Source organism: Alosa sapidissima, chromosome 24 (assembly GCF_018492685.1).
Source record: "Alosa sapidissima isolate fAloSap1 chromosome 24, fAloSap1.pri, whole genome shotgun sequence".
Taxonomy (NCBI): domain Eukaryota; kingdom Metazoa; phylum Chordata; class Actinopteri; order Clupeiformes; family Clupeidae; genus Alosa; species Alosa sapidissima.
This window is the reverse complement of record NC_055980.1, coordinates 23,884,377-24,025,394: the sequence shown is the minus strand read 5'-3', so window position 1 is coordinate 24,025,394 and position 141,018 is coordinate 23,884,377. Positions and strand designations below refer to the sequence as shown.

The 141,018-nt window shown below is 41.5% G+C and overlaps 10 protein-coding genes, 1 long non-coding RNA gene and 2 pseudogenes across 13 annotated transcripts in view; 5 read left to right on the top strand and 8 right to left on the bottom strand.

Annotated features, from left to right (window-relative positions):
* The window catches only part of LOC121700762, a 9,689-nt pseudogene extending 5,813 nt beyond the window's left edge, over positions 1 to 3,876 (bottom strand).
* Positions 3,877 to 19,367: 15,491 nt separating this feature from the next.
* On the bottom strand, positions 19,368 to 31,068 carry LOC121700187 (inactive all-trans-retinol 13,14-reductase-like). The gene is made up of 13 exons (XM_042082991.1): positions 30,881 to 31,068; positions 25,654 to 25,886; positions 24,092 to 24,322; positions 23,518 to 23,700; positions 22,785 to 23,026; positions 22,462 to 22,657; positions 22,122 to 22,319; positions 21,879 to 21,998; positions 21,391 to 21,529; positions 21,052 to 21,161; positions 20,764 to 20,930; positions 20,296 to 20,455; positions 19,368 to 20,152 (listed from the first exon to the last, which is right to left on the bottom strand). The coding sequence occupies exons 2-13, from the start codon at positions 25,808 to 25,810 to the stop codon at positions 19,992 to 19,994; spliced, it is 2,064 nt and encodes a 687-aa protein (XP_041938925.1). The 5' UTR covers positions 25,811 to 25,886; positions 30,881 to 31,068; the 3' UTR covers positions 19,368 to 19,991.
* A 10,310-nt stretch (positions 31,069 to 41,378) lies between these two features.
* Positions 41,379 to 48,040, bottom strand: LOC121700761 (inactive all-trans-retinol 13,14-reductase-like). Its single transcript, XM_042083969.1, has 12 exons — positions 47,615 to 48,040; positions 46,087 to 46,317; positions 45,513 to 45,695; positions 44,800 to 45,041; positions 44,477 to 44,672; positions 44,137 to 44,334; positions 43,874 to 43,993; positions 43,385 to 43,523; positions 43,046 to 43,155; positions 42,758 to 42,924; positions 42,291 to 42,450; positions 41,379 to 42,157 (listed from the first exon to the last, which is right to left on the bottom strand). Exons 1-12 carry the CDS (start codon positions 47,769 to 47,771, stop codon positions 41,997 to 41,999), a joined length of 2,064 nt encoding a protein of 687 aa, XP_041939903.1. The 5' UTR covers positions 47,772 to 48,040; the 3' UTR covers positions 41,379 to 41,996.
* Positions 48,041 to 51,170: 3,130 nt separating this feature from the next.
* On the top strand, positions 51,171 to 60,706 carry LOC121700193. Its single transcript, XR_006027128.1, has 5 exons — positions 51,171 to 51,210; positions 51,420 to 51,536; positions 52,616 to 52,622; positions 55,933 to 55,937; positions 60,696 to 60,706. It is a non-coding gene; the product is annotated as an uncharacterized LOC121700193 (long non-coding RNA).
* LOC121700191 (inactive all-trans-retinol 13,14-reductase-like) lies at positions 52,884 to 57,533 on the bottom strand. Its single transcript, XM_042082997.1, has 11 exons — positions 57,361 to 57,533; positions 56,876 to 57,058; positions 56,151 to 56,392; positions 55,832 to 56,027; positions 55,492 to 55,689; positions 55,249 to 55,368; positions 55,019 to 55,157; positions 54,656 to 54,765; positions 54,348 to 54,514; positions 53,977 to 54,136; positions 52,884 to 53,848 (listed from the first exon to the last, which is right to left on the bottom strand). Exons 1-11 carry the CDS (start codon positions 57,518 to 57,520, stop codon positions 53,688 to 53,690), a joined length of 1,836 nt encoding a protein of 611 aa, XP_041938931.1. The 5' UTR covers positions 57,521 to 57,533; the 3' UTR covers positions 52,884 to 53,687.
* A 3,670-nt stretch (positions 60,707 to 64,376) lies between the features above and the next one.
* On the bottom strand, positions 64,377 to 74,012 carry LOC121700188 (inactive all-trans-retinol 13,14-reductase-like). The gene is made up of 12 exons (XM_042082993.1): positions 73,677 to 74,012; positions 70,627 to 70,857; positions 70,053 to 70,235; positions 67,896 to 68,137; positions 67,569 to 67,764; positions 67,232 to 67,429; positions 66,969 to 67,088; positions 66,480 to 66,618; positions 66,139 to 66,248; positions 65,851 to 66,017; positions 65,384 to 65,543; positions 64,377 to 65,240 (listed from the first exon to the last, which is right to left on the bottom strand). The coding sequence occupies exons 1-12, from the start codon at positions 73,831 to 73,833 to the stop codon at positions 65,080 to 65,082; spliced, it is 2,064 nt and encodes a 687-aa protein (XP_041938927.1). The 5' UTR covers positions 73,834 to 74,012; the 3' UTR covers positions 64,377 to 65,079.
* Positions 74,013 to 77,011: 2,999 nt separating this feature from the next.
* Positions 77,012 to 81,003, top strand: LOC121700760 (annotated as a pseudogene).
* A 4,455-nt stretch (positions 81,004 to 85,458) lies between these two features.
* Positions 85,459 to 91,912, top strand: LOC121700192 (inactive all-trans-retinol 13,14-reductase-like). The gene is made up of 12 exons (XM_042082998.1): positions 85,459 to 85,536; positions 87,576 to 87,806; positions 88,198 to 88,380; positions 88,871 to 89,112; positions 89,239 to 89,434; positions 89,577 to 89,774; positions 89,918 to 90,037; positions 90,388 to 90,526; positions 90,752 to 90,861; positions 90,983 to 91,149; positions 91,239 to 91,398; positions 91,536 to 91,912. Exons 2-12 carry the CDS (start codon positions 87,647 to 87,649, stop codon positions 91,694 to 91,696), a joined length of 1,836 nt encoding a protein of 611 aa, XP_041938932.1. The 5' UTR covers positions 85,459 to 85,536; positions 87,576 to 87,646; the 3' UTR covers positions 91,697 to 91,912.
* A 4,684-nt stretch (positions 91,913 to 96,596) lies between these two features.
* Positions 96,597 to 101,574, top strand: LOC121700759 (inactive all-trans-retinol 13,14-reductase-like). The gene is made up of 12 exons (XM_042083967.1): positions 96,597 to 96,944; positions 97,586 to 97,816; positions 98,153 to 98,335; positions 98,834 to 99,075; positions 99,196 to 99,391; positions 99,534 to 99,731; positions 99,855 to 99,974; positions 100,066 to 100,204; positions 100,433 to 100,542; positions 100,690 to 100,856; positions 101,108 to 101,267; positions 101,414 to 101,574. Exons 1-12 carry the CDS (start codon positions 96,788 to 96,790, stop codon positions 101,572 to 101,574), a joined length of 2,064 nt encoding a protein of 687 aa, XP_041939901.1. The 5' UTR covers positions 96,597 to 96,787.
* A 5,731-nt stretch (positions 101,575 to 107,305) lies between these two features.
* On the top strand, positions 107,306 to 113,666 carry LOC121700189 (inactive all-trans-retinol 13,14-reductase-like). The gene is made up of 12 exons (XM_042082994.1): positions 107,306 to 107,656; positions 109,064 to 109,294; positions 109,630 to 109,812; positions 110,334 to 110,575; positions 110,716 to 110,911; positions 111,054 to 111,251; positions 111,395 to 111,514; positions 112,161 to 112,299; positions 112,489 to 112,598; positions 112,720 to 112,886; positions 113,194 to 113,353; positions 113,500 to 113,666. The coding sequence occupies exons 1-12, from the start codon at positions 107,500 to 107,502 to the stop codon at positions 113,658 to 113,660; spliced, it is 2,064 nt and encodes a 687-aa protein (XP_041938928.1). The 5' UTR covers positions 107,306 to 107,499; the 3' UTR covers positions 113,661 to 113,666.
* Positions 113,667 to 116,641: 2,975 nt separating this feature from the next.
* LOC121700190 (inactive all-trans-retinol 13,14-reductase-like) lies at positions 116,642 to 129,122 on the bottom strand. 2 transcript variants are annotated; one of them, XM_042082996.1, is made up of 12 exons: positions 129,043 to 129,097; positions 128,597 to 128,922; positions 124,996 to 125,178; positions 122,924 to 123,165; positions 121,505 to 121,700; positions 121,054 to 121,251; positions 120,518 to 120,637; positions 119,611 to 119,749; positions 119,244 to 119,353; positions 118,159 to 118,325; positions 117,278 to 117,437; positions 116,642 to 117,092 (listed from the first exon to the last, which is right to left on the bottom strand). In XM_042082996.1, the coding sequence occupies exons 2-12, from the start codon at positions 128,751 to 128,753 to the stop codon at positions 116,932 to 116,934; spliced, it is 1,833 nt and encodes a 610-aa protein (XP_041938930.1). In that variant the 5' UTR covers positions 128,754 to 128,922; positions 129,043 to 129,097; the 3' UTR covers positions 116,642 to 116,931. The 2 variants fall into 2 exon arrangements, with proteins under 2 accessions (XP_041938930.1, XP_041938929.1); XM_042082995.1 differs by having other exon boundaries at positions 128,597 to 129,122.
* Positions 129,123 to 135,856: 6,734 nt separating this feature from the next.
* The window catches only part of lsm12b (LSM12 homolog b), a 28,233-nt gene continuing 23,071 nt past the window's right edge, over positions 135,857 to 141,018 (bottom strand). The window contains exon 6 of the mRNA XM_042083020.1: positions 135,857 to 135,872. The gene's annotated coding sequence lies outside the window, so the exon portion shown is untranslated. The remainder of the gene's footprint in view (positions 135,873 to 141,018) is intronic.
* The window catches only part of gngt2b (guanine nucleotide binding protein (G protein), gamma transducing activity polypeptide 2b), a 6,887-nt gene continuing 3,103 nt past the window's right edge, over positions 137,235 to 141,018 (bottom strand). Inside the window, exons 2-5 of one of the 2 annotated variants that reach the window (XM_042083021.1) lie at positions 140,787 to 140,840; positions 138,836 to 139,056; positions 138,195 to 138,283; positions 137,235 to 137,606 (exon numbers count right to left, since the gene is read on the bottom strand). In XM_042083021.1, the coding sequence (XP_041938955.1) occupies positions 137,481 to 137,606; positions 138,195 to 138,278 (210 nt within the window). In that variant the 5' untranslated portion in view covers positions 138,279 to 138,283; positions 138,836 to 139,056; positions 140,787 to 140,840 and the 3' untranslated portion in view covers positions 137,235 to 137,480. The remainder of the gene's footprint in view (positions 137,607 to 138,194; positions 138,284 to 138,835; positions 139,057 to 140,786; positions 140,841 to 141,018) is intronic. The other variant, XM_042083022.1, reaches the window with a different exon arrangement.

The window sequence follows — 141,018 nt, the reverse complement described above, 5'->3', positions numbered from 1 at the left end:
ATTAGAAATGAATGATTTTTGAAATTACTTTATAAGACCTAAAAACACAAAGTGTTGCTGGCAGGGCAGCAGTGAACTAAAGGTAACACAAACAAACTAACAACTGCAAATACAAAACAAACAAATACCCAAACAAATAACTGTCACATAACATATAAACCCAATATATGTGAAGACTTTAAGCAAGACGACATTTTCTTCATATACCTGAGTTTGAATTAACGCAGGGTAAACATTAACTTATAGACAAGAGGGGCCATCTTTTGACCAGTACTCACCACAGGCAGCGCCATCTTTATCCAACAGGACCCGAGTGACCGGAGCTCTCACCAGCACTTCACCGCCATACTTGCGGATGGTGTTGCTGATGTGGTAGGGGATCTCACTGGCGCCCCCTCTAGGATAGTAGGCTCCACGCTTGTAGTGGTGGATGAGGAGGGCGTTCATAAGAATGCTGGAGTCCCTGGGAGGCACATCTACAGGGCAAAGAGAGAGAGTGTGTGTGTGTGTGTGTGAGTGAGTGAGTGAGTGTGTGTGTGTGTGTGTGTGTATGTGTGTGTGTGTGTGTGTGTGTGTGTGTGTGTGTGTGTGTGTGTGTGTGTGTGTGTGTGAGTGAGTGAGTGAGTGAGTGAGTGAGTGAGTGTGTGTGTGTGTGTGTGTGTGAATGAGTGTTTGTGTGTGTGTGCGTGTGTGTGAATGAGTGTGTGTGTGTGTGTGTGTGTGTGTGTGTGTGTGTTATTCGGATAATATATATTCACTATGACACACAAGCCAAAAATTATATATTTTCATTGGTAAATTTGTGCATGGTTTCAGATGTATTTATGCAGTCAGCAATCTCTTTTTAAATCAGTTATGTAGTTTGTTTACAAATATGAGTGTCCCTCTGTCACATATTTTGGTCTGTTGCACAGAGTTAACGAAAATCTTTTCTTACAACCGTACCTGACTGAACATGTCAAAGGAGTCTACTGTAGGACACCAAATCACATAACTGTCCATGAGACTCACCATAGAAGAGGTATGAGAAGATGACCTGGAGGTCCTTGTTGCTGGTGAACTGGTCAGCCCAGGTGGTGGCACTCGTGCCAGACAGGCGGAAGACAGAGGAGCAAAGGTCAGCGATGCCAGACTTGAGCAGGAAGAAGGCCAGCCAGCGAGGGATGAGCTTCAAAGAGACCAAGTAGCTGGTCTTCCTGGCACAGACCTAGAGGAAATGTAAATGTAAATCAGGTTGATAGGCCAAGTATACTTGCGTATACAAGGAATTTGGTCCCGTATGTAAATTAGTGAAACACACAGAGCACACAGTGAGGTGAAGCACACACTAACCCAGAGCAGTGAGCTGCCTTGCTACAGTGGCGCTCAGGGAGCAGTGAGGGGTTAGGTGCCTTGTCCCATGGGCACTTCAGCTGTTGATGTGGGCATGGGAGAGCAGTGCTCAACCCACAAACCTTTCGGTTTCAAGCCCAAAGCCCTAACCAGTAGGCCATGTATTTTCATTATTCTTTTCTTTATTGATTTAAAACTGTTTTTAGAGACCGTCAGATTTACTAAATCCAGTTGGCCTATTTGCATGCATGTATAGCTCAATAATGATACACAATGCTTATATAGTTTATATGCTATACATCTATGTATTTCAGAGATGCAATATTCTATGAGGATGGAAAAATGCATTTCAAGATCCCAAGGATCCTATCATCTTCAAATTACTATAGTTATCCCACAGTTATACATAGACGCTGAAAGAAGGGGGCATTGTCCTCCATAGACAGAGTCGGCAAAATGGTTCCCGCCCCCAGGTTGGGGGAAAACATGCTAATAGCACACAATGGGATTGTGGGATTGGGGGAAATCGCTAGATAAATCCAACATTTTCCTCCATGGGGGCGTTTTCAGCCACAGTATCCACGGCGATTGGGGACGGTAACCACGACTATGACCAGATGCCGGCTGCATCTATACCTTCATGAGTTTGAAGAACTCCTCCACTGCCTTGGTGTCGTCTGGGAACTGTTTCTTCAGGTGGGGCCTCCATGTCGGTCTTGCCTGTATAAATGCTATACTCGCGATGCTGCTCTCCCTGACCAATGTGGACGGTGTCGAAGTGCTGGGGCAGGGTCACAAATTCCAGCTGACCCTCGGTGATCTGGTCAAAGGCAATCCGCATCAGGCTGTTCTTATGCAGCTGACCAACGTAGTGAAGGCCTACACACATATAAAACACACACACACACACACACACACACACACACACACACACACACACAAACACACACACACACATACTTAGGGAATTCACTCTACTCCCCACTTTACATATATATATCCTGTTCTCTGGTGGATAGCTTCCTGTTTCTGACTACACACTATTTCTGTGCCTGATGGAAAAATCTAATTTCGATATCTATCCCAATATTAACACTGATTGAAACTGCAGGCCCACAAAGAGTAGAACACTCTGAACTCAACAGCTAAGCAGTGAATAAACCTCCCTCACAAAAAACTTGAAGAGCTGTACTGGCAACAGTTACCAGCACCCCTCCGTGTCTGAAGTGCTGCAACATCACATGTTCAAACCTGGGGCCAACCCATGCAGTGAATACAACGTAGATTACACACCTACAGTATATAACTGATGTCAATAAGCTACCAGACCTACTTACCAACATCAAATTCAAAGCCCTTCTCAATGAAGGTGTGGCAGCACCCCCCGGATTGGTCATGCTGTTCCAGAACTAGAACCCTCTTCCCAACTTTGGCCAGACACGCCGCTGCGGTTAGGCCTCCGATGCCGCTGCCGATCACGATAGCATACAGATTCCCAGGGATCCTCTCCTGACTGAAACCTGCTCAGCAGAGTCACAAAAAGGCCATGCTGCTTAACTTGCTTTGAGGAAACGTAGCAGTGAAATGTTGTGTTTCTTTTTTTTAGTCAAGCTTTCATTCAAACTTTTTTTTTTACCTGAACAAATCCTCCTTGAGGATACTTTCTCATAGTGTCCCTAAAAGGTTCAAAAAGGTTGGTCCACTTACTGTTCCAAAGTTTGTCAAATAACTTTGCTATTCATTTTAGGTTTGTGAAGATTTTTTACCATAATGCATCTGGAAGGTTCCACAAAATACCTATTCAGTCTTCCCTTTGCATAAAGATAATTCAGTGGAAATGCATGGATTCCAGTTGCTGCTACTGGAAGAAACTGGAATCCATGCATTTCCACTGAATTATTTTTGGAATCTGATCCCTTATCATACCTGTTCATTCTTACTCGTTGCTCGACTTATCGTGACTAAATTCAAGATGGCTGCAAACGTTAAACTTCGTGAAGATACTGTCTGTATAAATCGTCTTGTAAGTAAACTACCAGTGCTTTTTCAAAGTTCTCAATGTCTCGTTTTAAATGTCAGGGCTCTAGGAAGTCTACCAATGAAGTGTGGAGATACATTGAGCCTCGTAAATGGGTGTAAAACAGTGATTTATTTGCATGGCTAGCCCGATGCTGAAGCACCACTACTGAAAAAGTTGTTGGTAGCATCGGCTAACTAGCGCCAGATTTTGGAGTGTAGGAGACAAGTCGAGATGGGCTATGAGACATACGTTCACACTCGGTATCATGTTTCAATACACTTTAGGTCAATATCACACCGGAATTCTCCTTTAATAAAACATATGTTGGTTAGGTTACTTCAGCAGGGGCAGAAGGGCTAAGTAAGTGCATGTTCTTTTTTCAGTATAATATATATATATATATCATTTCAATACAATAGTGCAGATTGACAGGAAATTAGCAGGAAAGAGAGACAGGGCTGGATCGGGAAATGATCACTAGTTTAAACTGAACTTCAGTTGACAAGCTTCGACTTCTGACCCATGTGGAGTTTTCCGGAGTCGCTCAATGATGCAGGGAAAGACTCGGTCACCTGTACGTAAGTCTGACCCTTAGCGAAAGAAGTCAGTGTTGTTCTTTTTAATTGGTTTGTAGAAGGACGCTTAATCACCCAAACCATTGAAAAAGTCTTTGAAAGAAACCTTACCTTTCTCAAGATGAGGGCCAACAAGCTCAGCGGCACTAGGGTGTGCAATGGCTTTTGACTCTAGCATGAGAAGATCTCTGGACTCCTCCTAAAAAGGGTTGCCCAGGTCCTTCATCACACCAAACAACTTCTGGACCTTGTCTGTGAAGGATTTTTGAGACCGGTTAGTATGTTCATGGTTTCGGATAACTTTACTAGCTACTTTGCCCTGAGATGCAGACTCATACTGAGAAACCAAATAACTAAACTCTGGTCCAGATACCATCCATCACATTAGGGCTGATGGGTTCTCAGTTATTCCAATGGCACCACCATCACCTTTGACAATTGCATTGGCCTGTTCATCGGAAAACTCTGTGGGTCTTGAGGACCACAAAGTTCCCTTGCTAAAATTCATTGGCCAACTGAGGATGTGTTTGTTGTAAAGAGACCATGTCTCTAAGGTGTATGGAAAGCCATCTAGCATAGTTGACATTATTGTTTGCAAAGAAGAAGGGGATGAGTGCAGACAATGATTGACAATACAAAGTGAAGTTTGCTTCTCTGAAAGACCTGATCAAAGAGAACATCACCATTTGCATTGACATCACAAGCTCCCAGAATTGAAACTGTGGACTCTTCATCTGCCTCTTCTCACACCAGTCTTCCCAACTTAAAGAAGTATGGCCTTGATTGATATTCGAGAGAGAGAATAAATGATTTTCGAGTGAGAAAGAGGATCAACGATATTCGAAAGTGAGCTTTGATAAATGATTTTCGAGTGCAGTCCAACTATTTCTGGCCGCCATCTTGGAAACTAGCCTTGAAATAGATTTCTTTCTTTGCACCATTTATTTTGCCATGTTAAAATACATACAAATTGATGTCTAGATCATGTAAATACGCCCAGCCATAAAAGTTCTACAGCAAAAACGTTTTTCTTACATTTGATGTGGCGGCCATCTTGAAAAACGGCCGCCATGTTAGATTTTCAGGTGGCTAATGTGTTTCCCTCAAAAAGTAGGTTCTAGTGATTATTCATGCTAATTTTGGTGCTTGTATCACAAAGTGAACGATTGTCCTGGAATATGGACTTAACCTGTCGGACTATAATTAAAGTGTGACTGATCTGTTAATGTGTAATGTGATCTATACAAGCCACTGGACATTATAACTGACAATGTTATTGGTGTATTTATATTACATGTTTATATTCTGTTGTGTCTATTACATCTAGTATTCATCTTGTACTTTGTCCCATAACAAACTAGCAACAGACTGCACAGTAACTCAAATTAACCCTTATGCAGCATTAATCATTACTGTAAGTATTAACTTATAGCAAACCTAATAACCTAAATCTAATGTCCTGTTGCACTAGGCTAACACAAGTCCATGTCTTGCATTGTTGACCATAGCTAAAGTATTAACATTGTTGCCTTAATTTCCCAGTGGCTTGAACTCATATTGTCAAACAGCTGTCCTAAGTTGATTATGAACAATTAAATACCATTCTACTTAGTTACTTTAAGTCTTGTAAATATAAATGATTCATGTTGATTCATTGTTGGTATTGCAAATTGGTTCTGGTGTCTCAGCTCAAAGTATAACAACAATAAATTAGAATGTGTGGTAAAGATCAGTTGATTGATATGTGTATGTCTTTAACTGTCTACCATGTGACTATGCTTGCGAGAGTGAAAAGGTTATCGTGACCTGCTATTCCACTCTGAAAGAACTCTTAAGACAGAAATGCAGTCCCAGACACAGATATTAAGACACACATAAACGAAAGCTCTGACATACTTTCTAAGAGATGCAGTTCCAGTCATCAGTCACAGCCATAAAGAAACATATTACACACACACACACACACACACACACACACACACACACACAGAGAGATATCCACACTCATGCATATAAATGCACACATGCACAACCAACCTTGTCTGCATGTGACGCAACGCCAAGGACAGCTCGTAACCACTCTAATTCTGGAGACAATTAGGAACGATAACTATAAAGAGAACTAGAATTGCGCTGGCCAATTTTCAAAACCCAATGTGCCAAAAAACCCTTGAGCCAAAAAGTTTGCCCACCCCTGTCTTATGGGGATCTGACCTCTAACCTTTCTTCAGGACCTTATCTCTCTTCCTCTGGTCCAGTTCTAGTGGATCATTGGGCCATAGCAACTCCAGAGAGAACAGGCTCGGCTTCCCAAACAGGTACCAGTAGGTTCCCCCGGCACAGGCCAAGGACCACGCCACAAACATCAGCAGCCACATGATGAGAGTCAAGCCTCTGGTCCAGAGGTGTACACTGTGACAAGCAGCAGAGGATTCCCAGACACACTGCAAACTTAAAGAAAATGGTGTGGGTCTGTTGTGGCCCAATATGTGGCAAAATATGTAGAGCAAGAAAGCACAAGAAAGATGCAGAGAGAGAGAAAGAGAGAGAGATAGAGAGATTGGAGGATGTTACACGTTAATTCCAAAAAATAAACAAATCAACACTAACTGAAATAAGAGAAATACTGTAGAGAAATAAAAGAAAATCAACTGAGAGAGAGAGAGAGAGAGACAAAGAGAGAGAGAGAGAGAGACAGAGAGAGAGAGAGAGAGAGAGAGAGAGAGAGACAAAGAGAGAGAGAGACAGAGAGAGAGAGAGAGAGAGAGAGAGGGAGAGAGAGAGAGAGAGAAACAGCAGTGATGAGAATGAAAAGGTTTCGGCTCATGAACAAAGGTTTCGGCGGCTCATGAACATGCCCCTAGACTGTAGCACTAGATGACTGGAAGCTCCAAATGTTGGCTGCTCAAGCTAGATAAAAATCGATTGTTTTCAGGTTTTTTCTGTACCGACACTACTCGTCACCTCATTTGGCCCTAACTGTGTCAAGCAACTGTACTGTATAGGCTAACTTCATTATAGTTGATAAACAAATCTGCTTATCTTAATTGTGACTGGTTGTAAAACAGAATGTGAACGTTGGCCCTTGGTCTGTGCAGTGGCTATCCTAAACCAACCAATACAGTACGTTCTCTTTTTTACCTTATGTAACAGTTGTGTATGGCAAAAGTACGGTGGCCCGGACAGATAAACAGGATTTGTTGACACCGTTTGTACTGAGGGTTTTGTATTTGTCGGTAGATTTTGAATTTATGTCATGACTATATATTTGTGTTGTGACTTAATGTATTGCATTCGTGTTGTGATTTTGCATTCATTTTGTGACTTTTGCATTCATGTTGTTACTTTTGCGTTTGCGATGGGTGAACCCTAGACCGGTAATCACCTTAGTGGTGTGATCTCCTACTTCAGTGATACAGGGTATCCCATTAGGTAAACTAATTTGGTGCTGTCAAATGGCAAGTTCAACATTGTGCCGTGACCATTGGAATCAAAACAATGCCAAAAAGACATGTGGGGCATCAGGGCACAACGATTGATGGCATTGTAATTACATACAATGGTTTTATTTATATTGGGGTGTATAAAATGTCTACACTCTGCCCCAGCCGTGGCGCAACTGGCTGGGGCACCTGCACCGTATGCCGGCGACCCGGGTTCGATTCCCGCCCCGTGGTCCTTTCCGGATCCCACCCTGACTCTCTCTCCCCCTTACTTCCTGTCACTCTCCCTTATCCTGTCGCATTAAAGGCATAAAAAGCCCAAAAAATATATACTTTACAAAAGAAAAATGTCTACACTCACATAATAAGTTTAAGACTCATGACACCCGAAGTATTTTTCTAATCAGATAATACATTTAAGATAAAATAAAAACATGCAGACAACTTTAGACTTCATACTTTAGTCTTACTTTTTACTGCAGTGCCATTAAGATAACAAAGCCACTAAAGAACAGCTAAAGAACAGCTAAAGAACAGCTTGGATAAAAGCAGTTGGACTAGGATGAGCTGCCCATTGGAGTGGGTTACTGTGTCAAGTCAAGTCAAGTCAAGTTTATTTATATAGCGCTCATGTAAAGTAGAAAAACTAACCACTAACTTTTCAGATTTAAAAATACTGGTTTCACTGCCCTTGCTAATCTAGCTTGTAAATGAAATAAAAGAATGAAAAAGAGTGGAAATTGCTAAAGTGATAGGTGAAGCCGGAGCAGTGTGAAATGTGCCCTACTCGCTTGAGTAGGAGGAGTACTGTGGAAAAGATCAGGCGTTATTTTCCTATCGCACAGACGTCTTCCCCCAGGCCTGGAGCTACAGTGCAGTATATCTATTTTATTTTTGTTTCTTTATTTATTTTTCAATATTTTTTGTTACATTTGCATTGTGGGAAATCAAACTCCTTGAAACTTTAGTTGCCACTATGACCTGTTCTTCCATCCTACTTTAACCCTTCCATCCTGTTCGCACAATCCCAAAACAGTGGCCTGCCAGGCTGCCACAGTTACATCATAGTTAAGTCCAGTTAATTTGTGCCCAGGCCTACACACACACACACACACACACACACACACACACACACACACACACACAATTTTATTGCAAGATTACAGAAAAACAAAGGTTCTGACAGCATAATGCAGTCCTACACACATACACACACACACAGATAACTACAGTATACTGTATTACAGGAGCACAGAATTTGTAGTACCCAAGGATGGCTGGCAGGTGGCAGCAGGTGACCAGATTGGCTAACTAGTCTCTGCATTTATCCCAATCCGTGAATTAGTGAAACACACTCAGCACACAGTGAACACACAGTGAGGTGAAGCACACACTAATCCCGGCGCAGTGAGCTGCCTGCTACAACAGCGGCGCTCAGGGAGCAGTGAGGAGTTAGGTGCCTTGCTCAAGGGCACTTCAGCTGTTCCTACAGTACGTTCCTCCGTTCGAACCAGGAACCCTCCGGTTACAAGTCCGAAGCGCTAACCAGTAGGCCACGGCTGCCCCAAATGTGTGTTCATATGTGTTCATATAGTACAGGTCATATAGTACAGGTCACTCACCAACATCAAATTCATCAAGTCTTTCTCAGTATAGGTGTGGCAGCATCCACCAGCTGTGTCCTGTTGTTCTGGCCAGTTCCAGTGTTATGGATGTGACCGCTGGTCTCATATTGGTAAACAAAATGCGGTAACACTTTACTTGACAGTATCGACATAAGAGTGACATGACACTGTCATGAACACATGGCACTGTCATGACACATGAACTCTAACTCTAACCCTAATCCTAACCTCTAACCCTAATCCTAACCCTAACTTGTTATGACAAAAAACGGAATGACACTTAATGACAGAAGTGTTATGTCATAAACATTTATGACTTATGACAGTGTCATGTCACTCTTATGTCAATACTGTCAAGTAAAGTGTAAACCAAACTGCCTTAGAGCATGGACAAGATTAGTATCAGTGAATTCATTTGCATAACTTTTAATGTAACCTCTGTTCTCTGAATACTGACAAATCCTCAAATTTCATATAATCATTACTACCTAAAAGCATATGACATTTTATCAGCTTTATGGACATGAAATCAAATAGACACACTTTTATGAGAGATTACAGGTTTTCTACAAACTCTATGAATTTATTTGTGTGTTTTTGAAACTATGCATCATTTTTGTAATACATTATGTTGGGAAAACCTGCTTTATGGATGGGGCGTTTTTACGTTATGGATGTGATGAGTCCTCCACAAACCACAAAAAACACATACTTGAGTAGTCTGTTTTGATATGAAACAAGTGAAATGATAATTATGAAAAACTAGCAATGAAATTATGGCTTCCTCAGTGTCCACTACGATCCACAGGGGAGAATCAGGACAACAAGTCATTTAAAATATGCAGTATAATTTAATTCTTTGACTTGCATAATCTAGCCTATTGATTATTCTGGAAATTATGCTCTTGATTAGAACTCCATCAGTTGCTGTTATGACACAACCACCACCAAATACTAAGATCAACTTTGTTAACTTTGTTCCTAGGATAAATCTAACTAAGTAAGTAGGCCAGTAGGCTATGCAAAATATGTCTATGCCACGTGGTGGCACACCATGATGTGGATAATGCAATTGTGTAGTAAGTTATCATGTATATTTCTAATACTGGCCATTTGAGTTCAAATTACTGTACGTGTGTAGTTGAACATTAAAATGTTATTTTGACTGCACCAGCATTCAAATAGGATTTGTTAAAGTTTTATTTTTTTATTTAATTTTGTTTTGATTTTTGGGCAATGATTCACGGGGTACCGAAACACCGGGGAACAAGACACTTGTTTCACTGTCCTAAGAGCACAGAGATAGAAGTGTGGAAAGAGTGTAGTACCCAAAGACAGCCAGAGGGTGCAGCAGGTGACCTGATTGACTGACTAACCCACACTAGTGGAGGTGTGCCTATAAAGGGGATTCCCTGCACTCTATCACAGGACTACCACCATCTCCTTTCAACTGGTGAGTGACCTTCTTCCTCTGATCATACACTGTTCCTATTTAATGAGTTGTTGGTCTACATGGTCGTACACGTGGATTGGACTGTTGATTCTATTGCTGCAACCCCACTGGATGTTTAGGTGTTTAGCTATCCATAATGTGTTCATATAGTGCATGTACAATTCAGATCAGTAACCCACCAGTAGTAGGCCTACTCACCAACATCAAATTCAAAGCCTTTCTCCGTGAAGGTGTGGCAGCATCCACCAGCATTGTCATGTTGCTCTAGAACCAGCACCCTCTTCCCCTTTTTGGCCATACAAGCAGCCGTAGTCAGGCCTCCGAGACCGCTGCCGATGATGATGGCATCCAGGTTCGCTATTTTTACTGCTGTGTTTTCTGATATGAGAAGAAGGGAAGTAATTGTGAGAAAGACACAAAACCCCCTAAAACCCCCTTCCTTAGTTCATGCATACTGAAGGTTTATTGTAAAGAGGAGATATGGCTATTAAAGTCAAGAGTCATGAGAGCTCGTACAAACACTTGAGGCATCCTCTGAACTGAACAAGTATTCTTTCGGTATAATGCCAAAATGCTTTTATTATCAATTATTTATAGGCAACTAATTTCTCTCATTTCATGAATCCATTTGTGACCTGAGGTTATTGTATCAATGGACAGGGACCCCATGAGCTTTAAAACGATATCCTGGTCAAAGTCATATCTTAAATTGTTGTCAAGATAAAGCATTATGAATTAAGGTAAAGGGTAAAGGGTTAAGGCTGCCAGTCTTGAATGTCTGTGTATAAAGTCAAATAAATTGCAACATATGCTAAGAACAAGCTAAGGCTGGCTGCTTGAAGACCGCATCAACGGGGCCTAAGCATTTGTTAGCAAATTTGTTAGCAAAGCCTTTATATATCCATAGTAGTATAATAGTATTTCTGATATGTTGCTGATTGAATTGAATAAACGGTCACACCAACAAAGGGGAATGACTGACTCTTCTCTAATAACTGTGTTACATGTTATTTTTTATATTTCTTATATGTTGCTGATTGGATCATAAACGGCCACAGCAATGAAGAAAAGTGAAAGTGATTGATAATGACTGACTATTATTGTGTTACATGCTTCAAATGTAAAGCACTTTGAGCTGCATTCTGTGTATGAAAGATGCGATACAAATAAAGCTTATTTATTATTAAGGTCTCCCGCCATTTTTTTCCAATAAAAAAACTTTTGTCCTGACTATAACTTAAGGAAATTAGTTTTGAATGCCTCTTCTTTCATTTAACACCAAAAAAGAAAAATATAATATAATATTTTCAATAGTTTTTGAAGTAATCGGCCTGTATCTCATTTTGTCAAATCGGGTTACATTTTGTGTCGCATAGTATTATATATATATATAGCATATATATACACAGACAAGGTCCTAAAATGAAATGAAAACCATTTACTGGTAATTAAACACTTTACTTGACAGTATCGACATAAGATGTCGACTAAATTGTGCGCACGATTTACTGAATTGAGAGCACAATTTAGTAAAATGAGTGCACTATTTAGTAAGCCAAAAATATAAATATACCAAAAAATATCTTGCGATGACCCTCTAGGGTTCCGTAGACAACAGCTACTAAAGAAGACTCTATTAATGAGGAAAAGCATATTTGCTAATCTTTAAGTAATATTGAAAACATACTTAATAATGATGAATTAAGTTTTTGTTAATGCTTAACTAATATTTAACTAATGCTAAATAGTGTACCATTATTGTAAAGTGTTACTCCAAAACCTTTTGATTTAATTTTAGACATTCTTTAGACAGGAAAAATTCAAGATGGCTGATATAAAACAGTGAATAACCATAAAATGGCATATATTTGGCACATGCCTTATTGTGCCATTATGTTTTTGTCATGTAATATGCTACTTCTAGAGGAAAACCTAATTAGACATAGGAAGTGCTTTGTGTTAGCCTGTCAATCACACTTCTGGTAGTTTGGAGGGAAAGAAATCACATAATTCAGGATTGTTACGAGGAAACATTAATGGAGTTATGTTTTGTCCATGTAGAGTAAGAAGAAGGATGACTTGCCAATTAAAAGAAAGATTAATCAAAACTATAAATGCAATGCCAGAGAAATTACAATAGTGGGTGGAAAGCTGCTGGCTTAATGTTGGTGGGGAGATTCCTGAAAAAAATAACTAGCTAGAGTTAAACTTAACGTCCTGTCTAGACGTAGCAGCTACGAGTATGTTGCTAACCAATAGCAGCTACGAGTTTGCTGCTAATCGATGACAGGTAACACCAGCTTGCTATCCTGAACAAAAAGAAACAACTGTTCTACACTGGATCTATGTTGGAGAAAAAACAAGTCAACAGAGAGGCGAAGCAGGCCATCAAAAAAGCTAAAGCAGCGTATAAAAGCAAGATCGAAGAGAAATTCACACAAGGTAATCTCCATGAGGCCTGGCAGGGTATTAAGACAATGGCAGCAGTCAGCACTGTGCCTGACTTCAGACCTGTGTGTGTGGCTGGCAACAGTGAGGAGTCCCTCCCCAATGAGCTTAACTCTTTACACCAGGTTTGAGAAAGATCACCAGTCTCAGTTGGCGGATATCATCAGTAGCTTGACCCCGAGTGACCCCATCACCATCACTGTTGAGTCTGTGGTGGAATGTCTGAAGAGGACACAGATCAAGAAAGCTCCTGGTCCAGATCACATCTGCGGTTACACACTGAAATACTTTGCTGAGCAACTTGGAGGAGTTTTCCAGCAGATATTCCAGAGGTCTCTATCTACTGCCAATGTCCCACAGTCATGGAAACACTCTACAATCATTCCCATTCCCAAGAAGAGCAGCCTTAAAGTCCTGAATGACCAAAGACCCATAGCCCTCACCTCCCTTGTTATGAAGGCCTTTGAGAGGATTGTGAAAGCTCACATTATCAGCGCCACAGCTTCAAAGATGGATCCTCTTCAGTTTGCATATCGTGCCAAAAGAGGGGTGGATGATGCCAAAATCTACATATTGAATGCCATCCATGAACATGTAGAAAGCCCAAATTCTTTTGCCCGGCTCCTATTTGCAGATTTCTCATCTGCCTTTAACACCATTCAACCTCACATGCTGGCTAAAAAACGTATGGACTATTTCAACCTGGATCATCAGCTAATTCTGTGGATTACAGACTTTCTGACCCAAAGAACACAGACGGTGCTGGTCAACAAGAGGTTCTCTGACATCAGATATATGGCCACTGGCCCCAAGGTTGTGTCCTCTCACCACTACTTTTCATCTTGTACACAGATGACTGTAGAAGCCGCCATGCTGATCGTCACCTAGTGAAGTTTGCTGACGATACTGTTCTCCTTTCCCTGCTACATGGTTCTGTCCAAGATCACGGGCCTGTCCTCAGTGAGTTTGTGGAATGGTGTGATAGCTCATTTTTGGAGCTAAATGTTACAAAGACCAAGGAGATGTTCATTGACTTCACTAAGCGTGGAAGAAGCAGGACTGCAACTACAATCCATGGGGAACCAGTGGAAGTTGTACATTAATATAAATACCTGGGCACTGTCATTGATGAAAAATCAATTTTGACTCTAATATACAGAGGTGATTATGAAATTTTTTTAACAGAGGCAGTATTTCTTGAGGAAGCTTTACTCCTTTGGAGTGAACAGGAAGATTCTCAGCATTTTGTACACCTCCTTTATTCAAAGTATATTGACCTTTTCATCCATGTGCTGGTTTCACTCCCTCTCAGTCAAAAATAAGAAACACCTCCAGAGCATTGTGAACACATGTTCTAAAATCATTGGCCATCCTCTTCAGTCTCTGACATCACTGCACGACAAGGAAACCCTTGCATCCTAGAAGACTCTACCCATGTCCTACACAGGGTTTTTGAATGGCTGCCCTCTGGCAGGAGTCTGCGCTGTCCTCTGGCTAGGACTAACAGGAGGAAGGCTGCCTTTACTTTTGAGGCTATTCGCCTTTTGAACTTGAATCCAAGCCCCCTCCTCCTCCATCTCCTGGGACTAACCCCCCCCCCCTTATACTCCTCTCTGTCCTATTCTTTCTTTGTCTGTCCTGTCTTATATGTTGTGTTATGTCTTATATGGTGTGTTATGTCTTATATGGTGTGTTATGTCTTATATGTTGCGTTATGTCTTATATGTTGTGTTATGTCTTATATGTCACTATGCCTGCATAGAGAAAATTGCCCTTCGGGGATAAATAAAGTTTTTTGAATTGAATTGAATTACTTCATTAACTAGTGAAGTCATTTTAAACTTCACATACTCCATTCGAATAAAAAACACAAATTAATTGTAACTTACATTGGGTGTGGTAGGAAAACGTCCGTTTCGTCGTAGTTTGTTGGACGAAGCAGACACCAAGAACATAAACTTTCTTGAAGAGAATTGAGATAGGCTTGAAAGTAGTGTGGTCGAAAGCGATTAATTACAGGATGTGTAGTTTAGGGAGCGCCAGATTGTATGCTTAGAAGCTGACATTGCAGATGGACCCGCACCTGATTACTTTACGACCCTTCTAAATAAGCCCCATTTGTGATGTCATAGAGAGAAAAATATGTTTTTTAAAAATGTTTAATCCCCTATTTCTCAAAAAGTATAAACTTTTCAACAAATCTAAAATGATAACTCTCTTGCCCAATTCCAGACCTACACAATGGCTATTTCAACATGTCTGTACGTTAAGCAGTTAGAGCCGCATTCATTTTTGAAAAGGTAAAAAGAAAAGGTTATTATGATAATATAATGAATATAATGAATAGACTTTGTCTCCTGATGTTTACCAACCTGTTTACCAACCTGTGCATCAAACTAGGCTAATTTACTGGCATATAGTATAATAGTATAATATAGTCTTCCGTGAACACTTAACATTAACGTTAACCTAACCAAACATCAAGTTAAGTTGCTATCTAAATAATAAACTACAGTAAGTAAACTAATAAACTAAAGTAAGTTAGCATCTTAAACAGCAGAACTTATATTATCTTGCGACTTATCACTTGTTTTACTTGTTCTCACGCTGTGAATCAAACCGCTTTGACCTACAGACAAGCTTGCTATTATGTCATCTGAGTCATAGTATCATAAGTCATAAATATCAAAGCAAAAACAACACAAGGTTAAAGTCCATCTTTGTCTTTTTCCCTCACAAGATTCTGTCTTTCTTGACCAGGGCTCACCTCTGTGAACTTATTATGACAAAAACCGAATGACTCTTAATGACAGAAGCGTTTATGTCATAAACGTTTATGAATTGTTTATGACACGTTCATGACAGTGTCATGTCACTATTACGTTGATACTGTCAAGTAAAGTGTAACCAAACATTTCAGAGGAGGGTCAAAAAAAAGTATCAATAAAATATCCCTAAAAGAACCAATAAAGTTATGTTTATCATAAAAATATGTTCAGTAGGGTTAGGTTAAGTTAGCTATCTAAATAATAAACTAAGTTAGCATCTTGAACAACCATTGTTCATTTCCATTTGATTGTCATTATAGGAACATATAATCTAAAATATTACATGTACACAAGTATACAATGTACTGATTTATCAACTTTGGTTGTATTTTGGTGTTTCAGAGACATCTAAAGTCATGCTAAGAATGCTTAGTATGAGTACTATGAACCCAGCTTCATGGCTTGGAGATAACCATTATAGCTAGCTCACTATCATTAATGTAACTTTATTAGTGTTAACTCTTCTGACGTCTGACTGTCCAAGCTCCCGCGCTGATTTAAAGGCAGCAAGTGCGTCAAGAAAGGTTCCGCCTTAGACCACGTTAATGGTTGATCGTAAAGTAGGATTTGGGGGTGGCACCTGGTGTCGAATCGAATCTCAGGGGTGGCGCGTGCCACCCCAAGCAACCCCTCTGGCTCCACCCCGGCTAACTGACTACTTAGTTAGTTAATGTTACCTATGTTCCAAAAGAAGCAAACTACAATACTGTCAGGAAAAGGGTGACCACAATATAAAAAGTAAGCCTTGGGTATTGGACAAGAAAATCAGCTCATGTGGGGTAAACACAGATTTACTGGACCTGTTTGCATTTGCAACTGAGGTGTAGCCCTACTTGTTGCCTAGTTCAGCAATACTTAGAGGCTAATGAGATAACGTGAGCCTGTTGACTGACTTAAGTCTGAAGAAGAGCCACAAACTCGAAATGTCACACGATAAAAAAAGATTATGAATGGGGAAGTATCTGGTGTGTGGATCTCTTTTCCTCTAGTGAGATAATGGATGTATAAAACTGATTCATTTTACATTAAAACAAAAAATAGCACATTTGGCTGTATCCACACAAAGAAAATCTACAAAATTGATTCATTGGTAAATTGTTCTATGAAAAACGTAATTTATCTTTTGCAATTCCCCTGACAATTATCATACTTTGGAAAAACATCAAGACCATTAACAACAAGACTGAGTGAACATAAATCAACCATTCATAGGAGAGATATAACTTCACCAGTAGCAAGACATTTTATAGAAATGAACCACACTCTAGAAGATCTTAAATGCACTGGCATAGAACACGTACATAGATCCCGCAGGCAGGGGCGTCAGACTGGGGGTAAAACCACTACTGATTATAGGGGCCCAAGGGGAGAGAGGGCCCTTGAAAAGTTATTCCTATTCCCCTGCCCGCAGGGGAGGAGATATAGACGGGAAACTTCTTCAAAGGAAGGCGTTCTAGATGTAATCATCTGCGATCTATGTCTCCAAGTGGAATGAATGAAGATTGACTTGTCGTCCTTTCTTTGAGAATGTATTTTTTTTTATGTAACCTGCACACTTTTGCTATGCCTTTATCATTGTCTGGCCATTTAATGTACTGTATGTTGTGTTGTGAACATTGGAGACACCAAGCGCTCCGACTGATGAATGGCCTGTGAGGCCCGATGCGTCAGAGCACTCGTTCATCCTGTGCAGCGCTGTAGACAGGCTACGGGTGTCATCAATTGAGGCAACTTGCCTTATTATGACCGCCGCGCAGCAAAGCTTTTTTTTCTTTTTCTTTTTCGCATGCCCAAATTTCCGTCAATGATTCCCGGGACACTGAAAGACCGGGGTACACGAAACTTGGTGGGCATGTAACCCCACATGGATAGCATGGAACCATCGTTTTTCGTTTTGATCTGTAGCCCCCCCCCGCTGGACTGGACCCCCCGAAAGGAGGGTAGGGCAGACAGTTTTCTGTGAATATCTCGAAAACCGTAGGGTTTAGGAGGACCATTTTTTTTTTGTATGTTGATCTCAAGGGGCCATGTCAACCCATTCCATAACCACTCATTTCATGTATAGCGCCACCTAGTTAAACACAAAAAAGTAAAAATGAGGTGTTGTAATTGAAGGTATCTGTGACCTAACATAGTCAAAACTGCACGAAATTAGAAGTGTAGGATCATTATGACACCCTCTGTATGCATGCCAAGTTTTGTGGAATTCCGTTCATGGGGGGCCACACAATAAATTAATTTATGTTACTATACCCCAACTGGCCTGTAGGTGGCTGGAGACAGTTTTCTGTGAATATCTCGAGAACCGTAGGGCCTAGGAGGTCCACCTTTTTTATGTATGTTGGTCTTAAGGGGGCATGTCAACCCATCCCATTACTACTTATTTCATGTATAGCGCCACCTAGTTAAAAATTAAAAAGCAAAAAATTAGGTGTTTTCATCACAATATCTCTGGCTGACAAGGTCAAAACTGCACGAAATTAAAAGTGTAGGATCATTATGACACCCTCCGAATGCATGCCAAGTTTTGTGTACTTTCGTTCATGGGGGGCCTTACAATAAAATAATTTATGTGTACATTTAGTGACGTACACCAACAAGGATTCCAGGGACACTGAAAGACCGGGGTACACAAAACTTGGTGGGCATGTACCCCCACATGGATAGCATGGAACCTTCATTTTTCGTTTTGATCTGTAGCCCCTACGCTGAACTGTACCCCCCGAAAGAAGGGTGGGGCAGACACAGTTCTCTGTGAATATCTTGAGAACCATTTTTTTCCGTATGTTTGCCTCCAGGGGTCATGTTAACCCATTTCATGTGCACACATGTGCACAAACAGATACACACACACACATACATTCACAGTAATCATACGTATGACACATACTCACACAGTAGACATATGTACGCTTGCATGCACAGGCACATACGCAGGCACACACACAAGCACGCACACACACACACACACACACACACACACACACACACACACACACACACACACTCACACCCACACACATAACATAACACAAACAATCAAGAATTTCTCAGAATTATGAACAGGCAAGATGGAGGTGGGGTTGTATAAAATGAATTTTACATGTGAAATCTATGAACTAATCATGTTTTGGTACTTGTTGTCTAGCAGATACCAGTGAGAATTGAGTGTGGATAATGCAATTTAGTGAGACAGTTAGAATCATATAGGCCTTTCAGCGTGATTTCTTTTTGTGGAAAAAATGTGCTGGACTGGGCGGCGGTTATATTTTGTACCGCTCTGCGGTACATCTAGTTAAGAATAGGAAGTGGTAAGGGATTACACACACTGACGAAGGCCGCAATGCCGAAATGTTTGCCCTGCTGCTAAATGCGAAAATGAATCAGCAAAAATAAACTATTTTAGAGTGCGACCATTTTTTTTTTCTATACATTAAAAACCAATAAAACATGACAACCATAAATATGGTGGCAACATCATTTTAATGGAGTACATTGTACTAGCAATAACAAAATTATAATCTCTTTGTTATGAAAAAATAATATATACATAAATTCCACAAAATCCAAATTGTGCATGACATTATGACTGACACATGCAGGACAACACATTAAAATTATGCATAACACAAATTATGTCTGCAAACCTCTTTTGCACTAGATGACAAAAAGCCATGTGCAACACCAGGTACTGCATGCATCACACCCGATTCAAAGTTCAGAAATCCCATCCAAATGTTTGCTCATAGAACAAATTACTGTTAATACAAAAAATTCCACAAACAGTCTGTCCTCAGTGCAAATGGTGTCATTATGCAACACTCCTATTACACACCAATATGCAGCACATTGAGTTGACAAGGACTTAACAAATATGCAAGTAGGTATCCAAGGTAGGATTATTATGTGAAGACACAAATATATTTGAAAACAATTCTAAACATCAACATTTACAGCAGGACATGGATATGTCCTGTCTCAATAATAAGTTCAAATATATCCGCAGGTGGCGATCATCTGGATCTGACCTTCTGAGGTGTGTAATGAGCATGTAATGGCACACTGAAATGAGTCAGTTGCAGCACCCCCTATGGATTTTTCCAGTGTCCTCTATGTACAAAGGTTTACAAATTGTGATGTGTGTCCATAAAAGTGTACCAGAGGACAAGTGGGCAAGAAATCACCGAACAAAAATCGGTGGAACAGGACTGTGTCCAATAACTACGTTATTGCTAGCTGTGGTCAGAGTAAAACAGAAAGACTTCAATTAGAAAAACAGTTTCTGTAAAGTGCGTAAAATGCTGCCCCCCTTCAGTTTAATCTTCATCATGAAGAGGTCGACGTAGAGGAGGTGGCCCAACACTGTGGAGGCACAGATCAGCCCGCCATGCAGGGCCCCTGCAATACCACAGCTGAACACGTCCTGACCTGAAACACACATAAATAGTTTAAAGCACCAATGCAAATACATAGAGATACCTGTACAGACAAAAGGGAGATTTTTCACAAACTCACACACAGACAGATCCATTTTCATGAATACAGACAGACTCACAATGACATTCCCTTACCTGTGATGTAGAGGTTTTTGACGGGCGTGTCACAGCGGTTCTTGGCCATTAACACTGGGTCAAAGCGTTCTAGGGTGTGCTCGCCAGAGTACGGGGCCCCCCTGAATGCTCTCAGGTAGTGCTCATTGGAGAGTGGTGTGGCTATCTCCTGGTATACCACCTGAAGGGGGTGACAGACAGAAACACAGAAATGGGAATGATAATTATTCTTTATGGTTGTGATGTTGACCTGGAAAAAAAACTCCTCATGAAAGGAGGATGAAAAGAAATGCCCAATGTGAAGGATGGTGAATATACTGTATCTGTTCTATCTATTGTGTCCTCCAAGTGATCTATCATTAGAGCTCTTGTCTTGGTAAAAGTCATGTTAAAATTCCTTCCATAACTCACAGAACCAAAATTAGTATTTTCAGTTTCCTACTTCATGGTTTGTAAAGACTGTGTACTTGCCATGCATCCCCTGCTCACCTTGTCTTTGATCTTAGGGAAATGCTCGCAGGCCCAGTTAAAGAGGTGGTCAGCGAATCTGTTCTTGTACTCTGTGTAGTCGTCTCCTCTTTTCCTAACCGTTGAGTCCTTCCACTCCTCGAACCACTCGTAGTTCACCATGGTCAGGACAGTCATGCAGGATTTGCCTACCAAGATAAGCAGGACAGTTAGCATCACAAGAATGTGGAAGCTTGTATTAGATGCAAATCAAATTTATTTCAGCAATGGGTCCTTAATAATGGGTGAATATGATCTGGGCAGTCTCACCTGGGTGTCTGATCTGTGAGGAGGTGTCTTTGGCAGATGGGAAGGTGATGAACACCATGGGAACATTGTCAGGGGCCTCATCTTTGCTCATAGCAAAGAATGTATCCATCCTGAGACAAAGTTCAATACAGGTCAATCCAGTTTCATTTTGTTCATTCTGGTTCAATTCAATTCCAGTTAATTTCTTTACATTCAATTTGTGTGACAAATTAAAGCTCAAGTCTGTCGATGAAATGAGCACATTTTGGTTCAATCTCTTCCATTCTTTAGTTTTTTTCTGGTGGCTTCACTTTTGACATAAGTGTCCATACTTTTCTAATCACTGGTCAAGGTACTCACGATTTGTCTATGTCGTTTTCCTTGAAGAGCCATAAAGTGGTTGGCGTGATGTCGAGCTCTTCAGCAGTGGCATCGAAACCACAGAAGAGGAGCACACAAGCTTTGCCAGGTTTCATCATTTGGGCACGCGTCTGGATATCTGCAGAAGAAATAAATAATTCCTGTTCACTTTGCTTCAAAAAAGAGATGTTTTTATTCAAGATTCACTTTGTTGTCCTACAGTGTGGGAAATGTGTCTTGAACTGCCACTCATTCTGCAGTTGTATGTCTATACAGAAATCTTCTAAATACAAACATGTGTATAACATGTACAACTAGTGGTCCATCCGACCTACTGGAAATCCAATTTTTTTGCCTTTCCTTATCATGTTTTTTGTTTGAGTCAGTAATTGGTGTGGTACAATGTCAATAAGGAATAAATAATACTGAATGATGGTTGTGTCTATGGTCTTCCCTAGTTGTTTGTTGTGTAAGTTGACATGACTCACCATGTTTCATCTGAATCTGAGGAGGCAGCAAGTACTTGAAGGTGTTGAAGAGGCCACAGTTGGAGATTACGATGGGTGCTTTCACCTCCACTACCTCTTGGCCCTTCCTCACTGCCACACCTGGCCAATCACATAATACAAAACATGTGTGATGACACAAGAGAACAAGACACAAGAGAAAGCCAAGCCCTGAGTAATCTATTCTAAACTAGAGGGGCCATCTCAATCCAGACCAGTACTCACCACAGGCAGCGCCATCTTTATCCAACAGGATTCGAGTGACCGGAGCTCTCACCAGCACTTCACCGCCATACTTGCGGATGGTGTTGCTGATGTGGTAGGGGATCTCACTGGCGCCCCCTCTAGGATAGTAGGCTCCACGCTTGTAGTGGTGGATGAGGAGGGCATTCATGAAGAGGCTACAGTCTCTAGGGCGATCACCTATGGGTGAAGGAGAGAAGGAGGGAGAGATGAGATCAAAGGTTATTAGCCTTGAAGAGCCAAATGTGAAAATAACTATACGAAGATGATCTGCTGCTTCTGCTGACCATAGTAGAGTAGGAGATAACCTGGAGGAACTCACCAATGAAGAGGTAGTTGAACATGAGCTGGAGGTCCTTGTTATTGGTCAGCTGGTCAGCCCAGGTGGTGACGCCGGTGGTGGCCAGACGGAAGACGGAAGAGCAGCGGTCAGCGATGCCGGACTTGAGAAAAAAGAGGGCCAGCCAGCGAGGGATGAGCTTCAGGAGGCCCAGGTAGAAGGTCTTCCTGGCTGAGACCTACAACATCAATAACAACAAGTATAATAAAAACTTACATTGCCTTCAATATGTATGCACTATACACTTTTTAAGTGCATTACAATCCAACTGCTCCTCCCTGACTGCAGAGTCCTCCATGTCATACCTTCATGACTCTGAAGAACTCTTCAACAGCCTTGGTGTCATCTGGGAACTGCTTCTTCATGTTGGCCTCCATCTCGGTCTTCCCAGTATAGAAGCTATACTCACGGTGATCCTCTCCCTGACCAATGTGGATATTGTCAAAGTGCTGGGGCAGGGTCACAAATTCCAGCTGACCTTCTGTGATTTGGTCAAAGGCGATTCGCATCAGGCTGTTCTCATGCAGCTGACCGACGTAGTGAAGGCCTACACACACACACACACACACACACACACACACACACACAAACACACACTTGAGTATGTCGTAAGAGCACAGAGAAAGAAGTGTGGAAAGCGTGTAGTACCCAAAGACAGCCAGAGGGTGGTAGCAGGTGACCTGATTGACTGAGTAACCCACACTAGTGGAGGTGTGCCTATAAAGGGGATTCCCTGCACTCTATCACAGGACTACCACCATCTCCTTTCAACTGGTGAGTGACCTTCTTCCTCTAATCATACACTGTTCCTATTTAATGAGTTGTTGAAATTAATTAATTATTCATTAAACTCATGACCATGTCTGACTAGTGAGGAAGTTTAAGTGGCCACACACTACATGGTCGTACACGTAGATTGGACTATTGATTCTATAGCTGCAACCCCACTGGATGTTTAGATGTTTAGCTATCCATAATGTGTTCATATAGTGCATGTACAATTTAGATTAGCAGCCCATTAGTAGTAGGCCTACTCACCAACATCAAATTCAAAGCCTTTCTCCGTGAAGGTGTGGCAGCATCCACCAGCATTGTCATGTTGCTCTAGAACCAGCACCCTCTTCCCCTTTTTGGCCATACAAGCAGCCGTAGTCAGGCCTCCGAGACCGCTGCCGATGATGATGGCATCCAGGTTCTCAGGGATTCTCTCCCTACTGAAACCTACACGGAGGGAGACACATATGTAATTGTAGTTGGCCTTGCAGATGTCTGACATTATGATGATAAATAGTATGACTTCACAACCAGTTTGAGTCTCGCTATTTTTACAGCTGTGTTTTCTGACATCAGAAAGCAATACAAGAAGGGAATTAATTGCCAGGAAGACCAAAACCTTGTCACAGCTACTTCACAATCTATCTCTAACATAATACATATGAGATAAACACATTTCCAGTATTCAGTCACACAAAGTAACAAATTCATACAATCCCACACAATCATGCACTAGCACAAACTACAAATATACATATTCAGTAAACACGTATGGTTTTCAAATGGTAATTTAAACATGGCACATAAATAGGACATTTTTGGGGATTTGACCTCTCACCTTTCTTCAGCACCTTGTTCCTCTTCTTCTGGTCCACTTCTAGTGGTTCTGTGGGCCGCAGTGACTCCAGAGAGAACGGGCTGGGCTTCAGAAACAGGTACCAGTAGGTTCCCCCAGTACAGGCCAAGGAACCAGACACCAGAAACAGCAGCAGCTTCATGATGAGGGTCAAGCTTCTGATCCAGAGACCCACATAGCAGACCAGTGACACACAGCAGAAGCCTCCAAGAGCTGAAAAAGAGATGAAGAACAGTTCAGAAAAAGAGGAACTACTGTCAGATTTCATTTGACTTGCTGCAGTAAGCAAATAGAGAGGTTGACGAAACAGCAGTGATGAGAATAAAAAATATTTCACTAAGAGACAGAATGTTAACGAGGATGTTTTTATCATGCTTTTTCGCCAACTAGAGATTTGTGCTGTCGTATTCATTTATACAGCACCAATAACAGTGTCTAAAGCAGCTGAGGAATTGCAGAAAAAAGATTAGAAATTGCCAACACTCCCTTAAACAAATTCTCTAGAAACATAACACAATTGGTCAATTATGCTTATGTCATGTTTTCCAACATAATAGCAGGTTGTTACAGCAGTAAAAATACAACCTTATAGTAAGTGACGGTAGGCTATCCTTAATGGTGATGAAAAAATCTACTTAGTATGAAATACAGTAGAAAATGATTTTAAGCCTTGTGCAGCTTTGTTTTCATCAAATAGCCACTTTGCCTGGTAGGCCACACTTAATCCTACCTGTATGAACGGATTTGTGGGATTCCAGTAATCAGGTTATTTACATAATCTTTCGGACCGACCACATATGACTGTAAATTACAGTAAGAATTACATAATAGTACGTCAGCTAATATGGCTGTGGCGACCTATTACATTATATCCTCCGCCTTATGGCTATTGGTGCTAGTCTGAGCCAGAAGGAAGATGAAAAGGGTGAAAATGTTTCTCTCTCTTTGTCTTTGTGTGTGCTTGCCTCTTGTGATTGCAGTTTACAGACTTACAGACAAACAGTAGTAGCCTGGAACCAATCACAACTGCTTATCCAGTATGGGGCAAGCTTTATACGATTATAAACAGAGGAGCTCCTTTGAAGTACTTTTGTACACATCCAATGACAGTGCTTATGGTGTCAATATTAAATGGCACATACATGTATTTCCTTTGAAAATAAACTACTTTTAAAACCTTTGTTGACAAGAAAGATGTTTTAGCAGTGCTTTCAAAAGAGTTTAATGCACCATCTAAAAGTGTTTAAGTTTAAGTTAATGCTTGTTACGGTTCTTGGAAATTGAAAATGAACTATGCACAAAACAACAGTGCTTTATTCTGTGATTTACCAAAAGACAGTAAGGCCCGTACGGTTTGTACGCTATACTAACGACTATGTGCATTAACTTGAATCTCGTCTTTTTCAGGAAGGCCTGTGAAAAGCTAGTCACTGCTAGTCAACCCTTCTCGAGATAAAGACACGAGTTTTTCTTTTTCTCTCTCATTCCCTCTCTGTCATGACACATAATGTGCAGTTGCAGATATAAACGTATGGGTCACTCACCTTTCAGCAGCAGCCTGTTCCTCTTCTCCTGGTCCGGTTCTAGTGACTCTTTGGGCCGTAGTGACTCCAGAGAGAACAGGCTCGGCTTTGATAACAGGTACCAGTAGGTTCCCCCGGCACAGGCCAAGGACCACGCCACAAACATCAGCAGCCACATGATGAGAGTCAAGCCTCTGGTCCAGAGATCCACACAACACAGAAGACCAGTGACAAGCAGTAAAAGCTTCTAAGAGCTGAGAGAGAGAGAGAAAGAGAGAGAACGAGGGAGTGCGAGAGAGAGAAAGAGAGAGATGCTGCAAAGTTCAGCGAAGAGGGTTTACTGTTGAATAGCAGTGAGGAAAAGTACTGCTAGCTTCATTAGTATTGCTTCTCTGCCTTCCTGTCTGAGAGAGACTGACAGTGGCTGCCTTTTATACCAACCTCATCCACTCTGGGTCGTGTGGGAGCGGCTTGTGCACTTACATTATTTGATACAGCACCAGAACCAACAAACAATGACCAGTGTAGAACATTGATCAGGTCAGATTAGCTAAATAATCTGGGGGGGTCAGACATTAGTCCTCTTAGTCATGAGCCAGTCTTGGCCCCATAGAACGCCATGTGGCAGACCTCTGGTTCACAGTGTGATGATGTTGTTTGGTCATATTGCATGATACCCAACAGGCTTGCAGTTCCAGAAGGTCAGGTGACAAAACAGTTATATAATGACAAAGTAGGCTATGTTCCACCTGCCCTCCGAAGGAACAAAAAACTGCAAGAGCTCTTTTCCAAAAAGCTATGAATTCATTTTTGAAAACATTAATGAGATATGTTATTTAATTGTGTAATAATAACAATAAAAAGAATACATTTTATGTAAAGGCGCCTTTCTTGGTACTCAAGGACACCATACAGGGATACATATAACATTTAAAAAGCAGCAGAAAATAATAATAAAAAATACAAACAATATTTCAGGTAATATTAATAAAAGTGCAGTTGTGGTGTTTTGATTGAGTAAACATAAATCAAATAATCATAGCCCAATTAAAGTTCCAGTGAAATAACTTGGAAAACAAAATTATATATTATGGTTGCTGAGTGACATTCGAATGAGTCGACGGTCATATTCAAAATTAAGAGACCACTGCAAATTTGAATATGTACCATCAACTCATTCAAATGTCACTCCGCAACCATATCACATCATACCACATCATAAAAATGTGCAGTGATCTCGTAATTGTTTCTAGAGCTGTATATAGTAATCAGCATTACATCTGTTGAGTCTTTGGAAGAACATTTGCTGATGCAGAATTATGACCTAGGCCACTAGACTGTAAGACTAAAGTGGATGCCAACAAACTGCAGAAGTAGGCCATGTCATGGACCAAAAGGACAAAAGACTTGGTTGTTCTTATTGCCTTAGACCATGGTCGGCAACCCGCGGCTCCGGAACCGCATGCGACTCTTTGATCCCCCTGATGCGGCTCAGCTTTTGAAAATAATTAATGAGTATTTAATTAAAATGTATTTTATTTTAGTTCATTTTCAAAATGTAATATTGTAGGTCTATCTGAGTAATTTAGCCTATATAACTTTCCACCTCACTTGACTCCGTAACCGTAGCCTGCACAATATTGTTACATTCGCGGTTTGTTGCCAAGTCAATATCAAACAAAATCACCGATTTCCCTCCATTTCAGTCAACGAGAACACTTTGTTATTGTTGATGTGTGCGCTTGCTGTAGGCTAGATAAGGAAAATGTCAAAAAGGAAACGTCAGCGACCACAGCTTGCGAGCGCGAAAGAAGCGGGCTGAAATGGGAAAGTTTCCATCCGAAGACTGATCTAAAAACGCGAAATGAACTGCCCGTTATATCGCACACTGGAACGAGTTAGTATTGCTGTGTTAACCCTGTTCGGTTCCACTTGCATGTGAGAAATCTCTCACATATGAAAAATATAAAGACAAACCTGCGCTCACGTTTAAGGGCAGTTTTGCACAAAACTGTCACATCCATAACCCCAACACAATGCCATGGTATTTAGTTGCCGTTATGGATATGACAGTTTTGAGTGGAGTTGCCCTTAAATGGTGACAGCCTCAATTCTTGCATGAAACTTCGCCTCACTGAATATGAGCCAGCCAGACTCCAAGGCCTTCACCAAATCTAATATCTGGTATGCCTAATGTTTAATTTCACCAATGACATGTCAACGAAAATTGAGTGTTGTGTTGTTAACTATGATGTTACTTTGCATACCAAAGGACACTGGAAAAATAGGGGGTGGTGTTTAGCCTACAGTACATGGGAAGCCTAAGGCCTATACTTCTGTCATTCCACTTTACATTTCAACTTGCACATTAGGCCTACTTTTAAAACGAGTAGAAAATGTATTTAAAAATCCTCTGTTGAATGAAAGTAACTGTACGTTAAATATTCAAACTTTTTTTTGTAACCGTCTTTATGTGGCTCTTCTGAGATAAAAAAAAAAAAGAAATTGGTAAAAGTGGCTCTCTAGGCAAAAATGGTTGCCGACCCCTGCCTTAGACCTATCCTTCCTTTGCCCCAGTAACTCAGTTGGAAACAGTTACAGACGGTGAGAACGCACTGACCCATACCCTAAATGAGGCTGAGTGGCTTACATCTGGTGATATCCAGAGTACCGATACTTGACATCTTACACTGCAGCTTATATTGGGCTGTGTGTGGCACCCCATCATTATGCTTTCTGTGAACTCTTTGTCCAAAAGACCTTTACGCTTACTGACCTTATTGCTATTTTTACTATTTTCATTAATGTTGGCTTACCAACTTATAATAACTGTTTACTGTTAATTTTAACCAGGTTCATATTCTGTAATTCACTTTGGAGAAAAGTGTCTGCTAAATGCTAAATAACCATAACCGACGCTAAATAACCATAACTATACAAGGATACAAGGAAGTTTATTGTCACATGCATATAGTTACTGGAAGTAAGAAATGCAGTGAAATTATGTCTGGTGTCAGCCTATTTGTGCATTTATGATATACACTGAGCCTAAATTCTTCCAATGAAATGCTTTAATGACTTAGTTATGCTATTGTGTGCATATATGTTTATATACACCAGGCGTTGCAGGTCATGTGTAATGCATTTGGCAGTCAGTGTCTGGAGAACTTTTATTATGTAATACTTTCATTGACCAGCAGGTGTCCTTAGCCTTCCACACCAGCCTGAAAAGTGAAGCGTGATGACTTGACTATGATATACTTTCAACAGGCTATGTATTACTGTAATTCATTTACTGTAACATCACAAATTGATAATATGCTGTTAAATGTTCAGACAGACCGCAGAGGTCGAAAACACCCAATATCACCTTTTTGGAACTATTGTTTTGGCCTGTGCCAGCTTGCTTACTGTAACAGCTGAAGCTGCTATAGACACCAAAAAGACTGATATAATGTTTTTGTGGAGCCGGTAGTAGATAGATAAATAGATAGATAGATAGATAGATAGATAGATATATAGATATATAAGTATAATTATGGGGACAAAATGGAGAAAAATGTAAACATAGTAATATAAGAATTATAGCAGCAGTGCAAGGATAGCTTTGCAGTAATATGGTATCAGCCATTGGTCAAGTATGATGTGATGTTAGACCACAGCAACATATGGGCTAATATAGCCAGTAAACAGTGTAGACAGTGTGAGCAGTAGCACAGTGGGCTAGTGGACAGTCAGTACAGTCAGAGGTCATGGAAGTGTAAGTGTAGAGGGAGGAGTGGAGGCAGATGGACTGCAGAGAAGTTGAACTCTCCTCTTCCTTTAAGTGAAGCATTGAAGAGTTGTGTGGCCCTGGGGACAAATGACTTCCTCAGTCTGTCAGTTGTGCATGGCAGTGAGCGTAGTCTCCAACTGGTCAAGCTCTTATGCTTTATGATAGTGCTGTGGTGTGGAGTGTATGAGTCATTGTCCAAGATGTTGATTAGTTTGTTCAGGGTCCTTTTGTCTGATGTTGAAGTGATGCACTCCAGTTCAGCTCCCACAACAGAGCCAGCTTTCCTTACTAGCCTGTCTAGTCACCCAGCATCCCTCTTCTTAGTGCTTCCTCCCCAGCATACCACAGCATAGAAGAGGACACTGGCAACAACAGACTGGTAAAACATCCAGAGGAGCTTGCTGCAGATGTTGAAGGACCGCAGCCTCCTCAGGAAGTACAGCCTGCTCTGCCCTTTCTTGTAGAGTGCTTCAATGTTGACTGACCAGTCCAGTTTATTGTCCAGATGTATCCCCAGATACTCAAGTGTTTACCACCTCCACAATGACTCCCTCAATGGTGACTGGCCTGTGGAGCTCCAGTGCTGCTGATCAAGGCAGTTCTTCAGTCTGACGAACTGTGGCCGCTCTGTCAGGTAGTCTGCAATCCAGGGTACCAGGTGAGCATCCACACCCATCTGCAGGAGTTTTTCACCCAGTCTGAGGGGTTGGATGGTGTTAAAAGCACTTGAAATCAAAGAACATGATTCTCACAGCACTTTTCCCCTTGTCTAGGTGAGAATGTGTCCTGTGTAGGAGATATGTGATGGCATCGTCCACGGCCACTTTCTCCTGGTATGCAAACTGTAACGGGTCTAGTGCATGGCGTACTTGTGGTCTGAGTATCCCCAAAACCAGTCACTCCATGGTCTTCATCACATGTGATGTTAGAGCGACTGGCCTGAAGTCATTGAGCTCACTTGGGTGTGGCTTCTTGGGGACGGGGGATGAGACATGATGTGATGTAATAGGGCCTAAAACAGACTGCACGCCAATGCATTTTGAGCAAATTTTGTGTTTCAAATATTCTGAGCTTCAATGCAATTGTTAAACATGCCTAATGTGGCAGGGAAGAGGTGAATGAGAATTTGTTGCATCGACTACGCCACCTAGGGGACGGGAGGCCGGCCCCCAGGACAAGGAACTAAACTAGATTAACCCCTGAGGGTAATTGGAGCACACAGGTTCGTAAAACCCAAGGAGCCGGAGACATGCGTTGCATCAACAATATTTATTCCAACAAGACACATTAATTATTACAGTTGCACAGTAAAACGTGACCATGCAATTGACACTCTGACTGAGAGGTCCCACCGACACAGTGACCAGGGGGCTACTATATAAGCACTGTAGCTATGGGGTTGACTAGTACCTTGCTATTGGGCGAGTCACCTGGTCTCAGGGGATGGGTAACTAGAACAGGGCAGATGCTTACCACAGCGAGCCGGACTACTGCAGGACAGAGGGGAGGGGGTCCAGAAAATACACCATGCGTGAGAGAAACACTGCAATCCAAGCAAAAGACACCTCAATGTGCACACAGCAAGGCAAAGTGAAGGCCTCCACCACGAACTCAGTCCTCCGCTCACGTGGGCCACACTGCTCCTGTCTGACAGAGGGGAAAAGGAGACACAAGCTCTGATTAACAGAGTGGTAGATCTTACAAGCCAGGTATGCTAACAGTACTACAAATGGCTACTTATCTTAAGCAGCAGGTTTGGTGCTCCAGCTCCGCACGGATCAATGGTCAAATGGGACAGCCACCCTGGTCACAGCATTGGGATTGTAAACCGGCATGCATACACACCCACGCACATACACACCAACATGCACATGCACAGCAAGCAGGGTAGCAACACAGACAGACTGGGGGTTATCCCAAGCCGGGGAAGAACAGCAATCCTGGTCACAGCATTGGGATTATAAACCAGCATGCATACACACACCCACACACACACACAAACATGCACATGCACAACAAGCAGAGTAGCAACACAGGCAGAACGGGGTTTATCCCACAACCAACAAATAAAAGTACAAAGTGCATGCAGGTTAGGCCAGAGAAACTGCGACACAGCACTGCATAGCCCAAGCATGCATTGGAACAAACAAAACAAAAGTCCTAGCACCAGCCAGAGCCAGTGGCTAGAAAGATCACAGACTAAACAAATATCCTAATAATTGGACATGACATTACTAAAGTAATAATGACAAGACAAACACTAAAAGGAGACAAAGCAGCAGTCTCTTAGGACGTGGGAACAGCCGATGAGTATAGCCAGCATATAGGCCAATCTGTAAAGCACAACAAAAGCTCAAAGCTGGCGATCCTATGCTCCACTTACAGGTACGAGGAGGAGAGACAACGCACTCACCACTCTACTGCTGATAGCAAACTGACACCAACAAGTTTCTCGTGTTGCGGTCCACTGGACGTAATGCATGCGAGTTTCCAAATCAAATACCAACCGCACTGTTGAGCCAGCGGTTTCACCTACACACACACCAAGCTACCGGTATCCCACGTCACTAACCAGGAAGTCCTTTCACTGACTGAACGACGTCCCTGTCAGTCGAAAGCCACTTCCTTAAATACCAATCCAGGGCATGCCCCCTAATCAATAACCTGTCAGTCAAGATGACTCAAGGGGAAACCCATTTCACCACACAATTTTTTCCATTAGTGAAAACGCACACACCGCCATTCTTTCTGTTAGTTAGTGTTGCAATCTGAGCCCACGCCAGAGCTATCCGGGGCAGCGGCTGAGTTGTGGTCTATCTGTGAGCCATGTTATGGATCGGCAAATTGGACATGGGCGGTTGTTAAGAAATGTAAGTAGCCTAGGCTAAGAGTGGCATTGAAACACAGTAATATTTCATCATTGTCAAATAGTCCTGATGAGAGCAGTATCAGGGATAAGCTAGTGATCACATCATGATAAATACCAGACTGCTAGTCACACGTATCCTACTCTCATCTTCTCTGGTCTATTTAAGCCTAGCCTACTGCAACCATGCTACAATCCTTCACATGTATTTCAGTAACTTCCCGTGTATCACATGCATTCTGTATAAACCGCAACCCAGTGCTTTATGCAAATAAAATAAATATATAAATAAACGGTTGACCGTACCTGTGTATTTACCGTAGTTAATTAAGCATTACTTTTTAAAGTGTCAAAAAAAACTAAATTTCTCGTAGATACCATCCCTGGCAAGCTATCTGACATGTATGAAACCACTCAGTTGGGTGTTGAGCCACAAGGTGCCTAACAGCCCGAGGAATCAGATGGAGTCAGATGGAGCATTCATCAGAGAATGAAGGAAAGACATCCCTACAGTATGTATTGGCCACCACCGTAGGCTATATTAACCTCATAGCTGAAGAAAAATTAATATATAAACCTTGGTTTAGGCCAGTGGTTCTCAAACAGAGACATGTCAGGTGGGGTGCGATGTACAAGAGGACTTTTTTTTTTTTGAGGTTATTTTTTAATGAGATAGCAGAGCTCTATCGAGATGACTGGCATCATATATTATGGGTCATCCTAAAGTTAGGAACGTTTATTTAGGATTTTGGTGACTTAAGACATTTTTGTTATACAGCTTTCCTATCTAAAGTTAGGAAAAAACTGACTTTGGAGCGGCTGTTCTGTAAGTTAGCCTCTCTATCCCCTTCTGCCGTGTTATCCCAATGAAGCTAACTAGACGTAGCTAGCCGACCGGAAGTTTAAAGACAACGTGGAATTAAAAAAAATGGGCGGGGCTGAATAAGGTGAATACAACACTACTATTACACACCAGTATGCAGCACATTGAGTTTACAAGGACTTAACAATTATGCAAGTAGGTATCCAAGGTAGGAATATTATGTGAAGACACAAATATATTTGACAACAATTCTAAACGTCAACATTTACAGCAGACATGGACATGTCCTATCTCAATAATAAGTTCAAATATATTCGCAGGCGGTGATCATCTGGATCCGACCTTTTGAGGTGTGTAATTTACAGCGCCCCCTATGGATGGAATTGAACATCTAAAGCCTGTGATTGTGAATTGTATCAACTTCTGTGTACATCAAAAGATATTGGCACAAGCATGTCTTTGCATACTGAAATGAGTCAGTTGCAGTGTCTTCTGCGTGCAAAGGTTCACAAAATTTGATGTGCGTCCATGAAAGTGTACCTGTGGCCAAGGAATCACCGAACAAAAATCGGTTGAAATGGACTTTGCCAAAAGCTGTATGACCAAGCTACGTTATTGCTAGCTGTGGTCATAATAAAACAGAAAGATTTTGATTAGAAAAATAATTTCTGTAAAGTGCGTAAAATGCTGCCCCCCTTCAGTTTAATCTTCATCATAAAGAGGTCGACGTAGAGGAGGTGGCCCAGCACTGTGGAGGCACAGATCAGCCCGCCATGCAGGGCCCCTGCAATACCACAGCTGAACACGTCCTGACCTGAAACACACATAAATAGTTTAAAGCACCAATGCAAATACATAGAGATACAGACAAAGCAAGATTTTGCACACAGACACACACACTTACATACAGACAGATCCAATTATGTGAATACAGACAGACTCACAATGACACTCCCTTACCTGTGATGTAGAGGTTTTTGACGGGCGTGTCACAGCGGTTCTTGGCCATTAACACTGGGTCAAAGTGTTCTAGGGTGTGCTCGCCAGAGTACGGGGCCCCCTGAATGCTCTCAGGTAGTGCTCATTGGAGAGTGGTGTGGCTATCTCCTGGTACACCACCTGAACGGGGTGACAGACAGAAACACAGAAATGTGATTGATAATTATTCTCTATGGTTGTGATGTTGACCTGCAAAAACAGCTTAGAAGGCAGTGTAACATTCAGATAGGAAGTGAAGATTAGTGAATTTACTCTGTTTATATTTTCCATTCTCCAATATAGTACTCATATATCATTGGAACTCAAATTCAGTTAGTAGTAGTGTTGCACGGTGTATCGATACTAAAAAGGTATCACGATGCCTTCACGCAAAAAAAAAACGATACGATTTGACGTTTTTAGAATCGATACTTAATTAAAATAATAACGTTCTGTGTTTGTGTGAACTGCTGCTCTCACTGCTCCTTGCACGCATCTAGGCAAGTGGGCGTGTCAAGCAGGCAGCTCTGAGTGAGTGAGTGCGCAGCCTACGTCAACATAGTTCTTTGCCGACAGTCCTCGGCCTTGTGGATAAAACAAAAGGTGAAGTAAAATCTGCAACTATTTTGGATACATCGCGAATAGTGAAGGCAAGCCATCAGGTACACAGAGGCCCGTTTGTAAAATATGTTTCAAAGTCATTTAAAAGCAGTAGGCTACGCATGGAACTTGGCTAAACACCTCGCAGACATATCCCAACATTTTTAAAAAGTTCAAAAAACGACAGGTTAACGAATATGCTATAGAAAACACGACTACATGGTTAGTGCCAAGTTCTTCTCTTCTGTTTTAGTCTAGCCTAAGTGAAACGAGTATATGGTTCTCTGAGATAAAGCGAACCTTCCTTCATCAATGCATTTTGGCGAGACATAACGAGCTGTAATCATTTTGACGAGACATAACGAGCTGTAATCATAGGGTGCTAACGTGATGAAAGCGCAATGTTCACGGCAGAATAACATTACCACAACTTGTAAACAATCCATTTCATGTTCCTACTGGTAATATTTGTCATGGCATGTAGACTGCAATTTGTTTAATAATTATTGGCCAGATGTAAGATGGGATACCCGAAATGCACCCGAAATTAAAGCCCACGGCATATAACACCACCAAAGCGTGTTGAGTCCTAATAATAATAGCGGCTTATTGTTACGTGGTAGCAAATCATGTTATCAAAGAAATAGACATAATGTAGGAATGCACACAGATATATTGCAACACGTAGGCTAATGGTGTAGGCCTACAGTATCTGACAGACCTGAGTGGTTGGAATGTCGTACTTGTACACTGGGCGCAAAGAAGACTATCCTCACATTTTTACCTTTGCAACTGTCAAAGAAATCCCATGAACACGGGAAGGCCTAGGGTAGCCTATACTGTACATAAGATGGCCTAAAGATTAGGCCCCTCTGCATAGCATTCAGTGATTTGCATGCAGTAATTTCAACACTGACCTTGATCTAGCCTAGTTTGGCTATTTAAAGCTACTTTATTGCCAAAACACAATGTAAATGAACTACAACAAACAATAAAGGACTTAATCACACAAAGTAGGCCTACTATTTTACTGACTATAAAAAATGATAATTATGTAGGAAGTTTAGAACCCAGAGTTGACCTGCACACTACAAAAGTGCACCGAAATCAACACAAATTATTCAATACACTTGGAGGAGGTATGAGTCCTTTCTTTTCCAGATATCTTAGGATTTTGCCGTAGTATCGTTTCAGTATCGAGCATCGTGATATTTATGGCAGGTATCGTATCGAAGTCATAATTTTGGTATCGTGACAACACTAGTTAGTAGATCTATTAATTCCTGAATAAAAGTAACAAAAAAAGTCCTTCCACAACTAACCTGGTCTTTAATCTTAGGGTAATGCAAACAGGCCCAGTTAAAGAGGTGGTCAGCGAATCTGTTCTTGTACTCTGTGTAGTCGTCTCCTCTCTTCCTAACCGTTGAGTCCTTCCACTCCTCGAACCACTCGTAGTTCACCATGGTCAGAACGGTCATGCAGGATTTGCCTACCAAGGTAAGCATGAGAATTAGCATAACAAGTATGTGTAAGCTTTCATGAAATGCAAAAAAATCGGCCTTATACTACGTCTATAATAAGGTTAATAAAAGGGACCCAAATGATTCTGAGATGTGTGTGTTGCATACAGTCTCACCTGGGTGTCTGATTTTAGAGGCAGGGTCTTTGGCAGATGGGAAGGTGATAGCAAAGAATTTATCCATCCTGAGACATAAAATCCAATTCAGTTCTGTCCAATTTAATTTAATACCAGCCTGTATCATTAAATTGTATTAAAGGCATTATATAAGTAATAATATATGGACAAATATACCCTTAATATGTTGCCTAAATTGGCTAATTTTGGGCATATATTAGTTCCTTCTTGTAGCTCCACTTCTGACATGTGTGTACTCTATCCATTCTTTTCTAATCACTGGTCAAGGTACTCACGATTTGTCTATGTCGTTTTCCTTGAAGAGCCATAAAGTGGTTGGCGTGATGTCGAGCTCTTCAGCAGTGGCATCGAAACCACAGAAAAGGAGCACGCAAGCTTTGCCAGGTTTCATCATTTGGGCACGTGTCTGGATATCTGCAAAAAAAATAATTCATTCCTGTTCACTTCGTTCAATTCAAAAAAGAGAATTTACATTTATTAGATATTTATGATTCACTGTTTTAAATTACCATGTTTTATGTGAATCTGAGGTGGCAGGTCTACTCACCAACATCAAATTCAAAGCCTTTCTCCGTGAAGGTGTGGCAGCATCCACCAGTCGTGTCGTGTTGTTCTAGAACCAGGACCCTCTTCCCCTTTTTGGCCATACAAGCAGCCGTAGTCAGGCCTCCAAGACCGCTGCCGATGATGATGGCATCCAGGTTCTCAGGGATTCTCTCCCTACTGAAACCTACACCAAGGGAGACACATATGTAATTGCAGTTGGCCTTGCAGATGATTTACATTATGATGATAAATGGTACCAGTCCACACCAGCCTGGCTCTTGCCATTGACTGCTGTGCTTTCTGATATGAGAAAGCAATGCAAGAAGGAAAGAAATGGTCAGGAAGACCAAAACCTCATCAGAGAGATAGATGCAGATCCAGCATCCAGTCACACAAAGAAACACAATAAACATGTACTGTATAAGGTTTTGTTTTCAAATGTCATCAAGCCATATAAATGCATAGACGTTTATAGGGATTTGACCTCTCACCTTTCTTCGGTACCTTGTTCCTCTTCTTCTGGTCCACTTCTAGTGGTTCTGTGGGCCACAGTGACTCCAGAGAGAACAGGCTGGGCTTCAGAAACAGGTACCAGTAGGTTCCCCCAGCACAGGCCAAGGACCCAGACACCAGAAACCGCAGCAGCTTCATGATGAGGGTCAAGCTTCTGATCCAGAGACCCACATAGCAGACCAGTGACACACAGCAAGAAGCCTCCAAGAGCTGAGAAAGAGATAAAGAACAGTTCAGAAAAAGGATATGTACAGTTTGTTTCACTTCCTTTACAACAATAAGCAATATACAGTGATTCTCTAAGAGAGACTTTTTAATCTATTGTATGAATGTATAACAGATGTAATAATACTGTCTCAAAACAGCTGAGGGACTGCTGTCATAGTCATGTCATAACTCATCTGTCATAGTATGTATGTAAATTGCAGCCAACTTACTATGAATGGATCCAAGGGTTCTAATGTTAATGCTGGGCAAAGTGTGAAGTTTAAAGTCTAACTAAGCTTACTTAATAACTATGCACAATGAACTTACAAATGTAATACCATGAGAAAGATCCTAAGCACAAACAGCAGTGGGAGACCTAAAAGCTGTTTTTGTGCAAAGATGTGTGCAATTTCAAATGGCCAGCACCAGTAATCAGATTAGTAAATTATCCGGTGGAGCACGCAGTATGACTATAATCAGTGTAAAACTACATAACAGTACAAAGGCTCATTTGCCTATTGCTCTCTATTACAGTATGTCCTTTACCTTATGTCAGTTCTTTTCATTATTTAAGACTTACTACAACTGCATCAACTACAACCTGAGGCTGGTGCAACAAGCTGTTCTTCTCAATTTACAACTTTTTATGCCAGAAATGTAGCGTTTTATACGGTTCGCTCACCTTTCTTCTCTTCTCCTAGTGCAGTGGTCGGCAACCCGCGGCTCTTTGATCCCTCTGATGCGGCTCAGCTTTTGAAAATAATTAATGAGTATTTAATTAAAATGTATTTTATTTTAGTTCATTTTCAAAATGTAATATTGTAGGTCTATCTGAGTAATTTAGCCTATATAACTTTCCACCTCACTTGACTCCGTAACCGTAGCCTGCACAATATTGTTACATTCGCGGTTTGTTGCCAAGTCAATATCAAACAAAATCACCGATTTCCCTCCATTTCAGTCAACGAGAACACTTTGTTATTGTTGATGTGTGCGCTTGCTGTAGGCTAGATAAGGAAAATGTCAAAAAGGAAACGTCAGCGACCACAGCTTGCGAGCGCGAAAGAAGCGGGCTGAAATGGGAAAGTTTCCATCCGAAGACTGATTCTGAAAACGCGAAATGAACTCGCACACTGGAACGAGTTAGTATTGCTGTGTTAACCCTGTTCGGTTCCACTTGCATGTGAGAAATCTCTCACATATGAAAAATATAAAGACAAACCTGCGCTCACGTTTAAGGGCAGTTTTGCACAAAACTGTCACATCCATAACCCCAACACAATGCCATGGTATTTAGTTGCCGTTATGGATATGACAGTTTTGAGTGGAGTTGCCCTTAAATGGTGACAGCCTCAATTCTTGCATGAAACTTCGCCTCACTGAATATGAGCCAGCCAGACTCCAAGGCCTTCACCAAATCTAATATCTGGTATGCCTAATGTTTAATTTCACCAATGACATGTCAACGAAAATTGAGTGTTGTGTTGTTAACTATGATGTTACTTTGCATACCAAAGGACACTGGAAAAATAGGGGGTGGTGTTTAGCCTACAGTACATGGGAAGCCTAAGGCCTATACTTCTGTCATTCCACTTTACATTTCAACTTGCACATTAGGCCTACTTTTAAAACGAGTAGAAAATGTATTTAAAAATCCTCTGTTGAATGAAAGTAACTGTACGTTAAATATTCAAACTTTTTTTTGTAACCGTCTTTATGTGGCTCTTCTGAGATAAAAAAAAAAAAGAAATAAAGAAAAAGTAAAAGTGGCTCTCTAGGCAAAAAAGGTTGCCGACCCCTGACTTAACCCATAAACCTGGGAAACTTGGGATTTGTGGACTTAAAGGGACTTAGTGTCTGCACCAACCAGAACCGATCTACACCTGATTAAATGGCAGACTCAAGGCCATTTAAGATTTCCATTTGATTGTCATTATAGAAACATAGAATCTAAAATATTACATGTACACAAGTATACAATGTACTGATTTATCAACTTTGGTTGTATTTTCGTGTTTCAGAGACATCTGCTAAGAATGCTTAGTATGAGTACTATGAACCCAGCTTCACGGCTTGGAGATAACCATTATAGCTACCTCACTATCATTAATGTAACTTTATTAGTGCTAACTCTTCTGACGTCTGACTGTCCAAGCTCCCAACCTGATTTAAAGGCAGCAAGTGCGTCAAGAAAGGTTCCACCTTTGACCACGTTAATGGTCGATCGTAAAGTAGGATTTTGGGGTGGCACCTGGGGTCGAATCAAATCTCAGGGGTGGCACGTGCCACACCAAGCTACCCCTCTGGCTCCACCCCGGCTAACTGACTAGTCATTACAGGTTAATGGTACCTATGTTCCAAAAGAAGCAAACTACAATACTGTCAGGAAAAGGGTGACCACAATATAAAAAGTAAGCATTGGACAAGAAAATCAGCTCATGTGAGGTAAACACAGATTTACTGGACCTGTTTGCATTTGCAACTGAGGTGTAGCCCTACTTGTTGCCTAGTTCAGCAATACTTAGAGGCTAATGAGATAACGTGAGCGTGTTGACTGACTTAAGTCTGAAGAAGAGTCACAATCTCGAAATGTCACACGATAAAAAAAGATTATGAATGGGGAACTATCTGGTGTGTGGATCTCTTTTCCTCTAGTGAGATAATGGATGTATAAAACTGATTCATTTTACATTAAAAACAAAAAACAGCACATTTGGCTGCATCCACACAAAGAAAATCTACAAAATTGATTCATTGGTAAATTGTTCTATGAAAAACGTAATTTATCTTTTGCAATTCCCCTGACAATTATCATACTTTGGAAAAACATCAAGACCATTAAGAACAAGACTGAGTGAACATAAATCAACCATTCATAGGAGAGATATAACTTCACCAGTAGCAAGACATTTTATAGAAAAGAACCACACTCTAGAAGATCTTAAATGCACTGGCATAGAACACGTACATAGATCCTGCAGGCAGCGGCGTTGGACGGGGGGTAAAACCACTACTGATTATAGGGGCCCAAGGGGAGAGAGGGACCTTGAAAAGTTGAAAAAATCTTGTGCTATTCCCCTGCCCGCAAGGGAGGAGATATAGAGAGGAAACTTCTTCAAAGGATGTAATCATCTGTGATCTATGTCTCCAAGTGGAATGAATGAAGATTTTGACTTGTCATCATTTCTTTGAGAATGTATTTTTTTTATGTAACCTACACACTTTTGCTATGCCTTTATCATTGTCTGGCCATTTAATGTACTGTATGTTGTGTTGTGAACATTGGAGACACCAAGCGCTCCGACTGATGAATGGCCTGTGAGGCCCGATGTCAGAGCACTCGTTCATCCTGTGCAGCGCTGTAGACAGGCTACGGGTGTCATCAATTGAGGCAACTTGCCTTCTTAAGAATAGGAAGTGGTAAGGGATTACACACACTGACGAAGGCCACAATGCCGAAATGTTTGTTACCCCTTCTGCAAAATGTGAAAATGAATCAGCAAAAATAAACTATTTTAGAGTGCGACCATTTTTTTTCTTTTTCTATACATTAAAAACCAATAAAACATGACAACCATAAATATGGTGGCAACATCATTTTAATGGAGTACATTGTACTAGCAATAACAAAATTATAATCTCTTTGTCATGAAAAAATAATATATACATAAATTCCACAAAATTCAAATTTTGCATGACATTATGACTGACACATGCAGGACAACACATTAAAGTTATGCATAACACGAATTATGTCTGAAAACCTCTTTTGCACTAGATGACAAAATGCCATGTGCAACACCAGGTACTGCATGCATCACACCCGATTCAAAGTTCAGACATCCCATCCAAAAATGTTTGCTCATAGAACAAACTACTGTTAATACAAAAAATTCCACAAACAGTCTGCTCTCAGTGCAAATGGTGTCATTATGCAACACTCCTATTACACACCAATATGCAGCACATTGAGTTGACAAGGACTTAACAAATATGCAAATAGGTATCCAAGGTAGGATTATTATGTGAAGACACAAATATATTTGAAAACAATTCTAAACATCAACATTTACAGCAGGACATGGATATGTCCTGTCTCAATAATAAGTTCAAATATATCTGCAAGTGGCGATCACCTGGATCTGACCTTCTGAGGTGTGTAATGAGCATGTAATGGCACACTGAAATGAGTCAGTTGCTGTGCCCCCTATGGATTTTTTGCAGTGTCCTCTATGTACAAAGGTTCACAAATTGTGATGTGTGTCCATAAAAGTGTACCAGTGGACAAGTGGGCAAGAAATCACCGAACAAAAATCGGTGGAATAGGACTGTGTCCAAAACTGTATGACCAAGCTATGTTATTGCTAGCTGTTGTCAGAGTAAAACAGAAAGACTTCAATTAGAAAAACAGTTTCTGTAAAGTGCGTAAAATGCTGCCCCCCTTCAGTTTAATCTTCATCATGAAGAGGTCGACGTAGAGGAGATGGCCCAACACTGTGGAGGCACAGATCAGCCCACCATGCAGGGCCCCTGCAATACCACAGCTGAACACGTCCTGACCTGAAACACACATAAATAGTTTAAAGCACCAATGCAAATACATAGAGATACAGACAAAAGGGAGATTTTTCACTCACACACAGCCAGATCCATTTTCATGAATACAGACAGACTCACAATGACATTCCCTTACCTGTGATGTAGAGGTTTTTGACGGGCGTGTCACAGCGGTTCTTGGCCATTAACACTGGGTCAAAGCGTTCTAGGGTGTGCTCACCAGAGTACGGGGCCCCCCTGAATGCTCTCAGGTAGTGCTCATTGGAGAGTGGTGTGGCTATCTCCTGGTACACCACCTGAAGGGGGTGACAGACAGAAACACAGAAATGGGAATGATAATTATTCTCTATGGTTGTGATGTTGTCCTGGAAAAAAACTCCTCATGAAAGGAGGATGAAAAGAAATGCCCAATGTAAAGGATGGTGAATATACTGTATCTGTTCTATCTATTGTGTCCTCCAAGTGATCTATCATTAGAGCTCTTGTCTTGGTAAAAGTCATGTTAAAATTCCTTCCATAACTCACAGAACCAAAATTTGTATTTTCAGTTTCCTACTTCATGGTTTGTAAAGACTGTGTACTTGCCATGCATCCCCTGCTCACCTTGTCTTTGATCTTAGGGAAATGCTCGCAGGCCCAGTTAAAGAGGTGGTCAGCGAATCTGTTCTTGTACTCTGTGTAGTCGTCTCCTCTCTTCCTAACCGTTGAGTCCTTCCACTCCTCGAACCACTCGTAGTTCACCATGGTCAGAACGGTCATACAGGATTTGCCTACCAAGATAAGCAGGACAGTTAGCATCACAAGAATGTGGAAGCTTGTATTAGATGCAAATCAAATTTATTTCAGCAGTGGGTCCTTAATAATGGGTGAATATGATCTGGGCAATCTCACCTGGGTGTCTGATCTGTGAGGAGGTGTCTTTGGCAGATGGGAAGGTGATGAACACCATGGGAACATTGTCAGGGGCCTCATCTTTGCTCATAGCAAAGAATGTATCCATCCTGAGACAAAGTTCAATACAGGTCAATCCAGTTTCATTTTGTTCATTCTGGTTCAATTCAATTCCAGTTAATTTCTTTACGTTCAATTTGTGTGACAAATTAAAGCTCAAGTCTGTCGATGAAATGAGCACATTTTGGTTCAATCTCTTCCATTCTTTAGTTTTTTTCTGGTGGCTTCACTTTTGACGTAAGTGTCCACACTTTTCTAATCACTGGTCAAGGTACTCACGATTTGTCTATGTCGTTTTCCTTGAAGAGCCATAAAGTGGTTGGCGTGATGTCGAGCTCTTCAGCAGTGGCATCGAAACCACAGAAGAGGAGCACGCAAGCTTTGCCAGGTTTCATCATTTGGGCACGCGTCTGGATATCTGCAGAAGAAATAAATCATTCCTGTTCACTTTGTTTCAAAAAAGAGATGTTTTTATTCAAGATTCACTTTGTTGTCCTACAGTGTGGGAAATGTGTCTTGGACTGCCACTCATTCTGCAGTTGTGTGTCTATACAGAAATCTTCTAAATACAAACATGTGTATAACATGTACAACTAGTGGTCCATCCGACCTACTGGAAATCCAATTTTTTTGCCTTTCCTTGTCATGTTTTTGTGTTAGAGTCAGTAATTGGTGTGGTACAATGTCAATAAGGGATAAATAATACTGAATGATGGTTGTGTCTATGGTCTTCTCTAATTGTTTGTTGTGTAAGTTGACATGACTCACCATGTTTCATCTGAATCTGAGGAGGCAGCAAGTACTTGAAGGTGTTGAAGAGGCCACAGTTGGAGATCACGATGGGTGCTTTCACCTCCACTACCTCTTGGCCCTTCCTCACTGCCACACCTTGACATTCACATAAGATCATAAGAAAACATGTTAGATAAACAAATAATTGACTTTCAGTGAGTCATAAGAGAACAAGACACTAGAGAAAGCCCTGAGTGATCTATTTTAAAGTAGATCTTTCAATCCAGACCAGTACTCACCACAGGCAGCGCCATCTTTATCCAACAGGATTCGAGTGACCGGAGCTCTCACCAGCACTTCACCGCCATACTTGCGGATGGTGTTGCTGATGTGGTAGGGGATCTCACTGGCGCCCCCTCTAGGATAGTAGGCTCCACGCTTGTAGTGGTGGATGAGGAGGGCATTCATGAAGAGGCTACAGTCTCTAGGGCGATCACCTATGGGTGAAGGAGAGAAGGAGGAAGAGATGAGATCAAAGGTTATTAGCCTTGAAGAGCCAAATGTGAAAATAACTATACGAAGATGATCTGCTGCTTCTGCTGACCATAGTAGAGTAGGAGATAACCTGGAGGAACTCACCAATGAAGAGGTAGTTGAACATGAGCTGGAGGTCCTTGTTATTGGTCAGCTGGTCGGCCCAGGTGGTGACACCGGTGGTGGCCAGACGGAAGACGGAGGAGCAGCGGTCAGCGATGCCGGACTTGAGAAAAAAGAGGGCCAGCCAGCGAGGGATGAGCTTCAGGAGGCCCAGGTAGAAGGTCTTCCTGGCTGAGACCTACAACATCAATAACAACAAGTATAATAAAAACTTACATTGCCTTCAATATGTATTCACTATACACTTTTTAAGTGCATTACAATCCAACTGCTCCTCCCTGACTGCAGTGTCCTCCATGTCATACCTTCATGACTCTGAAGAACTCCTCAACAGCCTTGGTGTCGTCTGGGAACTGCTTCTTCATGTTGGCCTCCATCTCGGTCTTCCCAGTATAGAAGCTATACTCACGGTGCTCCTCTCCCTGACCAATGTGGATATTGTCAAAGTGCTGGGGCAGGGTCACAAATTCCAGCTGACCCTCTGTGATTTGGTCAAAGGCGATTCGCATCAGGCTGTTCTCATGCAGCTGACCGACGTAGTGAAGGCCTACACACACACACACACATAAACACACACTTGAGTATGTCGTAAGAGCACAGAGAAAGAAGTGTGGAAAGTGTGTAGTACCCAAAGACAGCCAGAGGGTGGCAGCAGGTGACCTGATTGACTGACTAACCCACACTAGTGGAGGTGTGCCTATAAAGGGGATTCCCTGCACTCTATCACAGGACTACCACCATCTCCTTTCAACTGGTGAGTGACCTTCTTCCTCTGATCATACACTGTTCCTATTTAATGAGTTGTTGAAATTAATTAATTATTCATTAAACTCATGACCATATCTGACTAGTGAGGAAGTTTAAGTGGCAACACACTACATGGTCGTACACGTGGATTGGACTATTGATTCTATAGCTGCAACCCCACTGGATGTTTAGATGTTTAGCTACCCATAATGTATTCATATAGTGCATGTACAATTTAGATTAGCAGCCCATTAGTAGTAGGCCTACTCACCAACATCAAATTCAAAGCCTTTCTCCGTGAAGGTGTGGCAGCATCCACCAGCATTGTCATGTTGCTCTAGAACCAGCACCCTCTTCCCCTTTTTGGCCATACAAGCAGCCGTAGTCAGGCCTCCGAGACCGCTGCCGATGATGATGGCATCCAGGTTCTCAGGGATTCTCTCCCTACTGAAACCTACACGGAGGGAGACACATGAGCAATTGCAGTTGGCCTTGCAGATGACTGACATTATAATGATAAATAGTATGACTTCACAACCAGTATGAGTCTCGCTATTTTTACAGTTGTGCTTTCTGACATCAGAAAGCAATACAAGAAGGGAATTAATTGTCAGGAAGACCAAAACCTTGTCACAGCTACTTCACAATCTCTCTCTAACATAACACATATGAGATAAACACATTTCCAGTATTCAGTCACACAAAGTAACAAATTCATACAATCCCACACAATCATGCACTAGCACAAACTACAAACATACATATTCAGTAAACACGTATGGTTTTCAAATGGTAATTTAAACATGGCACATAAATAGGACATTTTTGGGGATTTGACCTCTCACCTTTCTTCAGCACTTTGTTCCTCTTCTTCTGGTCCACTTCTAGTGGTTCTGTGGGCCGCAGTGACTCTAGAGAGAACGGGCTGGGCTTCAGAAACAGGAACCAGTAGGTTCCCCCAGTACAGGCCAAGGAACCAGACACCAGAAACAGCAGCAGCTTCATGATGAGGGTCAAGCTTCTGATCCAGAGACCCACATAGCAGACCAGTGACACACAGCAGAAGCCTCCAAGAGCTGAAAAAGAGATGAAGAACAGTTCAGAAAAAGAGGAACTGCTGTCAGATTTCATTTGACTTGCTGCAGTAAGCAAATAGAGAGGTTGAAGAAACAGCAGTGATGAGAATAAAAAATATTTCACTAAGAGACAGATTGTTAACGAGGATGTTTTTATCATGCTTTTTGCCAACTAGAGATTTGTGCTGTCGTATTCATTTATACAGCACCAATAACAGTGTCTAAAGCAGCTGAGGAATTGCAGTAAAAAGATTAGATATTGCCAACACTCCCTTAAACAAATTCTCTAGAAACAAAACACAATTGGTCAATTATGCTTATGTCATGTTTTCCAACATAATAGCAGGTTGTTATAGCAGTAAAAATACAACCTTATAGTAAGTGACGGTAGGCTATCCTTAATGGTGATGAAAAAATCTACTTAGTATGAAATACAGTAGAAAATGATTTTAAGCCTTGTGCAGCTTTGTTTTCATCAAATAGCCACTTTGCCTGGTAGGCCACACTTAATCCTACCTGTATTAACGGATTTGTGGGATTTCAGTAATCAGGTTATTTACATAATCTTTCGGACCGACCACATATGACTGTAAATTACAGTAAGAATTACATAATAGTACGTCAGCTAATATGGCTGTGGCGACCTATTACATTATATCATCCGCCTTATGGCTATTGGTGCTAGTCTGAGCCAGAAGGAAGATGAAAAACTTGGAAATGTTTCTCTCTCCTTGTCTTTGTGTGTGCTTGCCTCTTGTGATTGCAGTTTACAGTCACAAATACTTATCCAGTATGGGGCAAGCTTTATACGATTATAAACAGAGGAGCTCCTTTGAAGTACTTTTGTACACATCCAATGACAGTGCTTATGGTGTCAATATTAAATGACACATACATGTATTTCCTTTGAAAATAAACTACTTTTAAAACCTTTGTTGACAAGAAAGATGTTTTAGCAGTGCTTTCAAAAGAGTTTAATGCACCATCTAAAAGTGTTTAAGTTTAAGTTAATGCTTGTTACGGTTCTTGGAAATTGAAAATGAACTATGCACAAAACAACAGTGCTTTATTCTGTGATTTACCAAAAGACAGTAAGGCCCGTACGGTTTGTACGCTATACTAACGACTATGTGCATTAACTTGAATGTCGTCTTTTTTCAGGAAGGCCTGTGAAAAGCTAGTCACTGCTAGTCAACCCTTCTCGAGATAAAGACATGAGTTTTTCTTTTCTCTCTCATTCCCTCTCTGTCATGACACATAATGTGCAGTTGCAGATATAAACGTATGGGTCACTCACCTTTCAGCAGCAGCCTGTTCCTCTTCTCCTGGTCCGGTTCTAGTGACTCTTTGGGCCGTAGTGACTCCAGAGAGAACAGGCTCGGCTTCCCAAACAGGTACCAGTAGGTTCCCCCGGCACAGGCCAAGGACCACGCCACAAACATCAGCAGCCACATGATGAGAGTCAAGCCTCTGGTCCAGAGATCCACACAGAAGACCAGTGACAAGCAGTGAAAGCTTCTAAGAGCTGAGAGAGAGAGAGAGAGTGCAAGAGAGACAGAGAGATAGATGGTGCAGTTTTCAGCGAAGAGGGTTTTACTGTTGAATAGCAGTGAGGAAAAGTACTGCTAGCTTCATTAGTATTGCTTCTCTGCCTTCCTGTCTGAGAGAGACTGACAGTGGCTGCCTTTTATACCAACCTCATCCACTCTGGGTCGTGTGGGAGCGGCTTGTGCACTCACATTATTTGAAACAGCACCTGAACCAACAAACAATGACCAGTGTAGAACATTGATCAGGTCAGATTAGCTAAATAATCTGGGGGGGTCAGACATTAGTCCTCTTAGTCAGCCTCTGGTTCACAGTGTGATGTTGTTCATGTGGTTACACTGCATGATACCCAACAGGCTTGCAGTTCTAGAAGGTTAGGCGACAAAACTTATATAATGACAAATTAGGCTACTGTATGTTCCACCTGCCCTCCGAAGGAACAAAATACTTGAAGAGCTCTTTTCCAAAAAGCTATGAATTCATTTTTGAAAACATTAATAAGATATGTTATTTAATTGTGTATTTAATAATAATAATAATAATACATTTTATTTAAAGGCGCCTTTCTTCGCACTCAAGGACACCATGCAGGGATACAAAAAACATAATAAAAAAATACAAACAATATTTCAGTAAAGATAGAATCAAATAACCATAACCCAATTAAGGTTTCAGTGAAATAACTTGGAAAACAAAATGAATGAATATATATATTCAAAGCCAGAGAGCAGGACGTTTTTAAATAGATAACCTTGTGAAACAATCGCAGGATATATACAGCTATGGTAAAAATTAAGAGACCACTACACATTTTTTTGATGTCATCCTACTGTTGCTGCGTGACATTCGAATGAGTCGATGGTCATATTCAAAATTAAGAGACCACTGCAAATTTGAATATGAACCATCAACTCATTCGAATGTCACTTACCAACCGTAGGATGACATCAGAGAAAAGCTTTATATATATATATATATATATAGTGATCAGCATTACATCGCTTTACAAGTCTTAGAGTCTTTGAAAGAACATTTGCGGATGCAGAATTATGACCTAGGCCACTAGACTGTAAGGCTATGAGGGAAAGCTGAACATGTACAGTTACGTAACGATAAATTGCAAAAGTGGATGCCAACAAACTGCAGAAGTAGGCCATGTCATGGACCAAAAGGACAAAAGACTCTGTTGTTCTTATTGCCTTAGCACTATCCTTCCTTTGCACCAGTAACTCAGTTGGAAACAGTTGTACAGAGGGTAAGAACGCACTGACCTACTGTATACTCTTAATGATGAGTGGCTTACATCTGGTGGTATCCAGAGTACCGATACTTGACATCTTACACTGCAGCTTATATTGGGTTGTGTGTGGCACCCCATCATTATGCTTTCTGTGAACTCTTTGTCCAAAAGACCTTTATTGACGTTATTGCTATTTTTACTATTTTAATTAATGTTGGCTTACCAACTTATAATAACTGTTTACTGTTAATTTTAACTAGGTTAACTAGGTTTGTCCCTTTGGACAAAAGTGTCTGCTAAATGCAATAACCATAACCATACTGTAACTATACACTGAGCCTAAATTCTTCCAGTGAAATGCTTTAATGACTTAACTATGCTATTGTGTGCATATGTTTATATATATCAGGCTTTGCAGGTTATGTGTAATGCATTTGGCAGTCAGTGTCTGGAGAACTTTTATTATGTAATACTTTCATTGACCAGCAGGTGTCCTTAGCCTTCCACATCAGCCTGAAAAGTGAAGTGTGATGACTTGACTATGACTATACTTTCAACAGGATATATCAACTTAAATATGTAGGCTATGTATTAATGAATTTAACATCACAAATTGATAATACGCTGTTAAATGTTCAGACAGTCCTGAATTTCCCCTTGGGGATCAATAAAGTATCTATCTATTTATCTATCTAGACCACAGAGGTCAAAAACAATATCAAATTCACCTTCCTGAAACCTTTGTTTTGGCCTGTGTCAGCTTGCTTAACAGCTGAAGATGCTATAGACACCAAAAAGACTGATCTAATGTTTTTGTGGATCAGGTAGTAGGGCCTAAAATAGACTGCTCGCCAAAAGTTAATTGTATTTTGTGCAAAATATACAGTATATTATAGATATTCTGAGCTGCAATGCAATACTTTCCATTAGTGAAAACACAAACACCACCATTGCTTCTGTTAGTTAGTGTTGCAATCTGCCCATGCCAGAGCTATCCGGGGCAGCGGCTGAGTTGTGGTCTCTCTGTGAGCCATCCCAGATAGCAAAATCAGATTGGCATATAGTGGACCACTGGTGGTATGCGGCCAGTGGCGTGCCACTTGTGGTCCGCCGTTGGACCACCATCTCTTTAAATTTAACTTGTCATGAATATCAATCCAAGTTATTAAAATGATATATGGAGTATAACTGAACAAATGAAAACGATTTTAGACCAAGAGTGGCAATATATTGGCCCATTTGTCTGCAACCCGCCAGCGGACCGCCAGAGAACCGATGAGCAAAATGCCAGCAGACCAACCATGGCCACAGTGGGCCGACAGTAGTCCACCAGCCTCTTGCTATCTGGAATTTTATTAATGTCAAATAGTCGATTATATTGCAAGGGCCATTGTCCCTGAAGCAACTGAGTGTTAAGTGCCTTGCTAAAGGGCGCAGTGGGGGAAGCCGGGAATTGAACCCACAACCTTTTGGGCTACTGCATGTTAACTCTTTTTTTAATATCTAACTCTTTTCTAACCGCTGCAGCTCTTTAGCCACACATACACAGGATTCTGGGATCAGTTAGTCTATTAGTCTCTAGAATTAGTGTCCATCAGCGGTATTCTATCAGCACATACTAACTGGCAACTTGACCTTGACCTTTCATGTCAGAGTGACCTTGACCTCTCATGTCTGTCTGTGTATGTGTGTCATGAGATCGGACACTCCCAGGACAGATGGATACCTAATTAGAGGATAGAATATATTAAAAAGTGAACTCACCCCCCCTCACTTCAGACTGCATGCTTGTCAGCTGACTTGCACCATTTGAGATTAACTGAGCTACTACTAGTAATTGCCTAACTTTTTACCCGAATAGCATGATGTCCCCTTGCAGGGTTTCCAAGTTAAAATCACAACTATACATGACGATGATTATTCCTGTCTGTCCACCCTATTAGCTGGTGTACCAGGAGGTGTCCACCCCCCTGTCCAATGCACACTACCTAGGAGCACACCCCGGGGCGCCATGTACTCCTCCGAGAAAAACCTGGCACACTACGACCCCATTTCCATGGCCAAGAACCGCTGTGACACACATATTAAAAACCTTTACATCTCAGGTAATTGTGAGTATGTGTGTCAGACGATTGTTCTGGCTGTGTATATGCAGGTGTCTGAGTATGCATGCAGAATCTCATTCTGTCTGTACAGTACGGCTGTGTATTTGCATTGGTCTAATGCATGTATTTTCTACCTCCCTTTTTTCCCATGTCCCTTCCTCCCTGTCTGTGTGTGTGTGTGTGTGTGTGTGTGTGTGTGTGTGTTTGAGGTCAGGAAGTGTTCAGCTGTGGTATTGCGGGGGCCCTGCACGGCGGGCTGATCTGTGCCTCCATAGTACTTGGTCACATCCTCTACGTCGACCTCTTGTTTATAAAGAAGAAACTTTGTTTCAACAAGAAACAAAAAATGTTTTGTTAGTCGTAATCGTAGTTGATAGCCTCAGGCCAAAAATCGATCCCAATGCCTCAATGAGTGCAGTGACAGGGACTCTGTGCTGTAGGAGATGCCGTCCTTCGGATGAGACATTAAACAGGGGTCCTGACTCACTGTGGTCATTAAAGATCCCATAGCTCTTATCGCAGGGAGTAGGGGGTTCCCAAGTGTCCTGACTAAATTCCCAACTGGGCTCATTCAATCTGGCCCCCTAATCATCCCCCAGTGTAATTGGCTCATTCAATCTGGCCCCCTAATCATCCCCCAGTGTAATTGGCTCATTCAATCTGGCCCCCTAATCATCCTCCAGTGTAATTGGCTCATTCATTCATTCCCTCACTCTCCACCTCAAGCTGATGTGTGGTGAGCGTTCTGGCACAAAATGCCAGGTGGGTGCTACACATTGGTGTTGGTTAGTGAGGTTCTCTCTTCCCTTTAAAGCGCTTTGGGTGACTTAAAAACGCTCTATAAATGCAACTTGTTGATGTTGATGAAGATGATAGTAGTTAACTTGTATAGAATTATTGTATAGTCTTGTAGTCTAGTCTCGCAAGTATAATACTAGACTTGACGAAAGACCCCTCTACACTACCAATGGTAATTACGGTAACTGTATGAGCATCCACTCTGATCAATAAAAAACTATTTTTTTAGACTCACCCACCTGTGATATTCTGACTCGTGTTTCCCTCCTGTCCTTGTTTGAATCTGGGAGGGTCTGAGGGAAACTGAGGATATCTTCCATGAAGTGAACATTTCAATTTCATGTCATTAGGTCAACATTTCCTCTCAGATTGACTGGTTTATATGGGCTGTTAGTGATGCTGGATGGCATCACATTTGTTAATATTTGAACCAAACGCCAAACAAAACACATCAGACAGCAAGCTCACCGCTCTTTTCAGGGGGTGCAGGTTTGGGGTACATGTTCACTCCACTTTCTTGATGTCCAGTTCACAGAGCAAGGGCTGGGTATAAAGACAAATCTCCTATGAAATTAAAGGTATAACACCCCCTCCCCCAAATAATAAGAAAGAAAGTAAGAAATCAGTTAGAATTCCTTACAGTACCTATAAAGCCCTGTGGTGTAATGTGGTGTGGTGAGGTGCGGAAAGCCTGATTAACTTCACATAAACAACAGAACCATGACAGCCATAATTGTGTCCATCATTTTTATTGATGTGCATTGCAATAACAGTGTCGATGAGTCATAATGTATAAATGTAAATTTCACAAAATATATACAGACAAATTCACACAGAATGTTGAAATACGTTGAGTCCTAAAACTGTCACTCATCCTCATATTCACACAATGGCTACATATAACACCAGGTACTGCTTCACACCCAATCAAAGTGCTGCCACCACATTCTTTAACCATCGGGCAGTGCATTTGTGCTCATTCTCTCACAAGGACAAACTATTAGGTAAATACAATCTGCTCACAAGTCCTCACACAATGCAATGCTATGTAGCATTATGCAAAATAATTACAAAAAGTTCAGGAATATACAAGTATATACAAAATAGAAGTAATGGATGAAGGTAAGAATATGTTTGAAAACAACACTATGGACAGAATTGCACAAAATATGGCATGCCTCCAAAGCATGTGAAGGTGACACATCATGTCACATTCTGTGTAGTTTGTATCATCTCATAACAACATATTAGCACACACGTCTTGAGGTATTGACAGATGCCAGTTACAGTGCCATGATTGAAAGGCCAGATTTTTGTATTAACGATATTCACTAGGGTGGCGTTACTAAATAAAGGAGTCAGCAGGGGGCGATGTGTCTCTCAGAGGCCAATATACCGTAAGGTTGTTTTTTTTGCACAAAAGTTGTTGAGTTATTGCACAAAAATGTATTTCTGCTTGTTTGACCTCAATAGCTGCCTAACACAAGAGGACATGACAAAAACCCTTATTGTCTTTAACAGCCATGCTGAGCATCAAGTAAGCCAAGTGTCATGTGGATCTGTGGCAAAACAACAAAACAACTTTGACAAAACCTACATGACAAAGCTGCGCAACTGCAACTGTCAAATTTAAAAAAAAAAAAAAAAAAGGAAATGATAAAGTACGAAAATCTCAATAATTAAAAAAACAGATTCTGTAAAGTGTGTAAAATGCTGCCCCCCTTCAGTTTAATCTTCATCATGAAGAGGTCGACGTAGAGGAGGTGGCCCAACACTGTGGAGGCACAGATCAGCCCGCCATGCAGGGCCCCTGCAATACCACAGCTGAACACGTCCTGACCTGAAACACACATAAATAATCTTATTTGTAGATACAGACAAAGCAAGATTTTTCACACAGACACACACTCACACACAGACAGATCCAATTACGTGAATACAGACAGACTCACAATGACACTCCCTTACCTGTGATGTAGAGGTTTTTGACGGGCGTGTCACAGCGGTTCTTGGCCATTAACACTGGGTCAAAGCGTTCTAGGGTGTGCTCGCCAGAGTACGGGGCCCCCCTGAATGCTCTCAGGTAGTGCTCATTGGAGAGTGGTGTGGCTATCTCCTGGTACACCACCTGAACGGGGTGACAGACAGAAACACAGAAATGTGAATGATAATTATTCTGTATGGTTGTAATGTTGAAAAAAAAACACATTCAGACAGGAAGTGAAGATTAGTGTTTCCATTCTCCAATATGGTACTCATCTATCATTGGAACTCAAATTCAGTTAGTAGATTTATTCATTCCTGAATAAAAGTAACAAAAAAGTCCTTCCACAACTTACCTTGTCTTTGATCTTAGGGAAATGCTCGCAGGCCCAGTTAAAGAGGTGGTCAGCGAATCTGTTCTTGTACTCTGTGTAGTCGTCTCCTCTCCTCCTTACTGTCCCGTCCTTCCACTCCTCAAACCACTCGTAGTTAACCATGGTCAGAATAGTCATGCAGGATTTGCCTACCAAGGTAAGCATGAAAATTAGCATAACAAGTATGTGTAAGCTTTCATGAAATGCAAAAAAATCGGCATTATACCTCATCTGTAATAATGTTGATAAACGGGACCCAAATGAGATGTGTGTGTTGCATACAGTCTTACCGGGGTGTCTGATCTTTGAGGCAGGGTCTTTGGCAGATGGGAAGGTGATGAACACCATGGGAACATTGTCAGGGGCCTCATCTTTGCTCATAGCAAAGAATTTATCCATCCTGAGACATAAAATCCAATTCAGTTCAAGTCAATTCAGTTCGGTTCAGTTCTGTCCAATTCAATTTAATTCCAGCCTGTATCATTAAATTGTATTCAAGGCATTATATAAGTCATAATATATGGACAAATATACCCTTAATATGTTGCCTAAATTGGCTAATTTTGGGGATATATTAGTTCCTTCTTGTAGCTCCACTTCTGACATGTGTGTACTCTATCCATTCTTTTCTAATCACTGGTCAAGGTACTCACGATTTGTCTATGTCGTTCTCCTTGAAGAGCCATAAAGTGGTTGGCGTGATGTCGAGCTCTTCAGCAGTGGCATCGAAACCACAGAAGAGGAGCACGCAAGCTTTGCCAGGTTTCATCATTTGGGCACGCGTCTGGATATCTGCAGAAGAAATAAATCATTCCTGTTCACTTTGTTTCAAAAAAGAGAATGTACATTTATTAGATATTTATGATTCACTGTTTTGACTCACCATGTTTTATGTGAATCTGAGGTGGCAGCAAGTACTTGAAGGTGTTGAAGAGGCCACAGTTGGAGATTACGATGGGTGCTTTCACCTCCACTACCTCTTGGCCCTTCCTCACCGCCACACCTGGCCAATCACATAATACAAAACATGTGTGATGACACAAGAGAACAAGACACAAGAGAAAGCCAAGCCCTGAGTAATCTATTCTAAACTAGAGGGGCCATCTCAATTCAGACCAGTACTCACCACAGGCAGCGCCATCTTTATCCAACAGGATTCGAGTGACCGGAGCTCTCACCAGCACTTCACCGCCATACTTGCGGATGGTGTTGCTGATGTGGTAGGGGATCTCACTGGCGCCCCCTCTAGGATAGTAGGCTCCACGCTTGTAGTGGTGGATGAGGAGGGCATTCATGAAGAGGCTACAGTCTCTAGGGCGATCACCTATGGGTGAAGGAGAGAAGGAGGGAGAGATGAGATCAAAGGTTATTAGCCTTGAAGAACCAAATGTGAAAATAACTATACGAAGATGATCTGCTGCTTCTGCTGACCATAGTAGAGTAGGAGATAACCTGGAGGAACTCACCAATGAAGAGGTAGTTGAACATGAGCTGGAGGTCCTTGTTATTGGTCAGCTGGTCAGCCCAGGTGGTGACGCCGGTGGTGGCCAGACGAAAGACGGAGGAGCAGCGGTCAGCGATGCCGGACTTGAGAAAGAAGAGGGCCAGCCAGCGAGGGATGAGCTTCAGGAGGCCCAGGTAGTGGGTCTTCCTGGCAGAGACCTATAACAACAACAACAACAACAACAAAGAATGAGGTACTAAAACCATCAGTATTGACAAATGTATGCCATATACCATACTTCCCCTGTCTGACTGCAGGGGGCAGTGACCTCCATGTCATACCTTCATGACTCTGAAGAACTCCTCAACAGCCTTGGTGTCATCTGGGAACTGCTTCTTCATGTTGGCCTCCATCTCGGTCTTCCCGCTGTAGTAGCTATACTCTCGGTGCTCCTCCCCCTGACCAATGTGGACGGTGTCAAAGTGCTGGGGCAGGGTCACAAATTCCAGCTGACCCTCGGTGATCTGGTCAAAGGCAATCCGCATCAGGCTGTTCTCATGCAGCTGACCAACGTAGTGCAGGCCTACACACATATAAAACACACACACACACACACACACACACACACACATATGACTTTATTGCAGGAGCACAGAGAAACAATGGTGTTGAATTTGTAGCACCTAAGGACAGCTGGTAGCAGCAGGTGACCAGAATGGCTAACTACACCACACCTGTGAAGACTTGCATGTAAAGTAGATTTTCTTCCTAGAAACCTACCCCAAGGACTGCCCCATCTCCTCTGGTGACTGACTTTCTTTCCCTGTCTACACACTGTATCTGAGTAATAGATTTAATATTTAACTTAGTGTCATGACCATATGAGTGGTGTGGCATTGAGTCCAAATGGCAACACGACATGCTCATGTACTAGTACATATTGATTGAACTGATGATCTTTTAGCAGGAAGCACACCGAATGTTTAGGTGTTTAGCTATTCATTTTGTGTTCATATAATGAGAATAAAATTTAGATCAGCAACCCATTAGTAGTAGGCCTACTCACCAACATCAAATTCAAAGCCTTTCTCCGTGAAGGTGTGGCAGCATCCACCAGCATTGTCATGTTGCTCTAGAACCAGCACCCTCTTCCCCTTTTTGGCCATACAAGCAGCCGTAGTCAGGCCTCCGAGACCGCTGCCGATGATGATGGCATCCAGGTTCTCAGGGATTCTCTCCCTACTGAAACCTACACGGAGGGAGACACATGAGCAATTGCAGTTGGCCTTGCAGATGACTGACATTATGATGATAAATGGTACGAGTCCACACCAGCCTGGTTCTCGCCATTTGCTGCTGTGCTTTCTGATATGAGAAAGCAATACAAAAAGGAAAGAAATGGTCAGGAAGACCAAAACCTCATCAGAGAGATAAATGCAGATCCAGCATCCAGTCACACAAAGAAACACAATAAACATGTATAAGGTTTTTTTTTCAAATGTCATCATGCCATATAAATGCATAGAAGCTTATAGGGATTTGACCTCTCACCTTTCTTCAGCACCTTGTTCCTCTTCTTCTGGTCCACTTCTAGTGGTTCTGTGGGCCGCAGTGACTCCAGAGAGAACGGGCTGGGCTTCAGAAACAGGTACCAGTAGGTTCCCCCAGCACAGGCCAAGGACCCAGACACCAGAAACAGCAGCAGCTTCATGATGAGGGTCAAGCTTCTGATCCAGAGACCCACATAGCAGACCAGTGACACACAGCAGAAGCCTCCAAGAGCTGAGAAAGAGATAAAGAACAGTTCAGAAAAAGGATATGTACAGTTTGATTCATTTCCATTTACAACAATAAGCAATATACAGTAATTCTCTAAGAGACAGATGTTTTAATCTGTTGTATGAATGTATAACACACTTAATACCACTGTCTCAAAACAGCTGAGGGACTGCTCACAGAAAAAACTGTCAAAACATCTCTCATAGTATGTATGCAAATTGTAGCCAATTTACCATGAATGTATCCAAGGGTTCTAATTTTAATCCTGAGTGTGAATTTTAAAGTCTAACTAAGCTTGCTTAATAACTATGCACAATGAACTTACAAATGTAATACCATGAGAAAGATCCTGAGCACAAACAGCAGTGGGAAACCTAAAAGCTGTTTTTGTGCAAAAATGTGTGCAATTTCAAATTACAATGTGGGCACCAGTAATCAGATTAGTAAATTATCCGGTGGAGCACGCAGTATGACTATAATCAGTGTAAAATTGCATAACAGTACAAAGGCTCATTTGCCTATTGGTCTCTATTACAGTATGTCCTTTACCTACTGTAATGTAACGGTTGTTGCATTAATTAACTGCAACCTGAAGCTGGTGCAACAACTGAATGTAGCAGTGGTAAGTCATATATGAATGAAAGGAACCAAGCACATTAGCACAATGCTAAAGTCCTTTTGGCTTCCAGTGCCGTTGTACCTTCTGTGAAAAGACCATTGCTGTACCCTACCCTTCTTGGGATAGAGAAATGAAAGTTTTTCTTGCCCTCTCCAATTTCCTCTCTGACATTAAAGGTTGTATCAGCGATTTCAGGCCAAAAAAAGGCCCAAACATAAATGATCGCATTCATCTAATCTTTCCTAACGATCCGCTAGGCAGCCTAGGCTCCAAGATCTGTTCACAAATACAATTGCTATCAACAAGGGTTGGCACCCATTCAAAGGCAAAATAAAGTGTTTCAACCAATAAACGACGAGATGCACGTTTATGAGAGTTTTAATTGCACGGGAGGGAGGGGGAGGGAGTAGCAAGCTAGCTCTCTGTTTTGTTTGAACATCAACAGAAGTGACGTATCCCCGCTATCGCTGATACAACCTTTAACACACAGAGAGATGTGCCAATCAAGAACTTAAAGAATAACGTTGCTATTGCACATGGCATTATGTGTTCTTCTCATCTTGCAACCTAAAAATGGCACAAATGTAGCGTTTTATACGGGTCGCTCACCTTTATGCAGCAGCCTGTTCCTCTTCTCCTGGTCCGGTTCTAGTGGATCATTGAGCCATAGCAACTCCAGAGAGAACAGGCTCGGCTTCCCAAACAGGTACCAGTAGGTTCCCCCGGCACAGGCCAAGGACCACACCACAAACATCAGCAGCCACATGATGAGAGTCAAGCCTCTGGTCCAGAGATCCACACAGAAGACCAGTGACAAGCAGCCGAAGCCTCCAGGAGCCAAGGGAGAGATGCTGCAGAGTTCAGAAAGGAGGACTTTCTTCCTGATGAGGTTTAAATGGCCACCACAATAGACTAGTTAATACTGTAGGTTGAGGAAATAACAGTGATAGCAAGTATTTGAGCGTCTGAGAGACTGACACTCAGTGCAGGCCTTTTATATCAACCTTACACGCTCTGGGTGCTGTGGGAGAGGCTTGAGCTGCCGTATTACTTTATACAGCACAAGATCCAGCTAACACTGTATTCATAAGATGATTTGTGTGGAATTCCAAATGGAAGTGTGGCAGTGATCAGATCAGATTAGCTAAATAATCTGTCTGGCTGGTCATTTGCCCTCATAGTCACAACAAGAACAGGACAATTAACATAATCCAAAAATTGGAAGAAATCGACAACACTGCTAAAAGAGGATAAAAAGGAACTCACAGAAGTGGGACATGTTCCACTTTCTGAAGGAACAAAAGACTTGTTTGACCTGGTTGTTCTTCCCCCTATTTAGCACAGTCCTTCGTTTACTCTGGTAATAGTTGAAAACTGCTGTAATGTAGGTTAGTAGGCCTTACTCACTATGAGGCTTTCCACAGCTGAGCAACTGAGACATGGTCTTATAGTAGTGGGAATTAACCTCAAAACAGTCCAGAATCATTATGAATAGAGCACCAAAACTTTTTGATTTATTTTGGACATTCAAGATGGCTGACAAAAAACACTGGAATAACCATAAAATTACATATATTTGGCACATGCCTTATGGTGCCATTATGTTTTTGAAATGTAATACACTACTTCAAGAGGAAAACCACAAACCACAAAGGTTTTGTAATCAGACATAGGAAGTCCTTCGTGTTAACCTGTCAATCAAACTGTGGGCAGTTCGGAGGGAAACAAATCACATAATTCGGGATGGTTACAAGGAAACATAATGGAGTTATTTTTTGTCCATGTAGAGTAAGAAGAAGGATGACCTGTCATCATCAGTGGTGAACCGTGGGTTTTGTGGCTGGGCAATTAAGATACAGGTCGATCAAAACGAATGGACTTTGTCTCCTGATGTTTACCAACCTGCACATCAAACTAGGCTCATTTTATGGCATTTATGTAATGTCTTTCTGGAACACCAAACGTTAACATTATTATTTACCTTTGTAAAGTAATTAAAATGACATTAATGGTAAAGTAATCATATACATGCATGTATGAAGATGTAGAAAAGCTTTTGTCATTGTTTAAAAAAATTTTTTTCATGTAATGAAATTAGGTTTTTCTTTTTGTTGCCTCAGGGCAACATTAAGGGGTCCTTTTTGGTTACACTTTACTTGACAATATCAACATAAGAGTGTCATGACACTGTCATGAACGTGTCATAAACAAGTCATAAACGTTTATGACATGACGCTTCTGTCATTAAGTGTCATTCGGTTTTTGTCATAACAAGTTAGGGTTAGATTTAGGGTTAAAGTTAGGGTTAGGGTTTTGCCTCATGTGTCATGACATTCTTATGTCGGTACTAGGGCTGAAACGATTCATCGAGTTACTCGAATAACTCGATTACAAAAATTACTCGAGGCAAAAACCCTGCCTCGAAGCCTCGTTAAATGCCTATGACGCGCACTATACGCGCAGGGATCTGATTGTTCCACAAGGACAGTTGTTCAGGAAGCACACCACTAGCGCGTGAATCGTGATACATTCTGAATTTAGCTGGCGCGATTGCGAAGTCAAGATGTCCATAAATGGCAGAGAATGTCTAAAGTTTTCAAGTAAAGTTTTGGGATCATTACATACTCATAAAGGTAAAGAACAAGCATCTGAAAACATCCACTCCATGCTGTTTCACCAAGCGTCAATAAAGTAGGCTATCTATCTATCTACGTAGCCTATAGCCTACATTGATGTTGGCTGATTTTAATCACAAACTGTATTTGTAGCGATGTCGTGATATAATCAATGTTTAGCTTTGATGTTTTTAAGTAGTAAACTTATTCACGTTCAATTGCAAGACAGTATGACAGTAAGAACCCCTTCTTATACACATGCATGCACCCTCATCTTTCCTCATGCACAGCACGCGTGTACACATACACACACACAGGTTGCTAGGTTACCATAGCAAATAGGCTCACCCCAGAAATTATTTTTAGTAGCCTAATGGTAAAATTATTTGTTAGTAGCCTAATGGTAGGCTATTTTTTAATAATGGTAAAAGTATTTGTTAGTAGCCTAATGCCAAATGCTGCAGGTGTAGAAATCTATGTAAAACAGATATTTCCTTTGATGTCAGGTCTAGATTACAGCATAAAACTCGTTGTGCATATTAATACATTAAATTGCTTTCTCTCTTCTCCCTCCCAGCACTTCACAACATAGTATGGACAGCTTTATTCGCCCAGCTAAGTCATGCACAAGAGGTTGCAATTTTATAGAGAGCATTTTGAACATTATTTAATTGTTGGCACTGGCACTTATAAACACTAAATGGGTAAATTGCAATAAATGGGCTTAGTTTTGGAGCCAAATGTTGGAGTTAGAATAAATACCTCTGTGCCAATTGCTTGATCATTTTACAGCACTGTCATTTTTGTTATGCATTATTTGTTTTGGTTGTTTAAAAATGCAAATAAAAATTATCCGATTAATCGATCGATAAAGTGCTAGATTAATCGATTACAAAAAGAATCGATAGCTGCAGCCCTAGTCGGTACTGTCAAGTAAAGTGTTACCGGCCTGGATCAAATCTAACATGTAAATATGTTTGAAGTGATTTTAACTTTTTATCTGAATGATTTATGAACATTTGTAAAGAATTGTTTAATGTGTATTACAAACTTGAACTTAAATTGCCCATGTGATTCTGTACCATTGTTGCACAATGTAAAAAAAACATTTGGAAACACTTGACAGTATTGACAAGAGTGACATGACACTGTCATGAACACATGACACTGTCATGACACATGAACCCTAACCGCTAACCCTAATCCTAACCCTAACCCTAGCTCTAATCCTAACCCTAAACCCAATCCTAACCCTAACTTGTTATGACAAAAACCAAATGACTCTTAATGACAGAAGTCATGACAGTGTCATGTCACTATTACGTTGATACTGTCAAGTAAAGTGTAACCAAACATTTCAGGGGAGGGTCAAAAAAACAGTATCAATAAAATATCCCCAAAAGAAATAAAGTTATTTTTATCATCAAAATCTGTGAAGTAGGGTTAGGTTAAGTTAGCTATCTAAATAATAAATTAAGTTAGCATCTTGAACAACAGCCAAACTTATATTACCTCATGACTTAGGTCAATTAACGCTGTTAATCACATTGGCCTGCAGAGAAGGCCTTGCAGGCCGATGCTTGCTATTATGTCATCAGAGTTTACCACAAAGAGGAACATAAATATTGTGGCTCGCTGTAATACTGATCTCTCGCCAGGGAGCTTGTTTTTATATCCTCCACCTTGCAATATGGTCATGATGCGATTTTGATGTGACCTATGTGCCACTCTTATCATTGACCTGTATCAATGATGTATACAGTTTTTAAAAGATAACAAATCGTCAGGCAAAACTAGATTTTCTATCAAATTGACACAGACCACCTGGAGGTAAAATACTTTCTATGACAAAGAGGCATATACCATGAACTTAACCAATAAACTTGGGAAACTTGGGATTTGTGGACTTACAGGGACTACACCGTGAATAAATGGCAGACTCAAGGCCATTTAAGATTCCCATTTGATTGTCATTATAGAAACATAGAATCTAAAATATTACATGTACAGTACACAAGTATACAATGTACTGATTTATCAACTTTGGTTGTATTTTGGTGTTTCAGAGACATCTAAAGTCATGCTAAGAATGCCTAGTATGAGTACTATGAACCCAGCTTCACGGCTTGGAGATAACCATTATAGCTAGCTCACTATCATTCATGTAACTTTATTAGTGCTAACTCTTCTGACGTCTGACTATACAAGCTCCCGCGCTGATTTAAAGGCAGCAAGTGCGTCAAGAAAGGTTCCGCCTTTGACCATGTTAATGGCCGATCGTAAAGTAGAATTTTTGGGGTGGCACCTGGGGTCGAATCAAATCTCGAATCGAAACGAAGCCACTGGCTCCGCCCCGGCTAACTGACTAGTCATTACAGGTTAATGGTACCTATGTTCCAAAAGAAGCAAACTACAATACTGTCAGGAAAAGGGTGACCACAATATAAAAAAAGTAAGCCTTGGGTATTGGACAAGAAAATCAGCTCATGTGGGGTAAACACATATTTACTGGACCTGTTTGCATTTACAACTGAGGTGTAGCCCTACTTGATGCATAGTTCAGCAATACTTAGAGGCTAATGAGATAAAGTGAGTGTGTTGACTGGTTGATTCATTGGTAAATTGTTCTATGAAAAACATAATTTATCTTTTGCAATTCCCCTGACAATTATCATACTTTGGAAAAACATCAAGACCATTAAGAACAAGACTGAGTGAACATAAATCAACCATTCATAGGAGAGATAAAACTTCACCAGTAGAAAGACATTTTATAGAAAAGAACCACACTCTAGAAGATCTTAAATGCACTGGCATAGAACACGTACATAGATCCCGCAGGCAGGGGCGTCGGACTGGGGGTAAAACCACTACTGATTATAGGGGCCCAAGGGGAGAGAGGGCCCTTGAAAAGTTGAAAAAATCTTGTGCTATTCCCCTGCCCGCAGGGGAGGAGATATAGACAGGAAACTTCTTCAAAGGATGTAATCATCTGCGATCTATGTCTCCAAGTGGAATGAATGAAGATTTTGACTTGTCGTCATTTCTTTGAGAATTTTTTTTTTTTATGTAACTACACACTTTTGCTATGCCTTTATCATTGTCTGGCCATTTAATGTACTGTATGTTGTGTTGTGAACATTGGAGACACCAAGCGCTCCGACTGATGAATGGCCTGTGAGGCCCGATGCGTCAGAGCGCTCGTTGATCCTGTGCAGCGCTGTAGACAGGCTACGGGTGTCATCAATTGAGGCAACTTGCCTTCTTAAGAATAGGAAGTGGTAAGGGATTACACACACTGACGAAGGCCGCAATGCCGACATGTTTGTTACCCCTGCTGCTAAATGTGAAAATGAATCAGTAAAAATAAACTATTTTAGAGTGCGACCATTTTTTTTATTTTTCTATACATTAAAAACCAATAAAACATGACAACCATAAATATGGTGGCAACATCATTTTAATGGAGTACATTGTACTAGTAATAACAAAATTATAATCTCTTTGTCATGAAAAAATAATATATAAATTCCACAAAATTCAAATTTTGCATGACATTATGACTGACACATGCAGGACAACACATTAAAATTATGCATAACACGAATTATGTCTGAAAACCTCTTTTGCACTAGATGACAAAAAGCCATGTGCAACACTAGGTACTGCATGCATCACACTCGATTCAAAGTTCAGACATCCCATCCAAAATTGTTTGCTCATGGAACAAACTACTGTTAATACAAAAAATTCCACAAACAGTCTGCTCTCAGTGCAAATGGTGTCATTATACAACACTCCTATTACACACCAATATGCAGCACATTGAGTTGACAAGGATTTAACAAATATGCAAATAGGTATCCAAGGTAGGATTATTATGTGAAGACACAAATATATTTGAAAACAAACAACATCAACATTTACAGCAGGACATGGATATGTCCTGTCTCAATAATAAGTTCAAATATATCCGCAGGTGGCGATCATCTGGATCTGACCTTCTGAGGTGTGTAATGAGCATGTAATGGCACACTGAAATGAGTCAGTTGCAGCACCCCCTATGGATTTTTGCAGTGTCCTCTATGTACAATAGAAAGGTTCACAAATTGTGATGTGTGTCCATAAAAGTGTACCAGTGGACAAGTGGGCAAGAAATCACCGAACAAAAATCGGTGGAACAGGACTGTGTCCAAAACTGCATGACCAAGCTACGTTATTGCTAGCTGTGGTCAGAGTAAAACAGAAAGACTTCAATTAGAAAAACAGTTTCTGTAAAGTGCGTAAAATGCTGCCCCCCTTCAATTTAATCTTCATCATAAAGAGGTCGACGTAGAGGAGATGGCCCAACACTGTGGAGGCACAGATCAGCCCACCATGCAGGGCCCCTGCAATACCACAGCTGAACACGTCCTGACCTGAAACACACATAAATAGTTTAAAGCACCAATGCAAATACATAGAGATACCTGTACAGACAAAAGGGAGATTTTTCACACACTCACACACAGACAGATCCATTTTCATGAATACAGACAGACTCACAATGACATTCCCTTACCTGTGATGTAGAGGTTTTTGACGGGCGTGTCACAGCGGTTCTTGGCCATTAACACTGGGTCAAAGCGTTCTAGGGTGTGCTCGCCAGAGTACGGGGCCCCCCTGAATGCTCTCAGGTAGTGCTCATTGGAGAGTGGTGTGGCTATCTCCTGGTACACCACCTGAACGGGGTGACAGACAGAAACACAGAAATGGGAATGATAATTATTCTTTATGGTTGTGATGTTGACCTGGAAAAATACTCTTCATGAAAGGAGGATGAAAAGAAATACCCAATGTGAAGGATGGTGAATATACTGTATCTGTTCTATCTATTGTGTCCTCCAAGTGATCTATCATTAGAGCTCTTGTCTTGGTAAAAGTCATGTTAAAATTTCTTCCATAACTCGCAGAACAAAAATTAGTATTTTCAGTTTCCTACTTCATGGTTTGTAAAGACTGTGTACTTGCCATGCATCCCCTGCTCACCTTGTCTTTGATCATAGGGAAATGCTCGCAGGCCCAGTTAAAGAGGTGGTCAGCGAATCTGTTCTTGTACTCTGTGTAGTCGTCTCCTCTCTTCCTAACCGTTGAGTCCTTCCACTCCTCGAACCACTCGTAGTTCACCATGGTCAGAACGGTCATACAGGATTTGCCTACCAAGATAAGCAGGACAGTTAGCATCACAAGAATGTGGAAGCTTGTATTAGATGCAAATCAAATTTATTTCAGCAGTAGGTCCTTAATAATGGGTGAATATGATCTGGGCAATCTCACCTGGGTGTCTGATCTGTGAGGAGGTGTCTTTGGCAGATGGGAAGGTGATGAACACCATGGGAACATTGTCAGGGGCCTCATCTTTGCTCATAGCAAAGAATTTATCCATCCTGAGACAAAAAGTTCAATACAGGTCAATCCAGTTTCATTTTGTTCATTCTGGTTCAATTCAATTCCAGTTAATTTCTTTACATTCAATTTGTGTGACAAATTAAAGCTCAAGTCTGTCGATGAAATGAGCACATTTTGGTTCAATCTCTTCCATTCTTTAGTTTTTTTCTGGTGGCTTCACTGTTCACATAAGTGTCCACACTTTTCTAATCACTGGTCAAGGTACTCACGATTTGTCTATGTCGTTTTCCTTGAAGAGCCATAAAGTGGTTGGCGTGATGTCGAGCTCTTCAGCAGTGGCATCGAAACCACAGAAGAGGAGCACGCAAGCTTTGCCAGGTTTCATCATTTGGGCACGCGTCTGGATATCTGCAAAATAAATAATTAATTCCTGTTCACTTTGTTTCAAAAAAGAGATGTTTTTATTCAAGATTCACTTTGTTGTCCTACAGTGTGGGAAATGTGTCTTGGATTGCCACCCATTCTGCAGTTGTGTGTCTATACAGAAATCTTCTAAATACAAACATGTGTATAACATGTACAACTAGTGGTCCATCCGACCTAGTGGAAATCCAATTTTTTTGCCTTTCCTTGTCATGTTTTTGTGTTAGAGTCAGTAATTGGTGTGGTACAATGTCAATAAGGAATAAATAATACTGAATGATGGTTGTGTCTATGGTCTTCCCTAATTGTTTGCTGTGTAAGTTGACATGACTCACCATGTTTCATCTGAATCTGAGGAGGTAGCAAGTACTTGAAGGTGTTGAAGAGGCCACAGTTGGAGATTACGATGGGTGCTTTCACCTCCACTACCTCTTGGCCCTTCCTCACTGCCACACCTTGACATTCACATAAGATCATAAGAAAACATGTTAGATAAACAAATAATTGACTTTCAGTGAGTCATAAGAGAACAAGACACTAGAGAAAGCCCTGAGTGATCTATTTTAAAGTAGATCTTTCAATCCAGACCAGTACTCACCACAGGCAGCGCCATCTTTATCCAACAGGATTCGAGTGACCGGAGCTCTCACCAGCACTTCACCGCCATACTTGCGGATGGTGTTGCTGATGTGGTAGGGGATCTCACTGGCGCCCCCTCTAGGATAGTAGGCTCCACGCTTGTAGTGGTGGATGAGGAGGGCATTCATGAAGAGGCTACAGTCTCTAGGGCGATCACCTATGGGTGAAAGAGAGAAGGAGGGAGAGATGAGATCAAAGGTTATTAGCCTTACAAAGCCAAATGTGACAATAACTATACGAAGATGATCTGCTCCTGCTGAAAATAGTAGGGTAGGAGATAACCTGGAGGAACTCACCAATGAAGAGGTAGTTGAACATGAGCTGGAGGTCCTTGTTATTGGTCAGCTGGTCAGCCCAGGTGGTGACGCCGGTGGTGGCCAGACGGAAGACAGAGGAGCAGCGGTCAGCGATGCCGGACTTGAGAAAAAAGAGGGCCAGCCAGCGAGGGATGAGCTTCAGGAGGCCCAGGTAGAAGGTCTTCCTGGCTGAGACCTACAACATCAATAACAACAAGTATAATAAGTAAAAACTTACATTGCCTTCAATATGTATGCACTATACACTTTTTAAGTGCATTACAATCCAACTGCTCCTTCCTGACTGCAGTGTCCTCCATATCATACCTTCATGACTCTGAAGAACTCCTCAACAGCCTTGGTGTCGTCTGGGAACTGCTTCTTCATGTTGGCCTCCATCTCGGTCTTCCCAGTATAGAAGCTATACTCACGGTGCTCCTCTCCCTGACCAATGTGGATATTGTCAAAGTGCTGGGGCAGGGTCACAAATTCCAGCTGACCCTCTGTGATTTGGTCAAAGGCGATTCGCATCAGGCTGTTCTCATGCAGCTGACCGACGTAGTGAAGGCCTACACACACACACACACACACACACATAAACACACACTTTAGTATGTCGTAAGAGCACAGAGAAAGAAGTGTGGAAAGCGTGTACCCAAAGACAGCCAGAGGGTGCAGCAGGTGACCTGATTGACTGACTAACCCACACTAGTGGAGGTGTGCCTATAAAGGGGATTCCCTGCACTCTATCACAGGACTACCACCATCTCCTTTCAACTGGTGAGTGACCTTCTTCCTCTGATCATACACTGTTCCTATTTAATGAGTTGTTGAAATTAATTAATTATTCATTAAACTCATGACCATATCTGACTAGTGAGGAAGCTTAAGGCGTTCTACATACTCGACGCACCCGACCGGTAGCGCGACACCGTGACGTCAAAATGACGTAGATCTTGCTGGCGCGCCAGGATTTTAGCCAGGTAGCGCAAGGTTTTTTTTTTCAGACGAGCGCGACAAAGCGGAAACAGGAAGATGGACTAGTTCGAGGCAGAGAATGTCTAATAAAGGGAGAACTGCCACTCTCTGAAAACTTCCGGTTTCTGAACTGGTTGCAGTTCCTCCTGTGGTTCCACATGAGGGCGCTCGTCCACGAGTGCAGAATGCATGGAGGTCTATGGAGCTGTACCCCTCAAAATCCACTTTTCTCGGGTTATACTTTTTTTCCCAAGTAATTTGAATATTGTATTCGAAAGGGGAGGCAAAGAAAATACACTTGGTTGAGTATTATATTTTTTAAAGTCACTTAATTGTTCTAAAAAGCCTTTCAAACGTGTCAATGACATCATTCATTAGCACAATGCTAGCGTGTTATGGGCAACAACGACCCAACCTGTAAGAAATCAAAAGGACATAAGTATTCGTTCATTTAACTTTTGACTTATAACCCATGTTGAAGTTATACAACCTACAATCAAATCTGAGATTTGTCAAGACAATCAGGTGAAAGAGACAAATTTAGCCGTCTAGCTCCATTGACTCCCATTCATTCTGCACTCATGCCGATCGCCCCCAGTGGAACTCTGGTGGAACTGCAACCAAAATTCGGTACAATGTGACTTAATACGGAGTGGCCAGGCTCTCCGTAGATGGGCTCTGTTCGAGGGCAAGCGAGAGTTGCAGTCTTTCGTTACAGTCGTGAATTTGTAATAGTTTGCTGGATAAGTTAATAAAGTTACCAGCGAGAGTTGCAACACATGGAATTAAGAGGAAAGAATAGAAACGATTTATTTTCAAACAAAGGATATCTATTAAGGCCTGAACAAAATCTCTTTCCACTTCAGGAAATTACACAAACTCAGCCAGCTGCTAGCTAGCTATCCAGCTAACTAAACTGTTTAAATTATTAAAATTTCCCTCGGGATGACTAAAGTATCTATCTATCTATCTATCTACAGTGTATCTATCTATCTACAGTGTATCTATCTATCTATCTATCTATCTATCTACCTATGCGCACACCTTGGAAACTAGATGATAATGATGGTGGTAGTTGTGAATAGTAGCAACCAAAGTCTGAAGTACCATCACAGAGGCTAGCTAATAGCAGAGCCCGTTTACATTCTCTGCTACTAGTGTTTCTTAATGCAGCTTCTTCTGCTGTGTAACGTAGTTAGCGTTAATCTTTTCACAACAGTGACACCTCTGTTCAGGAGAATATTGCAACTAGTGTCGTGACCACGACGCGCGAGTATAAATGGTTACGGCGTTTCTGTGACGTCACATTTTCGCGCTACAGGTCGGGTGCGTTGAGTATGTGGCGCACTTAAGTGGCCACACACTACATGGTCGTACACGTGGATTGGACTATTGATTCTACAGCTGCAACCCCACTGGATGTTTAGGTGTTTAGCTATCCATAATGTGTTCATTTAGTGCATGTACAATTTAGATTAGCAACCCATTAGTAGTAGGCCTACTCACCAACATCAAATTCAAAGCCTTTCTCCGTGAAGGTGTGGCAGCATCCACCAGCATTGTCATGTTGCTCTAGAACCAGCACCCTCTTCCCCTTTTTGGCCATACAAGCAGCCGTAGTCAGGCCTCCGAGACCGCTGCCGATGATGATGGCATCCAGGTTCTCAGGGATTCTCTCCCTACTGAAACCTACACGGAGGGAGACACATATGTAATTGCAGTTGGCCTTGCAGATCTCTGACATTATGATGATAAATAGTATGACTTCACAACCAGTTTAAGTCTCGCTATTTTTACAGCTGTGTTTTCTGACATCAGAAAGCAATACAAGAAGGGAATTAATTGTCAGGAAGACCAAAACCTTGTCACAGCTACTTCACAATCTCTCTCTAACATAACACATATGATATAAACACATTTCCAGTATTCAGTCACACAAAGTAACAAATTCATACAATCCCACACAATCATGCACTAGCACAAACTACAAACATACATATTCAGTAAACACGTATGGTTTTCAAATGGTAATTTAAACATGGCACATAAATAGGACATTTTTGGGGATTTGACCTCTCACCTTTCTTCAGCACCTTGTTCCTCTTCTTCTGGTCCACTTCTAGTGGTTCTGTGGGCCGCAGTGACTCCAGAGAGAACGGGCTGGGCTTCAGAAACAGATACCAGTAGGTTCCCCCAGTACAGGCCAAGGAACCAGACACCAGAAACAGCAGCAGCTTCATGATGAGGGTCAAGCTTCTGATCCAGAGACCCACATAGCAGACCAGTGACACACAGCAGAAGCCTCCAAGAGCTGAAAAAGAGATGAAGAACAGTTCAGAAAAAGAGGAACTACTGTCAGATTTCATTTGACTTGCTGCAGTAAGCAAATAGAGAGGTTGAAGAAACAGCAGTGATGAGAATAAAAAATATTTCACTAAGAGACAGAATGTTAACGAGGATGTTTTTATCATGCTTTTCGCCAACTAGAGATTTGTGCTGTCGTATTCATTTATACAGCACCAATAACAGTGTCTAAAGCAGCTGAGGAATTGCAGTAAAAAGATTACACTGCAAAAAATGAAATCTAACCAAGTGTTATTAATCTTATAAGATCAAAAAATCTATTTTGTATTGTTTTTAGTATGAAAAGACTTACCTAGTGCTCTCTCGAAAGATCATTTTGACCTAATTTAAGAAGACTTTGACTTATTTTAAGGAATCTTATCAAGACAAATTTACTTAACGCACTGGCAGACAAATTTGCTTGTTTTTAGGACAAATTTGCTTAACGCATTGGCAGAAAAATTTGCTTGTTTTCAGGATGAGATGTCTTAAAATAAGTCAAACTTTTCTTAAATTAAGTCAAATGATTTCACGAGAAAGCGCTAGGTAAGTCTCTTTATACTGAAAACAAAACAAACTAGTTATTTTTATCTTGATATAAGACTAATAATCTTGGTTAGATGTTATTAGATAAGCAGTTTTTTGCAGACTAGATATTGCCAACACTCCCTTAAACAAATTCTCTGGAAACAAAACACAATTGGTCAATTATGCTTATGTCATGTTTTCCAACATAATAGCAGGTTGTTACTGCAGTAAAAATACAACCTTATAGTAAGTGACGGTAGGCTATCCTTAATGGTGAAGAAATCTACTTAGTATGAAATACAGTAGAAAATGATTTTTAGCCTTGTAAAGCTTTCTTTTCATCAAATAGCCACTTTGCCTGGTAGGCCACACTTAATCCTACCTGTATGAACGGATTTGTGGGATTCCAGTAATCAGGTTATTTACATAATCTTTCGGACCGACCACATATGACTGTAAATTACAGTAAGAATTACATAATAGTAGGCCTACGTCAGCTAATATGGCTGTGGCGACCTATTACATTATATCCTCCGCCTTATGGCTATTGGTGCTAGTCTGAGCCAGAAGGAAGATGAAAAGGGTGAAAATGTTTCTCTCTCTTTGTCTTTGTGTGTGCTTGCCTCTTGTGATTGCAGTTTACAGTCACAAATACTTATCCAATATGGGGCAAGCTTTATACGATTATAAACAGAGGAGCTCCTTTGAAGTACTTTTGTACACATCCAATACATGGATTTCTATGGCAACCAAGAGGCAGAAAGCACCATAAAACAGCATAGAGAAATGCAAAAGAGCAAAAGAATAAAATTAGTTTTTGTGCTGAAAACTGCACCAATTCGAAATCACGATGGTTGGAGAATGTTAAATATGTTCAATATCCCTAACGGAATGCATGTCTTCGCCAAAAATGACAAAATACAATGTTATATTAATCATTCAAATGAACGTCAAACTTTGAAATATAGTCTGAAATGAGATGTTATTATCATTGAGACAACAGGGGTATACAAAAAAATCCGATTGTAGCTTACAGCAGCCGACTATTTAGGTTAAGTTTATAACGTTGTGGACGGCCAACAAGCGTCTTCTGCCTCATGGCTGCGCGCGCATCTAGTTTTGTTGGTAAACGGGAAACCCGTGTATGCATACCTGTCAACATTTAGCTTTCCAAAAACGGGAGATTTTTTTCGGGGCGGGGGGGGTGTCAGTGTTTATACCGGATCTGTGTTTGCATATTTAATACGTTTCATACACGTGTTTCAACACTGCATTTCGGTCGTTGCTTTTACCTTACCATTACCTTACGCATGCCAGTTATGTATCCACCAGCTGCCTGCCTGCAGCCTACTTCCAAAACTCCAAAGCTGCTTGCTGTCAGATTTGGTTCCGAGGGCACAAGTTCAGTGTATCAACAACACTCAATAAGAGTTTATGTGATGTGTTAATCAATTAAATGCCCAACAATTTCACAACAGCTAGTTCTGGAGTAGGCCATCCAACTAGCCCGCTTGCTTACGACGAGACTCAGGCTGCGCAGTCGGCACCCGCTTCCTTATTTGGGTTTTGGGTTGCCAAGTTTTAGCCTATGACAAAACGGTTGAAATTGAAACTAAGTGATCGTGTATGTATAGAGGGTATTTCATACACAATATGGCAACCTGAATGGATCAATGATTTTAAAATGAAGTTTGATGGCGTTTTGATGGGAGTTTTTCGGGAGAAATATCAAAAGGAGGGGGGTGGAGGAGGGTGCTGGGAGATGATCTTGAAATACGGGAGAAACCCGGGAAAAACGGGACTGTTGACAGGTATGAATCCAATGACAGTGCTGATGGTGTCAATATTAAATGACACATACATGTATTTCCTTTGAAAATAAACTACTTTTAAAACCTTTGTTGACAAGAAAAATGTTTTAGCAGTGCTTTGAAAAGAGTTTAATGCACAATCTGAAAGTGTTTAAGTTTAAGTTAATGCTTATACGGTTCTTGGAAATTGAAAATGAACTATGCACAAAACAACAGTGCTTTATTCTGTGATTTACTAAAAGACAGTAAGGCCCGTACGGTTTGTACGCTATACTAACGACTATGTGCATTAACTTGAATCTCGTCTTTTTTTCAGGAAGGCCTGTGAAAAGCTAGTCACTGCTAGTCAACCCTTCTCGAGATAAAGACTTTTTCTTTTTCTCTCTCATTCCCTCTCTGTCATGACACATAATGTGCAGTTGCAGATATAAACGTATGGGTCACTCACCTTTCAGCAGCAGCCTGTTCCTCTTCTCCTGGTCCGGTTCTAGTGACTCTTTGGGCCGTAGTGACTCCAGAGAGAACAGGCTCGGCTTCCCAAACAGGTACCAGTAGGTTCCCCCGGCACAGGCCAAGGACCACGCCACAAACATCAGCAGCCACATGATGAGAGTCAAGCCTCTGGTCCAGAGATCCACACAACACAGAAGACCAGTGACAAGCAGTGAAAGCTTCTAAGAGCTGAGAGAGAGAGAGAGAACGAGGGAGATGCTGCAATTTTCAGCGAAGAGGGTTTACTGTTGAATAGCAGTGAGGAAAAGTACTGCTAGCTTCATTAGTATTGCTTCTCTGCCTTCCTGTCTGAGAGAGACTGACAGTGGCTGCCTTTTATACCAACCTCATCCACTCTGGGTCGTGTGGGAGCGGCTTGTGCACTCACATTATTTGATACAGCACCAGAACCAACAAACAATGACCAGTGTAGAACATTGATCAGGTCAGATTAGCTAAATAATCTGGGGGGGTCAGACATTAGTCCTCTTAGTCATGAGCCAGTCTTGGCCCCATAGAACGCCATGTGGCAGACCTCTGGTTCACAGTGTGATGATGTTGTTTGGTCATATTGCATGATACCCAACAGGCTTGCAGTTCCAGAAGGTCAGGTGACAAAACAGTTATATAATGACAAAGTAGGCTATGTTCCACCTGCCCTCCGAAGGAACAAAAGACCTGCAAGAGCTCTACTGCAAAACATTATGAATTCTTTTTTGAAAACATTAGTTTAATTAGTGCAATTGTGGTGTTTTGATTGAGTAAAGATAAATCAAATAACCATAACCCGATTCAAGTTCCAGTGAATTTTTTGGAAAACAAATAAAAATTTAAAATAAATATATATGTGTATTAAATTTGTTTTCCAAGTATTTTCACTGGAACATGTATATATATATATATATATATATATATATATATATATATATATATATGAAAATGTATTAAAATGGTAGCGTTTCGGAATAGAGCTCTCACTTGTTAAACGCGGTTGTTCTTATTTGCCTTAGCCTTTCCTTGTCCCAATATCTTATGTTCTAGTTGGAAACTGTGTGAAAAGGGTGCACTGCAAAAACTGCTTATCTAACAAAATCTAACCAAGTGTTATTAATCTTATATCAAGATAAAAAAAAAAACTAGTTGGTATTGTTTTCAGTATAAAGAAACTTACCTAGCGCTTTCTTGTGAAATCATTTGACTTAATTAAAAAAAATTTGACTTATTGACTGACTGAGAACGCACTGACCGATACTCTACAGTAAATGAGGCTGAGTGGCTTACATCTGGTGATATCCATAGTATTTGACATCTTACAATGTTTTAGCTTCAAACACAGCTTCAAAAAACAAACACTAGCCTGTCCCTGTCCATCTAGTATCTCCCTGTCCATCTAGTTCATTTTCACTGAGACTAGTAAAACAATTAGTCTGGTGCCCTTTGGCCAATCAGCGATAAGAGGGGATGATGTTTTGAAAACGAAAGTGGTAAACGGTTCTAGCTAAACAAACATATACAAAAAAATAATTACAGTCAGAAGAATGTGTACATTTATGTACAAAGGTAGGCCTAAATACATTGTTTTCTGACTGCCGATGCTGAATATTATCAGTTTATAAAGGTTAGGCAAACTAGGAAGTAACATTAGGAATCCCATGTGATTGTTTGGGCAAAGTTAAAGCAAAGTCTACACCTGTTACGGTGCTACAGTTGGAAACTTTCCCCAATCGTGCAGACTCTTTAAGTAGTGTGTCTGGTTAAACCAGGTTAAACAAAGACAATCTTTCTCATGAAAATCCATAACCTGCAGGCTTTAGGTCACATGTCCTAGTGACCCAAAGACCCACAAACTCTATGCCTCAGAGGATCAACTTCAGCTCAAGACAATTTGGCCATAATCTAGGTCCACCCTGTTCTGCCAAAATTCAGTCCCGGATTTTCACAAATCAAATGTGGCAACCCTATTGACCATGGTCTTTTTGGCACTGGAGTAGTAACCTAGTCCGCCTAGCTCCACTCATCCATCTGGGACCAATCCATTGGAGTGTTGCTTCAGAAGGCTGGGCCTAATCAAAAAATGCTTGCATATGATTGAATAAGCCACTTGTCCGTCATCTATTGACGTGCTACTTCAACCACTCACATCGAAGCCAACCCGTGACGCTGATAACAGTCTCACAGTCGCTTCTACGCTATGTCACATCTATGAAACTCCCGCCCTGCGTCCTGATTTGCTGTACCATAAAATCGGGTGCAGAAATCACTCTCAATGGAAGAGGTCCCAGATGAATTGGAGTGAAGCTAGGCGGAGCTAAGCGGAACGAAATTCATCTGGCGAGAGTCAGGTTAATGGAGTAGCCCATTGACTCAGATGTGACGTGATCAGGTAAGAGGTTTGGAACAAAAACGGCATTGCTGCTTTGCAATTGTTGGACTTTTATTTTGACAAATTGTTGTCGTTCTGTCTTCCACATTCATGAAAGGTTTGGTATGAATGTTGAGTCATGTCTCATGAAACAGTCATGAATGCTTATGTGCAGTTTATGTGCAGTGTATGAATGTGTTATGAACTCACCCGTCAAGTAAAGTGTTACCGAGTTTATTCACCAATTGCAACTTTTAACATTAAAAATCACACTGTATTATCCACATTCACAATATGTACACTCATCAACACTAGGAATCATTTAATACCACTGGTTTTGTTATTCATAGTTACCCACCTCTTATTTTACCACTACGCCTCTGGTCGTTATGTAGCTGCATATGGTCAGTTTCATCTCCTAACCCTAAAACCTTGTGGTTTTGTATGGGCCTGTAGACTACAAAAATAATCCCATAAACATCACACTGTGAACCAGTATTTGCCAGCAGGCGGCTGGCAGGCCAAAACTGGCCTCAGACTAAGAGGACTAATATCTGGCCCCCATAATTATTTAGCTAATCTGATCTCTGGCCTACACTGGCCTTTGGAATTCTATAAATCAGCTTATAAATTCAACGTTTGTTGGTTCTGGTGCTGTTTAAATTAGTGTGACGGCACAAGCTTCTCCCACAACACCTAGTGTTTGTGAGGTTGATATAAAAGGCCTTCGCTGTCAGTGTCTCAGAAAGTAAATCATTTCATTCTCGCCACTGACCTGCTATGTCTACAACCTAATCGTTTTGCTTTTTGTGGTGGCTCAGATAACTCGGATAAATCCTCCTTTCTGCTGCATCTGTGCCTCAGCTCTCGGAAGCTTTTGTTCACCTGTCTGCTGTTTAAGTTTCTGGACCAGAGGCTTGACTCTCATCATGTGGCTGCTGATGTTTGTGGCGTGGTCCTTGGCCTGTGCCGGGGGAACCTACTGGTACCTGTTTGGGAAGCCGAGCCTGTTCTCTCTGGAGTTGCTAAGGCTCAATGATCCACTAGAACTAGACCAGGAGAAGAGGACCAAGCTGCTGAAGAAAGGTGGGTGACCCATATAAAACTCTACATTTGTGCCATTTTTAGGACTTAATGCCTTGACTGGTGGCAATGTGTGATTGTCTGTGTGTATGTGTTTCTTTAAGTATTGGAATGGCAAATCTCTCTGTGTGTTAATCTCTAAGAGGAAATGTGTGGGCAAGAAAAACTTTAATTTCTATATCCCCAGAAGGGTAGGGTACAGCTGGTCTTTCCACAGAAGATAAAATGACAATGGAAGCCAATAAGGACCTTAGTATTGTGCTAATGTGCTTGGTTCTTTAAATGATTGTAAGACTTGCACTGAACTGCATTTCGTTGTTGCACCAGCTTCAGGTTGTAGTTAATTATTGCAGCTGTTGTAAGTCTTACAAGAAGGAAAAGAACTCAGCACATTAGTGGACTAGCAGCATGAACCGTTACATAAGGTAAAGGACATGCTGTAATAGAGAGCAATAGGCAAATGAGTCTTTGTACTGTTATGTAGTTTTACACTGATTATAGTCATACTGTATGTGCTCCACCGGATAATTTACTAATCTGATTACTGGTGGCCACACTGTAATTCTTCCACACAAATCCCTCACGTTATATATTTAGATACACGATCATATTTGAAAGTTTTGAAGACAACTGGTCTTTGTTGATTGATGCTATGTGCATTGTCCTGAAGTGCCAACTCCAAACATGGTTGAATGCAACAGCCACTGACAATTTAATGTGTCTTACAACACAATTTCACATCTGAAAACAATGTACAAGTGTACAATGTACAATGTTGTGTGTTGTGCTATTATGTTGGAAAACATGACATAAGCATAATTGACATAATTGAATTGATTGTGTTTCCAGAGAATTTGTTTAAGGGAGTGTTGGCAATATCTAATCTTTTTACTGCAATTACTCAGCTGCTTTAGACACTGTTATTGGTGCTGTATAAATGAATACGACAGCACAAATCTCTAGTTGGCGAAAAGAATGATAAAAACATCCTCGTTAACATTGTGTCTCTTAGTGAAATATTTTTTATTGTTATCAGCTATTTTTATCCAGCTCATGTTCAACTACCTCTTCATTGGTGAGTATCTCCAGGTTATCTCCTACTCTACTATGGTCAGCAGAAGCAGCAGATCATCTTCGTATAGTTATTTTCACATTTGGCTCTTCAAGGCTAATAACCTTTGATCTCATCTCTCCCTCCTTCTCTCCTTCACCCATAGGTGATCGCCCTAGAGACTGTAGCCTCTTCATGAATGCCCTCCTCATCCACCACTACAAGCGTGGAGCCTACTATCCTAGAGGGGGCGCCAGTGAGATCCCCTACCACATCAGCAACACCATCCGCAAGTATGGCGGTGAAGTGCTGGTGAGAGCTCCGGTCACTCGAATCCTGTTGGATAAAGATGGCGCTGCCTGTGGTGAGTACTGGTCTGGATTGAAAGATCTACTTTAAAATAGATCACTCAGGGCTTTCTCTAGTGTCTTGTTCTCTTATGACTCACTGAAAGTCAATTATTTGTTTATCTAACATGTTTTCTTATGATCTTATGTGAATGTCAAGGTGTGGCAGTGAGGAAGGGCCAAGAGGTAGTGGAGGTGAAAGCACCCATCGTAATCTCCAACTGTGGCCTCTTCAACACCTTCAAGTACTTGCTGCCTCCTCAGATTCAGATGAAACATGGTGAGTCATGTCAACTTACACAACAAACAACTAGGGAAGACCATAGACACAACCATCATTGAGTATTATTTATTCCTTATTGACATTGTACCACACCAATTACTGACTCTAACACAAAAACATGACAAGGAAAGGCAAAAAAATTGGATTTCCAGTAGGTCGGATGGACCACTAGTTGTACATGTTATACACATGTTTGTATTTAGAAGATTTCTGTATAGACACACAACTGCAGAATGGGTGGCAGTCCAATACACATTTCCCACACTGTAGGAAAACAAAGTGATTCTTGAATAAAAACATCTCTTTTTTGAAACAAAGTGAACAGGAATTATTTATTTCTTCTGCAGATATCCAGACGCGTGCCCAAATGATGAAACCTGGCAAAGCTTGCGTGCTCCTCTACTGTGGTTTCGATGCCACTGCTGAAGAGCTCGACATCACGCCAACCACTTTATGGCTCTTCAAGGAAAACGACATAGACAAATCGTGAGTACCTTGACCAGTGATTAGAAAAGTGTGGACACTTATGTCAAAAGTGAAGCCACCAGAAAAAAAATAAAGAATGGAAGAGATTGAACCAAAATGTGCTCATTTCATCGACAGACTTGAGCTTTAATTTGTCACACAAATTGAATGTAAAGAAATTAACTGGAATTGAATTGAACCAGAATGAACAAAATGAAACTGGATTGACCTGTATTGAACTTTGTCTCAGGATGGATAAATTCTTTGCTATGAGCAAAGATGAGGCCCCTGACATGGTGTTCATCACCTTCCCATCTGCCAAAGACACCTCCTCATAGATCAGACACCCAGGTGAGATTGCCCAGGTCATATTCAACCATTATTAAGGACCTACTGCTGAAATAAATTTGATTTGCATCTAATACAAGCTTCCACATTCTTGTGATGCTAACTGTCCTGCTTATCTTGGTAGGTAAATCCTGCATGACTGTCCTGACCATGGTGAACTACGAGTGGTTCGAGGAGTGGAAGGACTCAACGGTTAGGAAGAGAGGAGACGACTACACAGAGTACAAGAACAGATTCGCTGACCACCTCTTTAACTGGGCCTGCGAGCATTTCCCTAAGATCAAAGACAAGGTGAGCAGGGGATGCATGGCAAGTACACAGTCTTTACAAACCATGAAGTAGGAAACTGAAAATACTAATTTTGGTTCTGCGAGTTATGGAAGGAATTTTAACATGACGTTTACCAAGACAAGAGCTCTAATGATAGATCACTTGGAGGACACAATAGAACAGATCCAGTAAATTCACCATCCTTCACATTGGGCATTTCTTTTCATCCTACTTTCATGAGGAGTTTTTTTCCAGGTCAACATCACAACCATAGAGAATAATTATCATTCACATTTCTGTGTTTCTGTCTGTCACCCCGTTCAGGTGGTGTACCAGGAGATAGCCACACCACTCTCCAATGAGCACTACCTGAGAGCATTCAGGGGGGCCCCGTACTCTGGCGAGCACACCCTAGAACGCTTTGACCCAGTGTTAATGGCCAAGAACTGCTGTGACACGCCCGTCAAAAACCTCTATATTACAGGTAAGGGAGTGTCATTGTGAGCCTGTCTGTATTCATGAAAATGGATCTGTCTGTGTGTGAGTGTGTGAAAAATCTCCCTTTTGTCTGTATCTCTATGTATTTGCATTGGTGCTTTAAACTATTTATGTGTGTTTCAGGTCAGGACGTGTTCAGCTGTGGTATTGCAGGGGCCCTGCATGGCGGGCTGATCTGTGCCTCCACAGTGTTGGGCCACCTCCTCTACGTCGACCTCTTCATGATGAAGATTAAACTGAAGGGGGGCAGCATTTTACGCACTTTACAGAAACTGTTTTTCTAATTGAAGTCTTTCTGTTTTACTCTGACCACAGCTAGCAATAACGTAGCTTGGTCATGCAGTTTTGGACACAGTCCTGTTCCACCGATTTTTGTTCGGTGATTTCTTGCCCACTTGTCCACTGGTACACTTTTATGGACACACATCACAATTTGTGAACCTTTGTACATAGAGGACACTGCAAAAATCCATAGGAGGTGCTGCAACTGACTCATTTCAGTGAGCCATTACATGCTTATTACACACCTCAGGTGGTCAGATCCAGATGATCGCCACCTGCGGATATATTTGAACTTATTATTGAGACAGGACATATCCATGTCCTGCTGTAAATGTTGATGTTTAGAATTGTTTTCAAATATATTTGTGTCTTCACATAATAATCCTACCTTGGATACCTATTTGCATATTTGTTAAGTCCATGTCAACTCAATGTGCTGCATATTGGTGTGTAATAGGAGTGTTGTATAATGACACCATTTGCACTGAGAGCAGACTGTTTGTGTAATTTTTTGTATTAACAGTAGTTTGTTCTATGAGCAAACATTTGGATGGGATTTCTGAACTTTGAATCGGGTGTGATGCATGCAGTACCTGGTGTTGCACATGGCTTTTAGTCATCTAGTGCAAAAGAGGTTTTCAGACATAATTCGTGTTATGCATAATTTTAATGTGTTGTCCTGCATGTGTCAGTCATAATGTCATGCAAAATTTGAATTTTGTGGAATTTATGTATATATTATTTTTTCATGACAAAGAGATTATAATTTTGTTATTGCTAGTACAATGTACTCCATTAAAATGTTGTTGCCACCATATTTATGGTTGTCATGTTTTATTGGTTTTTAATATATAGAAAAATAAAAAAATGGTCGCACTCTAAAATAGTTTATTTTTGCTAATTCACTTTCACATTTAGCAGCAGGGGTAACAAACATGTCGGCATTGCGGCCTTCATCAGTGTGTGTAATCCCTTACCACTTCCTATTCTTAAGAAGGCAAGTTGCCTCAATTGATGACACCCGTAGCCTGTCTACAGCGCTGCACAGGATCAACGAGCGCTCTGACGCATCGGGCCTCACAGGCCATTCATCAGTCGGAGCGCTTGGTGTCTCCAATGTTCACAACACAAAATACAGTACATTAAATGGCCAGACAATGATAAAGTAGCATTAGCAAAAGTGTGTAGGTTACATAAAAAGTGTGTAGGTTACATAGAAAAAATACATTCTCAAAGAAATGACGACAAGTCAAAATCTTCATTCAGACATAGCCATAGATCGCAGATGATTACATAGATCGCAGAGACATAGATCGCAGATGGTTACATAGATCGCAGATAATTACATCCTTTGAAGAAGTTTCCTGTCTATATCTCCTCCCCTGCGGGCAGGGGAATAGCACAAGATTTTTTCAACTTTTCAAGGGCCCTCTCTCCCCTTGGGCCCCTATAATCAGTAGTGGTTTTACCCCCCGTCCAACGCCCCTGCCTGCGGGATATATGTATGTGTTCTATGCCAGTGCATTTAAGATCTTCTAGAGTGTGGTTCTTTTCTATAAAATGTCTTGTTACTGGTGAACTTATATCTCTCCTATGAATGGTTGATTTATGTTCACTCAGTCTTGTTCTTAATGGTCTTGATGTTTTTCCAAAGTATGATAATTGTCAGGGTAATTGCAAAAGATAAATTACGTTTTTCATAGAACAATTTACCAATGAATCATTTTGTAGATTTTCTTTGTGTGGATACAGCCAAATGTGCTGTTTTTTGTTTTTAATGTAAAATGAATCATTTTTATACATCCATTATCTCACTAGAGGAAAAGAGATCGACACACCAGATAGTTCCCCTTTCATAATTTTTTTTTATCGTGTGACATTTCGAGTTTGTGGCTCTTCTTCAGACTTAAGTCAGTCAACACGCTCATGTTATCTCATTAGCCTCTAAGTATTGCTGAACGATGCAACAAGTAGGGCTACACCTCAGTTGCAAATTCAAACAGGTCCAGTAAATCTGTGTTTACCCCACATGAGCTGATTTTCTTGTCCAATACCCAAGGCTTATTTTTTTTATTGTGGTCACCCTTTTCCTGACAGTATTGTAGTTTGCTTCTTTTGGAACATAGGTAACATTAACCTGTAATGACTAGTCAGTTAGCCGGGGCGGAGCCAGAGGGGTGGCTTGGTGTGGCACGCGCCACCCCTGAGATTCGCTTCGACCCCAGGTGCCACCCCAAAAATTCTACTTTACGATCGGCCATTAACGTGGTCAAAGGCGGAACCTTTCTTGACGCACTTGCTGCCTTTAAATCAGCGCGGGAGCTTGGACAGTCAGACGCCAGAAGAGTTAGCACTAATAAAGTTACATTAATGATAGTGAGCTAGCTATAAAGGTTATCTCCAAGCCGTGAAGCTGGGTTCATAGTACTCATACTAGGCATTCTTAGCATGACTTTAGATGTCTCTGAAACACCAAAATACAACCAAAGTTGATAAATCAGTACATTGTATACTTGTGTACATGTAATATTTTAGATTCTATGTTTCTATAATGACAATCAAATGGAAATCTTAAATGGCCTTGAGTCTGCCATTTATTCAGGGTGTAGATCGGTTCTGGTTGGTGCAGACACTAAGTCCCTGTAAGTCCACAAATCCCAAGTTTCCTAAGTTAAATAGGTTAAGTTCATGGTATATGTCTCATTGTCATAGAAAGTATTTTACCTCCAGGTGGTCTGTCTCAATTTGATAGAAAATCAGCTGTCTCTGGGGAGATTTTGTTTTGCCTGACGATTAGTTATCTTTTAAAAACTGTATACATCATTGATACAGGTCAATGATAAGAGTGGCACATAGGTCACATCAAAATCGCATCATTACCATATTGCAAGGTGGAGGATATAAAAACCAGCTCCCTGGCGAGAGATCAGTATTACAGCGAGCCACAATAATTATGTTCCTCTTTGTGGTAAACTCTGATGACATAATAGCAAGCATTGGCCTGGAAGGTCTTCTCTGCAGGCCAAAGTGATTAACAGCGTTAATTGACCTAAGTCATGAGGTAATATAAGTTTGGCTGTTACACTTTACTTGACAGTATCAACGTAATAGTGACATGACACTGTCATGAACGTGTCATAAACAATTCATAAACATAAACAAGTTAGGGTTAGGATTGGGTTTAGGGTTAGGATTAGAGCTACAGTAGGGTCAGGGTCAACTTGTTATGACAAAAACCGAATGACACTTAATGACAGAAGCGTCATGTCATAAACGTTTATGACTTGTTTATGACACGTTCATGACAGTGTCATGACACTCTTATGTTGATATTGTCAAGTAAAGTGTAACCAAAAAGGACCCCTTAATGTTGCCCTGAGGCAACAAAAAGAAAAAGCTAATTTCATTACATGAAAAAAAAAAATTTAACAATGTCAAAAGCTTTTCTCCATCTTCATACATGCATGTATATGATTACTTTACCATTAATGTCATTTTAATTACTTTACAAAGGTAAATAATAATGTTAACATTTGGTGTTCCAGAAAGACATTACATATATGCCAGAAAATGAGTCTAGTTTGATGTGCAGGTTGGTAAACATCAGGAGACAAAGTCCATTCGTTTTGATCGACCTGTATCTTAATTGCCCAGCCACAAAACCCACGGTTCACCACTGATGATGACAGGTCATCCTTCTTCTTATTCTACATGGACAAAAAATAACTCCATTATGTTTCCTTGTAACCATCCCGAATTATGTGATTTGTTTTCCTCCGAACTGCCCACAGTTTGATTGACAGGTTAACACCAAGGACTTCCTATGTCTGATTACAAAACCACCATAAGGCATGTGCCAAATATATGTAATTTTATGGTTATTCCAGTGTTTTTTGTCAGCCATCTTGAATGTCCAAAATAAATCAAAAAGTTTTGGTGCTCTATTCATAATGATTCCGGACTGTTTTGAGGTTAATTCCCACTACTATAAGACCATGTCTCAGTTGCTCAGCTGTGGAAAGCCTCATAGTGAGTAAGGCCTACTAACCTACATTACAGCAGTTATCAACTATTACCAGAGTAAACGAAGGACTGTGCTAAATAGGGGGAAGAACAACCAGGTCAAACAAGTCTTTTGTTCCTTCAGAAAGTGGAACATGTCCCACTTCTGTGAGTTCCTTTTTATCCTCTTTTAGCAGTGTTGTCGATTTCTTCCAATTTTTGGATTATGTTAATTGTCCTGTTCTTGTTGTGACTATGAGGGCAAATGACCAGCCAGACAGATTATTTAGCTAATCTGATTTGATCACAACCCCACTGCCATTTGGAATTCCACACAAATCATCTTATGAATACAGTGTTAGCTGGATCTTGTGCTGTATAAAGTAATACGGCAGCTCAAGCCTCTCCCACAGCACCCAGAGCGTGTAAGGTTGATATAAAAGGCCTGCACTGAGTGTCAGTCTCTCAGACGCTCAAATACTTGCTATCACTGTTATTTCCTCAACCTACAGTATGAACTAGCCTATTGTGGTGGCCATTTAAACCTCATCAGGAAGAAAGTTCTCCTTTCTGAACTCTGCAGCATCTCTCCCTTGGCTCCTGGAGGCTTCAGCTGCTTGTCACTGGTCTTCTGTGTGGATCTCTGGACCAGAGGCTTGACTCTCATCATGTGGCTGCTGATGTTTGTGGCATGGTCCTTGGCCTGTGCCGGGGGAACCTACTGGTACCTGTTTGGGAAGCCGAGCCTGTTCTCTCTGGAGTTGCTATGGCTCAATGATCCACTAGAACTAGACCAGGAGAAGAGGACCAAGCTGCTGAAGAAAGGTGAGTGACCCGTATAAAACGCTACATTCATGGGCGGATTATGAACTTTCGGGCCCCTGGGCCCAGATGTATTAATGGCCCCCCACCAGTGTTGTGTGTAACGAGTTACAAAGTAACGAGTTACAGTAACGTAACTACTTTTTTGAGTAAAAAGTAGTATAACGCGTTACTTCTGAAAATTTGGTAACGTAACGTAGTTCCTTTTTCATATCGGCGCAACGTTACTTTTCCCAGGGACAGATTTGACAGCAACGCTGCTTTCTCAGATGTGCGCTTGCGCAATAGGCACAAGCTCCACACGGCAGCCTATGTGACAGAGGCTGGTGGCAATGAAGAGCAATCATAGCAAGCGAGACGCAGCCAACGCTAACTTCTGAGGGATGGAGGTAGCCTAGTACTTCGAACTCATTGAAACTAAGGGGAGGAATGTGAGTGTTAGTTGTAGCCTAGCCTAGCCTAGAAATCTAGACGCACCCTAGCGGCAGGAAATGTGGGTCTGGCTTGTCAGGCTAAGCCTAGCCTACATTGTCCCCTGATTTTGTCTCATTTTGCCGTTAACTCAACTGCCAGCCTATTGATACGATTTGCACAAGCTTTGCACCAAATTTCAGAGGAGCGCCTGTTTAATGAAAAAGCATAAGGCTATAAAATAAGCCCTCATATATTTTGTGTTCACCTATATGCCCAAGATGTAGCGAGGCTATGTTATATTTGATATTGTTTCATAGGGCTTTAGTGGTGGTGTTATGTCCTCCATAGTAGAACTTTATGTAGGCCTACACATTTAGGAACAGATATTGGGTTCTGCCCAAAGTCGAGCAACAAAAGTAACGTAAAAGTAACGAGTAACGTAATAAGTTACTTTCCATAGAGGGAAACTAAGTAAAGTAACGGGTTACTCTTTTTTAAGAAGTAACGAGTAACAAGCAAACACTACTTTTTAAAAGTAACTTCCCCAACGCTGCCCCCCACTAATTGTTGTATATGTAGGAGGGGGGGTTTGGGGGTCCTCCCCTAGAATTCTTTTAATTTGTTTGATGTGATTTCCTGTATTCTGGTGCATTTTTATAAGATTTACAGCAGCTACATTCCGTTGTTGCACCAGCTTCAGGTTGTAGTTAATTAATGCAACAACCGTTACATAAGGTAAAGGACATACTGTAATAGAGAGCAATAGGCAAATGAGCCTTTGTACTGTTATACAATTTTACACTGATTATAGTCATGTATGTGCTCCACCGGATAATTTACTAATCTGATTACTGGTGGCCACACTGTAATTCTTCCACACAAATCCCTCACTTTTTCCATGGCGACGCAACAGCCTCTGACAATTTAATCTAATTGTCTTACAACACAATTTCACAGCTGAAACAATGCACAACATAATGCATAATAAGTTTTCAGTGAGATAACTGTTATAGAGAAAGATATGTCAAAAATGAAATTTTCAGTGAAGCTAATGTCAACTTTTCTGGTTTGTCAATCCAAATTACAGTATGTACCTAACAACAAATGAATGGGATATAAGGAAAAAGCAGTGATTTTTTTCTTTATTAAAACTAAGGAACAGTCTGCATACAGTCACTTGATATCACTCGACTGTCTTAGCATTCTTATTGCTGTAACGTGTATGAACTAATGGCATGATTAGACAGCTTTTAGATTTCCCACTGCTGTTTGTGCTTAGGATCTTTCTCATGGTATTACATTTGTAAGTTCATTGTGCATAGTTATTAAGTAAGCTTAGTTAGACTTTAAACTTCACACTTTGCCCAGCATTAAAATTAGAACCCATGGGTACATTCATGGTTAGTTGGCTGCAATTTGAATACATACTATGACAGATGAGTTTAGACAGCAGTTTTGACAGCAGTCCCTCAGCTCTTTTGAGACAGTAATATTAAGTCTGTAATAAATTCATACAATAAATTAAAAGGTCTGTCTTAGAGAATTACTGTATATTGCTTATTGCTGTAAGTGGAAGTGAAACAAACTCTACCCCCATTTTTCTGAACTGTTCTTTATCTCTTTCTCAGCTCTTGGAGGCTTCTGCTGTGTGTCACTGGTCTGCTATGTGGGTCTCTGGATCAGAAGCTTGACCCTCATCATGAAGCTGCTGCTGTTTCTGGTGTCTGGTTCCTTGGCCTGTGCTGGGGGAACCTACTGGTACCTGTTTCTGAAGCCCAGCCCGTTCTCTCTGGAGTCACTGCGGCCCACAGAACCACTAGAAGTGGACCAGAAGAAGAGGAACAAGGTGCTGAAGAAAGGTGAGAGGTCAAATCCCCAAAAATGTCCTATTTATGTGCCATGTTTAAATTACCATTTGAAAACCATACGTGTTTACTGAATATGTATGTTTGTAGTTTGTGCTAGTGCATGATTGTGTGGGATTGTATGAATTTGTTACTTTGTGTGACTGAATACTGGAAATGTGTTTATCTCATATGTGTTATGTTAGAGAGAGATTGTGAAGTAGCTGTGACAAGGTTTTGGTCTTCCTGACAATTAATTCCCTTCTTGTATTGCTTTCTGATGTCAGAAAGCACAGCTGTAAAAATAGCGAGACTCAAACTGGTTGTGAAGTCATACTATTTATCACCATAATGTCAGACATCTGCAAGGCCAACTGCAATTGCTCATGTGTCTCCCTCCGTGTAGGTTTCAGTAGGGAGAGAATCCCTGAGAACCTGGATGCCATCATCATCGGCAGCGGTCTCGGAGGCCTGACTACGGCTGCTTGTATGGCCAAAAAGGGGAAGAGGGTGCTGGTTCTAGAGCAACATGACAATGCTGGTGGATGCTGCCACACCTTCACGGAGAAAGGCTTTGAATTTGATGTTGGTGAGTAGACCTACTACTAATGGGTTGCTGATCTAAATTGTATTCTCACTATATGAACACCAAATACGTAGCTAAACACCTAAACATCCTGTGCCTTTCTTCTAAAAGATAATCAGTCCAATTCATATGTATCAACACATGAGCATATAGTGTTGCCATTTGGACTTAATGCCACAACACTCATATGGTCATGACACTAAGTTGAATATGAAATGTATAACTCACAGAAACAGTGTGTAGACAGGGAAAAAAGCTCAGTCACTAGAGGAGATGGGGCAGTCCTTGGGGTAGGTTTCTAGGAAGAAAATCCACTTTACAGGCAAGTCTTCACTGGTGTGGTGTAGTTAGCCATTCTGGTCACCTGCTGCTACCAGCTGTCCTTAGCTGCTACAAATTCAACACCATTGTTTCTCTGTGCTCCTGCAATGAAGTCATGTGTGTGTGTGTGTGTGTGTGTGTGTGTGTGTGTGTGTGTTTTATATATGTGTAGGCCTTCACTATGTCGGTCAGCTGCATGAGAACAGCCTGATGCGAATCGCCTTTGACCAAATCACAGAGGGTCAGCTGGAATTTGTGACCCTGCCCCAGCACTTTGACAATATCCACATTGGTCAGGGAGAGGAGCACCGTGAGTATAGCTTCTATACTGGGAAGACCGAGATGGAGGCCAACATGAAGAAGCAGTTCCCAGACGACACTATGGCTGTTGAGGAGTTCTTCAGAGTCATGAAGGTATGACATGGAGGACACTGCCCCCTGCAGTCAGACAGGAGAAGTATGGTATATGGCATACATTTGTCAATACTGATGGTTTTAGTACTTCATTCTTTGTTGTTGTTGTTGTTGTTGTTGTTGTAGGTCTCTGCCAGGAAGACCCACTACCTGGGCCTCCTGAAGCTCATCCCTCGCTGGCTGGCCCTCTTCTTTCTCAAGTCTGGCATAGCTGACCGCTGCTCCTCTGTCTTCCGTCTGGCCACCACCGGCGTCACCACCTGGGCTGACCAGCTGACCAATAACAAGGACCTCCAGCTCATGTTCAACTACCTCTTCATTGGTGAGTTCCTCCAGGTTATCTCCTACTCTACTATGGTCAGCAGAAGCAGCAGATCATCTTCGTATAGTTATTTTCACATTTGGCTCTTCAAGGCTAATAACCTTTGATCTCATCTCTCTCTCCTTCTCTCCTTCACCCATAGGTGATCGCCCTAGAGACTGTAGCCTCTTCATGAATGCCCTCCTCATCCACCACTACAAGCGTGGAGCCTACTATCCTAGAGGGGGCGCCAGTGAGATCCCCTACCACATCAGCAACACCATCCGCAAGTATGGCGGTGAAGTGCTGGTGAGAGCTCCGGTCACTCGAATCCTGTTGGATAAAGATGGCGCTGCCTGTGGTGAGTACTGGTCTGGATTGAAAGATCTACTTTAAAATAGATCACTCAGGGCTTTCTCTAGTGTCTTGTTCTCTTATGACTCACTGAAAGTCAATTATTTGTTTATCTAACATGTTTTCTTATGATCTTATGTGAATGTCAAGGTGTGGCAGTGAGGAAGGGCCAAGAGGTAGTGGAGGTGAAAGCACCCATCGTAATCTCCAACTGTGGCCTCTTCAACACCTTCAAGTACTTGCTACCTCCTCAGATTCAGATGAAACATGGTGAGTCATGTCAACTTGCACAACAAACAATTAGGGAAGACCATAGACACAACCATCATTCAGTATTATTTATTTCTTATTGACATTGTACCACACCAATTACTGACTCTAACACAAAAACATGACAAGGAAAGGCGGAAAAATTGGATTTCCTGTAGGTCGGATGGACCACTAGTTGTACATGTTATACACATGTTTGTATTTAGAAGATTTCTGTATAGACACACAACTGCAGAATGAGTGGCAGTCCAAGACACATTTCCCACACTGTAGGACAACAAAGTTAATCTTGAATAAAAACATCTATTTTTTTAAACAAAGTGAACAGGAATTATTTATTTCTTCTGCAGATATCCAGACGCGTGCCCAAATGATGAAACCTGGCAAAGCTTGCGTGCTCCTCTTCTGTGGTTTCGATGCCACTGCTGAAGAGCTCGACATCACGCCAACCACTTTATGGCTCTTCAAGGAAAACGACATAGACAAATCGTGAGTACCTTGATCAGTGATTAGAAAAGTGTGGACACTTATGTCAAAAGTGAAGCCACCAGAAAAAAAACTAAAGAAGGGATTGAACCAAAATGTGCTCATTTCATCGACAGTCTTGAGCTTTAATTTGTCACACAAATTGAATGTAAAGAAATTAACAGGAATTGAATTGAACCAGAATGAACAAAATGAAACTGGATTGACCTGTATTGAACTTTGTCTCAGGATGGATAAATTCTTTGCTATGAGCAAAGATGAGGCCCCTGACAATGTTCCCATGGTGTTCATCACCTTCCCATCTGCCAAAGACCCTGCCTCAAAGATCAGACACCCAGGTGAGATTGCCCAGATCATATTCACCCATTATTAAGGACCCATTGCTGAAATAAATGTGATTTGCATCTAATACAAGCTTCCACATTCTTGTGATGCTAACTGTCCTGCTTGTCTTGGTAGGTAAATCCTGCATGACTGTCCTGACCATGGTGAACTACGAGTGGTTCGAGGAGTGGAAGGACTCAACGGTTAGGAAAAGAGGAGACGACTACACAGAGTACAAGAACAGATTCGCTGACCACCTCTTTAACTGGGCCTGCGAGCATTTCCCTAAGATCAAAGACAAGGTGAGCAGGGGATGCATGGCAAGTACACAGTCTTTACAAACCATGAACATCATTCACATGTCTGTGTTTCTGTCTGTCACCCCCTTCAGGTGGTGTACCAGGAGATAGCCACACCACTCTCCAATGAGCACTACCTGAGAGCATTCAGGGGGGCCCCGTACTCTGGCGAGCACACCCTAGAACGCTTTGACCCAGTGTTAATGGCCAAGAACCGCTGTGACACGCCCGTCAAAAACCTCTATATTACAGGTAAGGGAGTGTCATTGTGAGCCTGTCTGTATTCATGAAAATGGATCTGTCTGTGTGTGAGTGTGTGAAAAATCTCCCTTTTGTCTGTATCTCTATGTATTTGCATTGGTGCTTTAAACTATTTATGTGTGTTTCAGGTCAGGACGTGTTCAGCTGTGGTATTGCAGGGGCCCTGCATGGCGGGCTGATCTGTGCCTCCACAGTGTTGGGCCACCTCCTCTACGTCGACCTCTTCATGATGAAGATTAAACTGAAGGGGGGCAGCATTTTACGCACTTTACAGAAACTGTTTTTCTAATTGAAGTCTTTCTGTTTTACTCTGACCACAGCTAGCAATAACGTAGCTTGGTCATGCAGTTTTGGACACAGTCCTGTTCCACCGATTTTTGTTCGGTGATTTCTTGCCCACTTGTCCACTGGTACACTTTTATGGACACACATCACAATTTGTGAACCTTTGTACATAGAGGACACTGCAAAAATCCATAGGAGGTGCTGCAACTGACTCATTTCAGTGAGCCATTACATGCTTATTACACACCTCAGGTGGTCAGATCCAGATGATCGCCACCTGAGGATATATTTGAACTTATTATTGAGACAGGACATATCCATGTCCTGCTGAAAATGTTGATGTTTAGAATTGTTTTCAAATATATTTGTGTCTTCACATAATAATCCTACCTTGGATACCTATTTGCATATTTGTTAAGTCCTTGTCAACTCAATGTGCTGCATATTGGTGTGTAATAGGAGTGTTGTATAATGACACCATTTGCACTTAGAGCAGACTGTTTGTGGAATTTTTTGTATTAACAGTAGTTTGTTCTATGAGCAAACATTTGGATGGGATTTCTGAACTTTGAATCGGGTGTGATGCATGCAGTACCTGGTGTTGCACATGGCTTTTAGTCATCTAGTGCAAAAGAGGTTTTCAAACATAATTCGTGTTATGCATAATTTTAATGTGTTGTCCTGCATGTGTCAGTCATAATGTCATGCAAAATTTGAATTTTGTGGAATTTATGTATATATTATTTTTTCATGACAAAGAGATTATAATTTTGTTATTGCTAGTACAATGTACTCCATTAAAATGTTGTTGCCACCATATTTATGGTTGTCATGTTTTATTGGTTTTTAATATATAGAAAAATAAAAAAATGGTCGCACTCTAAAATAGTTTATTTTTGCTAATTCACTTTCACATTTAGCAGCAGGGGTAACAAACATTTCGGCATTGTGGCCTTCGTCAGTGTGTGTAATCCCTTACCACTTCCTATTCTTAAGAAGGCAAGTTGCCTCAATTGATGACACCCGTAGCCTGTCTACAGCGCTGCACAGGATCAACGAGCGCTCTGACGCATCGGGCCTCACAGGCCATTCATCAGTCGGAGCGCTTGGTGTCTCCAATGTTCACAACACAACATACAGTACATTAAATGGCCAGACAATGATAAAGTAGCATTAGCAAAAGTGTGTAGGTTACATAAAAAGTGTGTAGGTTACATAGAAAAAATACATTCTCAAAGAAATGACGACAAGTCAAAATCTTCATTCAGACATAGACATAGATCGCAGATGATTACATAGATCGCAGAGACATAGATCGCAGATGGTTACATAGATCGCAGATAATTACATCCTTTGAAGAAGTTTCCTGTCTATATCTCCTCCCCTGCGGGCAGGGGAATAGCACAAGATTTTTTCAACTTTTCAAGGGCCCTCTCTCCCCTTGGGCCCCTATAATCAGTAGTGGTTTTACCCCCCGTCCAACGCCCCTGCCTGCGGGATATATGTACGTGTTCTATGCCAGTGCATTTAAGATCTTCTAGAGTGTGGTTCTTTTCTATAAAATGTCTTGTTACTGGTGAACTTATATCTCTCCTATGAATGGTTGATTTATGTTCACTCAGTCTTGTTCTTAATGGTCTTGATGTTTTTCCAAAGTATGATAATTGTCAGGGGAATTGCAAAAGATAAATTACGTTTTTCATAGAACAATTTACCAATGAATCATTTTGTAGATTTTCTTTGTGTGGATACAGCCAAATGTGCTGTTTTTTGTTTTTAATGTAAAATGAATCATTTTTATACATCCATTATCTCACTAGAGGAAAAGAGATCGACACACCAGATAGTTCCCCTTTCATAATTTTTTTTTATCGTGTGACATTTCGAGTTTGTGGCTCTTCTTCAGACTTAAGTCAGTCAACACGCTCATGTTATCTCATTAGCCTCTAAGTATTGCTGAACGATGCAACAAGTAGGGCTACACCTCAGTTGCAAATTCAAACAGGTCCAGTAAATCTGTGTTTACCCCACATGAGCTGATTTTCTTGTCCAATACCCAAGGCTTATTTTTTTATTGTGGTCACCCTTTTCCTGACAGTATTGTAGTTTGCTTCTTTTGGAACATAGGTAACATTAACCTGTAATGACTAGTCAGTTAGCCGGGGCGGAGCCAGAGGGGTGGCTTGGTGTGGCACGCGCCACCCCTGAGATTCGCTTCGACCCCAGGTGCCACCCCAAAAATTCTACTTTACGATCGGCCATTAACGTGGTCAAAGGCGGAACCTTTCTTGACGCACTTGCTGCCTTTAAATCAGCGCGGGAGCTTGGACAGTCAGACGTCAGAAGAGTTAGCACTAATAAAGTTACATTAATGATAGTGAGCTAGCTATAATGGTTATCTCCAAGCCGTGAAGCTGGGTTCATAGTACTCATACTTGTGTACATGTAATATTTTAGATTCTATGTTTCTAAAATGACAATCAAATGGAAATCTTAAATGGCCTTGAGTCTGCCATTTATTCAGGGTGTAGATCGGTTCTGGTTGGTGAAGACACTACAGTAAGTCCCTGTAAGCTCACAAATCCCAAGTTTCCTAAGTTAAATGGGTTAAGTTCATGGTATATGTCTCATTGTCATAGAAAGTATTTTACCTCCAGGTGGTCTGTCTCAATTTGATAGAAAATCAGCTGTCTCTGGGGAGATTTTGTTTTGCCTGACGATTTGTTATCTTTTAAAAACTGTATACATCATTGATACAGGTCAATGATATGAGTGGCACATAGGTCACATCAAAATCGCATCATTACCATATTGCACGGTGGAGGATATAAAAACCAGCTCCCTGGCGAGAGATCAGTATTACAGCGAGCCACAATAATTACAGTATGTTCCTCTTTGTGGTAAACTCTGATGACATAATATCAAGCATTGGTCTGCAAGGCCTTCTCTGCAGGCCAAAGTGATTAACAGCGTTAATTGACCTAAGTCATGAGGTAATATAAGTTTGGCTGTTACACTTTACTTGACAGTATCAACGTAATAGTGACATGACACTGTCATGAACGTGTCATAAACAATTCATAAACGTTTATGACATAACGCTTCTGTCATTAAGAGACATTTAGTTTTTGTCATAACAAGTTAGGGTTAGGATTGGGTTTAGAGTTAGGATTAGAGCTAGGGTTAGGGTTAGCGGTTAGGGTTCATGTGTCATGACAGTGTCATGTGTTCATGACAGTGTCATGTCACTCTTGTCAATAATGTCAAGTGTTTCCAAATGTTTTTTTTACATTGTGCAACAATGGTACAGAATCACATGGGCAATTTAAGTTCAAGATTGTAATACACATTAAAAAATTCTTTACAAATGTTCATAAATCATTCAGATAAAAAGTTAAAATCACTTCAAACATATTTACATGATAGATTTGATCCAGGCCGGTAACACTTTTCTTGACAGTACCGACATAAGAATGACATGACACTGTCATGACACGTGAGGCAAAACCCTAACCCTAACTTTAACCCTAAACCTAACCCTAACTTGTTATGACAAAAACGAATGACACTTAATGACAGAAGCGTCATGTCATAAACGTTTATGACTTGTTTATGACACGTTCATGACAGTGTCATGACACTCTTATGTTGATATTGTCAAGTAAAGTGTAACCAAAAAGGACCCCTTAATGTTGCCCTGAGGCAACAAAAAGAAAAAAGCTAATTTCATTACATGAAAAAAAAAACATTTAAACAATGACAAAAGCTTTTCTACATCTTTATACATGCATGTATATGATTACTTTACCATTAATGTCATTTTAATTACTTTACAAAGGTAAATAATAATGTTAACGTTTGGTGTTCCAGAAAGACATTACATAAATGCCATAAAATGAGCCTAGTTTGATGTGCAGGTTGGTAAACATCAGGAGACAAAGTCCATTCGTTTTAATCGACCTGTATCTTAATTGCCCAGCCACAAAACCCACGGTTCACCACTGATGATGACAGGTCATCCTTCTTCTTACTCTAAATGGACAAAAAATAACTCCATTATGTTTCCTTGTAACCATCCCGAATTATGTCATTTGTTTCCCTCCGAACTGCCCACAGTTTGATTGACAGGTTAACACCAAGGACTTCCTATGTCTGATTACAAAACCTTTGTGGTTTGTGGTTTTCCTCTTGAAGTAGTGTATTACATTTCAAAAACATAATGGCACCATAGGGCATGTGCCAAATAAATGTAATTTTATGGTTATTCCAGTGTTTTTTGTCAGCCATCTTGAATGTCCAAAATAAATCAAAAAGTTTTGGTGCTCTATTCATAATATTCCGGACTGTTTTGAGGTTAATTCCCACTACTATAAGACCATGTCTCAGTTGCTCAGCTGTGGAAAGCCTCATAGTGAGTAAGGCCTACTAACCTACATTACAGCAGTTTTCAACTATTACCAGAGTAAACGAAGGACTGTGCTAAATAGAGGGAAGAACAACCAGGTCAAACATGTCTTTTGTTCCTTCAGAAAGTGGAACATGTCCCACTTCTGTGAGTTTTTGTGATCCTCTTTTAGCAGATTTCTTCCACTTCTGTGAGTTCCTTTTTATCCTCTTTTAGCAGTGTTGTCGATTTCTTCCAATTTTTGGATTATGTTAATTGTCCTGTTCTTGTTGTGACTATGAGGGCAAATTACCAGCCAGACAGATTATTTAGCTAATCTGATTTGATCACTGCCCCACTGCCATTTGGAATTCCACACAAATCATCTTATGAATACAGTGTTAGCTGGATCTTGTGCTGTATAAAGTAATACGGCAGCTCAAGCCTCTCCCACAGCACCCAGAGCGTGTAAGGTTGATATAAAAGGTCTGCACTGAGTGTCAGTCTCTCAGACGCTCAAATACTTGCTATCACTGTTATTTCCTCAACCTACAGTATGAACTAGCCTATTGTGGTGGCCATTTAAACCTCATCAGGAAGAAAGTCCTCCTTTCTGAACTCTGCAGCATCTCTCCCTTGGCTCCTGGAAGCTTCAGCTGCTTGTCACTGGTCTTCTGTGTGGATCTCTGGACCAGAGGCTTGACTCTCATCATGTGGCTGCTGATGTTTGTGGCGTGGTCCTTGGCCTGTGCCGGGGGAACCTACTGGTACCTGTTTGGGAAGCCGAGCCTGTTCTCTCTGGAGTTGCTATGGCTCAATGATCCACTAGAACTAGACCAGGAGAAGAGGACCAAGCTGCTGAAGAAAGGTGAGCGACCCGTATAATACGCTACATTTGTGCCATTAAAAGTTGTACGTTGAGAAGAACAGCTACATTAAGTTGTTGCACCAGCCTCAGGTTGTAGTTGATGCAGTTGTAGTAAGTCTTAAATAATGAAAAGAACTGACATAAGGTAAAGGACATACTGTAATAGAGAGCAATAGGCAAATGAGCCTTTGTACTGTTATGTAGTTTTACACTGATTATAGTCATACTGCATGCTCCACCGGATAATTTACTAATCTGATTACTGGTGGTCATTTGAAATTGCATACATCTTTCCACAAAAACAGCTTTTAGGTTTCCCACTGCTGTTTGTGCTCATTGTGCATAGTTATTAAGTAAGCTTAGTTAGACTTTAAACTTCACACTTTGCCCAGCATTAAAATTAGAACCCTTGGATACATTAATAGTAAGTTGGCTGCAATTTGCATACATACTATGACAGATGAGTTTTGACAGAAGTCCCTCAGCTGTTTTGAGACAGTATTATTAAATCTGTTATAAATTCATACAATAGATTAAAAAGTCTCTCTTAGAGAATCACTGTATATTGCTTATTGTTGTAAATGGAAATTAAACAAACTGTACATATCCTTTTTCTGAACTGTTCTTTATCTCTTTCTCAGCTCTTGGAGGCTTCTGCTGTGTGTCACTGGTCTGCTATGTGGGTCTCTGGATCAGAAGCTTGACCCTCATCATGAAGCTGCTGCTGTTTCTGGTGTCTGGGTCCTTGGCCTGTGCTGGGGGAACCTACTGGTACCTGTTTCTGAAGCCCAGCCCGTTCTCCCTGGAGTCACTGCGGCCCACAGAACCACTAGAAGTGGACCAGAAGAAGAGGAACAAGGTGCTGAAGAAAGGTGAGAGGTCAAATCCCTATAAGCTTCCCATTTATGTTGAATGTTGCCATTTGAAAACAAAACCTTAAACATGTTTACTGAGTATGTTTGTGGTGTGCTAGTGTGCAATTGTGTTTGTGTTTCTTTGTGTGACTGGATGCTGGATCTGCATCTTTCTCTCTGATGAGGTTTTGGTCTTCCTGACCATTTCTTTCCTTTTTGTATTGCTTTCTCATATCAGAAAGCACAGCAGCAAATGGCGAGAGCCAGGCTGGTGTGGACTCGTACCATTTATCATTATAATGTCAGACATCTGCAAGGCCAACTGCAATTGCTCATGTGTCTCCCTCCGTGTAGGTTTCAGTAGGGAGAGAATCCCTGAGAACCTGGATGCCATCATCATCGGCAGCGGTCTCGGAGGCCTGACTACGGCTGCTTGTATGGCCAAAAAGGGGAAGAGGGTGCTGGTTCTAGAGCAACATGACAATGCTGGTGGATGCTGCCACACCTTCACGGAGAAAGGCTTTGAATTTGATGTTGGTGAGTAGACCTACTACTGGGTTGCTGATCTAAATTGTATTCTCACTATATGAACACCAAATACGTAGCTAAACACCTAAACATCCTGTGCCTTTCTTCTAAAAGATAATCAGTCCAATTCATATGTATCAACACATGAGCATATAGTGTTGCCATTTGGACTCAATGCCACAACACTCATATGGTCATGACACTAAGTTGAATATGAAATGTATAACTCACAGAAACAGTGTGTAGACAGGGAAAAAAAACTCACTAGAGGAGATGGGGCAGTCCTTGGGGTAGTTTTCTAGGAAGAAAATCCACTTTACAGGCAAGTCTTCACTGGTGTGGTGTAGTTAGCCATTCTGGTCACCTGCTGCTACCAGCTGTCCTTAGATGCTACAAATTCAACACCATTGTTTCTCTGTGCTCCTGCAATAAAGTCATATGTGTGTGTGTGTGTGTGTGTGTGTGTGTGTGTGTGTGTGTGTGTGTGTGTGTTTTATATGTGTGTAGGCCTGCACTACGTCGGTCAGCTGCATGAGAACAGCCTGATGCGAATCGCCTTTGACCAGATCACCGAGGGTCAGCTGGAATTTGTGACCCTGCCCCAGCACTTTGACACCGTCCACATTGGCCAGGGGGAGGAGCACCGAGAGTATAGCTACTACAGCGGGAAGACCGAGATGGAGGCCAACATGAAGAAGCAGTTCCCAGATGACACCAAGGCTGTTGAGGAGTTCTTCAGAGTCATGAAGGTATGACATGGAGGACACTGCCCCCTGCAGTCAGACAGGGGAAGTATGGTATATGGCATACATTTGTCAATACTGATGGTTTTAGTACCTCATTCTTTGTTGTTGTTCTTGTTGTTATAGGTCTCTGCCAGGAAGACCCACTACCTGGGCCTCCTGAAGCTCATCCCTCGCTGGCTGGCCCTCTTCTTTCTCAAGTCCGGCATCGCTGACCGCTGCTCCTCCGTCTTCCGTCTGGCCACCACCGGCGTCACCACCTGGGCTGACCAGCTGACCAATAACAAGGACCTCCAGCTCATGTTCAACTACCTCTTCATTGGTGAGTTCCTCCAGGTTATATCCTACTCTACTATGGTCAGCAGAAGCAGCAGATCATCTTCGTATAGTTATTTTCACATTTGGCTCTTCAAGGCTAATAACCTTTGATCTCATCTCTCCCTCCTTCTCTCTTTCACCCATAGGTGATCGCCCTAGAGACTGTAGCCTCTTCATGAATGCCCTCCTCATCCACCACTACAAGCGTGGAGCCTACTATCCTAGAGGGGGCGCCAGTGAGATCCCCTACCACATCAGCAACACCATCCGCAAGTATGGCGGTGAAGTGCTGGTGAGAGCTCCGGTCACTCGGGTCCTGTTGGATAAAGATGGTGCTGCCTGTGGTGAGTACTGGTCTGGATTGAGATGGCCCCTCTAGTTTAGAATAGATTACTCAGGGCTTGGCTTTCTCTTGTGTCTTGTTCTCTTGTGTCATCACACATGTTTTGTAATATGTGATTGACCAGGTGTGGCGGTGAGGAAAGGCCAAGAGGAAGTGGAGGTGAAAGCCCCCATCGTGATCTCCAACTGTGGCCTCTTCAACACCTTCAAGTACTTGCTGCCACCTCAGATTCACATAAAACATGGTAATTTAAAACAGTGAATCATAAATATCTAATAAATGTACATTCTCTTTTTTGAATCGAAGTGAACATGAATGAATTATTTTTTTTGCAGATATCCAGACGCGTGCCCAAATGATGAAACCTGGCAAAGCTTGCGTGCTCCTCTTCTGTGGTTTCGATGCCACTGCTGAAGAGCTCGACATCACGCCAACCACTTTATGGCTCTTCAAGGAGAACGACATAGACAAATCGTGAGTACCTTGACCAGTGATTAGAAAAGAATGGATAGAGTACACACATGTCAGAAGTGGAGCTACAAGAAAGAACTAATATATCCCCAAAATTAGCCAATTTAGGCAACATATTAAGGGTATATTTGTCCATATATTATGACTTATATAATGCCTTTAATACAATTTAATGATACAGGCTGGAATTAAATTAAATTGGACAGAACTGAATTGGATTTTATGTCTCAGGATGGATAAATTCTTTGCTATGAGCAAAGATGAGGCCCCTGACAATGTTCCCATGGTGTTCATCACCTTCCCATCTGCCAAAGACCCTGCCTCTAAAATCAGACACCCAGGTGAGACTGTATGCAACACACACATCTCAGAATCATTTGGGTCCCTTTTATTAACCTTATTATAGACGTAGTATAAGGCCGATTTTTTTGCATTTCATGAAAGCTTACACATACTTGTTATGCTAATTTTCATGCTTACCTTGGTAGGCAAATCCTGCATGACTGTCCTGACCATGGTGAACTACGAGTGGTTTGAGGAGTGGAAGGACGGGACAGTAAGGAGGAGAGGAGACGACTACACAGAGTACAAGAACAGATTCGCTGACCACCTCTTTAACTGGGCCTGCGAGCATTTCCCTAAGATTAAAGACAAGGTAAGTTGTGGAAGGACTTTTTTTGTTACTTTTATTCAGGAATGAATAAATCTACTAACTGAATTTGAGTTCCAATGATATATGAGTACTATATTGGAGAATGGAAAATATAAACAGAGTAAATTCACTAATCTTCACTTCCTATCTGAATGTTACACTGCCTTCTAAGGCTGTTTTTGCAGGTCAACATCACAACCATAGAGAATAATTATCAATCACATTTCTGTGTTTCTGTCTGTCACCCCGTTCAGGTGGTGTACCAGGAGATAGCCACACCACTCTCCAATGAGCACTACCTGAGAGCATTCAGGGGGGCCCCGTACTCTGGCGAGCACACCCTAGAACGCTTTGACCCAGTGTTAATGGCCAAGAACCGCTGTGACACGCCCGTCAAAAACCTCTACATCACAGGTAAGGGAGTGTCATTGTGAGTCTGTCTGTATTCACGTAATTGGATCTGTCTGTATGTAAGTGTGTGTGTCTGTGTGCAAAATCTTGCTTTGTCTGTATCTCTATGTATTTGCATTGGTGCTTTAAACTATTTATGTGTGTTTCAGGTCAGGACGTGTTCAGCTGTGGTATTGCAGGGGCCCTGCATGGCGGGCTGATCTGTGCCTCCACAGTGTTGGGCCACCTCCTCTACGTCGACCTCTTCATGATGAAGATTAAACTGAAGGGGGGCAGCATTTTACGCACTTTGCAGAAATTATTTTTCTAATCGAAATCTTTCTGTTTTATTATGACCACAGCTAGCAATAACGTAGCTTGGTCATACAGCTTTTGGCAAAGTCCATTTCAACCGATTTTTGTTCGGTGATTCCTTGGCCACTTGTCCACAGGTACACTTTCATGGACGCACATCAAATTTTGTGAACCTTTGCACGCAGAAGACACTGCAACTGACTCATTTCAGTATGCAAAGACATGCTTGTGCCAATATCTTTTGATGAAGGTACAAACTACACAGAAGTTGATACAATTCACAATCACAGGCTTTAGATGTTCAATTCCATCCATAGGGGGCGCTGTAAATTACACACCTCAAAAGGTCGGATCCAGATGATCACCGCCTGCGAATATATTTGAACTTATTATTGAGATAGGACATGTCCATGTCTGCTGTAAATGTTGACGTTTAGAATTGTTGTCAAATATATTTGTGTCTTCACATAATATTCCTACCTTGGATACCTACTTGCATATTTGTTAAGTCCTTGTCAACTCAATGTGCTGCATACTGGTGTGTAATAGTAGTGTTGTATTCACCTTATTCAGCCCCGCCCATTTTTTTAAATTCCACGTTGTCTTTAAACTTCCGGTCGGCTAGCTACGTCTAGTTAGCTTCATTGGGATAACACGGCAGAAGAGGATAGAGAGGCTAACTTACAGAACAGCCGCTCCAAAGTCAGTTTTTTCCTAACTTCAGATAGGAAACCTGTATAACAGAAATGTCTTAAGTCACCAAAATCCTAAATAAACGTTCCTAACTTTAGGATGACCCATAATATATGATACCAGTCATCTCGATAGAGCTCTGCTATCTCAATGTATCGCAATGGATGTACTGCTCAATCGGAAGTTCGGAGACAATGTGGGCAAAGCTAGCGCCCCCATGTTTGCGCGCGGAATAAGGTGAATAATGACACCATTTGCACTGAGAGCAGACTGTTTGTGGATTTTTTTTGTATTAACTGTAGTTTGTTTTTATGAGCAAAATTGTTTGGATGGGATGTCTTTGGGAACTTTGAATCGGGTGTGATGCATGCAGTACCTGGTGTTACACATGGCTTTTTTGCCATCTAGTGCAAAAGAGGTTTTCAGACATAATTTGTGTTATGCATAATTGTAATGTGTTGTCCTGCATGTGTCAGTCATAATGTCATGCATAATTTGTGCATTTTGTGGAATTTATGTATATATTATTTTTTCATGAGTTTTCATGATAAAGAGGTTATCATTTTGTTATTGCTAGTACAATGTACTCCATTAAAATGATGTGGACACAATATTTATGGTTGTCATGTTTTAGTGTTTATTAATTTAAAATGAATCAGTTTTATACATCCATTGTCTCACAAAAGGAAAAGAGATCCACACACCAGATAGTTCCCCATTCATAATCTTTTTTTATCGTGTGACGTTTTGAGTTTGTGACTTAAGTCAGTCAACACACTCACGTTATGTCATTAAGTATTGCTGAACTATGCAACAAGTAGGGCTACACCTCAGATGTGTCAAAAAAGAATGGCATTATTAAAAAATAACCTCAAAAAAAAAAATGTCCTCTTGTACATCGCACCCCACCTGACATGTCTCTGTTTGAGAACCACTGCCCTAAACCAAGGTTTATATATTAATTTTTCTTCAGCTATGAGGTTAATATAGCCTACGGTGGTGGCCAATACATACTGTAGGGATGTCTTTCCTTCATTCTCTGATGAATGCTCCATCTGACTCCATCTGATTCCTCGGGCTGTTAGGCACCTTGTGGCTCAACACCCAACTGAGTGGTTTCATACATGCCAGATAGCTTGCCAGGGATGGTATCTACGAGAAATTTAGTTTTTTTTGACACTTTAAAAAGTAATGCTTAATTAACTACGGTAAATACACAGGTACGGTCAACCGTTTATTTATATATTTATTTTATTTGCATAAAGCACTGGGTTGCGGTTTATACAGAATGCATGTGATACACGGGACGTTACTGAAATACATGTGAAGGATTGTAGCATGGTTGCAGTAGGCTAGGCTTAAATAGACCAGACAAGATGAGAGTAGCATACGTGTCACTAGCAGTCTGGTATTTATCATGATGTGATCACTAGCTTATCCCTGATACTGCTCTCATCAGGACTATTTGACAATGATGAAATATTACTGTGTTTCAATGCCACTCTTAGCCTAGGCTACTTACATTTCTTAACAACCGCCCATGTCCAATTTGCCGATCCATAACATGGCTCACAGATAGACCACAACTCAGCCGCTGCCCTGGATAGCTCTGGCGTGGGCTCAGATTGCAACACTAACTAACAGAAAGAATGGCGGTGTGTGCGTTTTCACTAATGGAAAACATTGCATTGAAGCTCAGAATATTTGAAACACAAAATTTGCTCAAAATGCATTGGCGTGCAGTCTGTTTTAGGCCCTATTACATCATATCATGTCACATCACATCACATCATGTCTCATCCCCCGTCCCCAAGAAGCCACACCCAAGTGAGCTCAATGACTTCAGGCCAGTCACTCTAACATCACACGTGATGAAGACCATGGAGTGACTGGTTTTGGGGATACTCAGACCACAAGTACGCCATGCACTAGACCCGCTATAGTTTGCATACCAGGAGAAAGTGGCCGTGGACGATGCCATCACATATCTCCTACACAGGACACATTCTCACCTAGACAAGGGGAAAAGTGCTGTGAGAATCATGTTCTTTGACTTCTCCAGTGCTTTTAACACCATCCAACCCCTCAGACTGGGTGAAAAACTCCTGCAGATGGGTGTGGATGCTCACCTGGTATCCTGGATTGCAGACTACCTGACAGAGGGCCACAGTTCGTCAGACTGAAGAACTGCCTCTCCGACACCGTGATCAGCAGCACTGGAGCTCCACAGGCCAGTCACCATTGAGGGAGTCAATGTGGAGGTGGTAAACACTTGAGTATCTGGGGATACATCTGGACAATAAACTGGACTGGTCAGTCAACATTGAAGCACTCTACAAGAAAGGGCAGAGCAGGCTGTACTTCCTGAGGAGGCTGCGGTCCTTCAGCATCTGCAGCAAGCTCCTCTGGATGTTATACCAGTCTGTTGTTGCCAGTGTCCTCTTCTATGCTGTGGTATGCTGGGGAGGAAGCACTAAGAGGAGGGATGCTGGGTGACTAGACAGGCTAGTAAGGAAAGCTGGCTCTGTTGTGGGAGCTGAACTGGAGTGCATCACTTTAACATCAGACAAAAGGACCCTGAACAAACTAATCAACATCTTGGACAATGACTCATACACTCCCCACCACAGCACTATCATAAAGCAGAAGAGCTTGACCAGTTGGAGACTACGCTCACTGCCATGCACAACTGACAGACTGAGGAAGTCATTTGTCCCCAGGGCCACACAACTCTTCAATGCTTCACTTAAAGGAAGAGGAGAGTTCAACTTCTCTGCAGTCTATCTGCCTCCACTCCTCCCTCTACACTTACACTTCCATGACCTCTGACTGTACTGACTGTCCACTAGCCCACTGTGTTACTGCTTACACTGTCTATACTGTTTACTGGCTATATTAGCCCATATGTTGCTGTGGTCTAACATCACATCATACTTGACCAATGGCTGATACCATATTACTGCAAAGCTATCCTTGCACTGCTGCTATAATTCTTATATCACTATGTTTACATTTTTCTCCATTTTGTCCCCATAATTATACTTATATATCTAGATATATCTATCTATCTATCTATTTATCTATCTACTACCGGCTCCACAAAAACATTATATCAGTCTTTTTGGTGTCTATAGCAGCTTCAGCTGTTACAGTAAGCAAACTGGCACAGGCCAAAACAATGGTTCCAAAAAGGTGATATTGGGTGTTTTCGACCTCTGCTGTCTGTCTGAACATTTAACAGCATATTATCAATTTGTGATGTTACAGTAAATGAATTACAGTAATACATAGCCTGTTGAAAGTATATCATAGTCAAGTCATCACGCTTCACTTTTCAGGCTGATGTGGAAGGCTAAGGACACCTGCTGGTCAATGAAAGTATTACATAATAAAAGTTCTCCAGACACTGACTGCCAAATGCATTACACATGACCTGCAACTCCTGGTGTATATAAACATATATGCACACAATAGCATAACTAAGTCATTAAAGCATTTCATTGGAAGAATTTAGGCCCAGTGTATATCATAAATGCACAAATAGGCTGACACCAGACATAATTTCACTGCATTTCTTACTTCCAGTAACTATATGCATGTGACAATAAACGTCCTTGTATCCTTGTATAGTTATGGTTATTTAGCGTCGGTTATGGTTATTTAGCATTTAGCAGACACTTTTCTCCAAAGTGAATTACAGAATATGAACCTGGTTAAAATTAACAGTAAACAGTTATTATAAGTTGGTAAGCCAACATTAATGAAAATAGTAAAAATAGCAATAAGGTCAGTAAGCGTGAAGGTCTTTTGGACAAAGAGTTCACAGAAAGCATAATGATGGGGTGCCACACACAGCCCAATATAAGCTGCAGTGTAAGATGTCAAGTATCGGTACTCTGGATACCACCAGATGTAAGCCACTCAGCCTCATTTAGGGTATGGGTCAGTGCGTTCTCACCGTCTGTACAACTGTTTCCAACTGAGTTACTGGTGCAAAGGAAGGATAGTGCTAAGGCAATAAGAACAACCAAGTCTTTTGTCCTTTTGGTCCATGACATGGCCTACTTCTGCAGTTTGTTGGCATCCACTTTAGTCTTACAGTCTAGTGGCCTAGGTCATAATTCTGCATCAGCAAATGTTCTTCCAAAGACTCAACAGATGTAATGCTGATTACTATATACAGCTCTAGAAACAATTACGAGATCACTGCACATTTTTATGATGTGGTATGATGTGATATGGTTGCGGAGTGACATTCGAATGAGTTGATGGTACATATTCAAATTTGCAGTGGTCTCTTAATTTTGAATATGACCGTCGACTCATTCGAATGTCACTCAGCAACCATAATATATAATTTTGTTTTCCAAGTTATTTCACTGGAACTTTAATTGGGCTATGATTATTTGATTTATGTTTACTCAATCAAAACACCACAACTGCACTTTTATTGATATTACCTGAAATATTGTTTGTATTTTTTATTATTATTTTCTGCTGCTTTTTAAATGTTATATGTATCCCTGTATGGTGTCCTTGAGTACCAAGAAAGGCGCCTTTACATAAAATGTATTATTTTTATTGTTATTATTACACAATTAAATAACATATCTCATTAATGTTTTCAAAAATGAATTCATAGCTTTTTGGAAAAGAGCTCTTGCAGTTTTTTGTTTCTTCGGAGGGCAGGTGGAACATAGCCTACTTTGTCATTATATAACTGTTTTGTCACCTGACCTTCTGGAACTGCAAGCCTGTTGGGTATCATGCAATATGACCAAACAACATCATCACACTGTGAACCAGAGGTCTGCCACATGGCGTTCTATGGGGCCAAGACTGGCTCATGACTAAGAGGACTAATGTCTGACCCCCCCAGATTATTTAGCTAATCTGACCTGATCAATGTTCTACACTGGTCATTGTTTGTTGGTTCTGGTGCTGTATCAAATAATGTGAGTGCACAAGCCCCTCCCACACGACCCAGAGTGGATGAGGTTGGTATAAAAGGCAGCCACTGTCAGTCTCTCTCAGACAGGAAGGCAGAGAAGCAATACTAATGAAGCTAGCAGTACTTTTCCTCACTGCTATTCAACAGTAAACCCTCTTTGCTGAACTTTGCAGCATCTCTCTCTTTCTCTCTCTCGCACTCTCTCTATCTCTCTCTCTCAGCTCTTAGAAGCTTTCACTGCTTGTCACTGGTCTGCTGTGTTGTGTGGATCTCTGGACCAGAGGCTTGAATCTCATCATGTGGCTGCTGATGTTTGTGGCGTGGTCCTTGGCCTGTGCCGGGGGAACCTACTGGTACCTGTTTGGGAAGCCGAGCCTGTTCTCTCTGGAGTCACTACGGCCCAAAGAGTCACTAGAACCGGACCAGGAGAAGAGGAACAGGCTGCTGCTGAAAGGTGAGTGACCCATACGTTTATATCTGCAACTGCACATTATGTGTCATGACAGAGAGGGAATGAGAGAGAAAAAGAAAAACTCATGTCTTTATCTCGAGAAGGGTTGACTAGCAGTGACTAGCTTTTCACAGGCCTTCCTGAAAAAAGACGAGATTCTAGTTAATGCACATAGTCGTTAGTATAGCGTACAAACCGTACGGGCCTTACTGTCTTTTGGTAAATCACAGAATAAAGCACTGTTGTTTTGTGCATAGTTCATTTTCAATTTCCAAGGACCGTAACAAGCATTAAAACTTAAACTTCGGCTGGTGCATTAAACTCCTTTGGAAGTACTGGTAAAACCTCTTTATTGTCAACAAAGGTTTTAAACGCAGTTGTTCATTTTCAAAGGAAATACATGTATGTGTCATTTAATATTGACACCATCAGCACTGTCATTGGTTGTGTACAAAAGTACTTCAAAGAAGCTCCTCTGTTTATAATCGTATAAAGCTTGCCCCATACTGGATAAGCAGTTGTGATTGGTTCCTGGGATTATGGTGGTTCCAGTTGCCAGGACGATCAGTTAGAGCCAATTCAAATCATATCAGTTTGGTTCTCAGGCTACTACTGTTTGTCTGTAAGTCTGTAAACTGCAATCACAAGAGGCAAGCACACACAAAGACAAAGAGAGAGAAACATTTTCACCCTTTTCATCTTCCTTCTGGCTCAGACTAGCACCAATAGCCATAAGGCGGATGATATAATGTAATAGGTCGCCACAGCCATATTAGCCAATGTATTATTATGTAATTATTATTGTAATTTACAATCATATGTGGCCGGTCTGACAGATTAAGTAAATAACCTGATTACTGGAATCCCACAAATCCGTTCATGGGGGTAGGATTAAGATTGTGACTTACCAGGCAAAGTTGCTGTATGATGAAAACAAAGCTGCACAAGGCCAAAGTTCATATTCTATTTCATACTACTCGTCAGTAGATTTTTTCATCACCATTAAGGATAGCCTACCGTCACTTACTATAAGGTTGTACTTTTACTGCTGTAACAACCTGATTTTATGTTGGAAAACATGACACAAGCATAATTGACCAATTGTGTTTTGTTTCCAGAGAATTTGTTGAGGGAGTGAGGGAGGGAGACAATATTTAATCTTTTTACTGCAATTCCTCAGCTGCTTTAGACACTGTTATTGGTGCTGTATAAATAAATATGACAGCACAAATCTCTAGTTGGCGAAAAGCATGATAAAAACATCCTCGTTAACATTCTGTCTCTTAGTGAAATATTTTTTATTCTCATCGCTGCTGTTTCTTCAACCTCTCTATTTGCTTACTGCAGCAAGTCAAATGAAATCTGACAGCTGTTCCTCTTTTTCTGAACTGTTCTTCATCTCTTTCTCAGCTATTGGAGGCTTCTGCTGTCTGTCACTGGTCTGCTATGTGGGTCTCTGGATCAGAAGCTTGACCCTCATCATGAAGCTGCTGCTGTTTCTGGTGTCTGGGTCCTTGGCCTGTGCTGGCGGAACCTACTGGTACCTGTTTCTGAAGCCCAGCCCGTTCTCTCTGGAGTCACTGCGGCCCACAGAACCACTAGAAGTGGACCAGAAGAAGAGGAACAAGGTGCTGAAGAAAGGTGAGAGGTCAAATCCCCAAAAATGTCCTATTTATGTTTAAATTACCATTTGAAAACCATATGTCTACTGAATATTTATGTTTGTAGTTTGTGGTAGTGCATGATTGTGTGGGATTGTATGAATTTGTTTATTGTGTGACTGAATACTGGAACTGTGTTTATCTCGTGTGTTATGTTAGAGAGAGATTGTGAAGTAGCTGTGACAAGGTTTTGGTCTTCCTGACAATTAATTCCCTTCTTGTATTGCTTTCTGATACACAGCTGTAAAAAAATAGCGAGACTGAAACTGGCTGTAAAGGCCAACTGCAATTACACATGTGTCTCCCTCCATGTAGGTTTCAGTAGGGAGAGAATCCCTGAGAACCTGGATGCTATCATCATCGGCAGCGGTCTCGGAGGCCTGACTACGGCTGCTTGTATGGCCAAAAAGGGGAAGAGGGTGCTGGTTCTAGAGCAACATGACAATGCTGGTGGATGCTGCCACACCTTCACGGAGAAAGGCTTTGAATTTGATGTTGGTGAGTAGGCCTACTACTAATGGGTTGCTAATCTAAATTGTACATGCACTATATGAACACATTATGGATAGCTAAACACCTAAACATCCAGTGGGGTTGCAGCTATAGAATCAATAGTCCAATCCACGTGTACGACCATGTAGTGTGTGGCCACTTAAACTTCCTCACTAGTCAGATATGGTCATGAGTTTAATGAATAATTAATTAATTTCAACAACTCATTAAATAGGAACAGTGTATGATCAGAGGAAGAAGGTCACTCACCAGTTGAAAGGAGATGGTGGTAGTCCTGTAATAGAGTGCAGGGAATCCCCTTTATAGGCACACCTCCACTAGTGTGGGTTAGTCAGTCAATCAGGTCACCTGCTGCCACCCTCTGGCTGTCTTTGGGTACTACACTCTTTCCACACTTCTTTCTCTATGCTCTTACGACATACTAAAGTGTGTGTTTATGTGTGTGTGTGTGTGTGTGTGTGTGTGTGTGTGTGTGTGTGTGTTTATGTGTGTGTGTGTGTGTTTAGGCCTGCACTACGTCGGTCAGCTGCATAAGAACAGCCTGATGCGGATTGCGTTTGACCAGATCACCGAGGGTCAGCTGGAATTTGTGACCCTGCCCCAGCACTTCGACACCGTCCACATTGGTCAGGGGGAGGAGCACCGAGAGTATAGCTACTACAGCGGGAAGACCGAGATGGAGGCCAACATGAAGAAGCAGTTCCCAGATGACACCAAGGCTGTTGAGGAGTTCTTCAGAGTCATGAAGGTATGACATGGAGGACACTGCCCCCTGCAGTCAGGGAGGAGAAGTTGGATTGTAATGCACTTAAAAAGTATTTTAATTATTTCAAATATTGAAGCAATGTAAGTTTTTCCTTATTATAGTTGTTGTTGTTGTTGTTGTAGGTCTCTGCCAGGAAGACCTTCTACCTGGGCCTCCTGAAGCTCATCCCTCGCTGGCTGGCCCTCTTTTTTCTCAAGTCCGGCATCGCTGACCGCTGCTCCTCTGTCTTCCGTCTGGCCACCACCGGCGTCACCACCTGGGCTGACCAGCTGACCGATAACAAGGACCTCCAGCTCATGTTCAACTACCTCTTCATTGGTGAGTTCCTCCAGGTTATCTCCTACTCTACTATGGTCAGCAGAAGCAGCAGATCATCTTCGTATAGTTATTTTCACATTTGGCTCTTCAAGGCTAATAACCTTTGATCTCATCTCTCCCTCCTTCTCTCTTTCACCCATAGGTGATCGCCCTAGAGACTGTAGCCTCTTCATGAATGCCCTCCTCATCCACCACTACAAGCGTGGAGCCTACTATCCTAGAGGGGGCGCCAGTGAGATCCCCTACCACATCAGCAACACCATCCGCAAGTATGGCGGTGAAGTGCTGGTGAGAGCTCCGGTCACTCGAATCCTCTTGGATAAAGATGGCGCTGCCTGTGGTGAGTACTGGTCTGGATTGAAAGATCTACTTTAAAATAGATCACTCAGGGCTTTCTCTAGTGTCTTGTTCTCTTATGACTCACTGAAAGTCAATTATTTGTTTATCTAACATGTTTTCTTATGATCTTATGTGAATGTCAAGGTGTGGCAGTGAGGAAGGGCCAAGAGGTAGTGGAGGTGAAAGCACCCATCGTGATCTCCAACTGTGGCCTCTTCAACACCTTCAAGTACTTGCTGCCTCCTCAGATTCAGATGAAACATGGTGAGTCATGTCAACTTACACAACAAACAATTAGGGAAGACCTTAGACACAACCATCATTCAGTATTATTTATTCCTTATTGACATTGTACCACACCAATTACTGACTCTAACACAAAAACATGTCAAGGAAAGGCAAAAAAATTGGATTTCCAGTAGGTCGGATGGACCACTAGTTGTACATGTTATACACATGTTTGTATTTAGAAGATTTCTGTATACTGTAGACACACAACTGCAGAATGAGTGGCAGTCCAAGACACATTTCCCACATATAAGTATAAGTGTAAGTATAAATACTTTGATCCCGTGAGGGAAATTTGGTCTCTGCATTCATCCCAATCCATGAATTAGTGAAACACACACAGCACACGGTGAGGTGAAGCACACACTAATCCCGGCGCAGTGAACTGCCTGCTTTAACAGCGGCGCTCGGGGAGCAGGTGGTTAGGTGCCTTGTTCAAGGGCACTTCAGCCGTGGCCCACTGTTCGGGTCTCGAACCGGCAACCCTCCAGTTGCAAGTCCAGAGTGCTAACCAGTGGGCCACAACTGCCCCTCATATATTGTAGGACAACAAAGTGAATCTTGAATAAAAACATCTCTTTTTTGAAACAAAGTGAACAGGGATGATTTTTATCTTCTGCAGATATCCAGACGCGTGCCCAAATGATGAAACCTGGCAAAGCTTGCGTGCTCCTCTTCTGTGGTTTCGATGCCACTGCTGAAGAGCTCGACATCACGCCAACCACTTTATGGCTCTTCAAGGAAAACGACATAGACATATCGTGAGTACCTTGACCAGTGCTTGCAAAAGTGTGGACACTCTCAAACACTGTCAAAAGTGAAGCCACCAGAAAAAAACTAAGCTTTAATTTGTCACGAAATGAACTGGAATTGAATTAGAACTGGAATTGGACCAGAATTAACAAAATAAAACTAGATTGACCTGAACTAAATTGAACTTTTTGTCTCAGGATGGATAAATTCTTTGCTATGAGCAAAGATGAGGCCCCTGACAATGTTCCCATGGTGTTCATCACCTTCCCATCTGCCAAAGACACCTCATCACAGATCAGACACCCAGGTGAGACTGCCCAGATCATATTCACCCATTATTAAGGACCCACTGCTGAAATAAATTTGATTTGCATCTAATACAAGCTTCCACATTCTTGTGATGCTAACTGTCCTGCTTATCTTGGTAGGTAAATCCTGTATGACTGTTCTGACCATGGTGAACTACGAGTGGTTCGAGGAGTGGAAGGACTCAACGGTTAGGAAGAGAGGAGACGACTACACAGAGTACAAGAACAGATTCGCTGACCACCTCTTTAACTGGGCCTGCGAGCATTTCCCTAAGATCAAAGACAAGGTGAGCAGGGGATGCATGGCAAGTACACAGTCTTTACAAACCATGAAGTAGGAAACTGAAAATACTAATTTTGGTTCTGTGAGTTATGGAAGGAATTTTAACATGACTTTTACCAAGACAAGAGCTCTAATGATAGATCACTTGGAAGACACAATAGATAGAACAGATACAGTAAATTCACCATCCTTCACTTTGGGCATTTCTTTTCATCCTACTTTCATGAGGAGTTTTTTTCCAGGTCAACATCACAACCATAGAGAATAATTATCATTCCCATTTCTGTGTTTCTGTCTGTCACCCCGTTCAGGTGGTGTACCAGGAGATAGCCACACCACTCTCCAATGAGCACTACCTGAGAGCATTCAGGGGGGCCCCGTACTCTGGCGAGCACACCCTAGAACGCTTTGACCCAGTGTTAATGGCCAAGAACCGCTGTGACACGCCCGTCAAAAACCTCTACATCACAGGTAAGGGAGTGTCATTGTGAGTCTGTCTGTATTCACGTAATTGGATCTGTCTGTATGTAAGTGTGTGTGTCTGTGTGCAAAATCTTACTTTGTCTGTATCTCTATGTATTTGCATTGGTGCTTTAAACTATTTATGTGTGTTTCAGGTCAGGACGTGTTCAGCTGTGGTATTGCAGGGGCCCTGCATGGCGGGCTGATCTGTGCCTCCACAGTGTTGGGCCACCTCCTCTACGTCGACCTCTTCATGATGAAGATTAAACTGAAGGGGGGCAGCATTTTACGCACTTTACAAAAATTGATTTTTTAATTGAGGTTTTCGTACTTTATCATTTCCTTTTTTTCTTTTTGTTTTTAGTTAGACAGTTGCAGAAGCGCAGCTTAGTTATGTAGGGTTTGTCAAGTTGCTTTGTTTGTTTTATCTTTGAAACTTCCCTTAGTTGTTGCTCAGCATGGCCGATAAAGACAATAAGGGTTTTTGGCCTCTATCGGCATGTCCCCTTGTGTTTGCAGCCTTTGAGGTCAAGTAAGTGTAAAGCGTTTTTTGTGCAATAACTCAACAATTGTGTAAAATCTTATATTGGCCTCTGAGAGGCACATCACCCCTAGCTGACTATGACTCATTTACAGAGTAAGGACACCTTAGTGAATATCTTTAACCTTTAATATAAAAATCTGGCCTTTCAATGATGGCACTGCAACTGACATCTGTCAATACCTCAAGACATGTGTGGCAATGTGTTGTTATTACAGTAGATGATACAAACTACACAAAATGTGACATGATGTGTCACCTTCACATGTTTTGGAGGCATGCCATATTTTGTGCAATTCTGTCCATATTGTTGTTTTCAAACATATTCTTACCTCCATCCATTACTTCTATTTTGTATATACTTGTATATTCCTGAACTTTTTGTAAATATTGTGCATAATGGTGCATAACATTGCATTGTGTGAGGACTGTGAGCAGATTGTATTACCTAAAAGTTTGCCCTTGTGAGAGAATATATAGATAGATAGAGTCTTTATTGTCCCATAGGGATAATCATTTTCACACATCTTCTTTCATGTTCCATAGCACAAATGCATTGCCGGATGGTTTATGAATGTGGTGGCAGCACTTTGATTGGGTGTGAAGCAGTACCTGGTGTTACATGTAGCCATTGTGTGAATATAAGGATGAGTGACAGTTTTAGGACTCAACGTATTTCAACATTCTGTGTGAATTTGTCTGTATATATTTTGTGAAATTTACATTTATACATTATGACTCATCGACACTGTTATTGCAATGCACATCAATAAAAATGATGGACACAATTATGGCGGTCATGGTTCTGTTGTATATGTGAAGTTAATCAAGACTAGTGCAAAGCACCCTTAGGGTGTGTTGCATTCGTTGTCTATGACACTCATGTGATCTCCCCTGAGTCTATTACCCTGAACCTCAGCCTTATCCATCACTGTCTCCCCCAGGCTTTCCGCACCTCACCACACCACACCACAAGGCTGTATAGGTACTGTAAGCCATTCTAACTGATTTATTTTTTTTGTTGGGGGGGTGCCTTTAATTTGATGGGAGAATTGTCTTTGCATCCAGTCCTGAACTGTAATCCACAAAGAGGCAAAAACTAACACACAGGCAAGCTGACCATACAGCAGAGAACAAAGCTTTATTCACAATGCCGGAGATACAGTAGGTTACAAACACACAAGCATCCTAGACGAGCATAAGAGCAGCAAGACTGTCGTAAACAAAGTCTTATCGTTATTTATAGGACTACACAGGGTATTCTTGATGGATTACATAACATGAAAGTAAAAAAGAGCTGTCGTGATAAATAAAGTTAATTATAAGAAGGCTGTTATTACTCCAGACTCCCTAAGGCGGTTGACTTCAGAGGTCATGGACAAGAGAAAACGCAAAATAACTCCTTGTAATGACCATCTTTGTAATGTTGGACAACAACAACCCGAGTAGACATTTAACAGCTAAAGTGTAGTCTAATAACTGGAAATTTCCCCACACTGGACATCAACGAAGAGCTGCCAACCCTCACACATTCGATTGGTGTAAGAGGGCGTGGAGCCAATCAAATGAATGAATCTCACTCTCATTGTGTGAGAGTTGGCAGCTCTGCTTTGACCTGTACCCTAAACCTGCACCCCCTGAAAGGAGCGGTGAGCTTGCTGTCTGGTGTGTTTTGTTTGGTGTTTGGTTCAAATATCAACAAATAGCATCACTAACAGCCCATATAAACCAGTCAATCTGAGAGGAAATGTTGACCTAATGACATGGAATTGAAATGTTCACTTCGTGGAAGATATTCTCAGTTTCCCTCAGACCCAGACCCAAATGTTTTCACTAAATTGCCATGCAAAACACATTTAGCAAATAAGGTATTTAAATGACACTGATAACCTCAACATCATCCAATTCACTTAGCCAACTCACCTGCCACTACCTAGTGTTGGCTACAGCCATTTACACACTCACAAAACTGGTACAGTTTTGTCATTTCTGATAATCCCTAATCAAATTGTAATGCTACATGTATAATACTTCACAAAGTCATGTACAAGGAAAGATTGTATCAACAATACAATATGTTTTTTTCTTTTTGGGCAAATGAGAAGGTATAGGAAAACCATTAGTGTCCCTTCCATTTAAACCGCATGAAACAAAATATGACAATGATAATAGTTAAGCACTCAAAGTCATTAATACATATCCACACTGCCAACATGCTGCTAAAAATAATGATAACTAGAAACTACAATTTTAAATAGTGGTCTTGCTCATAGATAGTAATCCATCATATTTTAGGCACCAACATCACCACAATCTTAGGCATCACATTAATGAACATGAATGTGAATATTTTGGAGAGGCTTATCTTTTATTTGTCAGAGTGGATGCTCATGACGTTATAGTTACCGTAACTACCATTGGTAGTGTAGAGGGGTCTTTTGTCAAATCTAGTATTAGACTTACTAGACTAGACCACAAGACTATACAATAATTCTAAGTTAACTACTATCACCTTCATCAACAACAACAACAACAACAACAACAACAAATTGCATTTATAGAGCGTTTTTCAAGGCACCCAAAGCGCTTTAAAGGGAAGAGGGAACCTCACTAACCAACACCAACACATGTGTAGCACCCACCTGGCATTTTGTGCCAGAACGCTCACCACACACCAGCTTGAGGCGGAGAGTGAGGGAATGAATGAATGAGCCAATTACACTGGGGGATGATTAGGGGGCCAGATTGAATGAGCCAATGACACTGGGGGATGATTAGGGGGCCAGATTGAATGGGCCAATGACACTGGGGGATGATTAGGGGGCCAGACTAAATGAGCTAGGTTGGGAATTTAGTCAGGACAGTGGGGAACCCCCTACTCCCTGTGATAAGTGCCATGGGATCTTTAATGACCACAGTGAGTCAGGACCCCTGTTTAACGTCTCATCCGAAGGACGGCATCTTCTACAGCACAATGTCCCTGTCACTGTACTGATTAAGGCATTGAGATCGATTTTTGGCCAGAGGCTATCAACTACGATTACGACTAACAAAACATTTTTTGCAACGCCTGAACAACGCTGTTCTTTTTAAGTTTCTTCTTTATAAACAAGAGGTCGACGTAGAGGATGTGACCAAGTACTATGGAAGCACAGATCAGCCCACCGTGCAGGGCCCCCGCAATACCACAGCTGAACACGTCCTGACCTGATACACACACACAAAGACAGGGAGGAAGGGACATGGGAAAAAAGGGAGGGAGAAAATACATGCATTAGACCAATGCAAATACACAGCCGTACTGTACAGACGTAATGAGATTCTGCATGCATACTCAGACACTTGCATATACACAGCCAGAACAATCATCTGACACACATACTCACACTTACCTGAGATGTAAAGGTTTTTAATGGGTGTGTCACAGCGGTTCTTGGCCATGGAAATGGGGTCGTAGCGTGCCAGGTTTTGCTCGGAGGAGTACATGGCGCCCCGGTGTGCTCCTAGGTAGTGTGCGTTGGACAGGGGGGTGGACACCTCCTGGTACACCAGCTAATAGGGTGGACAGACAGTAATAATCATCAGCATGTATAGTTGTGATTTTAACTTGGAAACCCTGCAAGGGGACATCATGCCATTAGGGTAAAAAGTTAGTCATTACTAGTAGTAGCTCAGTTAATCTCAAATGGTGCAAGTCAGCTGACAAGCATGCAGTCTGAAGTGAGGGGGGGTGAGTTCACTTTTTAATATATTCTATCCTCTAATTAGGTATCCATCTGTCCTGAAGTGTCTGATCTCATGACACACATACACAGACAGACATGAGAGGTCAAGGTCACTCTGACATGAGAGGTCAAGGTCACTCTGTCATATTGCAGTTAGTATGTGCTGATAGAATACTGCTGATGGACACTAATTCTAGAGACTAATAGATTAACTGATCCAGGGTCCTGTGTATGTGTGGGTAAAGAGCTGGGATAGCATGCAGTAGCCCAAAAGGTTGTGGGTTCAATTCCCGGCTTCCCCCACTGCGCCCTTGAGCAAGGCACTTAACACTCTTTTGCTTCAGGAAACAATGGCCCTTGCTACTGTATATAATCGACATAAGTAAGACGCTTAGCGACTGCTAAAGGAAAAACAATAAATAAATGAATCAAAGAACAAATATTGTTGAAATTCCTTTCAATGTTCGCTGACCAATAGTGGCTGATTTTTGTTTTCTAGTTTATAGTTGTTTAAGACCCTCTATTTGCCATGTACTTAGCCTGCCTACCTTGTCTTTTAGTTTGGGGAAATGCTCACAGGCCCAGTTAAAGAGATTGTTGGCGAATCTCATCTTGTACTCTGTGTAGTCGTCTCCTCTCTTTCTGACGGTTGTGTCCTTCCACTCCTCAAACCACTCGTAGTTCACCATGGCCAGGATGGTCATGCAGGTTTTACCTGCCCAGGTAAGCATCAAAGTTAGCACCTCAGAGGTGTGTGTGCGTGTGCGTATGTGCCATGGACTGTATAAAATACGTATGTGCGCGCCATGCAGACATTTTTGAATTACTGGGTTGTTGCACGCCATTCTATACATTCTATATACATCATATCCATCCAGCCATTCACAAATACCATTCATCTCCCACACACCTACACAAACACCCACATGTGTTCTAAAAAAACACCTTATTAATAAGACGCATTAGGGCAATTCCACGCAAAACTGTCACATATGTATACAAGCGGGCGCCGTCTTGGGAAAACAGTCAGATGACAATTCAGCTCACGTTGCACGACGTTGGACTGGAGCAACGCGAGCTGAACTGTCACGTGACTGTTTTCCCAAGATGGTGCCCGCTTGTATACGTGAACGGTACTGTTTCTAAACTATCTTTTTAATAAACTGTCTGTACACTTACAAAGTTCTCAATGCTTCGGTTTACATGTAAGGCCACTCATTATACTACCGTGGAAGTGTGGAGCTATTTTGAGCCTTGTTAGTGGTATAGAAATAGCAATTTCTTTTTCCTTTGCGTGTGCCCCGAAGACTAGCGTAAAGCGCTAATTAGCGGTTTGTGGTAAAACTGGTCACGTTCGATTAGCATGAAAACATATCCCAGAGAGCGGACGAACTCGGTACACATGTGTTATTAACCCCTAGGTTCATTTTGCGCCGGAATTGTCCTTTAATGTTGTCATCAGCGAACTTCATTCAACTGCACTTGTGATTGAAGTATGCCGATCAGTTGTGGATGCTCGTAAATCGCGGTAGAGGGCGGAGAAAGATTAGTTACCAGAAGAGCTGCTGGTTTGATAAATACTGCTCACAATGAGGAAGCACAATGTGCGCTAATACCGAGTGTGTAGTCTCACCTGGGTGTTTAACTTTAGATGTCGGGTCTTTGGCAGACGGGAAAGTGAAGTACATCATGGGGATATTGTCAGGAGCCTCCTCTTTGCTCAAACTGAAGTAATTATCCATCCTGTGAACAGAAAATTCAACTCAATTCAGTTCAGTTCAGTTCAGTTCAGTTCAGTTCAATTCAGTTCGGTTCAATTAAATTCAATTAAATTCAGCTCAGCTCAGCTCAGCTCAGCTCAGCTCAATTAAATTCAGTTCAAATCAATTCAATTCAAATTAATTATATTCAACTCAATTCGATCAAATTTGATTGCAGTCCATTCAATTCCATTCATCAATTTAATTCTATCTTCAAGTATTTTGCATAGAGGTCCTCACAATCCATCCATGTCGTTGTTCCTGAAGAGCCATGTGTTGGTTGACCCAATGTCGAGCTCTTCAGGGGTGGCATGGAAGCCAGAGAATACGAGGAAGCAACCTCTTCCCGGTTTTACCAGGTCCAGACGTGCCTGGATGTCTGTAAAATAAATGATCATTACCTTTCACTATGTTTAAATAAATACAAAAACTTGATTCACAAAGCTTGAAGAACTGTAAATCTTTCTCTCATACCAAGTGATGAAAGTAACCCTCTATAGAATAACTGAAGTAAATGAGATAATTTAATTTAAATAAATTTAATTTAATTTTTAAATAATAAAAGAGAAAAGCTTGCATGACACAATGTATCACATATTCATGATGTATCCTGAATTGAGGATATGGAATGAAACATTTTTCTAAATGTGTAGCCTATACTTCCCTATTTAACCTGATAGGATTCCTGTTTTAAGTGGCCATGTCACCCCTATTCAGGGTAATTTCACCAATATTCAGGCTATGTATTTTGTGTAGCAAAGTATATCATGCAGTATTGTGTAGCAACTAGTGTAGAGTATGTTTATTACTTGTCTTCCTTCCTTTCATTTTCAGCTTGCGTCTTGAATTTTATAGTGTTAAATACAGAATAAAAATTCCCTACAGTGTTCATGGGAGTGTGGGGGGGGGGGGGGGGGGTTGGTTTAGCACTATTGTTTGTTCAAAAAAGGGGAAAAGGTACCCTGTTTTGTTCCCTTTTAGATTCAAATCACACCTGCTACAAAAGAGCACTTGTTTGAAGTGATTACTCACAACAGTAGCGCTTAGTAGCGCTCGGAGCCATTTTAGTTTTTTCTCTCTCTCTATTGTTTGTTGTTGGTCCCTTTCCTTGTTTCCTGTTGTATGTGGTAGAGATGCCATGACTCACCATGCTTCATGTGAACCTCGGGAGGCAGAAAGTTCTTGAAGGTGTTGAAGAGTCCGCAGTTGGAGATCACGATGGGGGCTTTCACCTCCACTTCCCCTTGGCCTTTCCTCACCGCCACACCTGGCCAATCACATCACAACAAACAGTGCATTCAGAAAAACATATCAAAGATCACTACAAATAAGTAAAATGAAGATTTTCTACAGACCCTTTCAACAATAAAAACAAAAACAATGCTTGAACGTTCTATTTGGTTCCCAATCTACTTCCTCTGCATTAAGATAACATATGGAATGTTAAAAAGGGGCCAACTATGATGCTGATAATGGAACACTCTTGAAAGGGTCCATGTGTAACTTGCATACATGTTTCATGTTTTAAGATAGACAGATAGATAGATAGATAGATAGATAGATAGATAGATAGATAGATAGATAGATAGATAGATGACTGACTGAGTTGTCACAAGAGAAAGCCAAGCCCTGAGTAATCTATTCTAAACTAGAGGGGCCATCTCAATCCAGACCAGTACTCACCACAGGCAGCGCCATCTTTATCCAACAGGATTCGAGTGACCGGAGCTCTCACCAGCACTTCACCGCCATACTTGCGGATGGTGTTGCTGATGTGGTAGGGGATCTCACTGGCGCCCCCTCTAGGATAGTAGGCTCCACGCTTGTAGTGGTGGATGAGGAGGGCATTGATAAGAATGCTGGAGTCCCTGGGAGGCACACCTACAGGGCAAAGAGAGAGAGTGTGTGAGTGAGTTTGTGTGTGTGTGTGTGTGTGTGTGTGTGTGTGTGTGTGTCTTGGGGGGGTGGGTGATGGCAGCCTTTCTTTACCTTCCCAGTTATACTACATGGTTCAATGGTGCAGTTTAATTCATTTAATCAAATGTTATTTCTATTTTATTTCTATTTGTCTCATTTTAATGCAACAGTTTTGGGAAGCTATGGAAAAAGAAGATGACCCGGAAATGCCACTCACCATAGAAGAGGTATGAGAAGATGACCTGGAGGTCCTTGTTGCTGGTGACCTGGTCAGCCCAGGTGGTGGCGCTGGTGCCAGACAGACGGAAGATGTTGCAGTAAAGGTCAGCGATGCCGGACTTGAGCAGGAAGAGGGCCAGCCAGCGGGGGATGAGCTTCAGGCAAGGCAGCAAGTGGGTCTTTCTGGCACACATCTACAGCGGCAACACCAAGCAAAAAGATCCTATAAAACCCTCAGCATTTATCCATTTAATAACAATAATAATAACAATAATAATAATAATAATTTAAGTACATGCTTTACAGGCATTACTCGACGAGACACCTAATCCACCTAAAAACACTGTAGAGATTCCAGCTGGTTAGTCTCTGTTCTGAAATCATCTTCTTTGGATATTCCCCTAGGTGTCCCTCTTTCAAAGTCATAGCATGGTATATCTCTCACTCTCAGATGCACGCATGCACACACACACAAACACAAACACACACTCTCAATCCATTTTCTAAATCAAGCCCAGAGCTGGTATTCTGTAGCCTGGAAGCCAGCCGAACTTAGCCCCGCCTACAACATTTGAGGTCGGGAAGTTCGGTCTGGAATTGTTCCGTTGAGGAGCAACTATGCCCGAACCAAAGCTGTTTAGACCAATCAAATTGTCTGGGTGGGCTTTGTACGATGATAGACAAGGCACTGTTGCTGATCTGTCCATCACGTCATCTGAGCACACTTCTGACGACGCCAGGCTATGTATTCTGGTATTTGTAGCTAGAATTTTTTTTTGCCTAGTTAGAATGTACAAGCACATATTTGGCATAGCTACAATATTTGAGTGTATTTCGATATGTTTGTTTGTATGTATGTATGCAGCTATGTACAGTATGTAAAAGTGGAATAAATCATTAATTATAATAAATCACTGCAAAACATTACATGAGGATCAGCTTACATTTATAACAGTAAGATCTTTTCAGGAAATAATACAATGTGACACATCACAGAGTATTTATGACATGTATATGCATTACCCTCTGTACATATGTACATACACTGTATACATACAAAAATCTATGTATATTTTGTATTGTATACTGGGGTTAGTTCGTAACACAAACATGGCTGTCGTCTACACATATTCCGCCCCTTCTACCGCCAAAGGTGGTAATCATTGTGCCAATCATGTGGTATGTTGTGAATACATTGTGACAATCATATGTTGTGATCTCGCAGCTTGAGCAAGGTTGGTGTCGTGAAGCCTTGCGCATGCGCAGTTCTGCCTGAAATAGATGCCCGATAAGTGCCCAAAAAGCGTTGCAATATGGGCGCTGAGTGGAGGGATTGCCTAAAAGGACTTTGATAAAAGTGCCTCAGTGCCCTACTTCCATTCCCTGACTGCAGGGGGCAGTGTGCCCCATCCCATACCTTCATGAGTTTGAAGAACTTCTCGACGGCCTCGGTGTCGTCTGGGAACTGCTTTTTCAAGTGTGCCTCCATGGCGGTCTTGCCGGTGTAGAGACTGTACTCGCGGCGTTCCTCTCCCAGGCCAATGTGGATGGTGTCAAAGTGTTGGGGCAGGGTCACAAATTCCAGCTGGCCTTCTGTGATCTGGTCAAAGGCCACCTGCAACAGGCTGTTTTTGTGCAGCTGACCAAGGTAGTGAAGACCTGTAAACACACACACACACACAAACACACACACAAATGAACACATTACAGTATTTTACAACTGTTTACACACAAAACTCTGTGTCTATTTTTCAAAACTCTACACACAAATCCCACTACTGCTCACACAAAATGCAAAATGCCTCAAAAAACAAAATGACAAACAACATTCAAGCTGTTATAAACATATAATGTCGCCACTTTTATCAACACTTTTATCATAATATGACACTTTGGATACATCATGCACACCACACCTAAAAAACCTAAAACTCTTCTGTCTTTCATGGGTTTCTATGTATACTGTATTTCCATACAAGAGTTAAAGTGAGTGTTAGTGAGTGAGTGAATGAGTGTGTCTGTGTGTGTGTGTGTGTGTGTGTGTGTGTATGTGTGTGTATGTGTGTGTGTGTGTGTGTGTGTTGAGGGGAGGGGGGGAAGTTGGGCATGTATGTATAGGCCTATAGACCCTTTCAACTGCAGAAAAAAACATGTGCGTTCCTAAGGCATTTCCGGAGGCACAGAAAACAACACTGAGCTAATGGTAACTTAGGGACAAACACAAATAAAAAAGATGTAAAGTTTTACGTAAAGTCCACTTTTTGTAAAGCATTACGCTAAAGTCCGATTCATTTTCATTTCAAAGTAGGCTATCTGCATTGGTTCTGAACATTTCAACCGGAAATCCTCTAGGAACAGATTGAAAACCGAAACCATAATCGGATGGTGTTCAGTAAAGTAATGAGTGATACGTTGTGTTTGAAAAACAAAATCGAGTAACTTCGGTTAGATTTTTGTGTGTTAGGTAGAGTTGTGTATGGTGTTTTTTTATGAAATTGAAAATTGAGTCAAAGGCTGAGAATTTTGAGTTTTGCAGATTTGGTGTAAGGTTATGGTGTTTGAGTGACACGTTTCAACAATTGTGTGACAAGCTAAGATTTACTGTGTAAACAGCTGAAAAAAACTGTAAAATAATTGTTTTAGTACTTAAAGATGGGCAGCAGGAGGCAGCAGCAGGGCAGCTGATTGGCTAAGGAGGCCACCTTAGTAGGTGTGTCTATCTTGATTCTTTCCCCTCTAGTTCAGTTTTCTTTGTTCCGCCGACTATAGTTGGTTATCAAGGTATTATTAGAATGGTCAGTCCCTAAAACTCAGTTTATGATTCGAGCAACAACAACAGCAACAGCAAGTTGCCTACAGTGAGCTGCCTGCTACAACAGCGGTGCTCGGCGAGCAGTTAGGTGCCTTGCTCAAGGGCACTTCAGCCGTTCTTAATGGTCGGGGTTCGAACCGGCAACCCTCTGGTTACAAGTCCGAAGCGCTAACCAGTAGGCCACGCCAGCCCCAATCATTTGCATTATTATTGCCCCAATTATTGTCATTATCAATTTCTGTAAGAATCCAAATTCAGTAGACATCTCTCCCTGAGATTCCGTTATCTCCCTGATTTCTCCCTGATCATTCAGTTATAAGGGTAGCTTTAAAATTGGTTTCAACAACATTGAATTTTTGACTTCCAACTTGCATTGGTTTTTAAGTATTCATCAGTGTATTCAGAGTATCATTCCGCTGTCGTTTCTACTGTACTGTATTAAAACAAAGAATATTGATCCATATTAAATGAACATTTTATTTGTACTGACTGTAATATAGGCCTATACACTTACATTTTGTAGTTGACAAATGCAAGTCACAAAAACAATGTTGTAATGTTGGACATTATAGTGTATGAGGTCCCCTGACAGTGTTGGCCATAACCCTCCCCCTGTCTATACTAGGCACAGCAAGCATAACTTAAGTCAACAACCCTCGTGTAGTAGGCCTACTCACCAACATCGAATTCAAAGCCTTTCTCCGCGAAGGTGTGGCAGCATCCACCAGCCTGGTCGTGTTGTTCCAGAACTAGAACCCTCTTCCCTTGTTTGGCTAGACACGCGGCGGCGCTCAGGCCTCCGAGCCCGCTGCCGATGACGATGGCGTCCAGGTTCTCTGGGATTCTCTCCCGACTGAAACCTACACAGAGGAGACAAAGGGGAGACACTTTGAAACGACCAATCATCACACAAAGACAAATCATCACAATCGCAGGAGGAGGTCAAAGGAGCAGGAGGACGAAGGGTCAAACATGGGCTCACAGTATGCTGGTCATCAATGGAGAAGTCAGCCTTATGTTCTGCGCTGTTATTTTTTATTTTTTTAAAGACAACTATCTTAATTCTCACTCAATTGCATTATGCACACTCAATTCTCACTGGTATCTGCTAGACAACAAGTACCATTTATGTGCCTGTGTGTGTGCATGTGCATGCATGCGTATATATGTCTACTGTGTGAGTATGTGTCATACGTAGGATAACTGTGAATGTATGTGTGTGTGTGTATCTATTTATGCACATGTGTGCATATGGAATGGGTTTACATGACTCCTGGAGGCAAACATACACAAAAAATTGGTCATCCTAGGCCCTACGGTTCTCAAGATATTCACAGAAAACTGTGTCTGCCCTACCCTCCTTTCGGGGTGTCCAGTCCAGCGGGGGGCTACAGATTAAAACGAAAAACGATGGTTCCATGCTATCCATGTGGGGTTACATGCCCACCAAGTTTCGTGTACCCCGGTCTTTCAGTGTCCCGGGAATCCTTGTTGGTGTACGGTCACTAAATGTACATATAAATTATTTCATTGTAAGGCCCCCCATGAACGGAAGTCCACGAAACTTGGCATGCATTCGGAGGGTCCTACACTTTCAATTTCGTGCAGTTTTGACCATGTCAGCCAGAGATATTGTGATGAAAACACCTAATGTTTTGCTTTTTAATTTTTAACTAGGTGGCGCTATACATGAAATAAGTGGTAATGGGATAGGTTGACATGCCCCCTTAAGACCAACATACAAAAAAAAAGGTGGACCTCCTAGGCCCTACAGTTCTCGAGATATTCACAGAAAACTGTCTCCGGCCACCTACAGGCCAGTTGGTGTATAGTAACATAAATGAATTTATTTTGTGACCCCCCATGAACGGAATTCCACGAAACATGGCGTGCATTCAGAGGGTGTCATAATTATCCTACACTTCCAATTTCGTGCAGTTTTGACTATGTTAGGTCACAGATACCTGCGATTACAACACCTCATTTTTACTTTTTTGTGTTTAACTAGGTGGCGCTATACATGAAATGAGTGGTTATGGAATGGGTTGACATGGCCCTTTGAGATCAACATACAAAAAAAATGGTCCTCCTAAACCCTACGGTTCTCGAGATATTCACAGAAAACTGTGTCTACCCTACCCTCCTTTCGGGGGTCCAGTCCAGCGGGGGGGGGGGGCTACAGATCAAAACGAAAAACGATGGTTCCATGCTATCCATGTGGGGTTACATGCCCATCAAGTTTCGTGTACCCCGGTCTTTCAGTGTCCCGGGAATCCTTGACGGAAATTTGGACATGCGAAAAAGCGGCGGTCATAATAAGTCCAAATGTTGCCAGCCAGAATGAAATTTAAAATGTCAATATTGTAATGTCTTGTGTTGTTTAACCTAAGTGAGAGACAAGTGATTGCGGTAGGCTACTGTACATTCTTCATGCGAACAGGTGACTATGATGAATCTCCAGGTTACACTCTCTAGTAAAGATTCATAAATAGTGTAATTGTTCTTTAATATGCTTCTTAATCCTTTGGATTTTGGCCGAGAGCACAAGTGTGAAGTTAATAGCCTAATAAAAACAGAAATAGGATGAGCAGATAAGACTTCTGTGTTGTTGGGCTAAGAGAAAGGCTTCTGATGTTACAATACATACAATGCAATACATGACATGGCTGCGTGTTTAGTTTGCTATAATCCATGTTAAACTTTGAGAAATTACAGAACAGAATGAGATTATGCTAAGGACAGCAGAGAGACTGATGCAGACTAGCCAGTCTACAGACGGTGTATGATGAATCAACCTCTCACGAATATTGCATGCTCGCTAGAGTTAGCTTTGATGTGCTGGGAGCGGCGCCAATGCGTCCTGTTTATTCGGAAAATTTTGGAGTGTCCCCTCAGGCACTTAGCGCGTGATGCGCAGTGGAAACTGAAACAGTGATTATGACATTGTTAATCGAGCAGGATAATGATCCTTTTAGTCCGTTTTTAAGAAACTGAGTAGCCTACCGTCTCTCAATGGTGTTGAGCACTGACGCCAAGGGACATTTTTAAAAATTCGTTCATGGTGTCGCTTTAATTACAGTTAAAGTCACTAAGGGCTGACAGACCTAGCCCTTACCTCACCTCATAGTATTACGGATGTTCGGAAAGGAGAACCACATTTTGCATTCATTTTTTATTGCACAGACGAGTTTCGGTTTAGTGCCTTGACTAGCATTTAAAGCATGTGCCTTTGACAGATGTAGGATTAATAACATAAAAATGACGTTCATGGGGCGGTGGGTCAGTAGTACCCATACCATGAACAGGCCCAAGTCACGGGGACCCTGATTCGAGTCCGACCTGCGTGGGGTGGAATAATTTCCCGATCCTACCGAATCTAACACTACTCACTTCGTGTCACTCTTCACTGTCCTATCTGAATAAAGGCAAAAAGCCCAAATAATATACTTTAAAAAATGACTGTGTTGATTGTAATAAGTAGCCTAGTTGTATAGGGTCCATACCGATGCGTGCAAATGCAACACTTTATTAGTGCATGCCATGAATATAAATACACTACTGGTCAATGGTTTGAGATCACTTAGAAATATCCATTCTATTAGGACTACCAGCTGAGATCATTTGCATCGTTTTTTTCAACCCTTTTGCAATTATGTAAGCACATACAGTAATGTAATCTGAACACTGCTGCCCTGATTAAAAAAAAAAAGCAATGCAACTGATCTCAGCTGGTATTCGGTCTATAATGGAGTGGAATGGAAAGTGACCCCAAACATTTGACTGGTAGTGTATATTAAACACATACAGGTGCATTTAAAAAAAATTGAAAATCACAGAAAGGCTCAGGAAACCTTTGCCAGTGTTTTGACTTATAGCTGACTAGAGCTCTTCTCAGGTCAACATTTCTGTATTATACAATATGTTTTTTTTAGATATATTTTGATATATATTTATATTCCTATTTTTTGATATATATATATTTTTTTATATATATATTTCTGATTTCCAGGAGCTGTAAGCCATAATCATCAAGATAAAAAAAAATAAGTCGTAAAATATTTCACTTTCATGTAATCAAACTAGAATATATGAAAGTTTAACTTTTTTGAAAAGCACATTAAATGACCTCTGTGTATGAAATGTGCTATATAAATAAAGTTGACTTAACTTGACTTTCTGAAACAAATTACGGGAAAAAAATGAACTATTCCAGGATATTACATTTTTTAGATACACCAGTATACCATGTTATGTGTGAAGAAAGACAGAGCCACTCACCTTTCTTCAGGACCTTGTCTCTCTTCCTCTGGTCCAGTTCTATTGGTTCTTTGGGCCGCACTGACTCCAGAGAGAACGGGCTCCGAGTCCCAAAGAGGTACCAGTAGGTTCCCCCGGTGAAGACCAAGGACCACACCAGAAACACCAGCAGCCACATGCTGAGAGCCAAGCCTCTGGTCCAGAGATCCACGCAACAGACGAGTGATAAGCAAGCAGCAGGCGCTTACACAGAGACAGCAAGAACTGATGCACACAAGCACGCACCCTAGCCAGCTCAGTGAAGAGACACCGGTTGTTTCAGTTTGAGTTGAACAAAAAACAAGCAACTAAAGTAGAACCAGCAGAAGAAGGGAATTGAAAGAGAGAGAGAGAGAGAGGGAGATTGGAGGTTTTACAAACAACAAATTCAGAAAGAAGTAATATTAAAACGTATAATTAGATGGTACCAAAACAATGAGGTTTCAGAAAGAAGAGATGAGGCAAGGAGGTGGAGAGAGCACGCCAGAGGAAGATCAAAGGGTTTCACTGTCTGAGAGACATACTGCCAAAGGAAGGCTTCTCATCGCGCTTATACTGTATGGCCCTATGGGTGTGGCCTGTGCACTTTTTTGACCATTAAAACGGACCAATTAAAATAAATCACTTATACAGTCACTTATAGTGATTATACAATCACTATACAGTCACACTTAACAGAAGACATCCCTTTCAAAACATCTGAAGAATTGCTGGCCATAAAGATAAGAGACTTGTCAGCATTCATCCTCTGTGATCACATAACATTTTAATAAGTATTGGATAATTTGTCAGTATCTGATTCTGTGTTACACTACAAGGGTGAGAAAGCTATGATGACCTACAGTACTGCACACTGACTATCTGTAGACTGTCTGTAACCACACTTATGTTTGTGGAAAAAAAATTGCTGACAGGAAGACTAGCACAAAACAGTGTGTGAACATTGGCCCTTGGTGCAGTCGCTAATCTGGACCTAGTTACCCCATCATGATGTAACAGTTGTAAATAGTTGTAAATGAGTAAACCTTTGTGATACGTTATCTTATTAAGCTGAGTAATGTGTCGCCTTTTTGTGCAGCTTCATGGCGGAACGCTGGACGTTATTATTAGACACATGCCAATTTTACCCCCAAGGAGGGTAGACATAAAGGCGAAGCGTTTCATTCCGTCACCAGTGTAAATGTGTTAAGACGGAGGAATGGGGGGGGGGGGGGGGGGGGCATGGGCGTGGGTGTCTAGGTGACGTTACCTATGCAACCACCAACTGGGAGATTTAAAAACACAAACAGCTGATCAGCTGATCAGAAGGAGCAACAACAACAACAAAGGAGAAAGAAGACAAGCTGAAGACCGAAGACGTTAAGCGCAAGAGTCTGACATTATAAGCATCGACACATAGTACTGCACTATGATGCAAAGCAACTTCTCTTGAATTTGTAGGGTGCTAAAAATGTGAGTTCTCCCGCCACTGTTTTGAAAATCACACACCTGACTGCTGCATCTGAAGGCCCACGCATAAGTTATAGGCCTACGCCTATCACTCTACACGCCCCCTGTTGCACGTCACGTTTTAATTGGTTAGCTGGTCCTGCCTCCTGGCTCCCCAAAATGCCAGATTGTATGTGAACAGACAATGATTCGCCTCGTTTTTAGACACACGATGCGGCACAAAGACAAGACATCTCCACTCCCTGTGAATGTTGCGCGATCTCTATCTAAAAACGGCTAACTAGTCTGTAATCCCGGGGTGAAGGGGTGGGGGGGTGGGGGGGTGGAATTAAATTTAGGAGCCAGAAGACAACGTGAAGAGAAAGCACTCTGTTCCTAGAGGAAATGTTCAAAACCAATGCAGATACTTTGAAATGAAAATGAATCGGACTTTAGCGTAATGCTCTACAATATGTTGACTTTAAAAACTTGTTTTTTCACATTTTTTTCAAGTTACCATAAGCTCAATTTTGTTTTCTGTGCCACCGGAAATGCTTTAGGAACACACGTGTTTGCTTATGCACAGGTGTATAAAATCAAGCATCTATATTATGAATGAAGACAGCACGTGCATGGTGCTTGATTAATACATCTGTGGAAAAGGGACCTGATGAAACCCATGAATATCCAGTCAATGAAGACAACCATACAAGGTGGTCAGCTATTAAACGTGAATGATACGTGTTCAGGCCACATTGGCTGGAGACAGGCAGTGAATCTGCCTACAAAGGAAAGAGGAAAAAGAGCTTATTAAAATGCGTTCGTTATTAAAATTACTATGATTATTGAAACTAGATGTATGTCATTATTATCATTTAAATATTTTTTTTTTTTTTTGGGGGGGGCAAATGGGTACAAAATACCGCTGACCGCTGCCCAGTCCTGCACATTCTCTCCACAAAAATAAATCACACTTGTCAATTTGTCTCCATCTCCTACTCCTATTTTTGTGTATGTAAATGAGTATGTGCATAGTGTGTGTTTGTTTTTATATGTGTGCGTGCTTCTGTATGTGTGTGCGTGTGCGCGTAGGTGCGTGCATGTAGGGGTGTGTGTTTATGTGTGTGTGTGTGTGCGTGCATGTGTGTGCGTGAGTGTGTGCCTGTGTGTTTGTGCATGCGTGTGAGTGTGTGCGTGCCTGTGTGTGTGCATGTTTGTGCGTGAGGTGCATGTGTACTGTGTACTGTGTGTGTGTGTGTGTGTGTGTCTTTATGTGTGTGTGTGTGTGTGTGTGTGTGTGTGTGTGTGTGTGTGTGCATGAGTGTCTTTATGTGTGTGTGTGTGTGTGTGCGTGCATACATGCGTGTGTGTATGTGACATGTCAGCCAAAGATACCTGCGATTACACCTCGTTTTTGCTTTTTCATTTTTAACTAGGTGGCGCTATACCTCAAATGAGTGGATATGGGATGGTTTGGCATGGCCCCTCGAGACCAACATACGGAAAAAAAAATTGGTCATCCTAGGCCATACGGTTCTTGAGATATTCACAGAAAACTGTGTCCGGCCTACCCTCCTTTCGGAGGGCCTGGTGCGGCGGGTGGGCAACGGATCAAAGCGAAAAATGATGGTTCCGTGTCATCCTTGTAGGGCTACATGCCCACCAAGTTTCGTGCAGTCCAGTCTTTCAGTGTCCCGGATACCGTTGAGGGAAATTCACTGAATTTCCGCTAGCACGGCAGTCATAATTATATATTATTGTAATTACATCAATGGCAACGTACAAGGCCAGTTACTCAATGTTTCTGGCAAAGTAGAGAAGGTGCATTAAGCAATGCCTGCTTCAAAGAGTTTTGTTGTTATTAGCTAATATCTTACGTCATTACAAACTGTTGCATCTCACATAATGGTTCAAGTCTTTGGCTCTGTTTGAAACGGAAGACAGCTGCCTGCTGCCTCCCTCCCTACATAGAGAGCTGTCTCACTAGACATGACTTTGGATTAAATGCATCTTTTAAGAATGAGCGTAGCACTCGAGAATCTTTGGTTAACACTGTGTTGTGACGTTAGCAAAAGCCGCACGTTAAACTAAACTAGCTTACGGAAGCTAGCAAGCTAATGGTAGAAATTAGTTTGACGGGCGGCACATATATCAGACCAGACACTATCAATGGTTACAACAATGGTATAATCAGATAGTAAAGCATTTATGTCTCGCTACAAATCTATAAATCTAAGCAAAATAATGTCACACAAATCACATTTCAACAGATTCAGCAGCCATTACCGGTGTCATCTGCCATCTTTGTTTACTTTTCACAGCTGTTTCAGACGTTGCCGCAAAGGATTATGGGTAGTAGGGAGCATGAAGTGAGCATCGATGCTGCCTTCAAAACTGACCATGCATTATTCGGTAATTCTAAGATATCTTAGAAAGCAGCTAAATATTTTTTCCGGTTTCGAACCACACTTGCTGCCTCGCTCCCCAGTTCAAAGTTCAAAGTTCAAAGTCTGCTTTATTGTCAATTTCTTCACATGTCAAGACATACAAAGAGATCGAAATTGCGTTTCCTACTATCCCACGGTGGAGACAAGACATATTTTACCAATTAGGTCCACAGACAAACATAACATTCAAGTAAACAATATAAAAAGTAAAAATAAGAAGGCACATACAATGAAGAAATAAGAGCAGCAAAATTTGGTAGAAATTGTGCAATTGTGCATACAGTAGACAGTCAATATAATAGTGCAAAAGTCAGGCCAATAAATGGCTGAGGTAGTTTTGTTTGACCTAAGTATGCAAGTGGCATAGTGGTGCAAGTTATGTAAGAGCAGTAGCATGTGTGTTCAGAAGTGTTCAGGACAACAGGACAACAACAACAAGTTGCAAGTGTGCAAGTGTACAAGTGGAGTAGTGCAAGTGGAGTAGTGCAAGGCAGCCATTGTGGGTCTAAAAGTCCAGGATGTTATGTAGCTGAGGGTGGAGGGGGGAGAGGGGGGAGAGAGTTCAGGATCCTAACAGCCTGGTGTATGAAGCTGTTGGTGAGTCTGGTGGTGCGGGAGCGCAGGCTTCTGTACCTCTTCCCAGAGGGCAGTTGATCAAACAAATTGTGAGCGGGGTGACTTGCATCACTCACAATTGTGGTCGCCTTGCGGGTGAGGTGGGAGGTGTAAATGTCCTTCAGGGAGGGGAGTGAAGCACCAATAATCCTTCCAGCTGTGTTCACTATGCGCTGCAGGGCTTTCCTGTTGTATTCAGTGCAGCTTCCGCCCCACACAGCGATACAGCTAGAGAGGATGCTCTCAATGGTGCCTCGGTAGAATGTGGTCATGATGGCTGGTGGAGCACTTGCTCGCCTGAGTTTCCGCAGGAAGTACAGGCGGCGCTGAGCTTTCTTCGCCAGTGATGCAGTGTTGGTGGTCCAGGAGAGGTCTTCACTGATGTGCACCCCCAGGAATTTGGTGCTGCTCACTCTCTCCACCACCACTCACTCTCTCCAGTTAGATATCTTAAAAGGCAGCAGTTTTTACCGTTTCGAACAGAGCCTTTATGTACTGTACAGAAGCATGACAGCCTCACTGGCACTCAAAATCCTGTAACTGTCATAACTCATAATTTGCTGTGTGTCTTATCGTTATCTGATAATACAATTAAGATAAGAAGGCCATGCAAACACACCTTCAGACCTTCTACACATTTATCTTAATTGTTTATCACAGTGTCATTACAGAGTAGAGATAATATGCCATCGATGCCAAATAGCTGCTAGAGCTTGGATGAGGCGGTCATTTCAGGTCAGCCTATACATAACTTGTTGCATCAGAGTAGGGTGAGACACTTGAGCCTAGTGATTTTTGCCCACAGCTGTGTCCAAGGCTTTTAGTTCATGATGTTTTCAATAACACCGGGGCTGTGTTCCAATTCACATACTTTTGTACTTCTGCACAAGTGCACTCATATTAGGTATTGTAGCCTAAGTACAGAAGTATGCGAATTGGAACACACTCCAGGTTTGTTGTCTTTACTGTTTTGATTCTGGATGAATTGATGGACTTTTTTCCCATTTGTTTGTTTGCATGATTTATGAACTGATTAATTGTTGATTGTTTTTTTTTTCATGTTTCAAGATGAATGTTTTTAGTGTAAATATATGTAGCCTTGTTTGTGTTAATACAGGAAATATGAAGAGATTAAAATAAAGTATATATAAGTATTTTTGTAAACTTATAGACAAAACTGATATTGAATTGAGTAAAAAGAAAGACGTTTCTCAAAGACCTACAAAATTGTCACAGGCTTGGACCCAAATGTAGAACAACACAGTACAGGACAGGCTTGCTCACCATGAGAAATACACAGGAACAGGGCACCCAACGTGACCAAACACAATGACAAAGCAAAGAGCAAGGCAAACACAAGATCTTGAATACACAGCAAACTAATCAGGAAAACCAAACCATTAGGGTTGCCAACTTTCTGATATGAAAATAAGGAATGGGGGGGCATTTATACACTTCAGTACACCGGCTTACCGACTTCAGTTAGTGGAGGGGGGGGTTATAGATATAGGCTATGTGTGTGTGTGTGTGTGTGTGTGTATCACAAGATGTATATCAAAAAATGTGCGCTTGTGCGCTTGTAATTAGTGCATCGTTTTACAAAATTGTGGGCCCGTTTACTAAATTGTGCCAAATGAATGCACTAAAATGTGTGCACTATTTATTATGCACAATCTAGTAAAATGATATGATAATTGAGCAAAACGAGTGCAGTTTGGTCAAAAGAGCGCACACTCTCATGATATACAAAAAAATATTGCAATGACACCTCCAGTGCTCCGTATTAAATTAATGTAGCCTACTAGCCTAGGCCTACACATTTTCTATCCGGTACAAAATAAGAATCATTTCGATGCAAAAACACTTAACACAAAAACAATAAATAAATAATTGTTTGTAGCCTATATTCTACGCAAACACCTCTGAAATGTATAAAACTGAACTGGCAGATATCACAAACAGCTGAATTTGGTGAAGCCTTATATTATCGCTGTTTTTTTTTCTGTCTCAGCAGCAAGTAGGCTAGGCTAGTTGGTTATCTTGCACAGATGCACTGTAAAACTCTGAGCAAGACATCATCTCACGCTACTATCAACGTGATATAGGCCTACGTGACTCACAGTGGCTCAAACAAAAAGTGCATTCTCTGCTGGGATAGTGATGACAGACAAACCGAGAGGGATAAATGACAGCAAGGTTTCTCTTTATCTCATACGAATCATGCATTCTTCGTTCATAGTCTAACTTATTATACTGATCTGTCATGGATTTACACTGAGTTGATTCTCAATAATATGGAACAAAATGCATTCCGTATCAGTGCAATACGGAACACATCGTTTTCCTTTTAAATACGGGAAGATTACGTATTTAACGGAACAGTTGGCAACCCTACAAACCATTGGACAATGGCAAGAAGACAGGTGAGCAAGGAACAATGTAATCAAACACAGATGATAGGGCAAAAGTAACAAGGCACAGGTGAACTTGCTAAATACAAGTATCAGGCATAACAAGACTCAGGTGAGGGGTGGGGACAAGAGTCTGGGGACTGACACACAAGGCAAACACATGACAGCAAACCCCAAACCGTGACTAAAATGAACTTCCAGAATATAAAATATTCCAAACCACACTGCTGACACCAAGATGTACAAAATGCATCAGAAAAGTCAAGAAGTAAGATGTGTACAGGGTTTGTCCCAAATGGCCAGAACCCTTACAGAGAGCAGGACAGACCCGGACACACACACACACACACACACACACAGAGAGAGCAGGACAGACCCTGACACACACACACACATAGAGCAGGACAGACCCTGACACACACACACACACACAAACACACATACACACACACACACAGAGCAGGACAGACCCTGACACACACACACACACACACACACACAGAGAGAGAGCAGGACAGACCCTGACACATACACACAAACACACATACACACACACATACACACACACACACACACACAGAGCAGGACAGACCCTGACACACACACACACACACACACACACACACACACACACAGAGAGAGAGCAGGACAGACCCTGACACACACACACACACACACACACCGCTGTTCACCCCACGTGCATCACAAGTAAGTGACCAAATAAAGGACTAAATCATGTGCGTATGATTCCCAGTAGACAGGATTCTGTTCTGTGGAATGTCCCAGTAAACAGGACTCTGTTCTGTGGTGCCTCTATCCTTCTGTGGGATTCGCTATTTAGAGCTGGTTAGTCACTGGACCAAAGGTGCAGACTAGCCTCACGTCATCTGCCTAGCTGGTGTTATGAATTAGCGTTTAAAGCATCATGTGTTCGTGTTTATACAGATAGGGAAGGTCCAGAGTGTGCCCTAATCGACAGCGCAGATCTCTGTGTAGGAATGCAGGGCATGTTTTATTGTGCCATACAGGGTCCTGGAATTGAAGGCCTGCTAGTTTAATTGCTAGTTGTTGCATGTGTTGTTGCTGTTTTGAGGTACAATTTTACAATATTTTCTGCAATGCTTCATCAGCAATCAGTCCTGTCCACATTGTACATGAATTGTAGAATAGTTGTCTGTCTGGCAGCGTAATGAACGGACGAGGTCTAATTGGATGAAAGGCTTGACTTGTGCTACCTGAAAGAATCCCCAGCAATAAGCTTAAGAGCTTGACCCCAGGAAGCACCTTTGCATGGGGGGGGGGGGGGGGGGGGGGGGGAGCACTGACACACAAATCCTATTTAACCCCAAAGCCAGTTAGCGCTCTGTGGTACCTCTTATCAGTGCTACATGCTGCTGCAATCTACTGCACGTTACACGACCCCATTTACATACTGCTTTTGCAAAAGTAAAAAATATTATGCAGATTTGAACTGTAGTGTATGTGTGTATCCCATGAATTCATGAACTTTCTATAGCAGCTTTGTGTGTGTGTGTATATGTGTGTGTGTGTGTAATTTCATTGTAGTACCACATTTTGTAGGAGACGTACTTTTGAAAAGTGTCTTTTGTTTCACATTGACATGCAATTGTGTTGATTATTAACATGCAAAATGAACATACTAGGATTAGACCCATGACCCACAAAGAATACAATGAAATTAGACTCCTGATACCTCTGCATAGCTAAGTGGCTTTTATTTTACAAAGACAAACACCAATCACATCGTGGGACATAGTGATAGAAATCAGACTGAACTCTAACAGAGCCTCTCCACCACACACATATACATGTTCTGAACAGCGGACATCCAAAATCACCCTACGATCCACGACGGAACTGACTATTCCCAAGGAAACAAAAATAAATAATAAAAAAAAGAAATATTAACCGACCGACTTCGCCCTGTTCTAGACAGGGCCTGTGCTATGTAATAGTGCAGCCACCCTTCTCCTTGAACGGGTTCTTGTCCTCAGGGACGCCCTTCATGAGGGGGTCTTCAGCAGACTGGGTCTCCACCCATTCGATCGTTTCTTTGGCAGAAGCAGAGATCTGAGACACACAGAGAGAGAGAGAGAGAGACAGAGAAAGTAAGAGAGATATATCTTTCTAATTGTAATATATACTGTACTTAGCCATACACTATTCTGTCATCTATGACATTTCAGTGTTCTACTGTATTATCATGTATTGTAAATAACATAAGTTACGTAATATACAGGCCTATCTGTGTTGAGGTTGTGTATTCAGCCACTGCTCAAACATCTCAGAGACAATCTCCAGCGTGATCAATGGGACTGAAACCTCAATTCACACATGCACTGAAAGTTAAGTGAACCAACCTGATAATTGACTAAATTAAACATATCATGCTACAATTAATAGTTTCTGTTTTAAGTATTAGTTTTTAAACTCTTTGAATCACTGCCCTTTTATGCTTTTATGTATGTTTATGCTTCTACTTATTATTATTTTATTATTATTATTTACTTTTTAAACTATTCTTTGACTATTGCCCTTCTATGCTTTCATCAGCTATTCCTGTTTGCTTTTGTTTATGTAAAGCACATTGAATGACCTCTGTGTATGAAATGCACTATATAAATAAAGTTGACTTGACTTGACTTGACAATTGCTCACCGCTGATCTGGGTGTGCTGACTTCCTTCTTCAATTGTTCAATTTCCATTTTCAGGATGTCCTTCTCGGACATATCCCGAGCCATCCTGCCTGTGAGAATCAAGCATGGGAGGTGGTCATGGAGGAGCGTGTGGAGACCAAAAAATATACTATTGAAACCATAACTGCTAAATTATGCTTTAAATGTTCTAAGTTCTGTCAACAAAAAAGAATGTAAACAAACAAACTAACTAACTAAATAACTAAAATGTTATCAGTCTTGACAAGGAGCAGTTCAGATCTGTGTGTTCTATAGGTATATTCTCAAATCTTGAGAGTGGAAAAGCTTGTCTTTATCCGGTGTCCATCTGTACTGACATGAACACAGCTAAGAGCAGATGATTGGCTATTCATCGCTTGTCACATAATTTCCCACAAAATTCTTAAAAGACTACAGTACTACCACCTTACAAAGCATTCTAGTTGAACTGCAATCACTAATCCTAGTTCAAAGGTTTGCTTAGTTACTATTATTTATAAAATATCCACTTCACAAACCAAGATTATCGAGATCACAATCACAAACGGTCAGATTCTTTAGACTCATCTATTTGTACTACATATCTATCTATTCCTCCGTCCAGTCTAGCAGACAGCCCTCACCTGTTGATCAGTCTCCCTCCCAGCAGTCAGAAAAGTGGGGTTCAGTCTCCTAGGAGCAGAGCGGGAGCTGCAAGCGCAAGCGTCCCTTCCCTCGTCCTCCTCCTGGTCTGCCGGCGTTCTGATCACCCGCTCCTCTCCGCTCTCCTCTTTCTGCTGCTCTCGTCCAATCATGTCGCGGCACGGGATTGGGATGAGATGATGTCACCAGTCCTATATCCCCTCTGATTTAATTAAGACAGTTGAGGAAGGTAAGAGAACTGAGCCCCCATCCCTTGGCTTACCCCAGCATCTTAACACAAAGGTAGGGGGGAGAGGAAGGGCAATGGGATGATGGCCTGTTAGAATGGAGGTCAACGTGTACTTGGCCAAAGTAAGTCACGGCCGAAAGTTCAGGTCTCAGCTAGATGCTGACTCTCATCAGGTGACACATTTGGACCAATCAGCAGAATCAAGCAGTCAGAGAAAGCCATCTTATTGGATATTATTCCACAGCTGTTATTATGCCATACAAATAGAACAGAGAAGTCTTGAGTGAATACAAACTTTAACACAGAAGTGTATATAATAAATAAATATAATGTGAATTGAATGAGTGTATTAGTGGGGTTCTCATCAATGGTTCCTTTTCCTTATTCCTACAACCACAGGTTCCTGTCCCTTGTTCATGTTTACATGGCAGCTTTATGCACATTACGGCGAATAGTGGGCAAATGCTTTGGATAGAAGTTCTTGCCATACAACTGAATTATCATTCTAAATAGAGATGTAAAGATAAATAATGAAAACTATCTCCTGCTTGCTGTCACAACATAAACTTTCTCCACTAGCATCCCCAGGCTTGGAGCTGCCATGATTCCCCCCCCCACCCCCACCTCCACCCCCAGGGGAGGATAATCCCTCTCAAGGATCTTATCACTTAACCTCCCCGCCCTCTGCCTCTTCACATCCGGCTAAATCAAAGATGGCATCGTGTCTTGTGTGTCACAGCGACAGTGTAGACCTCTTCATCGCATGGTTCACTTGCACAAGGTAAAAAGAACTATAGAATTTTATAAAAAAAAGTCTAAAAAGGGACAGAAATGGATGGCTATGATTTTACAGAGCTCTACATTACATTGGAGCTCTCTGCCTGAAAGTAGGCTACTGGGCTCTATCTTTGCACGGTTGTGACAACTGCTTCGCCTTTGTCCTATTAAAGAGGTTCCACTGAGACTGTCTGGCTACGGATGCCTTCACTTTCTCCTCTGACACTATTTTAGTGGTGACCCACATCTTCATAATCAGTTGCAGTGTTCTGCTCTCACCTACATGAATGTGTGTGTGTGTGTGAATGTATGTGTGTGTGTGTGTGTGTGTGAATGTATGTGTGTGTATGTGTGTGTGTGTGTGAACAGTGGACGTGAGTCCTTGGCTAAGCCCGTGGAAGCTTGTTGTGGCACTTGCTCTACCTGTAAGCTGGTTTGCAGGATCTGGGTTAGTCTCCCATGGGGGGGGGGGGGGGGGGTGTGGGGGAGATTACCGTGGAGACGTCACTAATGAGTAACTCCCTCAGAGAAACTTCAAGAAGTCACTGGAGAAATGGTGGTTAAAATGACACCGCCACCAAAACAGACGCTAACGAATGCAGACTGGCTTCTGTTGTCCTGGCACAATTGGCTTGACATTGAAACGATTTAGGGTTGACGCTATAGGATCTGAATGTCTGTACTAATAGAGAAAGGCAATCTAGTGATCTCAATGGATATAATTAGAGGTTAAGGTTGGCCAAGAATGAGATTGACACATTTAGGTGAAACGGAAAACTCTCAACTGTTTTTCGATATCCATGAATGCATCTGTAGGCTACAGAAATGAATAACACTGTTTATTTGTGGTTGTCTTGTTTTGTACATTAGGTTATTTAGCTTGAGATACAATTATGAAATTACAAAAAATGCTGTTGAATACTCACACTTCCAAAGGTCTTCTGGCCATTTTGCAAAGGAATAATCAAGACACGGTTGGGCTGATAAACATAAAATAGCTTACTACAGGTGTTTCAATAATAGCCTACCTATCTGACCTGTAGTCTACTAAGAAGACCTTAACTGTTTTCGAGGAAGTCTCCTTTTCAAAGTGATAACCTCCCCATGATGAAGACCATGAAGATCAAAGTTCAAAACAGAGGACTCTGTAACTCTGTA

Coding starts and splice junctions, on each gene's coding strand:
- LOC121700192 (XM_042082998.1), top strand. CDS start 87,647: ATGAAGCTGCTGCTGTTTCTGGTGTCTGGTTCCTTGGCCTGTGCTGGG. Junction 90,527..90,751: donor GAAAACGACATAGACAAATC/GTGAGTACCTTG, acceptor ACTTTGTCTCAG/GATGGATAAATTCTTTGCTA. Junction 91,150..91,238: donor TCCCTAAGATCAAAGACAAG/GTGAGCAGGGGA, acceptor CACCCCCTTCAG/GTGGTGTACCAGGAGATAGC.
- LOC121700761 (XM_042083969.1), bottom strand. CDS start 47,771: ATGTGGCTGCTGATGTTTGTGGCGTGGTCCTTGGCCTGTGCCGGGGGA. Junction 46,318..47,614: donor GAACAGGCTGCTGCTGAAAG/GTGAGTGACCCA, acceptor TCTCTTTTTCAG/CTCTTGGAGGCTTCTGCTGT. Junction 45,696..46,086: donor GAACAAAGTGCTGAAGAAAG/GTGAGAGGTCAA, acceptor CCCTCCGTGTAG/GTTTCAGTAGGGAGAGAATC.
- LOC121700191 (XM_042082997.1), bottom strand. CDS start 57,520: ATGAAGCTGCTGCTGTTTCTGGTGTCTGGGTCCTTGGCCTGTGCTGGG. Junction 56,393..56,875: donor AGGCTTTGAATTTGATGTTG/GTGAGTAGGCCT, acceptor ATATGTGTGTAG/GCCTGCACTACGTTGGTCAG. Junction 56,028..56,150: donor AGTTCTTCAGAGTCATGAAG/GTATGACATGGA, acceptor TTGTTGTTATAG/GTCTCTGCCAGGAAGACCCA.
- LOC121700189 (XM_042082994.1), top strand. CDS start 107,500: ATGTGGCTGCTGATGTTTGTGGCGTGGTCCTTGGCCTGTGCCGGGGGA. Junction 112,599..112,719: donor ATCACAGATCAGACACCCAG/GTGAGACTGCCC, acceptor TTATCTTGGTAG/GTAAATCCTGTATGACTGTT. Junction 112,887..113,193: donor TCCCTAAGATCAAAGACAAG/GTGAGCAGGGGA, acceptor CACCCCGTTCAG/GTGGTGTACCAGGAGATAGC.
- LOC121700187 (XM_042082991.1), bottom strand. CDS start 25,810: ATGTGGCTGCTGATGTTTGTGGCGTGGTCCTTGGCCTGTGCCGGGGGA. Junction 21,999..22,121: donor TAAAGATGGCGCTGCCTGTG/GTGAGTACTGGT, acceptor GTGATTGGCCAG/GTGTGGCAGTGAGGAAGGGC. Junction 20,456..20,763: donor TCCCTAAGATCAAAGACAAG/GTGAGCAGGGGA, acceptor CACCCCCTTCAG/GTGGTATACCAGGAGATAGC.
- LOC121700188 (XM_042082993.1), bottom strand. CDS start 73,833: ATGTGGCTGCTGATGTTTGTGGCGTGGTCCTTGGCCTGTGCCGGGGGA. Junction 68,138..70,052: donor AGGCTTTGAATTTGATGTTG/GTGAGTAGGCCT, acceptor GTGTGTGTGTAG/GCCTTCACTACGTCGGTCAG. Junction 65,241..65,383: donor CAAAAACCTCTACATCACAG/GTAAGGGAATGT, acceptor TGTGTGTTTCAG/GTCAGGACGTGTTCAGCTGT.
- LOC121700190 (XM_042082995.1), bottom strand. CDS start 128,753: ATGTGGCTGCTGGTGTTTCTGGTGTGGTCCTTGGTCTTCACCGGGGGA. Junction 120,638..121,053: donor TAAAGATGGCGCTGCCTGTG/GTGAGTACTGGT, acceptor GTGATTGGCCAG/GTGTGGCGGTGAGGAAAGGC. Junction 119,354..119,610: donor AACAACGACATGGATGGATT/GTGAGGACCTCT, acceptor TTCTGTTCACAG/GATGGATAATTACTTCAGTT.
- LOC121700759 (XM_042083967.1), top strand. CDS start 96,788: ATGTGGCTGCTGATGTTTGTGGCGTGGTCCTTGGCCTGTGCCGGGGGA. Junction 99,975..100,065: donor TCAGATTCACATAAAACATG/GTAATTTAAAAC, acceptor TTTTTTTTGCAG/ATATCCAGACGCGTGCCCAA. Junction 100,205..100,432: donor GAGAACGACATAGACAAATC/GTGAGTACCTTG, acceptor TTTATGTCTCAG/GATGGATAAATTCTTTGCTA.